The 144,179-nt window shown below is 38.5% G+C and overlaps 7 protein-coding genes across 11 annotated transcripts in view; 3 read left to right on the top strand and 4 right to left on the bottom strand.

Annotated features, from left to right (window-relative positions):
- wbp2 (WW domain binding protein 2) overlaps window positions 1-5,877 on the top strand; it is an 8,673-nt gene extending 2,796 nt beyond the window's left edge. Inside the window, exons 3-8 of the mRNA XM_058405503.1 lie at window positions 1,852-1,987; window positions 2,929-3,021; window positions 3,527-3,676; window positions 3,901-4,020; window positions 4,500-4,573; window positions 5,453-5,877. Coding sequence (XP_058261486.1) covers window positions 1,852-1,987; window positions 2,929-3,021; window positions 3,527-3,676; window positions 3,901-4,020; window positions 4,500-4,573; window positions 5,453-5,500 — 621 coding nt within the window. The 3' untranslated portion in view covers window positions 5,501-5,877. The remainder of the gene's footprint in view (window positions 1-1,851; window positions 1,988-2,928; window positions 3,022-3,526; window positions 3,677-3,900; window positions 4,021-4,499; window positions 4,574-5,452) is intronic.
- Window positions 5,878-6,242: 365 nt separating this feature from the next.
- On the bottom strand, window positions 6,243-15,718 carry trim65 (tripartite motif containing 65). Its single transcript, XM_058405499.1, has 7 exons — window positions 15,637-15,718; window positions 14,657-15,109; window positions 14,282-14,377; window positions 12,155-12,385; window positions 10,569-10,737; window positions 10,377-10,466; window positions 6,243-9,647 (listed from the first exon to the last, which is right to left on the bottom strand). The coding sequence occupies exons 2-7, from the start codon at window positions 15,092-15,094 to the stop codon at window positions 9,109-9,111; spliced, it is 1,563 nt and encodes a 520-aa protein (XP_058261482.1). The 5' UTR covers window positions 15,095-15,109; window positions 15,637-15,718; the 3' UTR covers window positions 6,243-9,108.
- A 7-nt stretch (window positions 15,719-15,725) lies between these two features.
- mrpl38 (mitochondrial ribosomal protein L38) lies at window positions 15,726-25,962 on the top strand. Its single transcript, XM_058405502.1, has 9 exons — window positions 15,726-15,871; window positions 18,072-18,257; window positions 18,498-18,629; window positions 18,811-19,013; window positions 19,455-19,527; window positions 19,776-19,821; window positions 21,441-21,599; window positions 24,772-24,908; window positions 25,797-25,962. The coding sequence occupies exons 1-9, from the start codon at window positions 15,784-15,786 to the stop codon at window positions 25,931-25,933; spliced, it is 1,161 nt and encodes a 386-aa protein (XP_058261485.1). The 5' UTR covers window positions 15,726-15,783; the 3' UTR covers window positions 25,934-25,962.
- Window positions 25,963-27,666: 1,704 nt separating this feature from the next.
- Window positions 27,667-60,247, bottom strand: fdxr (ferredoxin reductase). 2 transcript variants are annotated; one of them, XM_058405500.1, is made up of 12 exons: window positions 59,792-60,247; window positions 55,876-55,970; window positions 46,599-46,694; window positions 45,929-46,051; window positions 45,712-45,825; window positions 44,467-44,568; window positions 41,932-42,039; window positions 41,209-41,293; window positions 32,429-32,607; window positions 31,992-32,163; window positions 30,868-31,041; window positions 27,667-29,023 (listed from the first exon to the last, which is right to left on the bottom strand). In XM_058405500.1, exons 1-12 carry the CDS (start codon window positions 59,871-59,873, stop codon window positions 28,893-28,895), a joined length of 1,461 nt encoding a protein of 486 aa, XP_058261483.1. In that variant the 5' UTR covers window positions 59,874-60,247; the 3' UTR covers window positions 27,667-28,892. The 2 variants fall into 2 exon arrangements, with proteins under 2 accessions (XP_058261483.1, XP_058261484.1); XM_058405501.1 differs by lacking the exon at window positions 27,667-29,023 and adding an exon at window positions 29,037-29,677.
- A 21,243-nt stretch (window positions 60,248-81,490) lies between these two features.
- Window positions 81,491-126,617, bottom strand: LOC131363715 (PH and SEC7 domain-containing protein 1-like). Of its 3 annotated transcripts, XM_058406532.1 has the most exons (18): window positions 126,237-126,617; window positions 124,203-124,348; window positions 114,840-116,988; window positions 114,527-114,644; window positions 113,611-114,109; window positions 113,065-113,508; window positions 108,376-108,567; window positions 107,281-107,361; window positions 106,776-106,888; window positions 105,883-105,941; window positions 104,215-104,304; window positions 95,742-95,785; window positions 88,483-88,655; window positions 87,499-87,569; window positions 86,703-86,860; window positions 84,654-84,798; window positions 84,396-84,539; window positions 81,491-83,794 (listed from the first exon to the last, which is right to left on the bottom strand). In XM_058406532.1, the coding sequence occupies exons 3-18, from the start codon at window positions 116,748-116,750 to the stop codon at window positions 83,543-83,545; spliced, it is 4,494 nt and encodes a 1,497-aa protein (XP_058262515.1). In that variant the 5' UTR covers window positions 116,751-116,988; window positions 124,203-124,348; window positions 126,237-126,617; the 3' UTR covers window positions 81,491-83,542. The 3 variants fall into 3 exon arrangements, with proteins under 3 accessions (XP_058262515.1, XP_058262514.1, XP_058262516.1); XM_058406531.1 differs by lacking the exon at window positions 124,203-124,348; XM_058406533.1 differs by lacking the exons at window positions 113,065-113,508; window positions 113,611-114,109; window positions 114,527-114,644; ... (1 more) ...; window positions 124,203-124,348; window positions 126,237-126,617 and adding an exon at window positions 109,731-110,165.
- A 1,832-nt stretch (window positions 126,618-128,449) lies between these two features.
- On the bottom strand, window positions 128,450-134,639 carry fbxl15 (F-box and leucine-rich repeat protein 15). Of its 2 annotated transcripts, XR_009206431.1 has the most exons (5): window positions 134,512-134,639; window positions 132,391-132,550; window positions 131,362-131,864; window positions 130,803-131,127; window positions 128,450-129,758 (listed from the first exon to the last, which is right to left on the bottom strand). XR_009206431.1 is itself a non-coding variant. In XM_058407324.1 (4 exons), exons 1-4 carry the CDS (start codon window positions 134,589-134,591, stop codon window positions 130,938-130,940), a joined length of 933 nt encoding a protein of 310 aa, XP_058263307.1. In that variant the 5' UTR covers window positions 134,592-134,639; the 3' UTR covers window positions 128,450-130,937. The 2 variants fall into 2 exon arrangements, 1 of the variants encoding a protein (XP_058263307.1); XM_058407324.1 differs by having other exon boundaries at window positions 128,450-131,127.
- A 1,127-nt stretch (window positions 134,640-135,766) lies between these two features.
- On the top strand, window positions 135,767-140,524 carry gpx9 (glutathione peroxidase 9). The gene is made up of 5 exons (XM_058406945.1): window positions 135,767-135,954; window positions 136,311-136,404; window positions 137,645-137,775; window positions 138,417-138,547; window positions 139,121-140,524. Exons 1-5 carry the CDS (start codon window positions 135,823-135,825, stop codon window positions 139,176-139,178), a joined length of 546 nt encoding a protein of 181 aa, XP_058262928.1. The 5' UTR covers window positions 135,767-135,822; the 3' UTR covers window positions 139,179-140,524.
- The last annotated feature ends 3,655 nt before the right edge of the window (window positions 140,525-144,179 follow it).

Raw genomic sequence — 144,179 nt, 5'->3', positions numbered from 1 at the left:
ACCAGTAGGTGTAGGAGATCATTCACAAAATCTGAAAAGTTGCACTATTGTACTTGATGTCATGAGCAGGACATGAAATTTCATGGTTTACTGAGTGCTTTTCTCCACCTTATTGTTGTGAGTTTGGATCAACTTAACTGTACAACTGCATATACACTATATTGCCAAAAGTATTCGCTCACCCATCCAAATAATCAGAATCAGGTGTTCCAATCACTTCCATGGCCACAGGTGTATAAAATCAAGCACCTAGGCATGCAGACTGTTTTTACAAACATTTGTGAAAGAATGGGTCGCTCTCAGGAGCTCAGTGAATTCCAGCGTGGAACTGTGATAGGATGCCACCTATGCAACAAATCCAGTCGTGAAATTTCCTCGCTCCTAAATATTCCATAGTCAACTGTCAGCTGTATTATAAGAACGTGGAAGTGTTTGGGAACGACAGCAACTCAGCCACGAAGTGGTAGGCCACGTAAACTGACGGAGCGGGGTCAGCGGATGCTGAGGCGCATAGTGCGAAGAGGTCGCCAACTTTCTGCAGAGTCAATCGCTACAGACCTCCAAACTTCATGTGGCCTTCAGATTAGCTCAAGAACAGTAGCAGAGAGCTTCATGGAATGGGTTTCCATGGCCGAGCAGCTGCATCCAAGCCATACATAACCAAGTGCAATGCAAAGCGTCGGATGCAGTGGTGTAAAGCACGCCGCCACTGGACTCTAGAGCAGTGGAGACGCGTTCTCTGGAGTGACGAATCGCGCTTCTCCATCTGGCAATCTGATGGACGAGTCTGGGTTTGGCGGTTGCCAGGAGAACGGTACTTGTCTGACTGCAATGTGCCAAGTGTAAAGTTTGGTGGAGGGGGGATTATGGTGTGGGGTTGTTTTTCAGGAGCTGGGCTTGGCCCCTTAGTTCCAGTGAAAGGAACTCTGAATGCTTCAGCATACCAAGACATTTTGGACAATTCCATGCTCCCAACTTTGTGGGAACAGTTTGGAGCTGGCCCCTTCCTCTTCCAACATGACTGTGCACCAGTGCACAAAGCAAGGTCCATAAAGACATGGATGACAGAGTCTGGTGTGGATGAACTTGACTGGCCTGCACAGAGTCCTGACCTCAACCCGATAGAACACCTTTGGGATGAGTTAGAGCGGAGACTGAGAGCCAGGCCTTCTCGTCCAACATCAGTGTGTGACCTCACAAATGAGCTTCTGGAAGAATGGTCAAAAATTCCCATAAACACACTCCTAAACCTTGTGGACAGCCTTCCCAGAAGAGTTGAAGCTGTTATAGCTGCAAAGGGTGGACCGACGTCATATTGAACCCTATGGATTAGGAATGGGATGTCACTTAAGTTCATATGCGAGTCAAGGCAGGTGAGCGAATACTTTTGGCAATATAGTGTATGTTCTGACTGGATGGATGATTTACTATGATTCGATGTTTGAATGTTCTTTCTGACTCCTTTATACAGTATTGCAACCACACGCAGTCAACTACTTACATTTTCTGAGTGTATTTTTTTAAATAATGCTGTCTGTACTTCTTGGAAGCCTGAATCAGACGAGTATAGATCAGAGCATCTTAATTTTGGCTCTGCAGCAATCCTAATTCTGGCTCTGAAATTCAAGTAGGGAGAGAGTAGTTTAGAACACCCTGACAAAAATACCTATATGGAATAGTGTCATATACTGTTATTAACCAACATTCTTATTTTGTGCTTTAAATTAAAGGAGAGAGGAGTTTCTTATGACTGCAGATTTAAAATGAAAAGCCTGAAAAAGCCCTGATGCAGCAGTTTTTTGCTGCTTGTACTTATTGGGTCATTGTTGTTGTTATTTTTTTTTAAATCAGGTGATCTTTGTGACAAAGGGGAAAGAGGCTTTGCAGTCATTTATGATGCCGTTCTACCTGATTAAGGGCTGTGAGGTGAAACAACCTGTGCTCGGAGCCAACTACATCAAGGGTACCGTCAGTGCTGAACCAGGAGGTAACATCTTCAGTCTGTTTCTGAACTAGCAAAAACAGCATGAAGAATTTGTCATCCTGTAACTGGCATGATACTAAGCTTGCGTGCACTTCAGTAGAACACTAACACCAAATTCTTATACATTTTAAATGTTGTTAGATGTTTTAGAGTTCTGTATTTCTGGGTAGAGTTCTGAGGGTTTGGGAAAGAGGAGAAACAGACACACACACATATATACACACACACACACACACACACACACTTTTATCCCTGCTGCAGCTCACTGCAACAGATAACAGTCATTAGTGGCATTTGGCACAGGTGTGTCCTTTAGCTCTGCTCTCCATTCACAAACCAGCACTTCTTACTTCCACACTCTATTTTAAATAACTAAAGGAACCATCAGACATAAGTTAGGGAGAGATTAAACCATGTCATCTTCCCAAATCCTTCAAATTGGTAGTCCTTACAGAGGAGGTCATTCATACCATTCACAATATCATTGTACAGTAGCTGACCTGTGTGTGACTCACACTACACTACTACAACCATTAACATCATTATATTCTAGACTCTTAAGGTACTTCATATCTATTATCTACACATATGCCAGTTTGCACATGTGTACTGTGATGTACTAAAGTAAATATGGTTAAATCCACAATTGTGTTTTATATCTGCACTACTATGTACGTATTGTATTCTATATTTAAGGTTTTCTTCTTTCTTTTTTTTGTGAATATATATATATATATATATTTGTAAGTATCTGACAGCTGCTATAACAAGAAATTCCCTCATGGGATCAAGTAATAAAGTATATCTATCTCTCTATCTATCTTAACCATGAGTCGGAAAGGAAATATAAAAGCAACACTGAAATTAATAATGAATTCAAAATCTGTCAGCGAATTTGCATGTTGTTCTCAAACCAAATTAAAATGTCTCAAATCTATTTCTAGGTGGTTGGGAGGGTTCTGCAACCTTCAAGCTGATCTTTGTCTCTGGTGGAGCTATTGAGTTTGGACAGTACATGCTGCAGGTGGCTGCTCAGGGTAAATACACCTACTGTTCCCAGTTTACACAGGTCTATTGTTTTCTATTAATGCACTTCAAGACACAAATCCAGTCACAAGTACAATATAGTATGTTTTTCAGATGCGGTTGCAGTCCAAAAACATTGTTTTACTTAAGAAAAAAACTCAGTAGACAGCAAATAAAGGCTTAGAGATGCCTGTATTTAATAATTATACAAAACACCACAACAGCATGAATGCTCCACCTCCATCCCCTGGTATAATGTAAACATGTATATACAGTACAGTGACATTTTATTTTATTTATTGCAAAGCTGTGTCAGAGGTCAGGGTCAGCCACTCGGCAGTACTGGGAACCACTGCTGAAGGTTCATGGTCTGCTTTTGCATATTATATTATATGATACCTGTTGTGTGTTTAATCTACTTTATTTATGCTTTCACAGAGGTGTGTGTTCAATTCTCCTGAAATGACAATAATATTTTTTCTTTTAACAATAATATAATCTCATTTCTCCTTAAAGCCTCCAGAGGGCAGCCTGTTACCCCCAATCTTGGGTGTCCATACATGGCTAATGGTGCGTATGCCTACCCACCTCCACCTCCAGCTAACGGCATCTACTCCACTGGACCACCTCCTCCTGGCTATTCGTACCCTGCTCCTCCACCTCCAGGTAATACAATATGTGAATGACTTGTATAACATTATGCAGGTCTCTCAGGTTTGGCCATGTCAGATAGTCAGTTACATGAGCCACTGTTCTAATAGTTAAGTTTGATAGTCATAGGTCTGAACAGATAGTCTGTAGGTCTGAAAATCTGAACTTCCAAATGCAAATTCCTTTGTATGATGAAGTGGATGATTACTGGTCTGTTTTCCTGAATGTTTTGTTTCCAGGTGCATTTTATCCCAGTCCTCCAGGTTTTGATGGTGCTGCAGCCTACGTTCCCCCTCCACCTTACTCCGCTTCACTGGCCCAAGCCCCTCTAGACCCTGACCTACCACGTACACCTGCAGGTCTGGACCACAGCCACAGCACATCAGTAATCTTACAGCCAGAATAATAATCAGTTTCCTGATAAACTTGAATTACATGGGTAGGATGGAGATGACTCTAGATGAGCGTTCACAGCGTGAGCAGAGAATAAAACATATTAGCAACATCAAGGTGTTCAGAGTGTATCATATCTATATCATATCTAGATCTCCCAGATGCCACAAGAAATCCTGTAAGAGGCTCAACATGTATATAATGAATGATTCGTTTTTTTCTTCTTTTTCTTTTTATTCAAGTCATGTTATTATTAGTGTTTTACAAATTAAGAAATTTGAATACTTGAACACTGGGCAAATTAATAATATGATTGGCTTTTTGGGTTTTTCTTAGCTATTCAGCTGTGTAGCAAAATAATACAGTGTAATAGATGTAAATTGAATGCATTTTATATTACGCTCTCTCTCTCTCTCTTTCTCCTCTCTCTCTCGCTCTCTCTCAGCGGAGGCTAAAGCAGCTGAGGCAGCAGCCAGTGCATCTGCTCCTCCTGCTCCTTCTCATGTTTACCTGCCAGATGTAAGTTTATCTCTGATGTCAACACCATTCAGACATATCTATTTAACTTGTCTCCTACAAAACCTACTACCTGAAACACGTGCAAAAGTATTCACCCTCTCAAGCCTTTTCCACACTTTGCAGTGTTTGTAGAAATTAGAGTTTAAATGGATTTAATTAAAACATTTACCATTTGATTTACAGCCTGTCTAATGTTTGAAAGAGCAAAATATATTTATTAAGGTTAAGTAAACAAACAAACAAACAAAAAAAAAAACCGAAATGTCTGGCCACATAAGTATTCACTCCCCTATACTTGGTCGAACCTCCTTTATCTAGGATATATCTATCAGTACTCTATCTGTGTCTCCATCCATTTTTTTCAGTCTCATGATGCAGATTCTCAATAGACTGAGGTCTTAAGTTTTACTGAAACCTTTTAACACATTGAGTTTCTCGGTTTTGAGTCACTCCAGTGTTGCTTTGGCAGTATTTTTAAGATAGCTGTCTTAAGGTAAACCTCCACCCTCAACTCAGGTCTCTTGCAGACTGGATCAGGTTTTCTTTTAGGCCATCGATCCTGACCAGTTTCTCAGACCCTGCTGCTGAAAACATTCCTACAGCATGACATTACCACCACCAAGCTTTAGTGTGGGCATTTTGTTCTCAGGGTAATAAATAGTGTTGGGTTTCCACCTATCTGACCAGTCATCCCTATCCACAAACACCAAATGGAATTTCTTTCGCTTTTGATTTCAGTAATTATTAATGCTGCGTTCTATTCAATTTCAATCTTCAGTATAAAACAAACTTGTGTCCCTCACAAGATGGCAATATAGCAACACTATCTTCACACAACTTATTTATTCATATTTGTTTGGTCGTCTGTCTTTTTAATAGGACAAGCCACCACCTTACTCACCACCTGAAGACAAGAAGAACCAGTAAATTTAACCAGCAATCCCAAAGCCAGCCCTGAAACTCCTCACTCAATGGTCTGTCTCTCTCTCTCTCTCTCTCTCTGACACACACCTACACACCTTCTGAGCAGCATTTCATTTAATTAACTCTAATACCAGGAGTCTATTCCAATGAGCAGTAAAAATAAAAAGTCATGTGAGTGAGAAGAAATGAAATTTGCAGGGATTATCAGGAGTCACGACAGAGAATTCCTTATATTATATTTTGCATATGTCAAGCGCTGACTGGACTCGATTTGTGAGTTTATTTTTTGTGGAGCTGGCCCTAGTTGACCACGTTTCATAGGATACAGGACCAGCACGTTTTGGATGGACTGTTCGATGAGGAACACTAATCACTGCTGTGTATTAATACTTTACATCCTTCTCTGTATGTTGAATGTGTTCAACCCAAAGGCACCTCAACGTACCTGTGGATCTGCTGTCCCTGTGCTACTCGTGTCTGTGTGCTTCTCTGGAGCATGACTCAAACTAACACTGCACTTTACCTTTTATTTTATTTTTTTTGGTCATGAATCAGTAGAAAAAAACGCTCTAAAGAAAATCTCATCCACAGATCCTTCTTGCTGTTAAACAATTCTGACTTGGATTATAAAATATAACCATCCAAGCATGCTCTCAGCTGTGATGTCTAACATAATGGATGTATTTTATTAAATTAAACACGTACAAGTTTAAAGGTTTACAAGGTTGTCTTCTTTCTTTTTTTTTTTAAACAGCAAACATACATTTTAAAAATACACTCTTCAGACTGAAAGACAGATTCCCTAATTGTCTTGGATGACACTTTCAAGTCCTGTGTTAGAACGTCTCGCTGGATTGGCAAAAATTAAATATATAAAACAGACGAAATGGTTTATGTTCTTGTCCCAGTATTATATTAGGATGAGTGGAGTGGATAGGTTTCACATCACTTATAACTGGAGTGCGTTTATCATTTCTCCCTGTGGAGAAGACGCTGCAAATTGTTTTGTTCCCAAAAAGATTCACTGTCCTTTATATATAGCTCTGGAAAAAAATAAGAGACCACTGTAAAATAATCATGTTTTTTTCTTACAAGTGCATGTAGTGGTGAGATGAACAGTTTTGTTTCATTTTTTGTGAACTGCTGACAATATTTCCCCTAAATGCCTGATGGTTTATGACCATCCATCTTCCTCTTGATGACATTCCAGAGGTTTTCAATAGGGTTCAAATCTGGAGATTGGGCAGTGGTCTCTCTTTTTTTTTTTTCCAGAGCTGTAGATCTACGATAAGCAGCTCAAAACCCATCCAGATCTTAACAGTCACGATAAAAAGACAGTTTAACAGTACATAATCAACTCAGTCCATTAAAAAAATAATAATATTCCCTTCACAGAAGGACAGTAATGTAATGTAAATACGCAGGGCTTAAAATAAAACACTATTTCTAGCTATTGCACAAGCAGATGACCCGTCTAGGTAGCAATGTGACGAGCAGAGGACAAACTCAAAACTCAAGACTGGTTGAGTGTATAACATTGTATATAGACAGAAAAGGACAGAGTGTGCTTTAGTTATTTAAAAAAAAAACTAATGTGGGAACACAACACCTACACAAAGAAAAGAAAAGCAAGGGACCTAAACAAAAAACATATTTGCAAACCTCACTCCATGCTATGAAGTTTGAAATAATAATCTAATAAAACCAAAGTGTCTATGAAGCCATATTCAAGCTAATTTTTTAAAATGGTACTAGAAATATGTGCTTCAGTGTTATCACCAAAATGGCTCAAAAAAAAAAAGGTAAATGACTAAGACTTTAAAGCAAAACAAGGAAAGTGACAAAATGGCATTTGTAATACCTCAAACTTAAAACCATTTAGGTTTCTATACTGTACAGCTAATAATATCGTGGAGTAGTTCTGCACAGGAAGAAAATCTCAGTTCGTATCTCACGGCAATTCACTACTCCTCCTCCTCCTCCTCTTCATTCAACGTGACCAATGAACTTATAAACATTGTGCCACATGACCACATTCAAGCACCTGAAGAACAGTCTAGGTGATACAACAGGAGAAAGCTGGGACGGAGTGGAATGGGGTTGGAAAGACAAAACATCTGAATGGACAATTATTCAGAGGAATCGTTTAACAAGTCCCAGGCATGGAACAGGCCATGGGGTGGGTGGAGGAGGAAGCCTCAGGTTGGGCAGAACAGCCCCCAGAAACATGGGGAAGTGGCAGCTCAGTGGTTAAGGTGCTGGACTACTACTACGACCATCAAGCTGCCATGGCTGGACCCTGGAGCAAGGCCCTTAACCATCAGTTATATAAATGAGATGTGGTAGCTTAGTGGTTAAGATGTTGGAATTCTGATCAGAAGGTTGTGGGTTTGAAGCCTCAGCTTGGCCAGAAGAGCCCCCAGAAACATGGGGAAGCAGCAGCTCAGTGGTTAAGGTGATGAACTACTACTTGAAATGTTGTGAGTTTGAGTCCCAGGACCACCAAGCCGCCACTGCTTGACCCTGGAGCAAGGCTCTTGACCATCAGTTATATAAATGACAAATGATATGTGGTAGCTTAGTGCTGAAGTGATCAGAAGGTTGTGGGTTTGAATCCCAGGACCACCAAGCTGACACTGCTGGACTTGGACAGTTGATGAGCAAAATGAGATAAATTCTAAGTCACTCTGGATATGGGCATCTGCCAGATGCCAAAAATGTAAATAAGTCACTCTGGATAAGGGTGTCTACCAAATGCTGGAGATGTTTAATATTATGTACAGAATAATAAATCCCATACATGTGAAAAGTGTGGCTTGACTTGCTCTCGGCAGGAGAAAAACACTGACTAACTATTTAACCTTTTACAGTAGTGAGCAGACACTGAGCTCACCGCTCAATAATAATTATTAAAGTTTTATTTCTGCCCAGGAATTTGGGGATTGCAGTACAAATATGCAGTAAGTCAGCAGCTTGCTGAATGCAGACAATGAATCAGGCGTGGTTCCCGTTTCCTCAGGAAATGTGAAGCTCTATAATACAGAACAGCATTAGGAGCTTAATGATTGATTTAAACTACATGGTCCACTTATTTGTCCGTCTGTGTAAAGCTGTTCGGGAAGATAAACATGCCTTATTGAGAGGCCATGGCTTATTTTTGTAGTACCGAATATTTTCACCATGCCACAAAGTGCATGAAGTGCAACACAAAATTTAACTTAAAACAAATGTAAAATTAGGGGGGAAAAGTGTTATTAGGTAAGTAATAATAATAATAATAATAATAATAATAATAATTAGGTGTTCACATTACATTAAATAAAAAATATAACTTGCGCTGGAGCATCGTTCTATAATGTCTTTGAGCGTAGTGCCTCAGTTTTTCTAATAAAAGTCTAGGTTTGGAGAAGTTGTTAGAAGCATGTGCTAGTGGTTACCATCTCCACAGCAGTTCTTGGAGGCCTGGAACTAATTTCCTACTCCAGTCATCTTAAGTGACCTTATGGTGTGCTTGTTTACTTGCTGCAGAGAGAAAGACGTTATAAACTGTTTCATGAGCTGAAATTCTGAGCTGCAATTCTGAGCTGCGGTTTTTGCTTTGAAAAAGTTGTTCACATTGTGCAGAGAGTGACGCTGACCCCCTCCCCGATCCAGCAGGCAGGATAGAGCTCATGGGAAAAGATGCAGTGGAAGGTGTGCAGCCTCACTTGGTTCTCCCCATAGTAAGCCAAAGTGCCTTCTTCGTAGTCCAGCAGCATGCCGATGCGCAGAGGCCGCTTGTTTAACTGCAGCTCACCTGATACAGGTTCTCCATGGCTGCCGTGCCAAGCGGTGAGCTGGCGTTCGTTCAGCTGAAGGCTCCATGAAAGCTCATTCATTCCCAGCATGGACGTCCTGCCTTTCTCCTTGCGTGGGATGCCCGGGAACGTCACACCTACGTACGCCCAAGGCTTGGACACCTCTAGCTCCCAGTAGTGGCGACCGTGTGTGAAACTCTCTGAGCACAAAACCTGCCAAGTGTGATCAAAACGCGCCTCGTCAGCTGGCACCGGATGAGGTCCTGAGACCAGGTGCTCTGCCCGTTGGTTGTTCTGAGAAAGCATGAGGTGAGCGTTGGCCGTGCGAGGGTCAAAGGTCAACGAACAGCGGTCTGTGACAAGAACGTGTACACATTAGCGTATATATTTTTTCCATTTTAAATTGCCAGTTTAATGCTGGTGTTGCAATTAGAACGAACTCTTGCAAAACTAAATAAAAAGAAAGCACATTTTACACACTTCTCTATTTTTTTCTTTCGTTTCATATTAAAATATTACCCATGAATCATTGCCCAAAGAAAAGTCAAAATAAACCTTACTATATAATACAAGTAAGATGCTGCTAATACAATGTAGACTGAGACAAAACAGGATATTTCCTATCAAATAAACGCATGGAAGTAGGAGTTTCCAGTCCATATTTTTTGGATTTATCTGAAGACGTGTAAAATAGACGATGGAACAGAAACTCTAGGGATTTCACTGTACTCCCTGTGACAGTTATCACACTTTACTATACTATACATGTTAAACTATTAAGCAAATTCTATAGATTCTGGTAGAAAACTTATCTTAGCTAGTTTAGTCTCAGGCCAAATACAATCCCTGAGAACAACAGACTGTGAAGTAACAAACATTTAGAACAGTAACAACGATTAAGGACAGGATTTGTTTTTACAAATTATTTAGCGTGTCTTTTTAATCGTCTGTTTGCTTTTTATGATAAGCTATTTATTCGAATGACAAGCCTGAGGTAGTTTTATCGCCCTCATAGAGGACAGGTAGGAGTCCCTTTTTTATATTAATGTAAATTTGTAAAAGGAATGCTTTTTTCTTTTTACATTGAATGAGGCCTTCTTTTCCTGCTGGATAAGGCGGAGTGGCTGGACTTGGCACTACAGCGAGCATTGGTCTTTTGTCTTGAGGAGAACCTGTGCAAAAAGAGCATGCGTCATTACAAAAAAGAAACACTGTTTATTTATCATTCACATAGATACACATAGATGATATTTGTAATTTAGATCTGTCCGAACCTTCTTTGTTGTGGCTCACAGCTGCATACACAGCTTTATCCAGATCCTCACACACCAGCTTTGAGATACGAGACAGAATGTCTGTGACCGGATTCAGCTTCTCCTGAAGGTTTACAGTGACGTCTACAGGAACAGAACCCATTTGTGGAACCTCAACCAGCCTGGATTCCTGTTTTCACACAGACCACCAGATCATGAACAAGCCAACACACCACCTAAAGAATCTTAATATTATCCGTGTCCTGCCTGATTGACTACTGGATCACTGCATTCACACCTAGCATCATGAAGTGCTGTGAGTGGCTAGTCATGAAACACTTCCCTCCACACTGGACCCATCCCAGCATGCCTACCCTCCTAGCCGCTCAACAGACATCATATCTGCAGCCACTCACTTTCACAGGACAAAGATGTATGGGTGGCTGTTCATAGACTTCATCCCACAACAACTGAGCATTGTTGCTGCTACATTTAATTCACTAAACAATAGTATATAGTCCATTTTTGCAATAGCTTTTCCACACAACACTGTTCTGTTTTCTTTGTGTATCACCGTTCTATTTTCTTTGTGTAACACCTTAGTGTTAATTATTTTTTTAACGTTTCTATCTCCGACTCTATTGTCATATTAACGTGTCGTAAAAAGCATTTAAGCATTACTGTATCATATATATGTGACAAATAAAATTTGTATTTGTATCTGTTGTTCTATGCGTTTATTACTCTAGACTTGTCTCACACTGTTGTGTATTAACACTTTATATAGTCTTGTGTACTGTAAAACTGTATTACCCATGCCTGTAATTACAAACTATATAGAGAAGTGACAATAAAAACCTAATTGTGGTCTAATTAACGCAAAGTGTCTAGGGTTTTATATACACCGATCAGGCATAACATTATGACCACCCGCCTAATATTGTGTTGGATCTCCTTTTGCTTCCAAAACAGCCCTGACCCCGTCCTGCACTGTGTATTCTGACCTCTTTCTATCAGAACCAGCATTAAGTTCTCCAGCAATTTGAGCAACAGTAGCTCGTCTGTTGGATCGCATCACACGTGCCAGCCTTCCACTCCGCACGTGCATCAATGAGCCTTGGCCGTCCATGACCCTGTCGCCGGTTCACCACTGTTCCTTTCTTGGACCACTTTTGATAGATACTGACCACTGCAGACCGGGAACACCCCACAAGAGCTGCAGTTTTGGAGATGCTCTGATCCAGTCGTCTAGCCATCACAATTTGGCCCTGGTCAAACTCGCTCAAATCCTTACACTTGTCCATTTTTCCTGCTTCTAACACATCAACTTTGAGGACAAAATGTTCACTTGCTGCCTAATATAACAGGTGCCATGATGAGGAGATGATCAATGTTATTCACTTCACCTCTCACTGCTCATAATGTTATGCCTGATCAGTGTGCATACAGAGAGAGAGAGAGAGAGAGGGAGAGAGAGAGAGAGAGAGAGACTGAAAGACACCAACATTACCATCTCTTCAAATCTAGACCCACAGACACACCCATGAATTCAGTGGTCTGAAATCTTGCACCTGTGTGCAATGCTACAATATGCAAGTTGTTTCAACCTGAATGAGCTGGCAGTCGGGGAGGGAACACAGGCTGCTGATCTGCTCCTGTAGCTCTCTGAGCTGCTCGAGTTTCTCCTGCAGGTTGCTGAGCCGAGTCTCTGCCTGAGCCACAGTGCTGGCTTGCTGCTGCTCCAAGAAACTCTGTGTCACTTCTTGTTTTTCAATCAGCACTTTCAGCAGCTGGGAGAACTTGGCACTGACCCACTGAGACACCTGCTGAAGCGACACCTGCAACAGTTACACAAGCGCTGAGAAACAGGAACATTTTCAACGAACACTTCAGCTCATCCTTTTACACCTAACATTCACTTTAAGGTTCTATTTTGTTAAACAATCCCATTTATGGTAGATGACAGGTGTTATCCATTGTAGGCAGATATTATCTATGGTATCCATGAGAAAACAATTGTATTGTTTTTAGTTTTAATGATCATGATATTCAGACAAATTTGACACAAGAAGAATAAGATAAAACATAAAATCCTTGATTTATGTAAAATTATAACACCTGCCAGCAGAACCATCCCCAAGCATGTGACATTTTTGTGCATCCATTGTTAAGAAGCAAAAAGAAGTCATGCTATATTGAGTATTAAAAATAAATTTACAATTTCAAAAGAGATGACCGGCATCAGTGTATCATTAATTTTGCTAATCAGTGAATAAAACATGTGGATTCATAATTGATATATTGGTATAATATACAGTGGATATAAAAAGTCTACACATCCCTGTTAAAATGGCAGGTTTGTGTGATGTATAAAAGAAAATGAGACCAAGATAAATCATTTCAGAACTTTTTCCACCTTTAAATGTGACCTATAACCTGTGTCAATTTCTATAATCAATACAAGTCAAATGAAAAACAAGTCCATCACAGGGCTGGAAGGAAATATTAAATGTTCAAAATTCCAGTCAATGTTGGCAGAGGACCTTCAGGCATTTGCTAGAAAGCTGAAGACAAAGAGGCACTTCATCTTTCAGCACGACAACAACCCACCCAAATCAACAAAAGAATGGCTTCACCAAAAGAAGATTAAAGTTTGGGAATGGTCAAGCCAGAGCCCAGACCTGAATCCGATGAAAATCTGTGGGGTGATCTGAAGAGGGCTGTGCACAGGAGATGGCCTCACAATCTGATAGATTTGAAGTGTTTTTGCAAAGAAGAGTGGCCAAATATTGTCAAGTCAAAATTGTTTGTTTTTCAACTGAGTTGTCCAGGTTATAGGTCATCTTAAAGGTGGAAAGTTCTGAAATGATTAGTCTTAGTCTAATCTTTTCACATCACATAAATCTGGCAGGGTGTGTAGACTTTTTATATCCACTGTATATAAAAATTTCACATCATTTTAATATCATGCAATAGTCAGTTTAAGAAGCCTAAGTTGCCCAAGTTGCATGAAAACATATCCCTCCTTCCTTATTTCAAATGCCATGTAGGAAAAAGGCTTACAGCTGAGGCGATCTGTTCCAGTTACAGGACCAGGAAAATGGTGAATTAATCAGTCAATGTACTGCATGTTAGTACTGTTAAGAAGAATTTTCCTACAATTAAAGTTACATGACTATTACACAATAGTATATGGCCAAAAATGTATGGACACCTATATGTTTTTTCCCCCCAAAACCACTGCAGCAAGGTTAGAAGAGCAGAACAGAATAAAAAGATGTCATGTCTATGCTGTAGCACTTAAATTACCCTTCACTAGAACTAACAGACCCAAAACCTGTTCCAGCATGACAGTGCTCATGTGCACAAAGCAACATCCATGAAGACATGGTTTGAAAGTTTGGAGTGGAAGAACTTGAGTGTCTGGAACACCAACTTTAACCCAGACCTCCTCAAACCATTATCACTCTCTGATTTCACTAATGCTATTGTGGTTGAATAAACACAAATCCACACAGCCACGCTTCAATATCTACTGGAAAGTGTTTGCAGAAGAGTGGAGGTAATTACGATCGTGATGGGATGATCAAAAATCAAATAAGGGTGTCACTGGTCAGGTGTTTTGGTCATATCGTGTAAGCCCAGAATCACTTCTAAACACTAGAAACTAGCGTTTTGATTTTAGTATGTTTGTACAATACTGTAACATCTCATGAGGTTGTGTTCTTTCTTACTTTAGCTTCAGCGATATTTTCAGAGAGCACCTGAATGTTATGCTCTGTATCCTCCATGCACTTTCCAATCTCCACGGACTTCTTCTTCATTGCCTCCTGTCAATTAACATAAACACTGTAAGAATTGATTATATATAATATACTAAAAGAATTACATAGCCTGATGCATAAAAATATACCGGATATTGAAATACTTTTAGCTACAGCTGGGAGGATTTCTAATATGGCTCAGACATCATCATCTATTCTTTATTTTTTTGTTGTTGTTATTGAGCAATGTCCGACTTCCAAAAACATTATGGAAAAAAAAAAGAGTAGCACATTAATGCATTACTACAAGAAACAGTTCTCACAAGAAGAAGAAGAAGAACTTACTTCTCTGTTATTCCTTTCTTCTTCCACCAGCACCTTGTCATGATCTTTGCATTCTTTCACAGAGCACACAGAGCACACACATGTACGATCGCTCCTGCAGTAAAAGATAAGAGGCTTTTGATGGTGAGGACAGAGCTCCTCGGAGCCATCTTCAACTCGGTCTGTCCTACACGCCGTACCAGCAGCTCTCTCTGCCGCGTTGTTGCCTGCCACTTCGCTCAAAACGGACAGGGACACGTTTCGGTTCAGGGCGGGTCTCGGGGAGAAAGTCTTTTTGCAAACCGGGCAGTTGAATGATGTGTTCTGAGATCCACCTTGCTCCACCTGATCCCAGTGTTTGGATATGCATACCTTGCAGAAGGTGTGGCCACAAGGGATAGTCACTGGGTATTTGAAGCGCTCCAAGCAGATGGAGCAGGTCAGACTGTGCTCCTCCATGACCAGACCTGTGTACTGGGCAATAAAATGAAAATGAGGCTACAGACTAGGCAAATTTTGCAACAAGGGGTGTGAGAAGTTATATAAGGAAGACAATTAAAGTGTTATGGATGTGACTTTTTTTCTTTTTCTCTTTCTTTAAACTTACTTCAACCTGCAAAGAGAACACACCTAAAAGCAAGATATTTATTTATTTATTTACAAACATTGTAACATAGCTCTATGTTGCATTATAGTGCTTAAAAGTGATGCATAGACCAAATCAATAGGCATAAAGGTAAAATATGAATGAAAACCATTTCACACTATTAATGATCATTTAATGAGTCAATATTAATTATCATTAATTTATCAATTAGAAACACAGGCATCTAACCAGATCACATCACCGTTTTGACAGCTAACAAGCTAACAACAACCTAAATGTTAACATTCTGATTCCCTCCCTAAATCCGCCCGTTAATCAGAAGATGCACCACAACGCACAATGCCTTATCTACTGACCATCTTATTCTACAATCTTTTAAAACATCCATACTTACTGCGCTTAACTAACAGAGATGTGGCGCTAGCAATAGGAAGGTTTGCTATGCAGGACCTCGCAGCTGGACAACCCGTGACGTGGTACGCAGAAAGATCCTCCTGAGTCTGCTGTCTACGTCACTCCTCACGCTTCAGCGTATTCCAAGATGGCGCTGCAGAGGACGGTGGCGCGGGTGCTGCGCATAGGGACAGATTTAGGGGTCAGCAATAAGGCGAGGCATTTTAAAACGGCAGGTCAGTGATGAGTTTTGTCTTTACTCTTCGCCGTGTTTGTTTTGTGATCTTCACTCAAGTGTATATTGTGTGATCATGGTCTCTTTGCACTGATGCTAATGTCACGCCTAACTGATACTGAAGGGCTGAGTGAGAGCACATGAGATTTAGAGAGGTCTGTTCTTTTTGTTGTTTACCAAAAATCGGAGTGTTTTATCATATTTCATTTATTTGTTTTCTATCATGTTAGTAGACATAAATTGGCTTGTCCATATCTTGGTCCACCGTTTGTGTAGCTGATGATAAATTAATTGAGTTCATATTTACATGTCAGACATTTTGCTGCATTATTTGGATTAATAACAATTGATTATAATTGGTAATTGGTAATTGATGAGCCTGAATCCAGACATGCTTCATAATGTATTGTTTTGGAGACGGATCAATGTTCACAATCTTTTAATTTCAAGGTCAAGTAGCCACAAGGTGCTCTGTGTGTGTGTGTATATATACATATACAGCTCTGGAAAAAAATAAGAGACCACTGCCCAATCTCCAGATTTGAACCCTATTGAAAACCTCTGGAATGTCATCAAGAGGAAGATGGATGGTCACAAACCATCAAGCAAAGCTGAGCTGTTTGCTTTTTTTGCAAAAAGAGTGGTATGAAGTTCCCCAACAGCAATGTGAAAAACTGGTGGAGAGCATGGAGCCAAAACGCATGCAAATCGGGGTTATTCCACCAAATACTGATTTCTTAATGTTATTTAGCCAAAGCATTAACACAATTTGTTTACAAATGATTTGCATTTTGTTTTATTTGAGTTATTAAAGCTCTGCAAATACTGCATGATCTTGGGTTATTTTGATGTGTTGTCATTTCCTTTAAATATACACTCTGAATAACAATAGTTATATTTTAAATTTAGGAGAAATATTGTCAGCAGTTCACAAAAAAATGAAACAAAACTGTTCACCTCACCAATACATGTACATGTAAGAAAAAAACGGATTATTTTGCAGTGGCCAAACCACAGTTTTACTAATCTCACTCTCACTCACTCTCCAGTGTCTATTCTGGAAATGCTGGGTATGAGGATTTGACCCCAGTCCAAATCTGGACACAATCATTCACAACTATTCAATTCAGTTTTAACAGTGGACATTGTCTCAAAGCAGCTTTACTGAACATATGAAATATTGTACAAAAGCTCAAGATTAATATTAGACTTGTATTTAAAATTATAATTTGTAATAATCCCTAATGAGCAAGTCTAGGGCAAATACGGCAAAGTAAAAACTCCATTCAGATGATAAGGGGAAGAAACTTTGAGAGGAACCAGACTCAAAAGGGAGTGTGTGAATTACCATCAACACCAGAGAGAGTGATCATTCATAATCATAGACAGTCAGTTGGAGCTCCTGAGCAACTAATTAATTAGCTCAACATCTGAGTTCATTATTGATTCAACACCAACTATTTAATGCCAAAGTCTGGAGATAGAAAGTATGTAGAATGTTCTTTTGTGTATTGATTAGGAGGTTATTGTCCTCAGCGTCTTAGCCATTTCACCTACTGACATGTTTTTGAATGAACACTGAGAAAACCCTTGCAGATACCGAGAGATCATGGACAGAGACTCCACACAGACAAAGCTTATGAATAAAATCCTGCAGCAAGCGCTACTCACAGATGGCATCTTCAGAGCATGAACCTTAGATTTCAAATAATATGAGCCTGAGGTCACAGTTGAGCAAAGCGAACATGATGAATATTACAAGTCTATGCATGATATCCTACTCTTTTTATTTTGTGTTTACCCTGTTTATTGAGTTCAGTAGTATATGGTACGTGGTTTGAACACTGTTCTGAGTTTCCAGTGTGACCGCTGCCTCTACCCCTGGTTGGAATCTTGTCGCTTGGTGGTGCTCACTGACGCTGTAGATGGATCTGTGTGGACAGCCTATGACCCAGAAGACAGCCATGGGCAGAGCCACTTGGGGACTTTCACACCGTCACAGATCTGCTGTTACAGCTTGTGACAGCAAGAAATTAGTGCCTCTCATGAACTCAGGAACTACAGTGACCTAATAGAACCTGCTTTGACACAATGTCCACTGTAAAAGGCACTATACAAATAAATTGAATTGAATTGAACATCACCGTCACTACAGGAGGCTTTATTCGTGCCCCTGTTTGATTTTCCTATTTCCTTTGCAGCTGTACTGTGTCGCCGGACTGCACCTCTTGGTCCAATGCCAAATGAAGACATAGACTGGAAGAACCTGGAGGCTCTTGAAAAATATTGTAGCTATACACGCTACCTCCAAACTGCAGAGGAAGCCATTAAAAAAGACGTCTGGTGGAAGACCTACAGGAAACATCTGGAACAGAAATCTGACAATGGTAAAAAATTTTTGTTAATGTGCAATCTTAAATACATGATAAAAAAACAAACAAACAGGACTTTTTCCAGTTATTGATGTTGATGTAGTGCATTTCCATTATAAGAACTTTGTCACCTGGAGTTATAGGTAAAATTCTTTGCTGGCATGAACCCAGCTGTGTTTGCCATGAAATAGTTAATTCTCTTAATTATTATTATTTTTTTTACTTGGAGTGAAATATAACTTGTCTAATCAATAGACTTTAAGCCAGTGGACATCGGCTTGCCTCACTGCCGACCCTCCAGGTTAAAGGAAGCTCAGGAAAGAAGAAAGGTGATGAAGGAAAACAAAAAGAATCCGGAACTGGAGAGAGCCGCTCGTCTACGCACGTGTACGTAATTCTTATATCTTATTACACAGTTACCTATGATGGAGTTAAAGATTATGACTCGATCTTGAATAGTCAGTCAATGAAAGTGTTTGTATAATAAAAGTCTTACATTATTAGTAGTAGTATTAATGTTACATGCTCAGCATGACCTTGAGTGCTTCTCCCCCTTTTTGGATTCTAGTTCGCATTCCTTTAGATGAAGTGAAGCAGGAATGGGAGAAAACTAATGGTCCTTACCACATACGGAGGCTGGCAGAGCACTATGGAATATACAGAGACCTTTTCCCCATGGCTTATTTTGTTCCAAGGGTAATGCTCAGGGTGGCGTATGGTGATGACAAGAATGCCATGGTGCATTATGGCAATCATTTATCACCTAGTCAGGTGAGGCTACCTGAACAAGGCTGTGTGTGCGTCCCAGATTGCATACTTAGACACTATGTCATTTTGTAATATGGTGTGAGTAGTTCACACTGAATATTCCAGTTGATGAAGCGCACATCAAGACCCCCTGTTGATGCACTTATTCAGCTAAATAAATAAATAAAAAACGCCGAAGTGTGGAACTCGACGATCGCGGCTTTGCCTACATAGAAAAAAAGGGGCGGGGCTAACAGGTGCGGACAGTGAATGAGAAAAACCATTAAGATGTCTATGAATCTATCGACCCTAGATGCTAGAGTGCATTATGTAAGAGCGTAGTGTCTAATATGCCATTTGGGATGCAGCATCTGTTCCTCCCATGCAGTAATCTTGAAGTTGTTGCAGATGCTGGTTTAAAATAAATAAATAAATAGCCATGGATTTGTTTACTTTGTTTTCCAGGCTTCATCAGCGCCTCACATTAGCTTCGAGGCAGAGGAGAATTCTCTTTGGACGTTGCTGCTAACAAGCCCAGGTAAAATAAAGCTGCAATTTATAACATCCATACTTGAGTGCTGGTTAGTTTATTCTTCACTTGGCATTTTCCCAGCCATTGTGGTTATATTCATAAGGGAGGAAAAGGAAGTGTTTTGTGTTCCAAGCATTTGTGGACACTTGTGGTCAGTTTGAAGTTGCACCACAAGATGGCGACAGCGTTGGTTTACATGGTTGTTTGACATAGTAACGTTTGAACAGGGGAATAACTTGTTTCTGTTTCCCCAGATGAACACTTGCAGGATGGTGAACAGGAGTATGTGCATTGGCTGGTGTGAGTATTTAAACTCCAATTTATCTTTTCTACCCCATCACAGATTCTAGAGGCTAGCTAGCTAGTGATGTTCTAGCCAACACAAGAGGAGGGATAAGTAAAAACAGGTCCATTTTAAAAAACCAAAGAAGCTGCGAGAAGAGCACATGGCCTTTTGTATAATGTAGTGTTGAGCACAAGTGTAGTTTCTAAAGGAAGGGTTAATAACTATAATTAATATTTAATATTGGCTACAGTGAGTTTTTGGAAAGTGTGTTCAAAACTGCTTTAATACATCGACCAGGCATAACATTATGAGCACCTGCCTCTTATTGTGTTGGTCCCCCTTCAGCTGCCAAAACAGCCCTGACCCATCATGCACTGTGTATTCTGACACCTTTCTATCAGATCCAGCATTAACTTCTTCAGCAATCTGATCTCAACAGTAGCTCGTCTGTTGGATCGGCTCACACGGGCCAGCCTTCACTCCCCACGTGCATCGATGAGCCTTGGCCGTCCATGACCCTGTCACCGGTTCACCACTGTTCCTTTCTTGGACCACTTTTGATAGATACTGACCACTGCAGACCGGGAACACCCCACAAGAGCTGTAGTTTTGGAGATGCTCTGATCCAGTGGTCTAGCCATCACAATTTGGCCCTTCTCAAACTCGCTCAGATCCTTACACTTGTCCATTTTTCCTGCTTCTAACACATCAACTTTGAGGACAAAATGTTCACTTGCTGCCTAATATATCCCACCCACTAACAGGTGCCATGATGAGATCATCAGTGTTATTCACTTCACCTGGCACTGCTTATATGTTATGCCTGATTGGTGTATATACATTGGCATTATATAATGTTTATTGTACAATATTTATTGTATATAAAATGTGTGTACATTATAAATAATGCCAATGTATATACACCAACAGAAACAAGTTATATTTATAATGACTGATGATTACAAACCGATTCCACAAGAGCAGCCAATAGAAATCTGTAAATCCCTGCTGTTTGCTTCTTTGAGGACAAACATGATGTGATGGACATCTAGTGATAGTGGCAGCACTGATTTCATCTACAGTGGGCTCCAATACTAGTGAAACCTCTAGTGTCTCTTCTGCATTTTTTTTTTTTTTTTTATAATTTCTGTTCCTGTGTTTTGCTGCCATTTCCTTCCACATCTTCGACCAACAATCTGTCTGCCGCTTTTGGAGCCCAAAATATTTTCAGATCTCTGACTTTTAGAAAGTGGGGAAAAATCGCTGGCAGCGTTCCTCATTCCGCCCTTCTCCTCCGTCATGTGAGGCTTGTTTGTCAGATTGTGCATTTCTCTATTATGCAGCATAATACGTATTCAGAAAAATCTAAATTCAGAGGTGTAAATATTCACAGTATTTTGAAGTGCGCACAATAACAATAATCATGCATATTCATATTAAATATTCAGTAGTAAAGGTTTTTTTAAATAGTAAAAAGTATCCCAGATTTTTCACTGTTGTCTCAGACATTTGGATCCCACTGTAGTTTTTAAATTTATACTTTGTTTGTTCATTTATTTATTCATTTATTGGTGTAACTTTGAAATGAAATGGTGGTGATGGTGATTTCTATGTAAACCTTTCATTTACACAGTGGTAATATTCCTGGAAATGCTGTATTTTCTGGAGAAGAGATCACTCATTACGTGGCTCCGTTCCCTGCCAAGGGAACAGGATTTCACAGATACATCTTTATCCTTTTCAAGCAGGAAGCTGTTGTTGACTTTCGCAGTGACATCAGACCAAAGCCCTGGTAAGCTGAGAAACTTCTCTGCTCTCGCACAGAGATCACAGTCCACCACTTATCATATATAGATACATACACCCACACGCACATAGATAGCATTTTTCTCCCCGTTGATGTGCCTCAGAAACAGTCTTGTGCCTATCTTGCTGAAATGACTCATTTTTCATGCTCAAGTACAATAATGTTGTTATTCGATTACAAGAATTATGCACATCCTGATTAATACCACTGACAAGGATTTCCTTCAGTGGTGTATTGACCGAAGTCCTTTTGTTCCAGTGGCACCTACTGACTTTCCTTACTTGTTTTCTCATTGTTATTTATTTTGAGTTCATACTTTCAATCCCTAATTAAATCTACCCATGGAGGTCAATACAGTGACTTCTGTACCGGTTCCAAGCCGGGATAAATAGAGAGGGTTGCGTCAGGAATAAAGCATTAAACTGTGCCAAACTTAATCATGCGAATCGTCTACTCTGAATTTCATACCGGATCAGTCGAGGCCCGGGTTAACCCCGACCGCTATCCGCGCCATTGACCTACAGGGTGCAGGTGGAAATTGGGCTACTGTTGGTCGAAGAAGTAGAGGAGGGAGGAGAGTGTGTAGACAGAGAGAGAAGAGGAAAGGTAAGAGTGTAGAACTGAGAATAGGAACTCTGAATGTTGGTACTATGACAGGGAAAGGTAGAGAGCTGGCTGATGTGATGGAGAGAAGGAAGGTGGATATGCTGTGTGTACAGACGACCAGGTGGAAGGGTAGTAAGGCTCGTAGTAAAGGAGCAGGATTCAAGCTGTTTTATTATGGTGTGGATAGTAAGAGAAATGGGGTAGGTGTGGTCCTGTAGGAGGAGTCTGTGAGGAATGTTCTGGAGGTGAAGAGAGTGTCATACAGGGTGATGAGTCTGAAGTTAGAGATTGAAGGGGTGATGTTGAATGTTGGTTAGGGTTAGGTTTTGAGTTAGAGGAGAAAGAGAGATTCTGGAGTGAATTAGATTAGGTGATTCGGTGAGGGTATTCCCACGGGTGAGAGAGTGGTGATAGGAGCAGATTTTAATGGACATGTTGGTGAGGGAAACACGGGTGATGAGGAGGTGATGGGAGTTCAAGTTTGGAGTTCAAAAGGAAAGGAAACTTCAAGGACAGATGGTAGTGGACTTTGCTAAGAGGATGGACATGGCTGTGGTTAACACTTATTTTCAGAAGAGGGAGGAGCATAGAGTGACTTACAGAGTTGTGCAAAGTGGAGGTGGGACTGCATCAGGGATCGGCTCTGAGCCCCTTCATGTTTGCTATGGTGATGGACCAGTTGTCAGAGGAGGTCAGACAGGAAGACGACTTCCATTCCCTAGTTAGAACAGATCTCTTATGGCTTCCTGTGACCTTAGAGTTCAAACAAGGAGGACAGTGTAATGGAACTGATCGCTCGACCAACTCATTTATCTTGTCGTATATCTTTGAACAACATTTAAGATTTATCCATACATTATGAGCCCTTGTTATTTTTTTTAAACATTATGTGCAAAATTCCCTGTCCTGTCTCCATCATGGTTACACTGAATAGCCCCTAGTTTTTGAAAGCAAATGTCCTCTGTCTGGTTTCATATTGAGTATGACGGTTTAGGCTAAAGAGGCACATGCTCCTCATTGTCAGAGAATAATAAAATCTGCTTCTCTCACACCATGTAAGGAATCCCTCAGCTAAATAATGATTATATAACAGACTGTTGTATTAATGCCAAGTACCACAGACTGCCTTTGACCCACATTAGGAAATTTCTACTTATATGGGTATAATTTCATGTAAAATTCTCATCTCATTTCTGAATAATACGTAAATTTGTTATTAATGTTTCGAAAATGAATTCAAAAACCCAGCTAAAACTTATACGTGTATATTGCTCACAAGCTCTTGGTTACACAACTCCGCATGACTATATAAAGTTGTATAAAAGACATTGTTTATAATCTCACTCTCTCACCCAGAGGAGGATGCATTCCCAGATGAATCTTGTTCCTCTCAAGGTTTCTTGCTCATTACAGATAAATACACATTACATAAATTTTAAACTTTGCCCCAAAGCAGCTTTTTATAGAAATCGAAAAATTCTGAATCGAAAATTCACTGTTCATCGTTAAAAACTGTATACAAATAAAATTTGATTGAATTGAATAGACTTGTGGCACGTTTAATATGAATAGAAGAAAAAAACAGTAAATCAATATGAGAGCATCAGACCTCACTAATTGTCAAAGGAGTGGTCTTTCCTTTTATGCAGGAAAAGGAAATCATCTGGTGCTTTCACCAACTCCCAAAAATAATCCCGCAGCGGAAGATCTACATAGATCAGCTCAATATCTGTTTAGCTTGACAAACAAACAAATAAGACAAAGAAAAAGAAAACAGTAAAAATTCCCCCAACTCTGCAGACCCTTATATCATGTCCTCAGTTATCTGATGACTTATCAAGATTTCTCACACCAAAACCTGCACAGTCAGACTTTTAGAAAACAACAACACTATATATAAAAAAAAGAAAGGCTGTTTTTCCCAAGTTTTCAATGGCAAAATAATAAAAAAGATTCAAAAGGAAAAATAGATCCGAGGTTTATCCGGACACCCCCAATCGACTTTACAACACATTAAAATGGCAAAATAAAAAAAGGATAATGGGAAGAATAAAACGCATTATGTGGTCTATAATCTTATATAATAATCTTCTGAAAGAGTGAACTGTGGACTGTTTGCACAAAAGTCTCCTGTTACATGTGTTTATTTACCTGATTACAATGAAATTTCACAATGCCTGTCTGAAATAACACGAGAGAATTGCACCGATGCCATGGAGGCTAAACCACCTAGTGGTGGATTGGTTTACTGACTAATGGTTTCCATACTGCTTTGAAAAAAAGGTCATAGCAGGAATCCAGGTAGGTGGAGATAAAGTGCTTAATGTACTTGGCCTTCTTTTTGCATATTAAAATGGCTTTTATAAAAAAAAAAATTATTCAAAGCATGTGGTAAAATCATCTGCTAATGCAACTTTAACTTGACAGCTCAGCTAAATGAATTTCCCAGAAATTATGCACAAGCCTGCAGAAGTTTGCCATTACCAGAATCCTGTATAAAGAACGTTTGGCACATACCTAAAGCGTATTTTGTTTGTGTGTGTAATTATAGTTACAGTCTACAGCAGCGAAGTTTCAAGACTTTAGACTTCTACAGGAAACATGAAGATCAAATGACCCCCGCTGGACTGGCTTTCTTTCAAAGCCAGTGGGACAACTCGGTCACCAATACCTTTCACATGTTGTTCAGTAAGTAGTTTATATAAAAGACTCCATCCTGGGTTGGACTTCTAGTCAGGAAAGTAGTTGCAATTTCCTTCCTAATTTCATTTAAAAAGGTCTTGCACCCGGAAACAATCTGATATCGCTTAGCACATTATCTTTATCTTTGCGGTCTACCACATTACAGACTAAGCAATTGTCCAGCGAAGGGGGGGGGGTAATTTTGTAGTATGATTTACAGGAATCTAATGTTGAATTGCAGAATCTAGTCACTTTTCATGTCAGTTCATTTGCACTCATCCGTAACTCCATCAGAACAACTGAATAAAATAATAAACACACCAGGCTTTAAAACAAAAGCCTCCCTCTTAAGCCATTGTTCTGACCATATGATACGCTAATCTTTGTCAGTTTTGTTACTTAGCGACTAAGTTTAACACTGCATACACTGCAAATATTCTAACCCATGATAATGACAGTAACTCCCTCCCTCTCATTATTACTGTATTATACAAAACGAAAAGAAAAAGTTAAAAACTGCCGCATTTAACGGAGTGCATTAGAAGTATTGTGAAAGAAAATGAAACGGTGAAAAGCCTTGATGTGAGTGTAGCCTTAGATCTACAAACCAGACACTTAGTTGTTTCCAAATCATTGTGAGTGCCTTACCCCAGCACAAACAACAAATTGTTTCCAATTTGCTAAGTAGTTTTGTCAATGGGTTTTGCTCCACTAAGCATTTTCACTCAAGTGATTACTCATTAATGTGTTTTGGTTTACAAGAATGGGTGAAGGAAACCTGAGCTCAAGTTGCGTCATGGCCAATTTCAAGTCTTTGTTACATAAGGATGGAGTTAAGAATCAAAGTCTAAAGTTAAAATAATAATTTTTAAAAAATGCTTTTTCCGTCCACAGATATGCGAGAGCCAGTGTTCGAGTATGACCGACCACCAGTGTATCACCCACCCCAGAAAAAATACCCTCACGGACAACCGCTGCGATACATGGACCGCTACAGAGGCAGAAAAGAACACACATATGGCATTTACTAAAAAGACATGCATTTCTTGTAGAAATTTCTAATAAATCTATGTACATCTAAGAAAATCTTTAATTGTACAATTGTACAGGTGTCCGTTTGCCAGCCATGAATCTTTTACAATTTGATCTGGATGGATGGATGGATGGATGGATGGATGGATGGATGGATGGATGGATGGATGGATGGATAGATAGATAGATGGGTGGCTGCGAGGATGGATGGATGGATGGATGGATGGATAGATGGATAGATAGATAGATAGATAGATAGATAGATAGATAGATAGATAGATAGATAGATAGATAGATAGATGGATGGATAGATGGATGGATGGATGGATGGATAAACCCTGAGGGAGGGAGGGATGGATGGATGGATGAGAAGGCGTTAAAACTTGATGCATTTTAAGAAGACATTCACATGGCAGAAAACCTACTGACCTTTTCGAAGGTCAATCGCACTGACCATTCTTGACCGTTTCCATTCAACAATATTAGCAGTTTGTTCTATATTGTTAAATAACAGCAGTTCTTTCTTCTTTCTTTGTTAAATAACAGCAGTTTTAGTACTTTTTTTTTTAAGACCAGTCATCTGATAGACATCCCTGTAAATGAGTTACTATAACTAGTACTTTTTTAGCACATTAATTTGAGCTGGAGCTACTGATTTACAGATAATTAATCCCCTTCATTTATATATAAGTAATCCAAGGCTGTAGTTTTAACCATTTTTTTGAGCTTGGAAATCTGGGAAAACCCTAACTCTCCAGTTGGAAAAAAGCTTCAGGCTACGTAACAGATCAGGCCATGCTGCATTGCAAGACTAATTCTAAGGCTTTCCAAGTAACACTCAAATATTTATTTACATTTCCAGCATTTAATAGACTCCCTTATCCAGAGTGAATTGTGTTTATTCACATTGGAGCAGTTGAGGAGCCTGGCAGTGGCAGCTTAGTGATTCAGGCATTAAAAAAACAACCTTCTGATCCAACACTTAACCACTAAGCTACCGAGCTAGCTTACATCAGAGGAAATAACCTAGATGACTCGACTCACTTTAATGCAATGCACTGTTCTAGAATTCAGATATGAGGCCAAGTTTCCATGTGTTTTTTTTCCCCCTAGGATTTAACTGCCTCCACACCTGCATGTCCTGATTCCAGCATAACAAATGCAAAAGCACCAACACCATTGCATAATCATTTGTCTGCATAACTTAAATGTTGACACAGCAAAGACTAAATGGACAGGTTTACTGGAAGTTCCATTCCTCAACAGAGTTGATGAGTGGAAAGCCCAGCTTGATGACTATTTTAAGAGTGCAGGAAGGGAACAAAAAAATGAAGAACAGGAAGATGATTTAATGAGTTGAGTCTGAGAAGTTGATCACACATTCTGAACAAACAGCAGATCTAGCTAATAAAATGAGAAGAAAAGAAGTGCAGGATTTGGTGTAAAAAATATTTTGTATGAAATATGTGCAGCATAGATTGATGGGGCTGAACAAAAGAAGATAATAGGCACACACTACGTACATAAAGCTTTCTGATGTAGTTCTAGCAGATTTGAGTAACCGATTTTTATGATACTTTTGGTTGTTTAACATGATTATGACAGAATTCAGTGTGATCTAGTGATTTAGGTGCTTCAACTTCTGTACTAAATGCAGAACTCCTCTTAGGTTTTGCAGTAAATTCAGGACTGGTGCAAAAAAAGAGGAAGAAATCAGTGTGTGAGATGATGATTATATCATGGCTATATATTCTCTGGAAAAATCCCATAAATACAGGGTGCAAATTCACAGTACAAAGACAATAACACATTCACATGGGGGATTCAATACCAGCCTGCCTGTTTCTCATCGTAGTGAGGCAGTGGAAATTCCAGCAATTAGAATAAATAAGAACAACGGCGAGCAGGAATGTGACCTTTCATGAAATTTTATCATCAAAGTGAGCAGAACCATTGGAAATTAAACTGGACATCACATGATGTTTGGTCCAACATCAAGACGATGACTGACATCACTGTTCTTTTTGCAATGCTTTTCCAGGCTTGTAGCTCAGCAATTTTCAGTTCTTTATATTTCTCTTCAGTCTTCTCTTCAGGGGGTGAAACGCCGTCCAGTTGGGTTAAGGTCTGTGTCGATTTAGGCAGGCTACTACAGTCAAGCAGTGAAGTGCTTTTTGTTTTGTGTTGGTAGTGTGGTCTTTTTCTTGCTGCACGATAAAGTTCCTCCTGATTAGACTGGATACATTTCTCAGTAAAACTCATTATCATCAGTAAAGATTTTTGAGAATGTTCCAGAAGCAGCCATGCTACATTCACTCTCTGCTTGACTGATGAACTTGTATGTTTTGGATCATGATCAGATCTTTTCTTTCCCCAAACTTTGGCCTTTCCATTATCTTTGATCCAGTACATTTGGACTCATTTATAAAATTAATGGTAATTACATTTAACTAAATGTAAATTGCCCAATCGTATGGGAAACTGAAACGAAAGTGGTTGCATCAACCACGATGCTACTTTAGTATTCAGGGTAATTAATTCCAGCTCCGGGGAAAGCAAAACACTAACAGGAGATCCACAGTGTTTAGTGACTCTTCAATTCACTGTTTAGATGACCTTTAGATATGGGCTTTCACAGGAGGAGGCCATGCTAACTGTTAAATCTTTAACTATTTTCTACATGATTAATTTTTTGTAGAGTCGGGTTTACCGCCATCAGTGGATTCTAAACCTGAATGTAAAAGTTTCATATACATCACGTATTCAAAGCGTAACTAATCGTCTCTTCCTTTCCTCATCCTGACTCGGAGCAAATCAAATGATTCAGAGCAGCACATGTCCAGTCAGGAATTTTTCAAACAACTGTTTAATCTGATGTAAAATAAATGTAAATTTTTAAGCCAGTCACTACATAGTGTGACTTGATTTCATCGGTCAAGCATTTTTTATCAGTCAGGATCAGGACCAGGCTATGTCCAGCATCTCTTTCACATCCAGTACTTTCTCCCTAGGCTTTTCCAGGACTTCTCCTCTCCGCACCTCCTCCAAGTTGATCTTCTCCCACTCAGAGAATGACACTGGTCTCACTCCTGAAAATAATAGACACATTCAGACAATCCAAACGAAGACAAAGGACACCACTGTGCAAAAATATACAGTGCATGAATGCGCCCTAGCGCATTCAATTGACCTGACCTTGTTTAAAATACCCTTATTCAATTGACATTTTATTTATTTTCTATTTTGCTTAGTTCAAACATTTATTTTTGCTTATTTCAAGTGTATTTTCATTTTGCAAAAGTATTTGCCAGTAGAATAAGACAATGTTAAGCTTGCAATTAGTAATATGTCTAGAAATAAGATGAGTATGACAGTGAGTAACATTTGAATTGATGTAAGAAACATTTACTTACTAAGCTGTCATGGTTTGAACCAAATACTTTCAATGATGGAAGTTCTTGTATGGATTTTCAAGAGAAGGAAAAAAAATCCCAACGATTTGATTTGCTTCCCTGAATTATAATGCAAAGGTTGATATAATTTAGTGTTACTGATCACATGTATATACCATCTAAAATAATAAGACACCTTTTCGGTCAGGGAGGGTTATGTGCTGGGTCCAGAAAGACTGGTCAGTCTGATCTCAGGATCAATAATCAATCCTTTCTAATATAATTCAGAAAGCCCACTCACCACCTACAATCACTCCTACAGTGCCATCTGTGTGACTGCCCAACCACCATCTGCTTACAATGAGAGACCAGAAAATCAAGTTCATCTGTTTTGTGTGGGAATTTCCATTATTCTCAGGAGGCGTTGTACAATAGGCAACTGTAAATTATGATGACCTCACACACCCATGATCATGGCCTAATTACCTAAATAGCAGGTAATTGAAAATAACCATTTCATATGAATACTATATGAATACATCTTTTAGTTTATATGAGGACAAAAACATAATCTGTGTCTTCACGTAAATACTTCCTATACTGCTATGGTTTCCCACAACTGTCTGCTGGAACAGACAACATTTCCCTTTGTCAGGAAATGTGCAGCTAGGAGATGTCTTCACGGACATCTTAAGAATTTCCCAGAGCAGCATAGCTGTTCCTGAGTGTCTCACGACAGCAACAGTTATCCCGTGCCAAATACGTCTACAGTATCCTGCCTCAATGACTTTTATCCTGTCCATCTTGATGAAGTGCTTGAAGAAGCTCGTCATGAGGCACATCAACAACCAGCTACCACCCTCACTGGACCCCCTGCAGTGTGCGTATCGTCCAAATTGCTCCATGGATGATGTCATCACCACAACCCTTTATCTGGCCCTCACCCACATGGACAATAAGGACAAATACGTACGAATGCTGTTTATAGACTTCAGTTCAGCATTCAATACAATCATCCCTCAGCACCTAATAGAGAAGCTGAGCCTGCTGGGCCTGAACACCTCCCTCTGCAACTGGATCCTGGACTTCCTGACTGGGAGATCTCAGTCAGTCCGGATCGAGAACAACATCTCCAGCACCACGGCAATGAGCACTGGGGCCCCGCTGAGACTTTTATAACCAATGTTTAAAAACTTTCAGATTTGCTTTTTTTCTGTTACTTGACTATAGTTATATTTTCATCATCTTGATATTTAGTTTCACTTTACAACATCTTTGTTTTCATATCAATATTTCCTAAGCTAATGTTTATACAGAAACCTCACACAGTTGGGATCAATTTGGGACAAATTCCCAAATGGCTTCCATGTTGAAAGGCAAAAGAAAATGTTTGTTCGACTGTGTATCCTGTGCTCATGAACGAGGCAGAAGATTTATAAACCTGTCGTATGAATTGTTTACTGCAATTGTTCTTCCATTGCACACATTATATATGTACGTATGTAAAATTAATATTTCGTATTTTTGTATGCGTTTATTACCTCGAGTCTGCAGTAAGCTTGTAATCTCCTGAGCACCAGCTTTATTAGAGGACAGCTCAAGCGCTCCTGATTCCACATCTTTCAGGAGAATTCGTGCTGTTTCAAAACTGTCATTCATAGTTGTTGCAATGACACCAGTTGGCCCACGCTTTACCCAGCCACTGCAGTACAGCCCTGCAGGTACATGCCCACACACACACACACACACACACACACACACACACACACACACACACACAGAGAGACACACACAGAGAAACAGTTTTATATTACAGTACTGGCTAAATAGTACTGGAAACTTGATGCAGCTGTAACAAATTGAAACTCTTTATTTGGTGACAACTAGCCAATGTCTTCACAAGGCTTATATTCGGTCCAGTGCCTTTGTGTGGTCTTAGTATCTGCCTGGAGTGAAAAGCCCTTACGGCCATTAACCATGTTATTTATTACTGGGCTAGCATCTTATAAAGTATGAACATTAAGACTACACTTAGACTCACAAACAATCCATGTCATTTTCACACCCATAAATTTCCTTATAATAATAATATACAATTCACTTAAATACAGTGGTGTGAATCTCATGTCATAATTTCAGATAATGCAACAAGTTTCTACTTGAAACAAATAATCGTTCCAAAGGTCTTACATAACACGCAGTGTGATTTCTCACAGGACCGGCCAACTCTCATATCTAATCTATGCTTAGAAGCACACAAATATAAAAGTACACATGAACTGAAATGCACACACACACCCCTTACAGAATTACATGTGAGACACACACATTCACTGGTTTCTATTGCAAATGAATAAATCTGTATTGTCGATGTTGTTCTTATGGTGATGTTATACTAATCCCTAAACTCTAAGAAACATCTGTTACTCCCCAAACTATCCAATGCCATGCGGTCTAAGTATCGGCCTGGACTGAAAACTGCTTATAGTCATAATCCATGTTGTTTAGCACTTGTGTAATGTCTTAGACATTGAAGGTCAGAGTAATGGTCACAAAATATATGTCATTTCAGCACCCTTAAATTTCCTTCTAAACGGACGGTTCAGCAATATTTAATTTACCAAAACACGAGAACTTCATACACCCACACTGAACTTCCTCTTACCTGCTGTATGAGACACTCTGCCCATGTCGTTTGGCACTGTAGAAGTGTGAGGGTCAAAGGGTACAGAGGGATCAATTGGTAGGCTCTTATAACCAATACTGCTGATGAGCAGACCACACTCTAGATCCTGGGTTTGTCCTGTGGGCAGAGCGCGAGCATCCTCCCCTGAACCCTGAGTACAGATACAGGAGAAACAACTCAAACATCTACTACCACACGTAGAAGTCATACAAACCCATTCATCAACTTAAAGTCCACTGGACGTCTCTTTCAGTATTTGTGATCTCCAAAAAGCCACATCGGAGCAGAAAAAGTTCTGCTGTGCAGATTAGCTTGGGTTATGAATTAACAGTATGATCAATGGACACCTCTCGTGTACTAAAATGTGTATAAAGCAAAAGGCATGTGTGAAAGTGCTCTTATGCAGAAATCCTCACCTCCAGTTTGTTCACAGCTAAACGAATCCCTGCTACTTTTTTCCCATCGCGGTCTGAAAGCACTTTCAAAGGACTGCGCAGAAAGCGGAAACCCCATTGTTTATTTGCCTTCTGACCATCGTCCACTTTCACCGTCTTCAGCATTAGCTCAGTCAGTCTCTTCCTAGGCCTGGGAAGATCTACACAAACAACAACAACAACAACACACATGAGGGGTTTGTGTGTGTGTATGTGTGTGAGTGAAAGTGTGTTGGGGAAAGGGATTGGGTCAGCTTAAGTGCTATAGATAAAATCAGTACAGTTTATATTCATAGTTTATATTATAGTTCACAGGAAGAGTATAAAACAGGATACAAATTTGGCATTCTTTTCTAATTTAATACAACACGGCAATCACGATTGGGTTGTTCATTGGATGGTTCAGGTTTCCAAGCCCCAGCACTGCCAAACTGCCTCTAATGAGCATGCATGTGCTCCATGGGTGGCTAACTCTGTGCTCTGACCACCAACAACTGAAGAAATGTGTGCTGTAATGTATGTGTGATAAAGGCTTCTTCTTCAATTTTTGTTAAAAACCATATTATTAACAACAACTTGAGTGAACAGGAGAATCTTGGAAATACTGACATGAACTTTAGAGGTTATTAGTATTTCGTTTGGCTCTCGTTTTGCTTTAATGGTAGCATGCACTTGAACTGTGCGGACTCCACAAGTTTGTGCAAAACCTCATGATTCATTTTTTGATCAAATTTACTCAAATGATAGAGTGCCGTATTAAACACATGCTTCACTAGAAAGGCAGTGGAGGCTCAGAGGGTAAGATGTTGGACTGCTGATTGTCAGGTTGTGAGCTCAAATCCAACCTGCCACTGCAGGGTCCTTGAGCAAGGTTCGTAACCTTCAGCAGTTCTATAAACAAGATAAATGTAAGTGTCTTCGGAGAAGGGTGTCTAAATCTGACCTTCTGTACAAAGTGGTTCAACTGGTCAAGATCGCAATAGTGCTTACATTTAGACAGGGACCTAGAAATAATGCAGAATCTTGGATGATGCATATTCTTTCTTTGTTTTGAAATATTTCCAAAATTCAGAAACCAATTTTAAAAAGAATCCCAGATTTTCATTCTGGTCTCAGACATTATATATATATATATATATATATATATATATATATATATATATATATATATATATATTATATATATATATATTATATATATATATATATATATTATATATATATATATATATATATATATATATATATATATATATATATATATATATATATATATATATATATATATATATATTAAAAAATCAAACATCTCAATGGTGGGTGAGAAAACAGTGCTAGTCATCCTAGATTTTATTTTAAATACCTTATTGCTTATTTTTATAGTCAACTTCATGAAGACAGTACAGGGAATCTCTATTTTTGTATGACTCAAAGCTGTTTAGATGGCTGTTTACAGTTGACAGAAACCTTTAAAGCAAAGAAAGGAAAAGAGATAAAATAAAGACAACAACGATCCTTTCCCTTTCTACACTGGGATTTGTTGTTAAGTAAACTTAGTTGTGGAAATATGCTTTTTAGCACACACCCTGCTATATAGCATGCAACCATGCTATAACTTGCACGGTTACTACTACGGTTACTGCTATTAAAAGCGTCTGTAAAGTTAATTGGTGACTAGTATTCACCACTGATTCAGTATTCGATATGTCACATGGGTACAATTTAAATAATGTGCTTAGAGCTATAACAATGGAGTAATGTCATGTCGTTAGCCGTCATGTCTGGACCCATGGATATGAGGATGTAAACAAGAATTTATTTATCCGTTTGTTTCTAGCTCGCCATGAAAACGGGATTTTGCGTCATGCTTCTCAGATGAGGGAAATCTGCTGAACAAGCATCGGGATCGCTTCCTGTCTGAATCGTCAAGTGTTTATAAAGACTCATACTGCTATCACGCGTTAATCAAATTGCTTGATTAATTCATTTGTAAACATAGTCCAAACGTACGTAGCATTTATGATTGCATAATAAAAAATCGTTACACTCGAATTTTTTGTCATGCAACCATGAATGCTAAATGCATAAATTAAGATGAATCGCCACACCCAGCAAATGTTGGTGCTCAGACAATAATAATAATACCACTCCTTACTCTAGTTACAATAAAATGTCTCCTCACAATCGTTGTGCGTTTGATAAGCTCCTACATTAAATACAACTCTGTGTTACGCTTTTTTTCCAGTCGTTCACGTCTATTGTTATTATCTTGAAACCAGTGTATCTGGATATGTAACTTTGCGTACAACGTGATGCAATCTTGTATTCTGTACTTTTGTAACGCTCAATATTCCACAGATTTATGCAAGTTTTAATTGATTCGTTTTTTTTTTTTTTTGCCAAAAGATTAATCCGAATATGTTCCATCAACTGGAATTTACATTAATCCACAGGTGTCAGTGCATCTAGTTTCACCCTTCTGTTTATTTGTGATCTGAGGCATGCCCGCCTTACGGAAAATTTTACCCGCAAGTCTTTTTCCATAACACTTTGAATAAAGGTGACATGCACTGGGCTGTACAAACAGCTAGCAGTGAGTAAAACACTCACGGTGCAACATTCCTTACGAAAGCCGTTTAGAACGCATGAAGTGAAAGAGAATTATACAGTAGATGCCTTTTTCTTTATTTCAGTTTCTGTTCAAGTCTGCATTCCTGACTAACCCAAAAAGGATTAAAGTGTATATTTAAACCACACATATAAAAGTCTTAATAAATGCACACACCTGTTTAAACTTGAGGGAAAATGCTGCTCTTTTGAAGAAGTACAAGAAAAGTTTACATGCACATGTTCTTTTTTCTATTCGAAACATGTCATATATAAAAATGTAATATAAAAAGATCAGTTAATAAGTGTGTATGGGCTAAAAAATAGTATTTGCTCCCCTTTCTTTTTCATTTCAGTTCTATGTCATTTGTACAACGCTTTTAGCGACAGACAGCTTCACTGGAAAACTTTACTGGAGTTGATATGAGGAAGAAACTTCTCAAAAGGGAACCTCATCTGAGTGGCACCGGATATTGCAATTTATTACCTCATTCCCCATCTGTAACTGCACTCTGTACAGTCAAGCGCAATTGTTTAAGCTGGGGCTTTTGAGCAACTTACAAGATTTCTATATTCATTTTAGTTTTAAAATACATTGCATACACCAGAGCAAAACTGAACAGTTCGTCCAAAACCATTTCCATGGTCTCCAAGTGGCACTATTCACAGCATGCATGGCTATATTTTGTAATCTACATACACTATATTGGTGAAAGTTTTGGGACTTCTGTCTAGACATGCACATGAATGTAATATGGAGTTGACCCGCACTTTGTAGCTTCAACTCTTCTGGGAAGGTTTTGAGTGTGCTTATGGCAATGTTTGAATATTCCTCTAGAAGTGCATTTGTGAGGTCAGGCACTGATGTTGGACGAAAAGGCTTGGCTCGCAGTCTCCGCTCTAATTCATCCCAAAGGTGTTGTAGGTGTTATATCGGGTTGAGGTCAAGTTCTTCAACAAAAAACTGACTCATTCATGTGTTTATTTAGCTTGCCTTATGTTGGAACAGGAAGGGGTCATCTTCAAAGGAGCATGAAATTGTCCAAAATGTCTTGGCTTTCTAAAGCATTAAGAGTTCCTTTCAGTAGAACTAAAGGGCCAAGACCAACCCCTAAAAAACAACACCCGAATTCAATGATTTGGAGGGGTGTCCCAAAACATTTGGCAATATAGTATATATGAAACAGAGTACAACAATGTTTATTTTAAATCCATTTAAAACATCTGCAAAACTTCCTAGGAGCAATGTTATATCTATTATAACAAAGTGAAAAAATATAGTACATTATACTATAAAGGAAGAGATTTTGTTTTTGTAATTTCCGAGTCAAACCAAGACTTAATGCCAAGTGAAAATCTGCGTTTAGACTAGAAAATTGTGGTCCATTAACATTCTTCATCTAATTTGCTTTAAGGAAGGAAAGAAAATGACTAAATCAAACTGTGCAAAGCTCAGACAAATATCTGTAAATGCTGCAAAAGGACATAAAAAAAAATAAAGAAAATATAAAATAATAATAAAAAATAAAATAACCAAATATAAAATATTTCCTTTAATTTAAAATAATTTTATGAGCATTTAAATATTTATATGTAAATACGTTTTTGTTTTTATTAACAGACATTACTTTAAAGAAAAAGAAAAGGAAAAGAAAAGAAAATTTAATTCTGAAAATGGTTAAATTCTATGTGCAATGCAATGTGAAAAGCTTCCACGACTAAAATAATCAGAGACTTTTTCAACTTCAGGACCTATGTTAACGTCTCTGTCTAGACTATCGCAATCTGCTACAGTACCAGTTATCTGGAAAAAATGGATCCAGTCATTTTCTAAGCAATGTAGATAAAATCACATCTTATCTCTTAAAAAAATGTCTGAGCATTTAATACCTAAACAATAAAATCCAGTGTTTACTGTCAACAGTACATGTAATGATATGTCAAGACATCTGTGATTATACTTCTGGTTACCGCCTGCCCATTTCCCACAAAGCTTTCCAGAAAAAGACATAATTCACAGTCAAGTTTGTACAGCTAACCCTGACTTGGCATGGTTTTGACTTGGTTTTGTGAGTCTATTTTTCTACACGCACACACACACGCACACGCACACACACACGCACACGCACACACACACACGCACACACACACACACGCACACACACACACACACACGCACACACACGCACACACACGCACACGGGTGTATAACAAGCACACAAAAGCATGTAGGTATAAGTCATGTAGGTATATATTATTTATAAGTCATGTAGGAATACACCGATCAGCCATAACATTATGAGCAGTGAGAGGTGAAGTGAATAGCACTGATGATCTCCTCATCATGGCACCTGTTAGTGGGTGGGATATATTAGGCAGCAAGTGAACATTTTGTTATCAAAGTTGATGTGTTAGAAGCAGGAAAAATGGGCAAGTGTAAGGATTTGAGCGAGTTTGACGAAGGGCCAAATTGTGATGGCTAGACGACTGGATCAGAGCATCTCCAAAACTGCAGCTCTTGTGGGGTGTTCCCGGTCTGCAGTGGTCAGTATCTATCCAAAGTGGTCCAAGGAAAGAACAAGTGGTGATCCGGTGACAGGGTCATGGGCGGCCAAGGCTCATTAATACACGTGGGGAGAGAAGGCTGACCCGTGTGATCCGATCCAACAGATGAGCTATTGTTACTCAAATTGCTGCAGAAGTTAATGCTGGTTCTGGTAGAAAGGTGTCAGAATACACAGTGCATCGTATTTTGCTGCGTATGGGGCTGCATAGCCGCAGATCAGTCAGGGTGTCCATGCTGACCCCTGTGCACCACCAAAAGTGCCAACAATGGGTAAGTGAGCATCAGAACTGGACCACAGAGCAATGAAAAAAGATGGCCTGGTCTGATGAATCACATTTTCTTTTATGTGGATGGTCAGGTGCGTGCGCATCACTTACCTGGGGAACACATGGCACCAGTGGTGTAAAGTAACGAAGTAAAATTACTTTGTTACAGTACTTAAGTATTTTTTAAGAGTTTTTGTACTTTACTTGAGTTTTTATATTTCTGTCAACTTTTACTTCACTACTTTTTTTAAACAAATTCTATACTTTTACTCCAATACATTTTCTGTTCGGCATTTTCCTTACTTACTACAAAAAAAAACCTGCATCCAAATTTGCGGTAAAGGAAGTTAGTGGTTAGTGATGACTTTAGGCCATGTCCACACGTAGCTGGCTCTATTTTTTTATTCTGTCCACATGACCTACGTGTTAAAAACGTCCTGTAAAGTGCTATCAGGAGCATGCCTAGCCAATCAGAAGCCTAGACAAAACTTTATTACCGGTTCCGGCAGTTTAACAACAATGGCGCATAGCGGGAAACATTGTAGAATGTTTGGACGACCGGGTCTCGTCCAAAACCGCCATCGCGAGTAACTGCGCGTGTATGTGCATGCATGTAAAAAGTCCAGTAAACAACGTTAACACAGTCAGTAGTTTACGCATGTCTGCTATTGCACAATATATCTTCATAAACAAAGCTGAAGTCAAATCAAGGAGACCGGCACACAGACAGTGATGTCAATTCGTCAAAATCTCTGTTTCCCCTGTCCACATAACACCACTGAAAACTGTGAGTTTTGGAAAATCTTCACTTTGGAAGGAGTTTTCCAGAAGCTTCGTTTTCAACTACCTCAAACTGCATTAGCATGTGGACGAAAAATCAAAACACAGAAAAATCTCCCTTCTTAAAAATACCCAGCTATTTGCGGACATGGCCTTAAGTTACAAGTGCACGTGTATGTAAACACTGATACTGTACAGTTCATTACAGTACAGTTCACTAAGTTCTAAAGGCCTCTTCTTTCTTTCATGCAAGTCTTATTTTTAAGGTGGTGCACTTATTGAGAAGTTTAAGAAAGAAAGCAATACATAATAAATGGGATTAGTTTCCATTGTTATGCCGATGATACCCAGTTATATATCTCATCAAAACCAGATGAAATATCTAATTTGTCTAGATTAACTGAGTGTGTTAAAGATATTAAAGATTGGATGACTGATAATTTTCTATTACTAAATTCTGATAAGACAGAGATATTACTTATTGGTCCAAAAACCAGTACACAGAAGCTATCGCAATTCAGCTTGCATTTAGAAGGATGTACTATTACTACTAGCTCAACAGTGAAAGACCTGGGTGTAATATTAGACAGCAACTTGTCCTTTGAAAATCATATTTCCAATATTCCAAAAACAGCCTTTTTCCATCTTAGAAATATTGCCAAGCTTAGGAACATTTTATCTGTATCTGATGCAGAAAAACTAGTTCATGCATTCATGACCTCCAGACTGGACTATTGTAATGTATTACTAAGAGGCTGTCCTGCATCTTCAATAAACAAGCTACAGTTAGTCCAGAATGCAGCCGCCAGAGTTCTTACCAGGTCAAGAAAATATGATCATATAACCCCAATATTACCATCCCTGCATTGGCTACCTCTTAAACTTAGAATTGACTATAAATTAGCACTACTTACATTCAAGGCTCAAATGGTTCAGCTCCAACATATCTAGCCAGTCTTCTAACACGTTACAATCCACCACGCTCTTTAAGATCACAAAACTCCGGACTTTCGTATTTCCTGACAGTGTTCGGGGCTCAGACACAGTCTCCCAGTTTAAACGTAGACTAAAGACTTATCTCTTTAGCCTGGCATATATTTAACACATCCCATAACCTTCCAGTACATATGATTAAATGCCCATTATTATATTTATATTATATAATATATTATGAACAGCAGCTACGCTAATTCTGTTCCATTGTTTCCCTTCTTCTACCCATCCCCAGGCATACAGAGACTGTGCCGGCTCCAGTGGCATCCGGAGACGGACCAGCTCCAGCCGGGTTCTGCTTTTTGAGGATTGGGGTATTCAAAGCAGCGCTGTGGATGACAATAACCTCCTTATTAATTTACATAATGTTCTACACATGCTTTATTGGCATCACACAATTGACTACACATAAATGCACAATGTAATCTCACACTCCGCTGTCACCCAAATGAGGATGGGTTCCCTTTTGAGTCTGGTTCCTCTCAAGGTTTCTTCCTCATACCATCTAAGGGAGTTTTTCCTTTCCAGTTGCCTCAGTCACCTCAGGTTTGATCAATTGGGATAACATCTAGGACTGTTTGCCTGTTTATATGTTTGTTGTTTTCTTATGTTGTTTCTAGGGCGGTCAAAATGAACGCGTTATTAATGCGTTAACGCAAATTCATTTTCTTCATGTGTTTAATAGCCATGAACAAGTTATTTGAAAAACATGTCTATGTTCTTTATGCTTTATATTTAAGGTGGTTTCAGTAATAAATGTACACTTTGCATGTTTAGAAGAAGAAGAAAAAGAAAAATATCTATGACCTTTGAAACATGTCTAGTCTTCATGCTCTATGTTGGATATGGTTAACAACATGCATTTCAATATTTGTCCATGCCCATGTTGATTAGAGTATTAAAAACTAAAAAAGTATTAATTGAAGGTACATTTAGAATGGATAAAAATGTGCGATTAAGTTGCGATTAATCACGAGTTAACTCATGGCAATCATGCGATTAATTGCGATTAAATATTTTAATCGATTGACAGCCCTAGTTGTTTCTCATGTAAAGCTGCTTTGAGACAATGCTCTTTCAAAGCACTATACAAATAAAATTGAATTGAATTGAATTGTTTTGGGCTGTTTTGGCAACAAAAGCGGGACCAACACAATATTAGGCCGGTGGTCATAATGGTATGCCTGATCAATCTATATGTAGGCTGGAAACTTCATGTAGACAGCGCTTAAATTTTAGTGTAAGTCTACAGTCAAAGATCAGAGTGACACTAATGCTGAAATAATGTGAGCATCATTTCATACGTCAGTAAGCCTGTGACTCTGCTTTCTGCCCTTTTTTCATCTTTGTGGGCCAGTCTCATTTTTACACTCAAATAAATGACATCAGAAGACGTAAATGTACAAAGAATTTCACTCAATAAAATGTTATATGTCAAATCTGTCTGATTCATTGGACAACACTAATAATGGATGGATTCTAAACACCACCCACTGACACATCACCACCCACTGACACATGCTCACCATGGCTGTGTTTAATGCCCGTACCTTTTAGAGCCTCAGCTATGTCTTCAAAGTCACCTGGGAGCATGTCAGCGTTAGTCTCAGGCAAGTTAATCATTTCTCTAACCTCCTGAAGAAAGAAAGAAAAGAAAAAAACACAGATGGAACACATTTAGCCTACATTTACATAACATGGAGTAATCTCTGAGTGAGCTAGATGGAAAATTTGCACTGTGCCCACTGCACATTTCTGAGGGTTTGTGCCTTCAAGCCAAATTTAACAGTGCCTGTTTGTCTAGCTCTGGATGCTACGAAACATTCACAGCTTTCTATTATGGCACATGGCTCACTATTATAGCAGAAGCTTTCATGACCACATGGAAAAAAAAATAATCGAAAAGACACTAAACACCACTGTATAAGGAAATGAGAAACCAAACGCAAAAACCCCAAAGTACTTCCTCATTTCACATATATTACAGTGTTTTCAGCAACTAAAACTGGAAGCTTTTTAAAAACACGAATATATAGGCAATTATTTTGCTAACAGATAATGAAATAGAGGACTTATTTATGATCTTAGAATACGGCATTAGTTGAACTACATTAACACAGATTAGATATAAATGTGAACAAGATGTACTGCCAAAATGAGGAACTGCAAATGCATGAACTGAAACAACAACAACAACAAAAAAAAAAACTAAATTGAAAGGACAAGAGAGGAGGATTGAACACTGAGACTGACAGATAAAACCTTCTTAATACCTTAATTGTACATGCAATTTGAAGTGGTCCCCTCCTTCCCACAATCAGAACCCTGCGAACCCGACTCTCCCTGAGAGACTTCAGGGCCTGCTGGGTAATGTCTGTCTTCTGCCAAAAAAATTAAAACAAAAAAATACACCTATTAACTGTGTCTCTACATTCATCACATGGCAGCAGAGAGGAGAAAAACAAGTTTGGTAAATTGCTCAATATTTGTTTCTTGCCAGAAAAGTCTGTCAGAAAAACTCGGTCTTGGTCCTGTAACAGTAGTGAGAAGTGCAGGGTGAGAATGTGCTATGTGAAAATGATGCAGCTGCATCTGATGTAACGCGTTCTCGACTTACACAGAACATGAATAAGGACAGAGTTGGAGTGCAAGTCACAGTATAACTTCACTTTATTCGTGAATGAAAGATACACATGAACATATCAAAATAATACCCAACAAAACACCAAATTAATACCCAACAAAACACCAAACCAATACCCATGTAATACAACCCGAATTCCGGAAATGTTGGGACATCTTTCAAATCACATGAGCCAACATTTTATTCACAAGAGAACATAGAGAACAACAAACGGAGAAAGTTTACACTTTTACCCAAATGAGCTCATTTCAAATTTGATGCCAGCTACAGGTCACAAAAAAGCAGTGGTGGGCCATCAGGGCTAGCAAGGCCTTCTCTGCTAGCCTAAACAGCAGTGATCTGAATCACTGACTTGCATTTTAATATATTTAATATATTTCTCCATGAATGTTTTTCCATTTTTCTATGAGTGTGTAATGTCTTGGTTGCGCTGCTTCCAGTAGTGTATATTTATGATAAGAGTATTTATCCAATCATATTTCATTGACTGGATAATTGGAGTAGTCAGAGGCAGCGAACCGCACAAACTAAATTATTTATTTATTTATTTTTTAACTCACAATGGCTGACAGAGAAGAAGAAATCGATTTGGTCACAGACATCCTTACAAATGCATTTTCAAGGCGGACTGTAATAAAATTGACTATTCCTTGTGAGGTATGAAATACTGTACCCTAATTTACTTTTTACTTTGCTATTTAACAGTTGATTAGTATCTATCGCCGTGGTGTCATAATGATGGTATAGATGTGGATTAATTCAGGAAGGACACCAATGAAAGCCTAGGTGTGAAATTCACGGCCCGCCACTGCAAAAAAGTTAGCACAGGGGCAACAAAGGGCTGAAAAAGCAAGAAATTCTGAAACGATTCAGCTGGGAGAACATCTAGCAACTAATTAAGCTAATTGACATCAGGTCTGTAACATGATTAGCTCTAAAAGGGAAGTCTTAGAGAGGCAGAGTCTCTCAGAAGTAAAGATGGGCAGAGCCTCTCCAATCTGTGAAAGAGTCTGTAAAAAGATTGTGGAATACTTTAAAAACAACGTTCCTCAACATCATTTTGCAACGGCTTTGCAAATCTCATCATCTACAGTGCATAACATAATCAACAGATTCAGAGAAACTGGAGAAATCTCTGTGCGTAAAGGACAAGGTCGAAGACCTTTGTTGGATGCCAGTGGTCTTCGGGCCCTCAGATGACACTGCATCACTCATCGGCATGATTCTGTCATTGACATTACTAAATGGGCCCAGGAATACTTCCAGAAACCACTGTCGGTAAACACAATCCACCGTGCCATCTGCAGATGGCAACTAAAGCTCTATCATGCAAAAAGGAAGCCATATGTCAACATGGTCCAAAAGCGCCAGGGTGTCCTGTGGGCCAAGGCTCATTTAAAATGGACTGTTGGAAACAAAGTAGAAAGGTGTTCTATGGTCAAATGAGTCAAAATTCGACATTCTTGTTGGAAATCACGGACGCCGTGTCCTCCGGGCTAAAGAGGAGGGAGACCTTCCAGCGTGCTATCAGCATTCAGTTCAAAAGCCAGCATCTCTGATAGTATGGGGGTGCATAACTGCATACGACATGCGCAGCTTGCATGTTTTGGAAGGAACTATGAATGCTGAAAGGTAAATAAAGGTTTTAAGAGCAACACATGCTCCCATCCAGACGACGTCTATTTCAGAAAAGGCCTTGTGTATTTCAGCAGGACAATGCAAAACTACATACTGCAGCAATTACAACAGCATAGCTGTGTAGTAGAAGAGTCCATTTGCTGAACAAAACGAAAAATATGTCGAAGATGATCACAAACTCTACAGCAGCTGGAAACCTATATCAGGCAAGAATGGGACCAAGTTCCAAAACCAAAACTCCAGAAACTCCTACACCATGGTAAGCATGCCCCCGTTCCAACTATTCTGAGACCTGTAGCAGGCATCAAATTTGAAATGAGCTCATTTTGTAAATAAAATTGTAAAATTTCTCCATTTTAAACATTTATGTTCTATTGCGAATAAAATATTGGCTCATGTGATTTGAAATTCTTTTAGTTTTCATTTTATTCAAACTTAAAAAACGTCCCAACATTTCGGGTTGTACATTACAGTTTCTGTAAATTACTTTTATAAAAGTTCTTATTATTTGTGGTGCAGAAAAAACCTTCAGAAAGTCCAGAGGAGACAAGAGGATTCTGGCCACATCCAGTGCCACGTTGCCTTGGCCCAAAACCACAGCAGTCTCGCAGCTTAGATCAGGTTGCAGCTGAAGGAGAAACACAGAAAGACTAAATAGAATCACATGTATCTGTATGGATTCCATTTCTATCAGTCGCAGCCACATGAAACACCCAGCTGTAACACACATGTTCAGGATATTAAGGATAATTAGATTAAATGACAGATTATGTTTTGCTTTCTTCAGGGTTTTAGCAGCGCTTACTTAAAAAACAGAAATGGGGGGATTATTAATTGCAGTGCCTCATTAATTATTAATGGGGGGGGGTATTTCAAAGCTTTCACTTTGAGAAGAGGAAAATCCAACACATCCAAATGCCCAACCACTCACACACATGGTCCGACCACACCACCCACCACAACAAATGCCAGATGATTCATTTAAGTGGCAATGGAAGTTCAAAAGCACCAGTGAAAACTACATGGCAAGACAGGAAACAAGTGCTATTTCCACCCAAAACAATGCATTATCCTGTTCAGCTAGTGAAAACTCCCAGCCCACCCACAAACACACACTGGCCCTCAGACACAAGAACAGAAGCAATCACTGATAAAAAAAAAAAAAAAAAGTATAAATCAAAGTGAACATTAACCAGTAATGAACAGTGGACAATACAGACGCACATGTTTTTTTCTTGCTTTTCAGTTCAGTTAAAAAACACATAAAATCTTATTTTTTGTCACTATCAAAAATCTGATTTAAAAAAAAGGGGAACTAGGAAAAATGTAAACATTCAATCATGCATCTTCAGTGATCTCTTAATCCTGGTCGAGGTTGCAGTGGATCTGGAATCTTGCCCACAGTGAATACAAGTGGAAATACACCTGAATCATTCACAAGGATCATGCACACACACATTCATACCTTGGGCAATTTAGCAAAGACAATCCACCTACGATGGTATGTGTAAGAGGAAAAAACTGTACCAGGAGCTTAGCAGGAAACTTGGTGTACAAAGGGAAATCATGTGAACCTCCAAACAGAAAGTAACTCAAGCTCAGAATTTAACCATGACCGTAGGGTGTGACACATCAAGGTTACTCACCGCTGCAACATTAAATAAAGGTTAAGGATTAAAACAGAATGTGTTTCACCGGATGTAATGGTTTTCTAAACACCAGCAAAGATTTAGTTGCTGTAATTAAGCATGATAAGGAAGTTTAAATTTACCTCTTTATTGCTGGGGAGCCCGTTATACCATCCTACAAAGTCTCTGGCGGAGAACACACCAGCTAGATCTTCCCCAGGCACTCCCATTAAGCGATTTCCTTCTGCCCCGTAACTCTGGCCAAAGTAAAGTACCATAAAGCGATCAGGTTTGAATGCAGAAATGAATGCGGTAAGGTCTAATAGTGTATATTGAATAAAACAGTGAAAGAAACCTCACAAGCACAACAGCGTGATAGGCTTTCTTTAGCTCCTCCACACTGACATCCGTACCTATGCTGACATTGCCAAAGAAAGAGCAGCGTTTGTGCTGGGCCGTCTGCGTGAACGTGTTTATTACATTCTAACAACAACAACAACAAAAAATGGAATTATTATCAGTACATAAATGCAATTATTTATGACTACTTACCTTGCTATCAATATATATATATATATATAATCATGATATGATTGTTTCTAAAGAAAAAAAAAGATAAACTAAATAAACTGCTCTACAAAGAAAGTGGAATTAATCATTTTTGGGGGATGGAAATGAATTATTCTATAATTCTGTTTAATCATCACAATATCATATATGATTTAGTCCATTATTTTTCCTTAAATAAGTTTTTTTTGTTATGACACAACAATAAAAATGCACACTGGTAATGCACAACAGTTGTGATGGAATTAAATACTAACAACACCCACGCAGTATTATTAACATTCCAGTCAAGATACCACAGTGGCAAGTAGAGGCCTGTACCGAGCAGCCAACGCTCAACTAACAGCTTAGACCTGTTGCTGTAGCTGCATCTGACGTACCAACAATTCACATAACAATAATGTCAACTCTTGTATCATTATTTGCTTCTTGTCTACCACAAACAAGAATGGAAAAATCTCACCTTAACCTCAGGGTGATCGGGAGCCACCCCAAACCGAACCAGGCCAAAGGGGACAGGGAGACGCTCGTAGATATCCACCACCATATCACTCCTGGCCTGAAACAGAGCACATACACTTAAATAAATATTTCACAAATGGATTGATTACTGTGTATTGAACAGGAATAGATTTGGTCTTATGCTTTGGTTTGATCCAGCAGTCATTGTCAAGACAATTTTATTTGTATAGCATTTTTAAGAATGGACTTATCTTTGTCTCAACGGAATATAAACATTTTGAAATAACATGATAAAAATAATAAAGTTTAAAATGGAAATTTATATTTGAATGACTGAGTGCTGAAAAGGTAAGAGTTATCGTACTTTGATGTGGTGAATCATACTGGATCTTCAAGTTTTAAAGATCTAATGCAAGGAACAGGTAAACTTTACTTCTCTTATTCTGAGAGCAGCTTTTCATCATTTCTTTGCCCTTACAACATCAGCCATTTAAGCGAACTGTTCTCTTCTATGGAGCTTCTTCTTCTATTGCCCGTCATCTGTAATCTATATACCCCGTTATAGCATTAATCGCAGATTATATTCCTCGTCTTCTGATGATATCATGACGATGTAGCCGTTTTATACTGGGAAAGCTCCAGAGTTAGTTAAAGAGCATACCTGGCCAGACAGCATCATGAAATTCAAGGGATTAAAAAGAACTTCAGGCCTGCATAGGCGCCGAGAGATTTTTGGAAAACCACTGAGCTGTTACTGGGTGCTTAGTAAGGATGATTTATAATGTATGGACATGGAGAGTGCTTCTTGGTTTCATTTGCAGTTCAAATACTTTTACTTCCCAGTCTAGTTTTTTTTCCGCATTTCTTGCTACAGATAAGTATGACCACTACAACTTACGGGAAAGAAGGGCTATTTTAATATGTTCTTGCAGCTCTTCTTTGATATGATTCTGCTTAATGAAACCGTCTCTTCCTGTGCCAAATCAGCAAAGCTTCATTCACCAAAGAAGAGTTTAAATAATTAAAGTTTATTTAAGGATTATTTGTGGTAATATTATGCAGAAACCTAATACAAATGCATAGAATAAACAGAGATGGATTGTAATGGATGGATGGATTGTGCCAGCTCCACTACAACTTTATAAGCACCTCATCACAAATTTGGTGAGTCTCAACCCTATACAGAAGCCTTGCCTGAGACAGAGTCTCATCCCAGTGGGAATCACTGAACCACAGCAGGGTTTGCGGAAATTTGTGAAAAACAGCAGGGCACACCAAGAGGGAAAAAAATAAATCCAAAAGCAAGTGTCATTTTTAAGTGAAGGGCGCTTCATGTCATTTCAATACAGTTCATTCATGTATAATGAGTTCCTGCATCCTCAAATAAAAAACAACACAGCCCTGTGTTATAGTTCCTTCTTTTCTTTTTCAAACAGGAACTGAGCTGAAAAGCCAACAATGTCATTGTTGTTCATGGAAAAAAGGCAGCAGTCCAATTTCATCAGCATTGTTCAATTGTATTGCAGCTTCATTTTCTTATACACAAATGAACTTTTACACAGTAACTTACCTCCAGGTAAACTTGGGTTTTTCTTAATAATCTGACATTCAGGCAGATTTTGTTACCATTCTTTAATAAGATTCATTTAAGTTTTAATCAAAAAATATATGTCTTATGAGTAGCCTGTAATAAAGGCAAGTCTGTAATCTGTAAGGAGTTTTAGTAATAAATTGGAATTTCTCATTGCAATAATATTTGTTCAAAGTCTTTTTTGTTCCTTCATTTATTTAATAAGGAAAATTATACCCTGAAAAAAAAATTATCCTTTACTTAAAAATTGTTGCATGTAGGTTCTTTTTCTTTACTATATATATATATATATATATTATATATATATATATATATATATATATATATATATATATATATATATATATATATATATATATATATATATACACACACACACACACACACACACACACACACACACACACACACACATATATATATAGAATCAAGGGGAAGGTGTACAAGACGGTGGTGAGACCGGCCATGCTGTATGTTTTAGAGACAGTGTCACTGAAGAAGAGACAGGAGTCAGAGCTGAAGATGTTGAGGTTCTCCTTGGGAGTCAAACGGTTGGACAGGATTAGGAACGAGTACATCAGAGGGACGGCTCATGTTGGACGTTTGGGGGACAAAGTTAGAGAGGTCAGATTAAGATGGTTTGGACATGTCCAGAGGAGGGAGAGTGAGTATATTGGTAGGAGAATGTTGGACATGGAGCTGCCAGGCAGGAGGCATAGAGGAAGGCCAAAGAAGAGGTATATGGATGTAATGAATGAGGATATGAAGCTAGTGGGTGCAAGTGTTGAGGATGCAGAAGATAGGGATAGGTGGAGAGAGATGATTCACTGTGGCGACCCCTGAAGGAAAAAGCCAAAAGAAGAAGAAGAAGAATATATACACACATATATACTCAGGTTGAATACTCTTAAAACACTTGTCAGTGTATTATGTTAAACAATGGACCTACACACAGAAAATCCAGATTTATCTCATTATAGCAGTTGAATACACTGTTCTAGGTGAAATAATCTTTCCATAGATGTCCAAACAGTTGAGTCACTGGCTGTCTGCAAACGACGAGTGAAGTGGTAGCTTAGTGAGTAAGGTGATGGAAGATTATGAGTTCAAATCCCAAATCCACCAAGCTGCCACCACTGGGCCCTTGAGCAAGGCCCTTAATCCTTAATTTCTCAGTTGTATAAAATGAGATAAAAAGTAAGTCCATCTGCACAAGGGTGAATGCCCGAAATGTCTTCCTGAAAAACATTTTTTAATTTTACCTTATTTTACCTGTTTGTTTTATGTATTTAAAAAAGTCCTATATGTCCTCTCAACAAAGCTTTTAGGCAGATGGCATCCTAAGATTGTGACCTAGTTAACCAGTGTTCATGTATTAATTGATAGAGACTTTTGTACCTCACTCTGGATAAGGGTGTCTGCCAAAGAAATGAAAAAAGAAATGTATTCGAAAATTGCATTTACATTTACATCAGATATCACACTTTAGTCAAATCTAAATGCTTAAACCAGATCCATTTATATGGGCTTTAAGTCACGAATCTACAAAACACAACTCACAAAACGGATCTGGAGCGGAGAGATCAAAATGATTTACAAATAAAAAAACCTTGCAATTGCATAAGCAGTCAAGCATGTGGAGTAACCAGTTAGCTTCAGGAACCAAATGACTGAACAAAGTCCAACTGTGTGCAATTAAAGTGTTATGTATCTCCATAAGCGATACATAACATAATACACCTGTTTCTGGAAGAACTCAGAGGTGTGTTACACCTAAACAAAAAGCATCATGAAAAGCAAGGAGCTGTGCGTTCACTGGTCACGAAAATCAGATTTTTAGTTAATCGAACACCTTCGATTAATCCCAAAGTCCCAAAGAAATCACTCCAAAATGCACTCATCATCCAGGGCCAGATGTGTGAAAGCCTGTGAAGATGTGTGGGGGTGCACTGTGTAGGAAGTGAAAAAAACCCTGTAATATAATATAATAGACATCCTGTTCTGCTTAAAAAAATTTACTTCGCAAACTATTTCCCCTTAATTTCTTCCTGCTGAAAAATACAAAAGTACTGGATGAGAGAATTCGGTAGATTACATGCTATGGCCAGTTTTGCTTTCTTTTCTATAATACTTTCTGAAACAGGTTGTTTTTGAACAATCCTGCATAGTCAGATAAAGCTCTATAATCCTTTCCTTTTTCTTTACAACAGTCACTGAGCAGCATTGTTAACATTGTTATTCTTTTAAACAGATCAGTGAAACTATTTCTGGTCTAATTTGTTCCTGGCATCGTCCTAGTGTTGTTTTCTTTTTGCATCACATTTTTTCCACGGTCACTTGAAACAAATGATGTGACTTGTTTGCCTGGATATTCTGACATTTGGGTGAATTCAGTCCAAAATCAGAATTAAAGCAAAAGAAGTCTGTCTAATTGGTAGTACATTGGTTTTGTACATGTTAGTGTCTTTGATAGTTTTCCTATTGTGTGACATATCCAGCTATAAAAGTACATCACAAATGGTAAAAATTGTGAGAAACAAACCAGGAGAAATCCATACTAATAGAAAATGTTACTAATACAGTGTGGTTGCTGTTGTTCTATAGCAGGCGTATACCATTTATATACCAGTTATAAGCAGAACTTAAAAGGAAAATGTACAAGACTGTGTTATATCCTGTATCTATTCATCCAAATTTAGATGTCTGTAAAGTCAACCTGAAACCAAAACCTTCTTTGAACTTTACAGTTTTGACCCTTGTTGTCTTATTGACCTCCAGGCAAACTTTCCATCAGGTTTGGTTTTTCAAAACAAATACTAATTAGTGAGATCAAGTCATTTTTCACAATACAAATGCTCTTCTTCCATTTCATGCAGCTCTGCCACCAAAACTGTTTCAGCAGTGGACAAGTCAAAGTCAAACACTTTCAGTTTTTACCCACATCCTTCTATAAACACATAATTACATTTAATTACGTCTTTTGGCTGCTGTCCAGATGATCTTGATATTTGGCACGGGTTAACACCGGATGCATTTTTGGACATAACCCAGTCTCTGTACTAGCACTGACAGTGTACTGGATTGTGCAACCCCTAATGCCTGGGATGCTTCCTTGCCTGGGAATCAAAGCCGGCCTGTGATCTGCGAGCGCAGAATTAGAATCAGGTTTATTGGTCAAGTATGTTTTTACACGCTCAAGGAATTTGGTACCGGTTGTTGGTGACCCTCAGAGGTACAGAAAAATTACTACACTATCCATTTAATTTGCAAACAAAAAAAATCTTAAAAAATCTAAAAAAAAAAAAAAAAAAAAAAATCCACAATAAATCCCCTCCAAATCATTGAGTTCAGGTGTTGGGCTCGGCCCCTTAGTTCCAGTGAAATGAACTCTTAATGCTTCACCATACCAAGACATCCCAACTTTGTGGGAACAGTTTGGGGATGGTCCCTTCCTGTTACCATATGACTGCACATCAGTGCACAAAGCAAAGTCCATAAAGACATAGATGAGCAAATTTAGTGTTTGGTGTGACCTCACAGATGCGCTTCTACAGGAATGGTCAAAAATTCCCATAGACACATTCCTAAACCTTGTGAAAAGGTGCTGTTATAGCTGCAAAGTGCGGGCCAACTCCATATAACATTCATGTGCATGTAATGGCAGACAACCCAAAGCTTCTGAGAATATAGTGTATATAAAGTGAGCTAGTGCATAGTAGTGCAACAATAATCTGTGTAAGTTATGGGGATGAAGTGGTGAGTGACTGTTCTTACAGTACAGTATACACTACTCACAAAAAGTTAAGGATATTTGGGTTTTAGGTGAAATTTATGGAAAATGTAAAAAGTTCATGCTACAGTTATATCATGAAAGTAGGGCATTTAAGTAGAAGCATACAATGGTGATTTCCTCATCAGCGGGTATACCACAACAAAAAATGTCAATGTCTCAATAATTTGTCATGTGCCCTTGACATTACAGCTTGACAACGACGTCTCGTGCTGTTCACGAGTCGACTTATTGTCTGCTGAGGCATGGCATTCCACTCTTCTTGAAGGGCAGCCCTCAGGTCATTGAGGTTCTGGGGTGCAGAGTTACGAGCCTCCACACGGCGCCTCAGCTGATCCCATAGGTTTTCTATGGGATTCAGGTCTGGAGAAAGTGCAGGCCACTCCATTTGAGGTACCCCAGCCTCCAGCAGCCGTTCCCTAATGATGCGACCTCGATGAGCTGGAGCATTGTCGTCCATGAAGATGAAATTAGGCCTGTGTTGTTCATCCAGGGGCACAATGACTGGATTAATGATGTTATTCAGGTAGTATTGGCTTGTCACTGTACCATTCACAAGATGTAGGGCAGTTCGGTATTGAGTAGACACACCTGCCCAGACTGTAACACCACCACAACAGTGGCTGATGCATAGTGCTCTCCTTGACGTCTCCAACATCGTTGGCGGCCATCATTTCTGCTCAACGTGAATCGACTTTCATCAGAGAACAGCACTGAGGCCCCTTGGTCCCTCGTCCAACGTAAATACTCCCTGGCCCATGCAAGACGATGACACCTGTGCCTGGTGGTGTGGTCAGGTACCCTTGCAGGTCGTTTAGCATGCAAACCATGCTGATGTAAACCATTTTGAATGGTCTGACGTGACACTTGGGTGCCTCTCACCTCCCTTAAATGTGCCTGGAGTTGAGTGGCATTCATCATCCAGTTCCGCAGGGCACTGTTCACAATGAAGCGGGCATCAACGTGGCATGTGGCCAAAGGACGTCCACTTTTATGCCTTTCTGTGACTCTTCCAGTCTCTCTGTATCTCTGTCGCAACCAGCTGATGACACTCTGTGACACTCTAAGCTCAGTGGTCACTTCCCTCTGAGAACATCCTGTTTGAAGCCTCGCAATGGCGAGGTACTGTTTATCAATTGTTAGGTGTTGTCTTGGTCTCATGATGTCAAAATGTGAACAGCAGGATGAAGAGGACTGTTTAAATACCAATTCTAATTGAGCCAGAAAATGTATTGGTCGATTCATGAATCAAACACCAGCAAGTTATGCAAAAAGTACTGAAACACTGAACAGTTGGACATGTGCATTCAAAAGTATAGAGAAGGTCAAATTAAGTTCACCTGTAAAGGTTATAGTGCATTTTAGGTGCATCCTGAAATTTTACCCGAAAGCCGAATATCCTTAACTTTTTATGAGCAGTGTATGTAGATGTAAAGTGAAGTATAACAGGTTTGTATTTAGTATGTTGGTCAGCTGTTTGAAGGTGATTGCCTGCAGAAAGAAACTGTGCCTTGTTTCAGTGTATAATGTTCTGTAGATGCCTGCCAGTCAGTAGTTGAAAAAAATTGTCGAGTGAGGACATCTTTGTACTCTGCACTACTCTGTACACACAATAACACTCTCACTGTACATCTTTTCTGTACATCTTTGTGTGCACACTGCACTGACACTTTACTCCCTGTTCAATTGGACATTTATCTTACATATGCACACTGTACATACTGTATTCATTTGCTACACCATTTCACCTTTTTATCTACATATATGCATATACTGTACCTTCTATATATTATAGTCTACACATATATATTTATTTATATTGTTCTATTTTTCACATATACTATATATATACTATATTGTACTGTATTATACCTGTGTATTATATTTTTGTTTTTATATTTATATTTGTTTTTTTATATTTAGTTTATATAGCAGTTTTATATTTGTATACATTATATATTATATTATTACTATTTTATTATTATTATTTTTATTTTATTTTTCATTATTTATAATATTTACTGCTATATTGATACTACATATATATATTTATATATACATACATAGACATATATTTGCATATGCATATCTGACACTTGACTTTCAAGTTATTTTCGTTTGTGATTTCTACCATTTAATTTTCCCTACTTTTCCCTATATATTCTTAACTATACCCCCTATTTTTCATGTCCACACTTTAAATTTTTCTTTTTTCTTTTTTATGTAAGACAGTCGTAAAAAGCATTACACTACACTACATGTCACTACATGTCGTACTGTGTATGATTTCGTATGTGACCAATAAAATTTGAATTTGAGGGGTCTGTAATGATTTTTCCCTCCTGTTTCCTGGTTCCTGTGGAGTACAAGTCATGAAGAGTGGCCAGAGGAGCGCTGATGCTGGTTTTACTATTTGCTGCAGTCTGTACCTGTCCTGTTTTGTTGCTACACCAAATCAGACGGTGATAGATGTACGGATTCAAGAACTGCAATGTAGAACTGCACCAACAGACAAATGTGGCAGACCACACTTCCTCAATTGGCACAGAAAGTATATTCTCTGCTGGGCCTTTTTGAAGATGTTTATGTTGGACTCCTACTTCAGGTCCTGGAAAATGGATGTCAAAAACTGAACGTCTCTACATAAGATTCTGGACTGTTGGATATTGTGAGGGGGAGCATTATTGACGGGTGTCTTCTAAAATCCACTGTCATTTGCACAGTTTTGAGTGAGTTCAGTTCCAGATCACTCTGACTGCATCATAGTACCAGCTGCTTCACCTCCTGCCAATATGCAGAATCAGTCATTGCCATCTTGGAACTTCGGTTTAACAGATGTGTCCTTAGAGGTGCAGTCATTAGTATAACGGGAAAATAGCAGTGGGGAGAGGATACATATCTAGGGAGTGCCACTGCTGACCGTCTGTATACTGGAGGTAACTGTCAGGAAGCAAGTGGGCCACTGACAGATGGCAGGACTGTCACCTGTCGGACTTTAGAGGCGAGTATTTCCAGAAGTATTGAGTTAAAAACCGAACTGAAGTCAACAAACGCAACCTGTGCATATGTCCCTGGGCAGTCAAGGTGTTTCAGGATGTAGTATAGCCCCATGTTGACCACGTCATCCACTGACCAGTTTGCTCAGTAAGCAAACTACAGAGGATCCAGTAACTGTCCTGTGATAATTCTCAGCTGGGCAGATACCAGCTGTCAAAGGACTTTGTCAGAGTGACATTTAATCATGTGGTGGAAGGTTTCTTGGGGACTGGAATGATGGTATCCAGAAATCAAAATGGAATCCTTAAACCAGGATCCTAGACATTAAACCACAAGGACACTAGAGGACTCCTTTGTAGTTAGAGCAAATAGTCATTTTAAAGAAACCTCACCAGCCTTTCATGTCTTATTCTTTAAAATCCTGATGCCTTATCCTGCATGGAATTGTACGTCTTTATTTACGTGATCTTCTATAAGCATTATGCTATTTATTTGTCTTTTTGAATTTAAATCATGTTAAAAATAAAATTCCATAAGAAATATGGACCTTGATCTAGGTTTGGGTTTTTAAGTTTGTGCCAAAACAAAACATCCAGTACTTATCTTTCTAAATTTCATGGGTAACTGAGATTCCGAAAATGCCTTCTCTCTCTCTCTCACGCACACAAACAAGCAGAAAGACAGGTTGATGAATCTTAAAGGCACTGTGAACTATTTACTTAGGGTTAATCAATCATTTTAATATTATGGAGGGCAACATGTTTAAAACCTTGATATTCACACTCATTAACAGGAGGATGAAAGACAGTCATTCCAAGGTAACTGCAGGTTCTTTATACTGGGACTGGGGCTTTCAGAGGATTGGGAGATAAGATATTGTTATGGAAAGTGGAATCTAACCTTGAGGAGATGTTGTGCTGTGTAATAGCCTGCAGGACCTCCTCCCACGATGCATACCTTTGGACTCGAGGCAACTGCGGAGAATAGCCTCCATGCTGAAAAGAAAACAAACCACATAATGATGATGATGATGATGATAATGATGATAATAATAATAATAATAATAATAATAATAATAATAATAATAATAATAATAATAATAATAAACTAAATAATTAATAATAAAAATACAAATAAATGAAAAAGATAAAAAGGTATGTAAAAAAAATAAAGAGGCCAGGTAAAGTAAGACTAATAATAAAAGCTAAATAAAAAAAATAAAATAAAACAGTTAATAAAAAGATGGGGTTTCTTTAGGATATTTATTTGTTCATTTGTTAAATCGGTGATTAATGGTGTTTGTTGAACTCTGAAAGTACACTTCAAAGTACATTTTTGCTTATAACTTTTAAACCGTTAAAACTGTCCTAGAGTTCAAGGTTCAAGGTTTTTTATTTGTCAACACCACCAAATGTGCAGACATACAGAGGAATCGAAATACCGTTTCTCTTCTCTCTCATCAAGTGTTTACATTGGCAACGCAGTCAGTGCAATATAGAAACAGATTTTTGTGTGAAGGTAATTGTCAGAAATAGACATAAATAAACTGAGTGAATATATCTTCTAAACATCTGAATGAATATACATCTGAGTAAATGTAAACTGTGAATTATGTCATAAATGTAAACATTCAGTAGTTCGGAGTATAAAGGCATTTGTAAGGTGCAAGACAGATAGCAGCCGTATGACAGTAGCAGATTGTAAAGATTTACATGATAATTTGTATATGTAACGTTTTGAATATGTGTCTTGTAAACAGGTCCATGTGTGCAGAGTTTTGCAGAGAGTATAAAGTGACTTATGTGCAAAGAAAGAAGCTGTAGATTTTTTTGAGTTCAGGAGTAGGTGGGAGAGGGGGGAGCATCCTGACAGCATGATGGATGAAGCAGTTAAAAAGCCTTGTGGCTCATTGAAGGCAGTAGGCTGAAGTGGAGGTTTGACGGGTGTGAACTATCTGCAGTGATGCCGATGGCTCTGCTAGTGAGGAGGGTGTGGACGTTCTGACCTTTCTTTTGTCCTTGAATCCGCGTCAATTCGAACGCACTCGCTGGCTTTAATTTACGCCATTTTAAACTCCTTTTTTTTAAACTAATCCTAGATTGTTGATCCTATCACCGCCAAATATAGTATGTCAGATGACAGTGGCAACATTGTTGTAGATTATACAGAGGGTTCTGTCAAAAATTATTCAAAGAATTTTGCTGAAACAATATGGCCACTGTTGGCCACCGATGAATTCTATGTCAAAGATGCCAAAACAGGAAGTGAGTTCCATGCCAGCAATGCGTGGCTGGAGTTGTAAAATTCCATGTACTTTATTTCTAGGAGGAATTTTGGGTACCCATTAAGTTTCATGAAATTTGGCAGCACAAGGGTACTATACCGGAATAACGGAGAATTCAATTTCAATTCAATTCAATTTTATTTCTAAAGCACATTTAAATTCAACCTTAGTTTGCCAAAGTGCTGTACAAAGATAAGGAAAAAATAAAAATAAATAAGGATAAGAGCAGGAAGACACATACACATTACAAACAATTAAAAGCACAAGAAAAGAAACGCGTTTTTAACATAGATTTGAATTCAGCTAACGTGGAAGCAGTTCTAATGGGTGATGGCAGGCTGTTCAACAGCTTAGGACCAGCTACTGCGAAGGCTCTGTCTCCCCTGCGTTGCAGGCGAGACCATGGTATTCACAAAAGATGACCATCTTGGGATCTAAGTGACCTAGCGGGATTGTAAGTGGTGAGTAAATCGGAGCGATGACTTGGAGCGAAGTTGTTAAGAGCTTTATAGAAAAATAACAGAATTTTGTAATCAATTCGATATCAGACTGGCAGCCAGTGCAGGGAGCGTAAAATTGGTGTGATATGGTCTCGTTTGCGGGTACGCGTAAGTAGATGGGCAGCCGCATTTTGGACCATCTGAAGGCGAGAAATGGAAGAGAGAGGTAACCCGGCATACAAAGAATTACAATAGTCGAGACGTGTAGAAATAAAAGCGTGGATAACGGTTTCAAAACTTTTCCTGCTTAAGAAAGGTTTAACTTTGGCTTATCGACGAATTTGATAGAAACTGGTACTCACTATTGTATTAATTTGTTTATCTAATTTGAGACTATTATCTAGGTGGAATCCAAGATCTTTGACAACTGGGGTAAGATATGAAGCGAGTGCGCCAAGGTCGATAAAATCACCCGAATGCTCTTTTGACCCAAATTGAATGATTTGAGTTTTCTCATCATTAAGCAACATAAAGTTATTTGTAAGCCACTCTTTGATTTCGTGTAGACAGGCTTCCAGTCTTTTGTATGCTAGGTTATCGTTACGTTTTATGGGTATGTAGAGCTGTGTATTGTCTGTATAACAGTGGTAAGATATCCCAAATTTACTCATAATGGATCCCAGAGGTAACATATACAGCGAAAATAGCAATGGTGCTAAAATCGATCCCTGGGGTACACCACAAGTAAATTGAGCCATTGAGGAAGAAAGAGGGCCTAAACTAACAGAAAAACTTCTATTAGACAGAAAAGATTGAAACCATTTCAAAACCGTACCCAAGATGCCCATGGAGTGTTCGAGCCGGGATAAAAGAATCCTGTGGTCCACAAAATCGAAAGCTGAACTCAAGTCTAACAGCACTAAAGCCATGGTATTACCGGCATCTGTGGTTATTAAAATATCATTAAAAACTTTTAACAGCGCAGACTTAGTACTATGCAGGGGTTTGAAGCCAGACTGAAAAATGTCAGAAATGGAATTAATTTAATTCCATTAATGAATTTTTCAAGAATTTTGGATAAAAACGGCAAATTAGAGATGGGTCTATAATTTGAATATATTGCTGCATCAAGTGAGGCTTTTTTGAGAATTGGGGTACAGTAGCGAGTTTAAAACAGGCTGGAACCGTCCCAGTCGACAGACAATTATTAATAAACAATGATTCAAATGCTATAACTTTAGATTTAAGGCAGATGTTTCAATCAAATTTCTTGTTGGTGTGATGCCAAATAGCAATCATGGTTATGCACCATGTTTCATGAAATTTGGTTACTTGGGGGTGCTATACCATTAAAAAAAATCTTTCACGTCTCTAGCACTAAAGCAGATAATTTAACTAAATTTTTCTATGCTTTATCAAAGTTAAGGATCCTCTCTGGGAACTTCTCAGCCATTTTGTGTTTCCATTTTCCTAAAATCACATTCAACCATCTCCTCCTAAAGTTATGGCAAAGCGAGGAGTTGAAAATGACAGTCTTTAGGACTTAACAGAAGACGGTTTGTTGTGGTTGAACAATATAGCCACAGTGTATTCGCCCTTGAAGGTGCCATAAAAGGGCGAGTGGCCATATCTCTGCAATGCTTTATGTTCACTGGCTTTAAATTCTGTGCACATGCTTATCATGAGGCCTGGGTCTTACAGACCAAGTTCAGTGTAAATTGGCCACTTTGGAGTGGCACACTGAAAACCTAAACACCCCTTTGTCCATGTACTTAGTTGTGGTGTCCCTGAGGTTGTGTTACTTCGTGGATATTCTTTTAAAATTTACACACTGTGGCATTGTGTTTCTGTGTGTGTGTAAGATCAGTATCTGTACTTTGGACCCTTGCATGCTCATGCCCTAAGCCCAATGAACGGTATCAATGAACATGTGCACAAGCTGCAACCAAAACAAAACCAAATAACCAATTAAAGCAAAAAATGAAGTCGCTATAACGAATACTGGATGTTGTACACAAAACAAACCCTTAAAATGAATCATTTGTTGAACTGCAAAGCTGTCAAGAGTGATTACAATTTCCTGAACACTTACCTGGTGATGAAGGAGCAGAGTGACATCTTGATGCTTGCAGGAGACTGGGCATGAAGAGAAAGGATCTCTTGATGATCCTCATGTTTACACAGAAAGTCGAGGAACTGAATGAATGAGCTGCTTTGCTGAGTAACAGGATAATAAGCTGCTTATAAAGCCCTTTGTTAAGATGAAAAAGCCTCTAATATCCTTTCAGCACCATCAGGGTCGCTCCTGTACCCGGCATTCACTTTGACACATATCTCTAGGCTGGACTTTGCTCGACTAGTCAGGGTAAAAGATTAAAATAATCGCTTGGCACCGTATTTATCCATTTCGAGGCTAATGACACTCATGCAGATTGCCCAAACTGTCATGTCATAATAACAAAAATAACGAAATAAGCTGAAAAAGTTGAAAGTTTCATTGCAACAAACATAAAACAGTAAACACGTCCGTCGCTCAAAACGATCCGTGTCCAACAACCTCCCAGATTTAAAGGTTCCTAGTGTTATGGTCTAGGCCTTGAATTAATGCCCAAGGCTGAAAACATGTCAAAACAAGGACACAAAACGACCTTGTCTTCTTATCTCAGGTCACAGGGCTCGGATGTGAATGCAGATGTACACTTTATCTGTCTCAACCATCACATTGATTCCTGTGTAGAAGGAATGCAGGTGTGGGTCTAAGTGATAGTGAAAGCATCTTTTACCAAGAGTCAAATTTATAAGCTCATATTTCACACGATTTCTCATACACAGCACTACTAGAATACAATGTGCAAATGCAAAGACCGTAAACTGACTGGTTAGGTTATTTTGTTTATTAGTGAGACCTAATGGAATATTGTTAGAGCAAGCAATCCCAAATGGAAATGATGGATTTTCTGTGAGCAATTGAGCAATTGAAAAAAACAAACAAACAAAAACAAACAAAAAACAACAGATTTATAATTTAGGACTTGAGATAAATGTTTCTCTATATGATGTGTTCACTTTCCCTTGAAACCCTTGATGAACTAGTGGAGGGAGAGGGACAGAGATATTTGTCTTTCGGAGCTTGGGTTACACCTTCATGGCAATTTGGTTCTATTTCGAGTAACAGAAGGGACCTGAATATTATCATCTGAGAAACATCACAACATATACTAGTAATCCATTATGCCGAGAAACTAGTCCATGCATTTATAAAGCTTTGATTAGATTACTGTTACATCTTCTTCTTCTTCTTCTTCTTCTTCTTCTTATTATTATTATTATTATTATTATTATTATACTCTCAAGACATTCTGGTTTGAGATTACTAAAAGATTAATTGAGTTGGTAGATCAGAATTTCATCTGTCATGTCCTGATAGTTACAGCTAGACTGCTAAACAACCTAGAACATAGCACCTTTTGTTAGAACCCACCCATTTTACAAGAGATCAAAAATATTGTGACATGGGGATGATAGGGGTTTCTTGCTGCCCATGTGTGTGTTTTTTTTTTTAGATTTTTGTCAGAAAAAGGTACATTGAAAGTGTTCAGTGACAAAGGCACTTTCAAAGGTATTGATTTTTTCACTTTTTCTAGCCACAAATTCTGTCTCAACAAAACAGACTAAATTACAAATTACTGTCTTAACAAAACAAACAAAAATAAATAAAATAAAATAAAATAAAATAAAATAAAATAAAATAAAATAAAATAAAATAAAATAAATAAATAAATAAATAAATAAATAAATAAATAAATAAATAAATAAAATAAAATAAAATAAAATAAAATAAAATAAAATAAAATAATGTGTGTGTGTGTGTGGGGGGGGGTGATACGATGTTTTGTAAAATGTGAAAATGGTAGAGAACTTTCATCTGAATCAGATTGAGTTGTGCACTGGATGAAGTCCTATTTATTCGGTCCACAGCTTTATCCCAAGTGTCCTCGGATATGTCAATCCCCAACTCTCCTATCCATTCTGTTTTGTTCTTCTCTAGTGATGTATTTTGGAATGTCATAATTAAGTTATATACAGTGCTGCTTGAAAGTTTGTGAACCCCTTGAGCTGTTCAGAGTGTTCTCTTGTTTTTTTACCTTGATTTTCTTATCATCACCTGCTTTTTATAAATTAAATGCCAGATGTATGTTGATCAATTGCCTATGTTTGTTTAGATGGAATTTTAGCCAAAAAACTACATGAAAGACTGAATTATTGTATGTGCAAAAGTAAGTGAAACCCAAGCTGCATTGGTAAAGTCAAGTGGGTAACAGATTCAGCTGAAACACATTTGGGTGCTTAATTAATCAGTTAAGCAGACCAATCAAATTAGACATCCTTAGGAAAGTGGTTATGCAATTGATCAAAATACATCTGACATTTAAATTATAAACAGCAGGTGATGATAAAATCAGAAAATCAAGGTAAAACAACAGAAAAGTCTGAACAGCTCAAGGGGTTCACAAACTTTCAAGCAGCACTGTATTTTGGAAATGAGGCCCTTGAGGTGTGTAGGGGTTTTAAGAACTAAGTCCAATCCTGATTCCGAGGGCATTTGAGGAAACATATTGCAATGGGGCTGGATAAAGTGACAAACTGTTTTGATTTTTTAAACAATCAACAGCAATGAATATCTGCTCCTGGTCTGAGCTCTGTGTTTTACCTGTGAAGACTGTATTTGTTGTTAAAAAGGATAAACCAACAAGAAGACAAGAGAGCTGTCTATAGAAGAAATGCAAGCTTTTTTGAAGCTTGAGTGAAAAAATCAGATCCATTTCAGAAGCACTGGCTGCAGCCAAAACAACATTTTGGAATGTCCTAAAAAAAAAAGAAGAAAAATAAAGAACCAAAAGCATACCATTTGAAGGTAGACTGGATATTGTAAAGAAACAAAGATGGGTAATGTTTGTTCTGAAACCATATACCAACATGATAAGTTCAGAGGGTGGAGAAAGACAGGATATGCTCATTATCTAAAACAAACAAGCACTTCAGTCAAACACACTGGGGGATAATGTTTGGCGAGGGGCTTGCATGGCTACTACGGGAACAGACACCTCTGATTTAGTTGATATAGATCATGATGGTAGCAGAGATTCATAGAGAATTGTATCCAGTCTGTATCCAGGAGGAACTAGAATACACTGCCAACACAAGAAATTACTTCATCAGGGAGAAAGGTGGAAAGGCTTTAGACTGGCCAAGTCAATAACCACAACTTAACCCTAACTGAGCAGGATTTCACCTCCTGAACAGGAGACTGAACAGAGAAAGGCCCAGAAACAAACAACAACTGTTCAAGCAAACAGTTTTTTGTGATGTGTCATTCTCTTGATGCCAAACCAAATATTAAGTGTTTATTTACTTTAGGACTATATGATCCAATACTTTTGCTCACCTATAAATTGTGTGTTTTCCCCCAAAGGTGCCACATTTTAAGTTGTTTAGTCTTAATCTTAGTGTAAATATAAGGAAAGTCTGATTTATTTTCTTGTGTTTATTACCATGCAGCTGTTCCTCACATGTTTTAACCACAGTCTAGATTCAGAGATTAGATTCAACCATCCTGTGCAAAATACATGTACAAATTCCTCTTCCCATTCTGTGCTCTCTTTTACTTCTCAGTTATTTTTGCTTAGTTTCTTATTTTCACTTCATATAAAATATTCACACATTTAAAGCGTATCCGGTGTCTTTTCTTTACACTGTTGTGTGCTTTGAATTAATAAGTTGTTTTAATTTGTATCATTCTAAACAATAGTGTATTGCGTTTTATTGGCATTTCATTGGTCCCACTGAGTGTAATATATATATATACACTACCAGTCAAAAGTTTGGGACACATCTTCTAATTCCATGGTCTTTCCTGATGTTTATTTCTTTCTACATTGTAAAACAATGCTGAAGGCGGCCGAAATACACTATAATGTCCTTTGAACAGTTGATATTGAGATATGTCTGCTACTGATGCTCTGTAAAGCCTTCATCTAATCTGAGGCTCTAATCTGAGGTGCGGTTAATTGGTGATTTCTGAGGCTGGTAATTCTAAATGAACTTCTCCTCTGCAGCAGAGGTAAGTTTTGGTCTTGCTTTACTGGGATGGTCTTCATGTGAGCCAGTTTCATCATGGTGCTTGATGGGTTTTGCAAATGCACTTGACAATACTGTTCTTGCAAGAACTATTCCAGAACACCTGACCTTCGTGTCTTAAAATAACAACTGACTGTTTTTTGTTATCATTACATATGGATTACTTAAAGCCATGTCTGTTATTTCATAGTTTTGAAATCTCCAGTATTGTTCTAGAATGTAGAAAATAAATCCCTAAACAAAAAACATTGAATTACAAAGGTGTGTCCAAACTTTTGACTGGTAGTATATATATATATATATATATATATATATATATATATATATATATATATATATATATATATATATATGTATGTATGTATACACGAGTTACAGATATTTGTCAGTGTGTAAATGAATTCGTATTCAAAAATTGTGAACTTGAACTGAACTGAAAGACTTGCATAATCAGGAAAGAACCTGGAAAACAAATGGATAAATTAAGCCTTAGCAAAGCCCCATCTATTTAGTTTCACTCAGAGAAATAGCCCAAACTACCCTTCCTTTAAAATGAAGATGTACCACATGGCATTGCATCACATCAGGTTGGTAATTTCTAAAACAGTTGACTTTACAGTTAATGTTCAAACAGCAAACACACACTAGAAGAAACCAAAGAAGTCCAAAGAAATGCAATGAAAACGGGGGTGGGGTGGGGGTGGGGGATTAGCTTCTCACATGTTGTAGAAGTCAGAAGTACGTCAATGCTGTGCATGTTTTCCAGTTCACAACATCTCTTATGGACAAGAAATATATGGCTTACAGTCCTGGGGGCTTCTCCATCAAAGAGTAGCACTCCCATTCTCATTTATGACCTCGGGGGTTTGGGAGGCTCAACAACATTCTTGTCCCAGTCTTCTGCATTATACATGGGTTGCCTTTGATTGTAAAAGGTCGAAAAAATGGGCTATATCAGCAATACATGTTCAGACGTGTGACGGGTGAAAGTGGTGCAAGGCAGAAAGTGTGCAAAACTACCGCACTAAAGCAGATGAGTGGTTTCTGCTCAGCTTTTAAGCTACTTATTAAACCTTTAAATAAACCTGAATACCAAAATAAACTCAATTTTTAAACAATTTTCCAGTTACTTTAAAAAATATCAGTTGTAAGTGGAGCAAACAAAAGCCTGGTAATTTATGGCAATTTTTGTGATTTCAAGAGGCAACGAATTTCAGATGCAATGAAATTAATAAACTTTAGATGGGACTAGACCTGTCCAGGGTGTACCCCTGCCTTTCGCCCTATGTGCACTGGGATAGGCTCCAGCAGACCCCCGTGACCCTACTTAGGAATAAAGCAGGTATAGACAATGGATGGATGGATGGATGGATAGTTTATATTATAAAATTTATATTATAATTACATGTATACATATTTCCTGAAAACATCTGTCATAGCTGTGTTTTGTATAAGATTGTTAACCGCTTCCTTTGTAAAAGTCTCCTTTGGAAAAGCACGAATTCTTTTGCTGTTTTGTAAATATGAAGGAAAACACTAGAGAACATCCTCTACATGCTTGTATGTGCAGGAAGTGTTGGGTCTCTGTTCCAGCTCTGTGCTGATGGTCATGAATACATGTGCTAACTTTTACGGTTTGTTGGCAATGCTAATAGCAATTTCTCTGCACAACAGAACGATAAACATCCAACAAATTTAGTGTGAATTATGAACATTTATTAATGTTGTAACAATTGATATGTACAATAACAAAGAATACAAAAATATACAAATATATAAAAGTGCACAAAAATACAACACAATGCATCCAGTGACCTGCACCACTCTGTATTACTGCATTATAATTAATATCATGGTTATACTTTGAAAAAATCACATTTTCACATTTTTTTTATTTTCAATCCATACATCCATCCAAAAATGTATACATCCAAAAATGTATTTTTGTCCTGCAAGGTACAACAGTTGTCTGAGGAATTATATGCCCTAATTTATGTTCCATATTTCATTTGTGTTAATGTAAGTGATTCTCATGCGGGTATTGCACCAGTGATAAGTGTTTTTAAACAATAAGCTTCACGTTTTCTGAGAAGGCAACTGATTTGTTAGAATAAAATAAAATAAAATACAAAACTACTGTTAAAATCACCACAGATGTGAGAAAATAAGTGTAGTAATGCCTCAAAATCAGAAAATGAATCATTTGAAACCAGTGCATTAGCAGTTTAAAAGCAATATAGTATCACACAGTGATAAGTAAAACATGAATATTTCACAAAAAAAAAAGAAACCTCACCTTCTGAGCAACATCTATGTATGGTGATTATATAAGTTCTTTTCCTGTCATATTTTTACAAGTGCATGGTTCTAAACTGGACATTTTATCGTTTCCTTTTTTCGACAAAGAACCAGCACGGCGATTATGGTAAGACCACACACACACAGTACACCAATAATTTGTGTGTATGAACGATTGTTTTCCCCGATAACAGTATCTGTTTTTGATTCTGTGAAAAGACAAAGGACACCATTTACTTTAAACCTCACATCAAATTTCTGGCAACAAATAAAATATGCCTATTGAATACAGTGAAAGTAAAGGGCATGGCATACCTTTAGATGTAGTAGATACAGGAGGTGGAGATGGAGTCGTAGGAGGTGGATCAGCTGTAAGAGGCACAGACAGAAGAATAAAACATTACAAAATTTAACAATGTGCACTCCAATCATATATATGAATATATGTTATGGAACAACAAAGGGAAAGTACCTATTTTAACGTTGAATTTAATATATTCTTGTCCAGTTTTCATTTGGACCCAAAATGTAAATGTTCCATTGTGATCCACTGATGGATTTTCAATTGTCAAATTAAATGTATAATTTCCGCCTCTAGTATAATTCTCCCCCTCACTGCAGCTGAATTTCTTCATTTGTGTTTTCCAGTTACAGTCCAGTGGTTTGCCTTTATTAGTACAACTAACATTGCAGGTTAGATGTAATGGTTTTCCCACAGTCCCATGTTGATCTGGACACTTTATTTCAATTTCTGTAGAAAAAAAGGAAATAAAATATACCAGTTTCACAAACAAAGCACAGACTATATCATGTCACTCATCATCCACATTTGGTGTTTAATAAGTATCATTTCTACTTACTGCTATAGACTGTGATCAGCAGGACTTGAATCAGTGCGCAGCAGATAAGACACCTTCCTGCCATGATCTCTGTCCTAGAATAACACAATATGTTTCCAGTTAGATTGAAACACAGTGAGAGTGCCTTTGTGCTGATTTTATTATGCGTGACTACATTTTGGCACTGTCCCAAAAAAAATAAAAAAATAAAACCACTCGAGCAAGCTTTCTTATTTGGACTTTGCATAACTCATTAGTTACATTTTAACCATGCCTTTATTAACAGGACATGATACTAAGCCAAGTTCCTGGAAATAATAGCTATGCTTACATGCAACAATTTTACCAGCACCAGATTATGGGTTTTAAGAATCAGGAACAGAAATACAATTTACAGCATGTAGAAAAATTTCTGCTATTAACAGATAAAATAAAAATAATAAATAAAAGCTAATTCTAGAGTTTCTGCACATCATATACATTTAAGTTGTTCTATTCTCTGCCTCCCAAAAAATTTTTTTTTTACTCTGCTTAGGAAAAACAATGCCCGATATTTCTAAAACACAGAACTAAACTCATCAGAAACAACAAGAACTTCTGATAGTAACTTTAAACTGATTATAATTTAGGATTTTAGGATTTCTCTGTGTATCATTTTATATCATTATTGATCTAGCTCTACGTTTTTCCCTTTGATATACATCAATTCACCCTGAGCATAATGTGGAAAAAAGTGCAGTGAACTGTAGCCCACAAATAACGCAGTACTTACGGTTCTTGAGCGTTGCTGCTACCTAGGGAGAGTACTCAGCAATGACTAAAGGTCCTTTGTTGCACCAAGTCTTCTGCACTGCCTCCTCTTTGCTTTCACTTTCTAAATGAGTCTGTCAGATCACTGATAACAATCCCACAAGCCTGTTTTAGCACATGTAAAGAAAGTGAGTGGAAACAAGGGTATAGCACATGAGAGAGTCTGTTTATGAACTGAGAAACAAAAAAAACCTGTTCTCCAGCAGCTTGTTATGCACAGACTCCACTAACATCCTCTGATCCAGAGTACTGGCTCATATTACAGCCTTATAAGAAGACATGAGCACCCCCTAACTATAGCTGGGCTCAGCTTAGGAGAAGAAAAAGAGAACCAGGGAGAAAAAAAAAACTCTTATGAAAACCACTTCTTGAAACTCTGTTTGAAGAAGTAGACAAAACAATATGATGAAATTTGTTCCACTACTAGGATGTCAAAAAATACTAATGCATCAAGATCCTGGAACATGAAGTACTTCTTAATGCTGTCTGAAAGAGCTACAGTATCACATACGCAGGAAAATCTCACAAGCTGTACACTGTCCACAAGGGGGAGTGCAGCATACCATTACTTATAAATGGATGGATCTGTGTGGACCAGGAGACAGTCATGGACAGAGCCACTTGGGGACCGTCACAGATCTGCCATTTCATCTGTCAACTTGTGACAGCAAAGAATTAGTGTCTATAATGACCTTAGAAACTACAGTGGCCTAATAGTTCCTCACGGGTCATTGATTGCTGTTGTAGAAAGGACATTAATCAGCTACAGTTATGTTATTTACTGTTTAGTGTCACCCAAATGAGGATGGGTCCCCTTCTGAGCCTGGTTCCTCTCCAGGTTTCTTCCTTATTCCATCCCAGGGAGTTTTTCCTTGCCACCGTCGCCACAGGCTTGCTCATTAGGGATAAAATAGGCATAAAATAGTTTAATCATTTAAATTTAATCATTTTATTCTTATTTCGAGTTATTCAGTTATTTTTTATTTTTATTTTTTCCCTCCCCTTTCTCTGTTTTTCTTCTTTTGTAAAGCTGCTTTGAGTCAATGTTCATTGTAAAAGGCGCTATACAAAATAAATTGAATTGAATTGAATTAAATAAATACACCAGTCAGACATAACATTATGACCACCTGCCTAATATTGTGTTGGTCCCTCTTTTGCTGCCTAAACAGCCCTGACCTGTGATGCACTGTGTATTCTGACACCTTTCTATCAGAACCAGCATTAACTTCTTCAGCAATTTGAGCAACAGTAGCTCGTCTGTTGGATCGGATCACACGGGCCAGCCTTCACTCCCCACGAGCATCAATGAGCCTTGGCCGGCCATGACCCTGTCGCCGGTTCACCACTGTTCCTTCCTTGGACCACTTTTGATAGATACTGACCACTGCAGACCGGGAACACCCCACAAGAGCTGCAGTTTTGGAGATGCTCCGATCCAGTCGTCTAGCTGGCCCTTGTCAAACTCGCTCAAATCCTGTCAAATCCTTACGCTTGTCCATTTTTCCTGCTTCTAACACATCAACTCTGAGGACAAAATGTTCACTTGCTGCCTAATATATCCCACCCACTAACAGGTGCCATGATGAGGAGATAATCAGTCTTATTCACTTCACCTCTCACTGCTCATAATGTTATGCCTGATCGGTGTAGTTAAACTCATTCCATTATTTATCTTAAAGCATGGTATTTACTAAAAATGCTCCAGTGACTACAATGAACTGACAAGAAATGTGTGTAGCAGCGATAAACAGGAAGTCTTGTGTCATGGCTCCTGGTGTGATGTGAAAGCCACAGGCTTTTACTTCTGTGGCAAAAAGCATATACTTTTAAATGTACAATTTCTCCGAACACAGCACACAAATGCCACTTATAATTCAGAAGATGAGACTCAATTTTCTACACAATATTTATGAAGCATAACTGCTCAAAAAAACAACTGTGTTTCACTGTAATAACCCTTCAGGAAAAATCATTTGATTTGCTTCATTGTGATGGATTTGATTACAGATTTTGTTGGACGTACTATACATTGTGAGCATTACGGGAAATACACATACTACACATAATGCAAATGAATATCAAATGTTCCAATGCTTTGTGATGAGAAAATGAGCCAACAACAAGCAGATCTGTTCACAGGCTAAAAGATAATTGCCCATCACTCAGCGATCAGTATCACATCTGATATAGAAATGAATAGATTACATACAACAAACTAAAACAATACATTTCCTTTAAATAATTTATAATATATAAATCAATGAAAAGCTCAGTTCAATAATTTACAATAACTGAAATTAAACAGATTATGGATTAAACTGTAAGATCATAGAAATCTTATTGAAAATCAGGCTTAAACATATTACTATTGCTTAGGATTCAGAAGTACATTTGTTTTGCTTCTTCTAGCCTTGGGAACATTGAGTTGCTTCTAAAGTCTGACTAATCAGCTTCAAACAGCATGCCTTCCTGAAAAGTGACAAGAATTTGCTTTGAGATGTTTCCTTCATCCTGATTGTTTTAGCCGTCTCTGTCCCTCCTCATTCCAGTGATATATATACAGACGTTGCACAGCACAGCACGGGCTGGATTGTGCATTGCATATGATGTGCATATTGCTTTCCCCCTATCCAGAAGTAGGTCAGCTGTTATGCAACCAGTGACTGAAATTTCAGGGGATCAGTTTATAGTCACTCTAAATATTATGTGAAGCGGTCCAATATTGTCCTAAGGCATTAAAGCTGTGGGCAGATGTCATTACCTATCTACATGCACTTCTTCTACTCACAAAAAAGTGGTCCTGAAAACTACATGCATCAATGTTTCATGTGTGGCGTAGGATAATGTTAATAATATCTACATAGTATAAAATGTGGCATAGATGATAGTACCCAGTTCCGGTTAAATCACGTCATACATCTTGTACCATAGTGATGGGTTGACTGGTTTCCCTGACTGATATTGATTTGATTATGTTTTTGATTTTTTAATAGCACGGCATCTGGATCTGGATCTCCAGCACACAACCTTAAGTGGGTAGAGTTTTCAAACTCTAGATAAAATGATAAAACTGAGCATTTGAACTGATTTTAAGGAAAGCTGGAATCCGAGCCTTCTTTATGGTTTTAGAATTCGCGTGCTGTATTAAAATCATCTACTAAACTGCAATTAAATGAAAAGTTTGACTGTGTTGTCAGTCTCGAGAGTTTAAACAGAATAGTTTCATCCTCGCAAGAACAACAACATCTAATCTTCACATCTTAACTCACAGACATCTCTTGCTTCATCCTCTATGAATGCTGAAGGCTCTGAAACCTTTAATTATGAGAAGATTGAAAAAATATGTAAGTCATCCCTACTATGACACTACACGTTCAAAATCCCCCTTCTGCATCACTGGCAAAATTACCCTATTAATATTTAAGTGCTGAAGGGAATCTTTTCTTTACTGTCAACATTCCTGACAGGAGGATGTTCCGGTCAAACTGCTCAGCGGTTACTGAGGGTACAACAGGAAAAGGATAAGATTAGATTAAAATTTGTATTTAAAACATTCCCCAGGCCTGGCCAATAAAAACAACTGAGCAAGCAGTCGTTGTTTTAATTTTATATCCATGTTGACAGATTTTTACAGCCGTTTGGAAGGCCCAAGACCTGAACCAGTATCACAAGTTCAAATTAATGATGGTTATCAGACAAAGTGTGCAGTATGCAGTGCCTGATCACCAAAGCAGATCAGCCTTTTGTGTCAAGGTTTGAGGCGAGGTTGATAACGATAACCCTTGTGTCGAGTTGTTGAACAAATTATCAGAGATCATTAATGTTACAGAGGACCAGAGAACCAAACACAATATACACATGGTCACATGGTCATTATCCTGTTGGAGGACCCATGACTTGCGACTGAGACTAAACTTTCTGACACTGGGCAGCACATTTCCAGAGCACAACTGAGCCTCCTCCATGTTTCACAGTAAGTAAAGAGTTATTTTCTTTGTATGTTCCATCTGTGAACATAGAGCTGAGGTGACTTGCCAAAAAGCTCCATTTTTGTCTCATCTGTCCAAAGGACCAGCCACAATGCTTCTGGGAGAATGTTTGCTGCCCAGTGTCAGAAAGCTTGGTCTCAGTTGCAGGTTATTGGTCCTCCAATAGGATAATGACTCAAAACACACAGCTAAAAACCCCCAAGAATGGCTAAGAACAAAACAATGGATTATCCTGAAGTGGCCTTCTCTGAGCCCTGATCTAAATCCTATTGAACATCTGTTTAAAGAGCTGAAACATGCAGTCTGGAGAAGGCAAACCTGAGACAGCTGGAGCAGATTGTTCATGAGGAGTGAGCCAAAACAGTGAGACAGATGCTTCTCTTGAACCACAATTCAAAAGCAATGTCTGATTTTTATTAGTAAATTTTCAGTACATTTTTATTTATTATTACTTTTATCAGTTTCAAGTTATTTCAGTGACCATTGAGGGTTTTTCTTTCTTTAGTAGAAGATACTAACAATGTTGTCCACGTGTGTATGTCAAAATGTGCATTGTCCATTGGAGTGAACAGAAAGATGGAAAATTTTATTTATAAGCTTAGTGGGTGACAAACCTAGGATATCTGATAAATATCAGCTTCATGCCCTTGAGATACACTATATTGCCAAAAGTATTCGCTCACCCATCCAAATAATCAGAATCAGGTGTTCCAATCACTTCCATGGCCACAGGTGTATAAAATCAAGCACCTAGGCATGCAGACTGTTTTTACAAACATTTGTGAAAGAATGGGTCGCTCTCAGGAGCTCAGTGAATTCCAGCGTGGAACTCTGATAGGATGCCACCTGTGCAACAAATCCAGTCGTGAAATTTCCTCGCTCCTAAATATTCCACAGTCAACTGTCAGCTGTATTATAAGAACGTGGAAGTGTTTGGGAACGACAGCAACTCAGCCACGAAGTGGTAGGCCACGTAAACTGACGGAGCGGGGTCAGCGGATGCTGAGGCGCATAGTGCGAAGAGGTCGCCAACTTTCTGCAGAAAAGTTCCTCACAAATGCGCTTCTGGAAGAATGATCAAAAATTCCCATAAACACACTCCTAAACCTTGTGGACAGCCTTCCCAGAAGAGTTGAAGCTGTTATAGCTGCAAAGGGTGGACCGACGTCATATTGAACCCTATGGATTAGGAATGGGATGTCACTTAAGTTCATAAGCGAGTCAAGGCAGGTGAGCGAATACTTTTGGCAATATAGTGTAACTCCTCACTAAACATCTGTATTTGTCTTAATCAGAAGAGGATTATAATCCAAAAAGAACCACAAGAATACATCTACAGATGCTATAGAGCTCTATTACAGTGCATCTATAAGGCATGAAAGCTTTGTATTTATTCTTATATTTATCTTTCTTGCCTCTTGTGTGGTAGTCTGCAAATATATTTATTTGTAAGCTAGTTTGTGGGTCTGTGTTATTGTCTGGCTGCTAACATTTTTGCATAGCTCTTCAAAACCACCACGTCTTGTACTTCACTGTTACCAAGCATATGAATTCCCCAAACTCCAGAAATGTAATTTGATGTAAAGATGTAAGTAAATATTACCTGGTGTAGACTGATCAGAAACACAGGTCACAGCCTACTCACTGAAGGTACCATAGAATTTTTTATCCAGTTTTTTTTCTGACAAGGAATGTAAGGTGAGAATTATTTTTAAACTAAATCAACATGAGGCTATATGAACAGCACAAAGAATTTACCAATTAGGCACATGAGGAGAGATTATTTTCAAGATTTATTTATATAGAGAGTAGAGCCAATTAGAACTGTGTTATTATTACCATTAGCAGTAGTTTTCTGAGAATATTGACTCATTGAAGACTGGCATAGCGATATTAAGACTGATGTTTTTTCCCCCAAAATATCACACGAGATTTTGTATAAATAATATTTTTATAATTAAAGTGAGTTGCTTTTTAGTGATAGCCATAAAGTTATAAAGTGCAGTTAAATGTGAATCTTGGATCATCTCTCTCTTTAAAAACAAAACAAAACAACAACAACTGTATAATATAGACCAAAAGCAAAAAAAAAAAGAAGAAGAAAAGAAATAAAATAAAATTTAAATAAATAAATAAATAAAAATGAAATAAAAGTAAAATGAAATAAATCCTTGCCCCGGAAACATAATTTACTATTTTAAAAATAAACTTTCTTTATTTGATTAATTATAATAATTTGAATAATTGATTAATTGATTTATTTAATTAATCAAAATAATTTGATTTATTGTTTACCCATTCGTTAAAAAGTTATCGTTCAATGGATCTATTCCAGTTTTTTCATTTTTATCATTACATTTTAATTACAGTTAATAAAATGAGTTCAATTTCCTAATGTGAAATGTGTCTAAGAATAATATTACCTAGAGGAGAGGATTGAGTTCCAGTCGAAGAAGGTTGAGCTTAAAAATATAAATTTATTGAAGCATAATACAAAAATCCTTCGAATGTACAAAGAAAATCTTGAAGCAATAAAAAATTGTGTTAGGAATCAAAGATAACTCATATTGAGGACATTAAATCCATGTATTTACAGTACATTTTGATTCTATGTCCTTTAAGCATAACACAAATGATGTGACTTTTCTTTCTCTTTTTAAACTCCATAACCTTTGGTGGTCTGTCCGTTTTCATTTTCAAGTCACATATCCACAGGTCATAAAACTTTTATTTTCTCTGCTCTTCAAAACCAAGGTGTAATTTTATACCCTCAGCACCCATGGGAAACTCTTCCTCCTGCTCCAAAGCTTTTGCCAAAAAAATGACTTAGCATGAACCTGAAATCTCCATAAACATTAGTTATACATAAACACATGTAGGGAATACATAAACACATATTTCAGCAACCTGAGGCACTGTCAAAAGAGCAAAATCGTACAAAATGTCACATTCTAGTCACAAGAGGTATATATCTTATGGAACAACAAAGGAAAAAATACATATGGTCAATCCTAATCACATTAGTTCATGTCCAGTTGTCACTAGGAACCAAAATGTAAATGTTCCGTTGTGTTTCTCTGCTGCACGTGGGATTGTGAAATTAAATATATGGCTCTCATCAGAAGTAATCTCATGATTCAGCTCATCAGTGCAGATAAAGGTATGCTTCATTGGTGTGCTCCAGATACAATCTATTGTTGAGGTATGTTCATCACATGTAATTACACAGATAAGATGAAATGGTTCACCCACAGTCCCTGGGAAGAAAAAACATAATGCAGAGACTGTACCATGTCACTCAACAGCCACATTTGGTGTTTTTGCATGAGGAAACATCATGAACATTCCTGCCATGACCCTTGTCCTAGAACAATACAATAAAGATCACCATGGAATCACTTACAGGTATGTACAATTCGTTGAATAGTGGATCATTTCGGTTCGTTACTCTAATGTTGCTGATGCATAAGTTGCTTTTATCACACCTACCACTATTTGACTCTATAGTACACAGTTATAGAAAAGAAATTATTTACAAATCGCCCTATCTGGCATCCCCCAGATGAAGATAAGTTTGCTTTTTAAGTCTGTTTATTAAATCTAACTTGTTTTTGCCTGTATTTTGTTGCAACCATCGCTTCTGCCTTTAATAAAAAAATAAAAATTTGGATAAATTGAACATATTTCCTGTCAGACAGTGTGATCATGTGTTTTTGCCCAGTTATGACAGTGCAGTGTCCAGAGCTGAGATAAACTATTTACAGAACTTTGTATAAACAAAATAGTCACATAATAATTGGGTGTTTAACCTCAAGATATTATATTACAATCTATACTATAGATTGTAATATAGTATCTACTATCTGTTGGAGTTGTGTCTCTCTAAACCGTAGTCTTAATCTTCTATAGGGACGTTAAAACAGAAGAGCCACGATAAGAACCAGGACAAGCTGGATAAGTCTTCTGGGTTGTCCTGTAAGGAGACAGGTCATATTTCAGGCTAAACCCAACATCACAACTCTTGTAGCACATAAAAAGCATTCTCTCTCTCACACACACACCTCTGTAGCCACTAGTAATGGTAATAACAGTGGCACCATGCTAATCAAAAACAGAGCAACCTGGAGCATCATGTGTGCATGTACAACCAGTTCAGTCATTAGCATGCAGACTTTCATTACATCCAGGCTCATTTACTGTTATTTATAACTTAACAGTGTGTGTCTTAATGATGCGTCTGTTTTCCACAAGAGACACATATCATTAGAGCACACAGGATAATGCGTTAATACCAGTGATTTATGATGATGATAGCAAATAAGTTTACTTCATTAAAAAACAAAACAGTTTTCATTTTGTGAAACCATTAGCATTTTAATGATAGCTCCACCCACAATGAGTCTAACCTGCTCTGTTAAATAAAACATGTATTATTATTATTATTATTACTATTATTGTTATATTTACTACTACATCAGAGGGACGGCTCATGTTTGACGTTTGGGGGACAAAGTTAGAGAGGCCATATTAAGATGGTTTGGACATGTTCAGAGGAGGGAGAGTGAGTATATCGGTAGGAGAATGTTGGACATGGAGCTTCCAGGCAGGAGGCAAAGAGGAAGGCCAAAGAGGAGGTATATGGATGTAATAAATGAGGATATGAAGCTAGTGGGTGCAAGTGTTGAGGGTGCAGAAGATAGGAATAGGTGGAGAGAGATGATTCACTGTGGCGACCCCTGAAGGGAAAAGCTGAAAGAAGAAGATTATTACCAGCTATAAATACAGTTTTATGTTAATAAGGGCCACTGTCAAAAGAGTCAAATTATATGAACCTCCTCCTCAGCAGCCAGTTTTTCCATATCATTTATCAGCTTCCAGCTGGAGACAGAAAATAGTCCAAGCCAGGAAACAGGCCAGCCAATGCATTGTTTTAACACTTTGAAGAAAAAAACTTTCCACACACACACACACACACACACACACACGATTGGCTAGTGTAGCTGTGATTGACATGGCAGAGAGAATATGCCACTCCTCCCACGCAGAGAGCTATTTTCACAGATTTGTATTTAGCATTTTTACATATTGTTTCAACCCCTGCCTTTCACCCAGTGTGCGCTGGGATAGGCTCCAGCAGACCCCCGTGACCCTAATTAGGGATAAAGCAGGTATAGACAATGGATGGATGGACATATTGTTTCAGGGCACAACACGTTTTTCACATATAGTCTCACACTGAGCAAGTAGAAAAACGAGTATGTAAATAATTACGTGATGTTATAGTATTATCAGAGTTTTTTTCCCCCATAATGTTGAACAGGTGAAAGTATACAAAGCCAAAGATACATACTGTACCTGCACTAGCAGCAGGAGCTAAACAAAGCTTGGGATCTGTCAAAAGAGTGAAATTATATGAAATGAAACGATGTGCATTGCAGACAGATGTACTGCATAAAACTTAAACAGAATATCAAAGGAAAACTACTTATGGTCACGCAGAACTTTTGTTTTCCATGTCCACTTGTCATTTGTACCCAAAATGTAAACCATCCACTGTCATTCACAGTTGTATTGGTAATAGTACAAGAAAATGTGTGGTTGTCTGCACTTGTTTCAAACACCGCAGTCGTTTTATTCATTATACTTTGGCCGTCTTGCTTCCATGTGTAATTGTCATATAAGCATATCTGACAAGAAACATTGCAGGTTAAAGAAATGTTAGTCCTATTATTATTTGGTTATTATTATTAGTATTATTTGGTTTGGACAGTGAACCGGAATGTCTGAAAACAACAAAGCAGATAATGTGAATGAATCAAGAGGTTCTTTGCCTGTCACATGAAAGCTATCTTTCTAAGCAAATCTGTTTTCATTTCTTTGCACATATGGCTCAAAATATTACATACTAACGTTAAGCTTGAAATATTTAGTAGATTTTACTTAATCGTACTCCCGTAATTTGCAAACAGCAGTATTTCCATCAGAATACAAAGAAGACAAACTGTTTCTGCCATTGCCATTTTTCTCTGGAGAAATTCATAATCTGTAAAACTTGGAAGAGATTCACAGTATGCGACAGAGGAAATGGGAAGCAGACTTGAGAACCCAAATTTTTTGCCTTTGCCTTGGAGCGGTATTACGTAAATGCACATACACACACAGATCTTTGTTCCCCTCCCTCTCTTCCTCTCTCATATTGTGATTAGAGACAGACAAAACTCCAGTGCACTATACAATTACACAGTCATCGTCCCCCAGATTTTAAAAACATTGCCTTCCTGGCTCCTGTGTGGGCTTGTTATAACACACACACACACACACACACACTGACTGTGTGGTATAACACACATGCAGGCTATCAAACTCTTCTTGAATGATGAGAATCAACCTGGAGGGACCTGAATTTTTTTCTGAACAGTGTACTCATTTTCATAAATCTAATTCTAATCGACTTTAAATCATCAAATCAAATCTGATCTACTTTAATCATTAAATCAAAAAAAGTCATTTATAATCCTTGAATTTACTCAAAATCAAATCCAAGACTATTTTAATCCATAATCCAGACTTAATTTTAATCTTTACTTATTTTGATTTCCATATATTAATCTCACTTATCTTAATATGTGCTTAAGCAATATTATTATCAGTTATTAGCCATGGCAAAAGTTAAACATATAGCTAGTAGTAGTTTAAAATAGTATATATAATGACCACGCCTAAGGTCCATGTTTCTAGCAAATTCGAGAAAGGAAAGCAGGTCAGAAAGGTCAGGTCAACGTGGCCTGCGTATACAGTATCTCACAAAAGTGAGTACACCCCTCACATTTTTGTAAATATTTTATTATATCTTTTCATGTGACAGCACTGAAGAAATGACACTCTGCTACAATGTACAGTAGTGAGTGTACGGCCTGTATAACAGTGTACATTTGCTGTCCCCTCAAAATAACTCAACACACAGCCATTAATGTCTAAACCGTTGGCAACAACAATGAGTACACCCCTAAGTGGAAATGTCCAAATTGGGCCCAATTAGCCATTTACCCTCCCTGGTGTCATGTGACTCATTAGTGTTACAAGGTCTCAGGTGTGAATGGGGAGCTGGTGTGATAAATTTGGTGTTATCGCTCTCACACCATCTCATAGTGGTCACTGGAAGTTCAACATGGCACCTCATGGCAAAGAACTCTCTGAGGATCTGAAAAAAAGAATTGTAGCTCTACATAAAGATGGCCTAGGCTATAAGAAGATTGCCAAGACCCTGAAACTGCAGCATGCAGTATGCTGAGCTGCAGCATGGTGGGCAAGACCATTCAGCAGTTTTACAGGACAGGTTCCACTCAGAACAGGCCTCGCCATGGTCCACCAAAGTAGTTGAGTGCACGTGCTCAGCGTCATATCCGGAGGTTGTCTTTGGGAAATAGACGTATGAGTACTGCCAGCATTGCTGCAGAGGTTGAAGGGGTGGGGGGTCAGCCTGTCAGTGCTCAGACCATACACCACACACTGCATCAAATTGGTCTGCATGGCTGTCGTCCCAGAAGGAAGCCTCTACTGAAGATGATGCACAAGAAAGCCCGCATACAGTCTGCTGAAGATAAGCAGACTGAGGACATGGATTACTGGAACCATGTCCTGTGGTCTGATGAGACCAAGATAAACTTATTTTTTTCAGATGGCGTCAAACGTGTGTGGCGGCAACCAGGTGAGGAGTACAAAGACAAGTATGCCTTGGCTACAGTCAAGCATGGTGGTGGGAGTGTCATGGTCTGGGCCTGCTTGAGTGCTGCCGGCATTGGGGAGCTACAGTTCATTGAGGGAACCATGAATGCCAACATGTACTGTGACATACTGAAGCAGAGCATGATCCCCTCCCTTCGGAGACTGGGCCACAGGGCAGTATTCCAACATGATAACGACCACAACCACACCTCCAAGATGACCACTGCCTTGCTAAAGAAGCTGAGGGTAAAGGTGATGGACTGGCCAAGTGTGTCTCCAGACCTAAACCCTAAGGTGGGGGAGTGCAAGGTCTCACCAGCTCTGTGATGTCATCATGGAGGAGTGGAAGAGGACTCCAGTGGCAACCTGTGAAGCTCTGGTGAACTGCATGCCCAAGAGGGTTAAGGCAGTGCTGGAAAATAATGGTGGCCACACAAAATATTGACACTTTGGGCCCAATTTGGACATTTCCACTTAGGGGTGTACTCATTGTTGTTGCCAACGGTTTAGACATTAATGGTTGTGTGTTGAGTTATTTTGAGGGGACAGCAAATGTACACTGTTATACAGGCTGTACACTCACTACTGTACATTGTAGCAGAGTGTCATTTCTTCAGTGTTGTCACATGAAAAGATACAATAAAATATTTACAAAAATTTGAGGGGTGTACTCACTTTTGTGAGATACTGTATGTCCTCACTAACTAGATATAGAGAGCTAGGAACAGAGTGTGCGCCTTGAGCATAGGAGAAAAGAAAGTCATAACGGGCCGCAGATACGACAACGATAAGTTATGAGACTCATATGACAGTATGAGGGTGCAAAACAACCGGATGTAAAATAGACGGACGTAACAGAGTAATGTGAAGCTGAAGAGATATGATGCTTATGTAGGCCCCTAAGGTGGCTGTGTATAAAATAAAAAAAAACATTCTAGTGGCTTGTAATAACTTAAATAAAAAAAGTTATAGGTTTACGTTAAGGGAAACTGACAGAACGGGCTACTGTAATTTGAGAGAGCCATAACATCGGTAAGAAGAGCAAGTAAGTAAGAAAATAAAGATGGCGTCCTCCCTTAAGAGTTGGGTAAATAATTAAATTGTCAGGTAACCACAATGATCCTCACAATACAATTATACAAGTGTACAGGATATAATAATAATAAATATATTCCTGGTACCATTAGTATTAACTAATATTAATAAATGATGCTAACTTACAATAATATGGCGAAGCTCACTTAAACAGGACAGTGTCTAACTTGAAGGTCAGTGATTGATATCCACAGGGTCATCAGTTAAAAGAAAAAGATGCTAAAGAATGGAGGGGTTGTTTTTATAGGGTGTATTAATTCGCAGAAAAGTTTCCTAACAAGTCAAAACAATCAAACAGATAAATAAGCGACAGGAGGGGTAAGGATGCCAGGATAAGTAGTGGGAATTTTTATACTGGGGAGGTTCACTTGACGCATCAGGCCTGACGCTGTATATTTGAGTGCTATATTTTGGTGTTATTTTTGTTAAGGATCGTCTTGATAAAAATAAAGCCGGTTGCTTCTTCTCAGCCAAGCCTGAAGAAATTTCTTTATTTATTTTTATAGTTTTAGTAAAGTTTTATAAGTGGTTGGTAGTAGTAGGTAATTGGAGATGACCAGAAATAACTTGTTCCATTTTATTTCATGCTATTTATGCACATGCTGGTAGTTTGGTCGATACAAGCTGTTAATGCAGAACGCGTTGGGTCTACATAATCCAAACACCCAAATCCCTATCCCCTGATGAACCCTAACAAACCCCCACCCCCACCTCCCATCCTGCCACCAACACAACCAACACCCACCAGAACCTAGAGAGGTATGCATCCGTGGAAATGTGTGTATGCAATTCAAACATATATGCGATTACAATCCGTTCTTGCGAAGTAGTTTTTACCTGATTTCCTCTTCTCAAATCTCCAAGTCAGGAAAGGATGTAGAAAAACCAGACATGTTTGTTTTTACGCCACATTTACTTGCTGAAACCATTTTACCAAACAGAATAATAAATATAATATATGATGAGAACAAGTGAATCTCTAAATGTGATTGCAGAATCTCATCACCATGACTCACTGAGTTAATAATATTCTAATAGACGATGCCTCGGTAATTAATATACATACATTATACAGACATTACAGTTTCATCTGTGTATTAATATCTCTCGTACAGGTCAAAGCGTGCCAAATAATTTAACATGGAAATGTTCTGACTGAGCATACAAATATAGGCCTATGCTGGACAAGCTGCAGTTGATGATCCATAAACTGATAATCCATGGTCCATCCATGTACCGAACATTCAACGTACATTTCATGTTTTGTTTTTTCTCCAAGCACTCATTCATATACGCATACAAAACATAACACGATAACGGACCCATTCGTAACCACTGCCCAAGTGAAAAATCACCATTTACACCCAGTCATATCAAGTGTCTTGTACAATATTTGAAGGGTTACATTCACCGTTTTTGGTCAAATATCTGTGGTTAGCCGAATCTGAACTCACTGTAATAAGCATATTAATCCACGCTGACCTTTGACGCAAGTTCTACGCAAAAGTCAGTTGCCATATAAAACAAAACAAAACAAAACATAAATAAAAACCACAGTTTGTGTTCACTTTAATGGTGCCCGCTTTCTTAGGATGTAATGTATCGGCGCTTGGTCATGAAAGGCAGCGTTTAAACGGAAATGGTTACCTAAATAGGATTATAAGAAGTGGTTTTAAACACAATGCATCCAGAATTAATCCAGATATCGGAGACGCGTGAAAAGACCAGGTGTAACAGGGGTCATTCAGAAAGCAAGGTAGGAAACATGAGAAGCCTAAAAGACAGCCAAAGAGACATGGTATATTTCTCATCACCACTAGATTCACTGCTTTTCTGGAGAAGAGAGGAGATTACAAGAAGCCATCACTATTCAGCCATGCTGGCCACGTTGGACAAAAAAACACTCAGCCAAGAAAACCAAGAAAAAGAACAAGGACAAGTAACAAGTTATAATATTCAAAAGGTAAATAAACTCCAGAGACATAATAATAATAAAGGTAAGAATATTTAAGTTTGAGTGCAAGAGACATTCTGGGGCATACAAATTTTTGCATTCAGAAAGAAAAGCCACTTGTTTGATCCCTCTACTGACATCATCTGCTCAGTCCACAAGTTGTAGCGCCACACGGAGTTATGTTTAGTGCCGTAGGGAGTTATTATTATTATCATTAGTGCTCACTCTCATCTTTACTCCATGGTTGATTCTGGGAAGTGATTTCTAGATAAAAAATAAAGGGCTAGACAGAATCCATAAATAATGGCTTCCAGCGTGACTATATTGCTATACACAGGGTAGAGGTTTTCACACCCCCTGTTGCTGCACTAAAATCATACAGGGAGCTGTTGGGGATTCAATCCAGCTCCACACAGAAATGGAACAGCCCTGTGCTGTTGTGAGTGTGTATAAAAATTGTGGGCACAAATAAGAAGGAACCTTGTGGAATGAGATGCCCTTTGTTCCTAAAACAAATATGTGAGTGGTATTTCAGTATGTTTTGCAAAAAGACAGATCGCCGCCACCACCACCACCGGTTTTATTTGGACCGAATGACCCTTACACAACTGCTATTATGATGCAGTGCTAACAGTCATTTTTAAAGGTACAGAGCTTTTGGTCCTAAGATTTGATTCGATCTGAGATTTCAATGTGTGCAAATCCGAAAGAACACGTGGAAACTGAAGATGTGGGGAAAAAAAAAAGAAAAAAGAAAAAGATGAGCAGATAAATTCCTTCTGTCTCTCAATTCAGCCCTTGACAAACACCATGGAGTGTCTCACACACGTTCCTGTACCTCCACATCATTCCTCAGCACCTGCACTGTGACATCTTTGACCAGATCATGATCTCAGAGTCAGACTCAGTCAGGATCTGTGCCACTACTTCGAGGCACAAAAGAGAATGACCTCACTTCCTAGTTACAAAGAGCTTTCTGTGAGGTTCCTGAGTCACTTCTTGACAGCCTGCCGATAGCTGTGTCTCTGGCCCTGGCCAGTGCCGGTGCCTGTGCCGTTGCCCGTGGTGGGAGGAGCCTTGTCTCTGGTACTGCATATGCCACTGCTCTCCTGGAGGCTGGGGCTGGACTGAGCCCTCTGCAGTGAGCCCTCTGCCAGCAGCATGGCCTCAAACACTGAAAGATCGTCACTCCCACATCGTTGTTTCGCTCTCAGCAGCATGCTGTACGTCTCATATCGCGTTTTCTGAGGGGGAAAGACAAAGGAGTCTATGCACATAATCCCATCATGTCTATAAGTTAATTATTTCCTTGGCTTTGCATGTGGTAGCTTCAATTTATAAGACAAGACACCAGTAACATCTTAATTAATATCGTGTAGCAAGTCTATTTTTTTGATACAAAAACCATGCAACAACGTTTTGCACATAAATGTGTTTTAACATAATGCACAAAGCACTTCTTCAACTTTCTGCAAAGCAAACCCGCAATTAATATTTGGTAATGCTTCCTCTGTGACGACTAACAGAGAACACTAACAGTGCCTTTCCATAATGTCTGTCAAGTTTGCAGAACACTCAGTTATTCGGCATTGTAGCTTATTTGTAGTTATTGTAGTTTATTTCATGCATCATCCTACCTGCCACCACTTGGAAGAATGAATGAATAATTTGTGACCACACTTTTAAACGATGCCAGTAATTCTGCAGTTGACCATATAAAGACCTGGCATTCCAAAGATAAACATTTCTAAAATAAAATCTTTGATAAATATTTATAGCCAATTAAGCAAACTACAGTTGAGTAGCAAATCATGAATGCTTGATAATTCATAGTATGTCTCTCACCTCAAACTCCAAATACTCTTCCCTTAGGCGATATTCTTCAAGCTCACGACCTTTGACTTTCCGGTCAGGTGGGTATGAGCGGAGCTCTACCAACTCTGTGGAGGTGGCATGAAACCGAGCCTCGTGAGACTCTACCTGCTCCTCCTACACACACACACACACACACAGGTTATTGACCTCACAATGGCATGCATGATGATAGAGTCAGGTATTATCCCAGTGTATGCAGTTTTGTGTGTACTAGTTTAGTCATGAGACCTGTGAAAGTTTGGAAGCTGAGCCAGGTAGCAGTGGACGACTGAATTTCTTCTGAGAGCCAATGGCTGCTGGGAGGGGCGGGGCAGAAAACATGGCTGCTACTGTATTGATGCGGGTAATCCAAGATTGCATCTGTTCTGCATTCCTACACACACACACACAGGCAGAGTTTAACTGAAGATCAGATTTGGATTTGGTTTGTGTCTGTGGCTGTCAGACATCAAACAAAAAGCTTAAATATAGTACATTTGGTTGAAATATTTTGACTGCTTTAGATAAGGACAACCAATTGCTCATTGTGCAAAATAAAGTGCATTACAGAAGACACACACACACACACACACGCAGGTGCACTCACACAGGCGCACGTCTCTCAAAAAGAGCTGCAAATGGGGCAAACAGCAAATGGAGCAGAACACCAATCTCCTAAGGGACAGGAACATTAGGGATACACAAGCCCAGTAGAAAACGTATCAAACCCAGATCACACACTGGATCAGCGACATCCAACGTAAAAAGCTGCTTTGGCCAAATATGCACTTTTGTGATCTTGTAATAGATATAATATACGACACTTTGTTTATAAGATTGACATATTCTGAATATATCTATGAAACGTTCTGCCCTGGGCTGACTCTGTGTGAAAGCATTTGTTTATGACCTCAGCTAAGACCTCGTGTTTGATTTGACCTGGACATTCTTCCTGTTCTGTTCTGATAAACCTGTGGTGAGTATAGACACTCCGTAACAAACTTGCCACACTTGTCTGTTGACGGCCTTTGTTCCTCAACAGATAACACAGAATTCAACATCGTTTTTCTGCATAAATTCTCCCCGTTGGTCTCAGTAAACTGTCTCTATGTGTTTTTTTTTTGGCATTCTCTTCCCTGATAACAGCTCAAAGGTAGCGGCAGCAGCGCAAATCTGACAACGCGACTTCTTCTAACAAAGATATAACCTTTTTATTGATTAACGCTAACAGCCTAGTCGAAAGACATTCAGTAGATATCATACAGGTTTTGCTGAGAGCATAGATGTTCTTCTCTCCCATTACTCTACTACGTGTCGTCGTCGTCGTCCCCCCGCCCCCCACTCCCCAACATATTTTTAGATGATAGCATGACACTAAATGAAGACATCAGATTCTAGATATCATTCAGCTGGTCTGAGACGAGCAATGCTTCGCCGAATTCAACACCCTTTACTGTTTTTGAGGGTGATGTTTATAGTGTGTACTATTGAACTTGTTTGATAAAAGTGTGCACAAGCCAAAGAAAACATATCAGCACGCCAAATCTTTCTTGCAGGTCTAGAACACTATTTCTTGGACAGCATTCAATATGATCTTTGTTCGACTTGTTCAGCATTATTGTTGTATAAAAGCTTTTTGTGAAAACTGGGTGTGAAATCAGAGTTTTCCTTCCTGTCTACATAAGTGCATGGACAACTACATAGGACACTTGTTTATTAGGATATCGGAAAAGGAAAGAACAAAGAAAGGGAGTGAAGTTTTAAGCACCTGAAACCAAATAAAACCACAGGTAACCAGATATACCGTGGTAAAAGTAAAAGTATTCCTGTGAGATGTCTTTTATTTCAGGAGATTTATAGCACAATACAACTATATATAGAGTAAGTTATTGTCCATAATTGACAAGGAAAGAATTTACACAATACAGATGCCATGTATCTGAGCAAGCAAGCATGGAAGGACAGGTGTATAATTTTTGTAAGTCACATGACACACAACAAGAAAAAGTGCATGGGTTTGGAAATAGTGGCTGTGATTACTTTGTGTCAAACATTTCAATAGGATTTCAATTTTGGAATTTTCCTTTCACTGTGTTGTATCTGGTTCTAAATGTTTCCAACATGGGAGAACCAGGTGTTTTTAATTAGTCTTACCTTTTTTCCTCCACATCATAAACAAGCCTCCTACTAGTGAGTAGAGACATTCTTTACTGTTGGATGTTGTTTACAGTCAGACATACACTGTTAGTATAGGAGAGCACTGGGAAAGAGAGAGTGCTTTCTGTGTACGGTACTCACGGAGCTTGGAACAGGTAGACCCTCCAGTCGGCCGTCCGCAGGTAGAACACGTTGGGCCGCTTGTGATAATCAGTGGCTCTGATAGCCAGTGAGTGGTGGATGGACACTGCATTCTTCAAATCTTCATCAGAAAGTTGCTTATCAGGCCGATACTCACCCTGAAACCGACAAAAATCGATTAAATGATGAACAATGAAAGTGCTAGAGGACAGGAAACGCACAGAAGGGCATACACTCCTTCCTTATGTTGGGAACACATTTCCACTTGATAAAGCCTTGAAACGTGTCCTATATTAGCATAGTAAAGCCTATCAGGCATTTCAAGTTTATGATGAAAACATGATAACTGTCTAAAGCGTGGGTCAGCCATCATCACACAGACATTATCTTTGAGAAGGTCACATTAACAGGATGTTTAATGTAACCTTTAGACCTATAATAGATATATAGATTTATATCTTACATGAATAAAACAATAAACATTATGATAACTGAAAGATAATATTCCTTATTGGGATTTGTTTGGGTTTTGTGCAGAACAGCTTCTTGCACACTGAGCGGACACTGGAACTTTGGCTGGAAAAACTGTCAACAAAGACAGTGTCTCAAACACAAAACATGCATTCTTCTCCTGAAAACTAAGCAGCATAAAAAAAACAAAAACCAGATTTCACTCATGTTGCTACACGTTGTCCCCATGTGGAGAATAAATTTAACAGTTCAGCGATCCTAAGCAAGTGAGAATGCTGAGCTGTTTCACACTGAAAATATGGAGGGAGATAGAAAGCCTTCTCACCTTCTGAAGGTAAAGGATAAGACCCTTTAGTACAGCGTAGAAAGTCTTCCAGCCTCTCTTCCCTCGCGGGGCTATAATTCACAAAATAACAGTAGCTGGTTAATGAACTACCTTGACACAGAACTGACTACAGCTGAACATAATGGGTGCATTAGCAGGAAAGATGCAGCTGTTTTTCTCTAAAGTTCGTCACTAAAACAAAATCGTTGAAACAGAAAGAAGACTAGAGGGATGTATGATATGCGCATGGATATATTAAACTGGGAAAATGATGATAAAACTTTCACCAATTTCATTTTTATGGCTATAGACCCTGTTACAAACAGCTTCATATGGTCTAGCACATAATGAGCAAGCCAGAGGCAGACAGTGAGAAGAAAATCCTGACTGGCAAATTTAAAGTACTTATAGGAGAAGATATGAAGAGTTCATGAGAGGTTATAGTTGTTGTTAAGTGATGTCTGATAGTGTCTGATGAAAACAAAGTAAATGCCAACTGTTTATTCTTCCATTGGCTCATTACAATAACAAAGTCTTGGCACAGATATTAAAGTATTAGATTGTATTTAGTCCAAAATGATCAACCAGTTGCTTCAAGCTGCAACAAATCATGCTACTCATAAATTATCATTCACACTAAAATTGCTCCTTAAAAATCTCTGTGACGTTAAACACGTTGACCTGTGTATATGTGAGTTTTTGACCTATTCTAATAGCACTGGGTGAAACAGGAAACAAGCTCAGCTGTGGACCCAATAAACTTGGGGCTTCAATCCAAAAACACACTTTGACTAAAAGTGAGTGTTTAGCACCCTCTAGTGCCTAGCAGTGCATGTAGCACCAACAAAGGAAGATATTCCTTATTTAATATGAACCACTGTCTGTTTTATCACTGATACCCTGCAGCCCCATATTCCACAATCTTTGCTCTACAAACAGCTCCCTGCACTTGAGTTGATAAAAACAGTGAATAATGAAACATACTCCTTTTCCCGTCACAGTCAGCGTGGACTTTGCGCACCAGGAAACCTGTCTTGTAGAGAAGTGCACCGGACGATGGCACTATCCCAGTCCCTGTGCACTTCATGCCTCTTGAATTGGTGTCTTCACGGTTCTCTCCCAACTCCGAGAACGACTTACGCAGCTCCTCTTCATCACTAAAGAACGTAAATAAAAATCCAATTAGCTTAGGCACACAAACCCAATTCTTAAAAATAAAGCCCTTGGGATGATCAATTAGGATATGGTAGAACATTTAATTACTTGTGAATTAAATACAAAGCTGCTGCTGCCCTATTCCGTGTCCCTATTTTATACAGCACACATGGCTGAATGCATGGCACCGTGGCTGTTAATGAACTCTTCTGACTTGTGCTCATATCAGGCTGTTGTTCCTACAGTTGACTCCATAATACTTGCTCTTCTCCCCACCATTATATGTTTTCCCTTCATGGTATGATTTCTGAAACACCCCTGGTTGGAGTATCACAGATGATATTAATCCATAGTGTGCAGGATTGCATCACTTTGCAAGACAACTTATCACCAGGACATTAGATATGATACATACTCTACAACAGAAAACCTCTTAAGAAACCTTTCTTTATGTTGTTGATAATAATTTCGGCTGCTCCCTACATGTGTGAGGGGTCGCCACAGCTGACCAACCGGTCCGCATGACAACCTGGCACAGGTTTTACGCCGGATGCCCTTCCTGATGCAACCCTCCCATTTTTATCCAGGCGCTGGCTGGGAATCGAACCTGGGCCTTCCGCATGGTAGGCGAGAAACCTACCAGTGAGCCACCAGTGTAAGAAACCTTTATTTATAAGAATCGTCACCTAGCCTTGTTTCATTTTCAGTCCAAAATCTAAAACTGCTTAACACATAGAAGATTTTATTGTTTAATCTTTTACACCAGGAGTGTCAAATCTTCTCTGCAAAGGGCTGGTGTGGATGCAGGTTTTCATTCCAACAGAAGCCACACCTGAGTCTACTCTAAGCCAAGACGTTGTGGCTATTTGGAATAAGGCGTGGCTATTTAACACCCCTGAATTACACTTACATAAATGAATGAATGAATGAATGAATAAAAATGCATGGCTTCATCACTCTCATTGGAAGGAAATAATTTACATAAACACATAAAGCCCAACACCACATTCGCCAGATTAAGACTCTAAAAACAATTCCCTTCTTGTAACCAATCCCAAGAGGAAAGTTTCAAAAAACAAGAAAGTAGAGGGTAAAAATAGCTACAACACATTGTTGAGTCTGTCAAAACGATGAAATCCTGGCAGAAAAGCTCATGTCAACGTGTTCTCAGTACAGAGATGCTTTATCCTTGCCAGTACGTACTGCATTTTTTCCATAAAGGAGTGAAGATTCTTTAATTATCCAGTAAACCAACTTGTAGATAAAAAATATAATAATAATAACTGGTCATGCTACAGAAATACATTATAAAACCTGTATTTAAAAACACCTTTAGAGAAACAAATGTGTTCAAAATATTCTCTGAAACATTTACAGAGTTTTGACACTGTGCCATGACTGATACTTGGGTCTAAGGGTAGGATTTTATCAAGCCTTCGGTCAGCTCTATGAAATATTCGGTTTGGGTTATACTGCTTCAGAAGTCCAGCAAGAGTTAAACCGTCCAGATATCTAAACAATTAAACAAGAAAGATAATGTAAAACCTAAACCTAATTACAGAACTGGGTATATTCTTTTCCTGGTATGGATATGAATTTCTGAAGTCGCTGAAGCTTTACTTAAAAAAAAAAAAAAAAAAAAAAAAAAAAAAAAAAAAGCAACGAGGCGGTGAGCCAGCAACACATTAGAATAGTCCAAGCATGAGGTTAGAAAAGCATGTATTAGTTTCACAGCATCATGCAGAGTCAACATATGGTTTCTGGAAATACATCATCAGAGATGTACAGATTTATACGGGAGCAAAATTGCACTACACCATGGTTTTAAGAGGTTTTCTTAGTTTAACAAACTCGGGGGCAAAATCTTACAGCGATGTTACACTGATGAAATAGCAGCACAGGGCCACAAATCACTTACAGATACATACAGAAGGTTGTATACCCTAGGTGTGAAAACCCCGTTTTTGGTTTTATGATTGTACATAACCATTCTGGTGTTATATAAGCCACTGTGAACATGTCGAAATCAATAAGATAAATTCTGCTGAAATACTGTGCCATTTTACACCTCAAAGCGTGGGCCAAAAAAGCTAAAATGGATCTTAACCAGAGGCTGAACCCTGAGTGGTTTCATCGCTGACAGGCAGAGAAAAAGTGCAGCGGTCAACCGTGCACACAAACACGGCTGACTGACGGAGCATGTGCGGAAAACTTCGAGCCTGTTGCCTGGTAACTGCCAGCATTATCTCACACAAAGGAACAACAACAACAACAAAAAAAATGGGCAGAAATGAGAGGAAGACTGACACGTGCATGAGGAATGGTGAGAGGAAAAAGGAGATCATTTTAAAAAAGAATATTTAATATAATCTATAGATCTATCTAGGTTGTTTTGTAGGTACACAAAACATTATTTCTGTTTGGACAGTGTCAATAGTAAAGCATTCAGTGTAATAAACAGGGTTTTTCACAGGGTTCATTAAAATTCCTATGCAAGCACAAAGCCTCTGTAGCTATTAGAGGTGAAACAAGCTTATATTTCAATGTTAAGTGTATTTAGGATAGGAGAAGGCATGAGCTGTTTACAGACCAGACAATGTTGTGGAATTATTGCTCAGATTTTCATCTGATCTCAAGGCCAAATGAATGAATATATTTATATAACAGCAGCTTTCTGTATAAATCTGATTATTAGACACCATGTTTTGTAAATCAGCCATGTGCAGTCATCACTGTTGAGGATCATAGGTACCTAATTTATAGAGAAATATAAATCCAGGGACGAGAGCAAAGTGTGTAAAATGGAACAGCACTGAGAAGGAACAAGCAATGTCATGCAAGGAGTAGTGCGGCTGCTAATGAGAACACACAAAACATACACAGATGCAAACACACCCACACACCCTCAAAAAGAGCCTCACCTTACCTGAACATATACACTCGAATGAAAAGTCTCCCAACGAGCCAACCAAAAATTAACTGATGTACGCATAAAGTACTGGCACTTGACACATTCACACATACACCTGGCAAGCTGTTCACACACACACACACACACACACACACACACACACAAAAAACCCTTTCAATTCAAATCACATATTTCCCTTACCCTAGATAAACTACTATATTTAGACAGGATGAAACCTTGGAATTATGACACTCCATTATTTCTATTTTGCAAAAATGTAATTAACGTTAACACGCATGTTATTTACACCCCAGTGAATACATGTGAGAACTTTTACCCCAAATTATTGCTTCATTTACACTGGCTGTGTAAATTATTATGGCTTAATTGGTGGCTCAGTGGTAGGTTTCTCACCTAGCATGTGGACGGCCTGGGTTTAATTCCCAGCCAGTGCCCAAACTCCAGCCACTGGATGCAGTGCCGGTCCCAAGCCCGGATAAAATGGGAGGGTTGCGTCAGGAGGGTTGTTGTGCGGACCAGTTGGTCCACTGTGGCGACCCCTCACACATGTAGGGAGCAGCCGAAAGATCAACAACACTACTACTGTATGGCTTAAAAAAATTCAGATGGAAGCCTGGCACTGTAACTGTGCCAGTCTGGATATACTGTGCCTCTCTGTACATTAACGAACATCCAGAGCCCAGCAGGAACCGTTTATAAGCAGCACACTAGCACCAATAGCCTTGTCATTTTCACAGCAATCATGCACTGATGCATTATTTCAAATGCTATTAACGCTTCTAAGACGAGATATATAACCATGACATTTAGCCAAGCTGTGAAATATGGAGGCCAACAATTATAAGCTGACATAAAATCTCCACGGAATAATATACACATGAGAGATGAGAGGAGTCACAGAAATACCACCGGCAGCAGGCACCGAGCAGAACTTCATCTGTTACACATTCACTTGGGATGAGGTGGAGAAATTAATGAAATTCTGGCAAATTCTGTACAACACGAAACTCTTCCGGCCAAAGATCTGTGTATAACTGGCAGTGAATCAGAGAACAAAACATCCCACTGAAATATCATTAATCTAACAAGAAAATGCACAATATACACTGTATTATTTATTTTATTTATTATACTACTATGTCTATCAGCAAAAGGTCAAATCTGGGCCTTGCTTCTGCAATATTCTGGATGAATTTTGTTCGAAGTAAATAAAACTCACTCATTTATTAACATTTTAGGGTTCAGGGTTGTAGTGGATCCAGAACCTATCTGCTAGGTGCTAGGTGGACATACACCCTGTATTTAGGAGGAAGTAGGAAAAGGAAGTACCCAGAAATAAAACCAATGCAGTAACGAGGACATCACATACAGTAAATCTACACAGACAGTAACCCAGAGCTCCGGATCAAACCTGGGCCCCTAGAGCTGTTTGGTGGCAACACTACATGCTGTACCTGCACATCATCCATATACTGTCATAATTCAGAGATGCTTCCATGTCATCATCCCAAAACATAATTATAACTTGGCTGTGACCCTTGCCACTCATATTAATAATGCAGATAATTATATGTGTGTCTATTGTTGTAATGTCATTAACATAAAGTAATAAATATAGCATAGTTCAGCTAATTAAGGACATATTTCATCTGCAGCCATACTCTGATATGCTGTGCCATTCAGACTTTTATACGAGGTCTTAATGTGAGCTAGAGCAATAAAAAAAATCCTTACATCACAATGCCACCATTGGCCTGCCGTGTTCACACCAAACAGGATGAGTCCATGGACTCATGGTGTTTACATCATTCATTCAGTATGATGCAAAAGATACCAGAATTCAGGCAACTTTTTACCACTCAACACTTCTCACACACTGGAGAAACAAACTTCTTAAATACTCTTTATATGAGATGGCACCTGACATGGACTTTGTAAGCCTTTTGAGAGAGATGATGTTCAACACATACGATTAAATCAGTTGCACGATATGCCTTCCAATTCTGCACTGGCCCCATGAAGAATCATTGACTTTCCCACAACCATCTCCAACAATCAACTAAACATTAAGAAATGATACAAACTTCTGTTCATTTAATTCGAGTTTGCACGATGGAGTCAAGTATACTTATACACACACATACATACATACATACATATATATATATATATATATATATATATACACACACATCAAAATGTGCTAGAGGCGATGCCAGACACAAAGATGCACCTTGCTTGGTAGCCAATGATTGACAAGGGCACCTTGGTTCCATTTCCTAAATGCCTGTGCGATATCTATAGAACTAAAAAACGATATCTATAAAAAATTTGTGTATCAAATGGTTGAGGTCATTCCTCTTTCAGATTTCTCTGAGGGTGTTGGGTCCTTTTAAATTATAAATTGTGAAATTTAATGCTTGCCTGTGCCTACCAGTGTGCTATACAAACCTCCATAAAACACACACACACATTATTATATGTATATATATATATATATATATATATATATATATATATATATATATATATATATATGTATATATATATATATATATATACACACACACACACACACACACAATATATACATAGTAACAAATATATAGTTTAGAGTTGATAATATATAATTTAATGTATTTTTTGATGATTGCTATCTATCTATCTATCTATCTATCTATCTATCTATCTATCTATCTATCTATCTATCTATCTATCTATCTAATTGATCGCATGAGGGAAACTGTTAAGGATCCAACAAAAGATATTGTCTTCTCACACACACACACACATTTTTTGGTTGGATCCTGCAGCAGTACAAACTTCCTTACATACATACACACATATACTGAGAGAGAGAGAGAGAGAGAGAGAATAGTTTTCATATTTTACATTTTGTGTATCTTTGTGTTGTACTGACCATGCTGCTATAACACAAGAATTTCCCTCACAAGATCAATAAAGATAGATAGATAGATAGATAGATAGATAGATAGATAGATAGATAGATAGAAATTACAATCATCAAAAAATACATTCAATTATATAATATTATCAACCGTAAAGAATCAACAATAAAGGAATGATAGCTGAGATGTCATATGTACATTAAAGCACTTGTCAGTGTTACAAAATCATGTCAGATGACTGACATTAAGACACGCGGCATCCTTTCATCCCTGTGTTTTACCAAGCAACCTTTTACATTTCTATATATTGCCTCCTCAACGAATTCACTCATATGGTCTGTCTATCTCCAATCCGGTGCTCTCCAGTAACATATGGAGACTTCCAGCACACTGCGCTGCCTCAAAACAGCCCACAACTCTTCATATATAATGTATAGCATGGAAAGTGTAACACATACGCATGTGGAGCAGCAAGCGTATGAGAACATAACACTACTACTACTGTGAAAAGCATCAAATCATTTCACTGTGATATGCAGCAGAATCTGGACCGGCATTTTTCAGGGGTACATGTTCTGCTGCAGTACAACGTGCATGTGCGCATGTGTGTGTGTGTGTCTGTGTGTATGCATGTGTGTGCGAGTGAATGAGTGAGTGAGACAAAGAGAGAGAAACGGAGACTATTTTAAGGCAGGACTGCATGCACACCTTTACTTTGGAAATAAGAAGGCAGCCATAGGTTTCTAAAGAGCTACTGCTATACACTGCTGTGTGTTTTTGCTTGTTTTTTTTGTGTGTGTGTGTGTGTGTGTGTGTGTGTACGAGCGAGAATGAATTCAGATCAGAAAAAGGAGAAGAAAAGCTGCTGCTATGGAGCGGTAGCCATGGAGGCGTAACCATGGCAACAGCACTAGGAAAGCCAGGGATGTTAATTGGTGACTGCGATGGCAAAAGCAAGAATAGAAATCTTTGACACAGTAATGCTCCTACCCAACGCCCCTTACAGCATCATCTCGGCAGACGTCATCACTGTACACACTCGTACTTACATGTCTCATTTTATCAATGGTCGCATCATACAATAAGCTCTAACCTGCAAACGTCTTCAGGACGACTTTACCATTTTTAATGCAAATCCTGTAATCTCACAGTACAGAAACAGCCATTTATAGACAGGTGAAATGTAAAAGGATCCATTTTCTATCTGAAACCATGCGCAGGTACAGTAGAAGAGAGAACAGACTCACATTGTCCATTGAAGCTTCTCGTTCTTAATGGAGTTGTAGAGAGCCTGCAGAGACACACAACAGGGGAATTAGATACAAATATTATGCTGAGTGTGTTATACAGTATCTGCCTGTGCTCTGATGGTGGTATAGAAACACTAGTATCTTTTCTATAGATATGTTTGGGTAGACAAGACAATTCAGAGGATCAAAGACAGTGGTAATGATTACTGCATGTGGCAACAACGTCTTATTTGTGATTAATAGCAGTCTACCACAGCTTTAATTAGAAATTCGGAATGATACGCGATGGACCCGGCGAATATGACTGCTGTCATTTCGGATAATTACGCTCAAGGAATTGATTATTCCACGTCTGCTCTAGCAGATGAAAAGAAATAAAGCCCAGACATCAATTCAAGCACGGCATATTAATTCAAGGAGTAACGTTAATGGTGATGTTGAAATGGATTTTGAGGTTATATCCATTTCATAATACAGTGCACTGCAAAATGGATTATTTCCATATGTTAACATTACAGCTGAGTAATGCATCGTGATGGCTGACATTTTAAGGACACACAATCTGAATTATGATCAGAACAGGAATAAATAATGCGACAAAGCGCTAAGCATTCAGCATAGATGTAATATTATAAACAGCACAATTTTACGCCATATTATATGATTTGTGCTTAACGGATCAGTAGAGGTAAGAAATATAAAAACCGTATCATGATACCGAAGCAGTATTCAACAAATATCAACAAGCACCACAAAAATACTAATAATGAAACATTTAATGCATACAGGTTATAGTTCATAAATTGTCTAAGACTAGCCATGTAACTTTCAACATGTCTATTACTGATGATGAAACCCTCTCCAAGCAAGATTAATCCATTTTCATACCACATGATATATAATACTAATCCTAACACATCCATGTTAATTAACAGCTTCTCTAACTGCCCAGTGCTATCAGTAACAAGCTTTTCAGTAACTGGTACCAACAGGTCCTCAGGGTTTGCTAATTAAAGTGGACACCACCTGTGAAAAAGCAGGATCAATGCAATCTGATCCATTGTCTGATCCAACGTGACGCTGTCTTTAACGTCGTTACTCCGACATCACAGACAGCTGTTAGCAGTCAGAATGAAATTGGATTGGATTGACGGATGTAAAGAGGATGTCTTTGCCTACGTTCAGAGATGCAAAATGATAACATATGACACGCATGTCTTAACGGCGATTATACCACCGTGCTACCGAGTGTTCGGATCTCTAGACGTTTAGATTAATTTTCTATAACAACGCAGCGCTGACAATAATTGCGGCTGTACACTAAATGATGGGTTTCTATTAATGCACTTGTTCTGATACGTCATGGTTTCCATAGTTACAGCTCATTCACAGGGACCTGTACGGCAGATGGTCAAGATAATCTAAGTGGGTTTTTAAAAAAAAAGGGAAGATATTGAACAAGGAAAAATGTATAATAATTCTATAAAGAGACATTTATTTCTATCTATCACTTATAGCCTTGAGTGTCAGTGATTTGGAACATTCAGTAGTTTTTCCACCATGGGACAGTCTTAGAAACAGAGGAGCTTATCATTAATTGTTAACATGACAAGCTGGGCATTTTTTTAGTCTTACTAAATTCAAGTGAAAGAAAAGAATGGGGCCAATCAGGGAAGAGCTGTTTAGAGCTGCCATAAGGCAAGTGATAAAAAGAACTGTCAATAACAATAACATTGAACGCAAGCATTGAAGTGTTCAACTAGTGCTTCATGCCTTCTTTTAATAAATAAAGCTGTATTTGTTGACAAATCGCTGAGGAACAAAACACTTTGGGGTATGCTGTTACTGAAAAATTATTTTCCAATAAGAGCACACACAAGGGGATAACATGCAGACACTGAGATTTATATTATCATTAGAATATATTTGGTTTATGCGATTGCCTTAAAACATGGTGCAATGATAATATATATATAGTAGCTAAGTTTACACATACACACACTACTCCTTTTTTTTTTTTTTTTTAAATAATGAAAATCATGATTTCTGGGCTAAATGCACACGAGGATGATCATCAAATCAAATGAGCAATCAAAAACGAAATAAATAAATATTCTGAAATTTAAAACTTCTAATATGTATTAAGAATAGATAAACATTCTTAAAAGGAATGGAAAGGCATAACCAGCACAACTTATAGCTAAACTGGAAATATGTTTTAATATTCTATTTTATTCTTATGGGAAATGTGTAATGTGTTGAAGGAGAGGATGATTAAATAAGAGAAGGAGCATTATAAATCCTACACAGGTAAGACACGCATGCAATGCCAAAGGAAACTGAGACCGATAAACAGCATACCCTCTTCCTTTTGCGGAACTGTGGGTGTTTCTGGCCATCCTGAGCTTTGCCCAGCAGGTCAGGGAACACTAGTGGCTTGAGAGATCGTGATCGTGGTGTACGCGGGTAACGAAATGGGTCCATCATACGGAAGTCTCGCCCGTAACGTACAGAACAGAGAGAACGAGAGCGCAGGCGTCCTGCTGAGTGCAGACTGTTTACCCCGATCATGATGACGGAAACGGGTTAAAGGGAGCTAAACAGGCCAATCCTGAGGATTCACACAGTGAAGCCAAGGTCTCGGCTGGCAGTGTTGGTTCAATCTAACGATGGCTTTTTCAGACTGGAAAATCAAAGTCCAGTGATGAAAGTCTTGAAAAAATATCAATAAATGTTTACTCCAAGCTGAAGCTCAGAGGAGAAAGAAAACTCCAGGAAAGTGGACCTTCAGAGAAGAAGTTTTTTTTGGAAAAGAAAAACAAAACAAAACAAAAAAAAAAACACACACAAATTCCTTAAAATGTGGTAATAAGTGACATCAGTTTTCCTTTTCAAGAAAAAAAACAAAAAAACAAAAAACAGAGGCATTGATGTGGTCAGGTTATAATCCAGCTTCATTATAGATGATGTTATCTCAACTGTTTGTCACAAACTCGATAAAGTGAATTCCAAAGACACTTGAAATGAAAAGATGAATAGTGCAATGGAGCCATACCTACTCCACACAAATTCAACTAAAAATGATGCAACTGATATGATACTGTTCAACCCACTTGAAAAAAAATAAGATGCCCTTAAAGAAGACAGGAAATGGAATGAAGATGTCAGAAGATCTGATCTCTGTGGTAAAGCTGACCTGAACAGCCTGAACCTGATGGAGTAAATAAATGAAACATTAAAAAACACAATCTATAGCCTATATATCCCGACACCAAAACAACTCTGGGACCCGACCAATCCGATTCCCACATCAAAAACAAGGGACTGGTGATATAACAGGAGGCAAAAAGCCATGCATACACACACACAGATGGCAAAGGATACTTGCAGAAGTGTGAAAGCGCAGCCAGAATCCAACAGATGGATGCAAGGGGTGGAAACACAAGTGAGCACACACCCACGCGTACACAAAAACACACTGTACAGAGGTGGATGCGACTTAAATGTCTTCCATCAAACATGCAGGGTATCAAAATGAACCCTAACCAAGCACATCAAACTAAACAACTAAAATATAAACAGAAACAGCCACGTAATTAGGATATCACAGTAAAAATCACACAGCCTCATTAAAAAAAGATGAAAAATCAGGGTTTCAGGTTCTTCGCCTCCACTCCCTCACTCCACTCGTCCTGCGGGTAAGAAGAACTGAACAGACCTCAGGTTTTAGAAGACGTGTCTCTTGTTTGCCTGCTTTCTCCATAAACATTTATCGCTTCAAGCCTTTTTTGTCTTTCGTTTTTTCCGTTGAGGTACACTGAGGCCATCCAGACGCAGAAAAACGATTCTTCATAATCCCTTCCTGTGCTCCGTGTTAATCTCGATAAGGCGCTCAAGCTCAAATCTGAAAATGAGCGTCTCGATTCCCGTCCATTCACGGTAGCTGATGGCAAGTGGCCGGTTCTTGGGGAGACCTGATTGAGGCTGCGAGTTCTTCTCTACCCTCCCCTTACCTCTCTGTCTCTCTCAGCCTCTCTCTCTCTCTCTCTCTCTCTCAATGCATATCTCCCTCCCTCGGCACTTGGCTACTGCACAGCCAATCGTATCCATCCGACTTGTCTCTACACCCAGACACGCACACACACACTCTCACATACACAAACACACACACAGCCCCACGCTCTGAATACTGATTAACATTCTGCACTAGTTCTCTCTCAAAGCTACGTGTGAAAGAGACAGAGAGAAAAATGATTAACGCTGATCCGACACAGAAAAATCAGCACATGGGGGAATGTGTGAAAAACAGGATGCATTTTACAGTATAAAGCTGTTAAAATCAAACGCAGAAAGAATGCAGGCTAACTCTAGAGTGCAGTGGCGTCATAATGAAATACTCATTTCTAATATATTTACACAAACATGACTCGTAGGCTGCAACAGGAAATAAAATCAAAACAAAGAAATTGACAAAAAAAAAAACGGACTTGGATTTATATAGTAACAAGAAGATAAATACTGGTTCTCAGTAGATTCATAAAGGCAAGCTGTGCACCAGCAGGATCTAACAAATGCACCCATGCTTGAACCAATAAACTGCATCTATATGAAGCAAAAGACCTGAAAGCCACCACAGTTATTTTAAGCCAATATCATTCACGTTCATTCACTCAGAGAAGCCTAACAATAGCTTTCACAGCTACTCATGCATGGTATGTTGGGCCTGTTTGTTATCAGAATCAAACAAAAGATTTAATGCTCTCATTAATGAAACGCCTACAGCTTACAGACAGTTTATCATACTTTACATACACAGCTGTCAGTCATCTATAAAGAGAAATACTTCATAAAGAGCTTCGTGTTTCCTGTTCACTGCACCATTGCTTATAAAATCAGAACAGTTGAACAAAAAAAAAAAAAAAATGCTTTAAAAGTAGACCATCTGGAAATATTTGGGTCAGCTGAATATAACATAACATACACTCACCAGCCACTTAATTAGGAACACCTGTACATTCATTCAATGTGATTATCTAATCAGTCAATCATGTCGAAGCAGCTCAGTGCATTAAATCCTGAAGATATAGGTCAAGTGCTTCAGTTAATGTTTACGTCAAACATCAGCAAAATGATCTCAGTGACTGGGGCACGGTTGTTGGCTGATTTGCATAATTCAATAACTGATTTTCATACACAACAGTCTCTATAGATTATATAGACTAGTGTGCAAAATAAAAAACATCCACTGAGCGCTAGTTCTGTGAGGGGAAATTTCCACTAGGTGAAAAACAGTCAGAGGAGAATGAGCAGACTGATCCAAGGTGAATCACCAACATATACAACCCTGGTGAGCAGAAAAGCATCTCAAACTAAACCATAAGACAGATGGACTACAACAGTTCAGTGAAACTGGACAATTCAAGAAAATTTTAAAAAAAATTCAATTCAATTAAAAAAAAACCATTACGTGTTCTTATCTTTAACCTAGTTACAGAAAAATAATCAAATAATCAATCGCTGGGATTTAGTAACTCAACTTCAAACAGAATTACACCCTACTGATGATTGTTTTCCCGTAGCATTGCCCCAAGTGTTTATTCCTTACTAAGATCATTTCATACAGGATGCGGAGGAGGCTCTACTTCTAGCGTTACATCGGAGCCCTCATCCAAGACACTTAGAACATTCTGGTTTTTCCCCAGACTAGTCTACTCAACTTACACCACCTCTAGCAGACTTTATTGCACTATAATTGCAAACAGCAGCACATCTGCATTATACTCACAATAATTAACATACTCCATCACTGATCTGCGTTCATTTATACATTATTCAATGTACTCTCTTGTACAGTAAATTCTATTTTGTAATAAAAAAAAAACAATTTTATTCCTATTCCTTATTTTATTCTTAGGTGATTCTATTTTTATGAGGCTGACACTCAATAAAGCATTTCACTGCATGTTACAATTATATGGTTGTGTATGTGACAAAAAATTTGTTTTAAGTAGCAAATAAAGAAAGCCTTAGCTAAAACAAATTGTGTTTGTGTTAGTGAATGTAAGATACAAACATGATCAGCTTCACAAATTACATTTGTGGTCTAACATATCTGCATTGTGTTGCTGTACACATGCTTCCCAACATGATGGCATCCTTCAGGACACAATTACTGATGATGTAGCTGCAGAGCCCACTCTCCCAAAAGACTGCATAACCTCAGTACAGATTCTTACATCAAATAAGGAAACAAATTCTCTAAATGCTCCGATGCTGTGGCATTTTTGAGTTTCAACGATGACTTGTTTCAGTAGCAAAAATGTCTGTGAGTAAGTGCAAGCGAGTGAGACAGTAGGAGTAGGAGGAAAAGTAAGAACTGTTGCTGTAAACGAGAGTAGAGAGAAAGGAGATAGAGATGGGTAGAGTAGGAGGAAATAAAGTGAGAACTGCTGTTGTGGGTTAGAAAGTGATAGCTGGAGGGGGAAAAGAGACATGAAGAGAGAGACTGAGAGAGAGAGAGAGAGAGAGAGAGAGAGGGCTATGCTTTTTAAAATCCTGCTCTGTGTGATAGAGATGATAGGCATGATGAGATTTTCTCTGTTATTCAGAATGTTCCAGTCTGCTAGCATGTTTCCATTGAACACCAGCAATATTTATACAACTGTTAAATCCTCACAATATTCCACCCAATTTTTCTACCCACTCTTCCAACAGCCAAAGCAATGTGACTTCAGCACCATGGACAGTGCTTTAAAAAATTGAATGGAATTGTACAGGAAGGGAAAAAAAATCTCTCAAAACATTTTTGAGGTCCTGAGACAGTGTCGGTATTGGCTTTGAAACCATGGAGATTGCATATTTCAGCACAATTTCATCTCAGCTAACACTGCATAAACATTGCATGTTAAACTAATGTTTATAAAGATAAATGTACTTCTCTGTTGCAATCACAAGGAGTGAGAATCTCTTCAGCAAAGGAGACTGAGGCTGGCTGACATTAGAACATAATAATGATAAATTATGCAATAATGCAAGGATCATGAGTACTTTTAGAACACTGACCGAACCTATTATTATCAACTTAGATTTGCACAGTCACTTTAAAAACAGCTTTAACAGTGAATACAGCACTTCTCCCAAGAGTTAGTGAAAATGTCTAAGCATAATGCACACCTACATTAAATGGCCAAAAGTATGCGGACACCTGAGCATCACACACTTATGTGCTTGGTAAACATTCCATTCCAGATTTAGTCCACATTGCTGTTATAATAACTTACACTCTTCTGGGAACGGCTGTGGGGATTTGAGATCATTTAGCCACAAGTGCATTAGTGAAATGAGGAACTGGAGAGGGTCAGGTGTCCATATACTTTTGCCAATACAGTGTAAAAATCTGATTTGATTTTATGGCTAGATTTCAAACTGTTGTATTGTTTTCATTCAAGTGTTAAAATTATACTTGGCTCATTGAAGAGAAAATGGAAGAGATAAGTGTAAATGAGTCAGTAATGGGTTTATTTATTAAATCCTTTAAATCAGTAAATATGGGCCATTCTAACATGACCGAATGTGTAAATCATGTCATGTATGAAAGTAATGAAAATGTCCTTAAATAAAGCATGTGCACAGAAGGCAATAGCACTGAAATTTCAGTTTTTAATCTCTCAGCTAATCGAATGCATGATTACCCAGTAAATCCAATACTATATAGATATATGCATCCACTGAAACATGTGTTGCTTGCAGTTATCAATACCATTTACGCGTTACAAGCAATCTTGTACTGAAAGATTTTAACACAGCTCACAAGAACTGGCAGTGTAGATGTTTTTCTAAAATACTGGCCTAATTTTAAGGGTTTCTGGAATGTATTGCAGTATTTTGTAGTCTGTAATGTCACCATCCTATAAATGATACCTGATTGTTCATGTGTATTATCATACTGTATGCATGTTATCAATGCAAGGGTTGTTCAGTAACTATGGAAACAATCTTTCCAGTAATAAACAACGAGAAGGCTGATAGTCATGCTAATCACACTGGGTGATCATTTTAGATTAAAACATCCAATCTGCGGAAAAACTAATCTATAACCCCAGTGATCGGTGGGCTTAATGACGGAAACCTTGTTACTATTCATTAGTAATAGCAGAGACTCTGCTGATTGACTTTGCACTGTGCCTGTGGGCTTAATGAAAGGAACCACCAGTTTTCCAATCCATGACACAAAAGCAATAATCGAATAATGAAATCTAATGAAAAACAGCCTAATGACCAGACAAATCCCACAAGACAACCCATTTCTCCTATATCACATAGACAATAGCTGTGTAAGTACATAAAGTATACACATGTGACTCCCTCACTAGGCTAAAGCACTGCATGGAATCCAGGTGTACAGCTGCTCAGGTCCATTACTTATTACATCGGGGAGTTCAGCATTTGCGTAATAGCGTTAGTAATCTACCTTGAGGAGTTCTTTAGGGAAATCTTGCCCATTGTTGAGTCCCTCCAGATTTCCAATGAACTGAGTGCAGGACATCCGCTTGCCAATATTCTGTTAGCAGAAACCAGATTTATAGATGCATATCAGTTCTTTTCTTTTCTTGTTTTTTGAATAGCCAACTACATACACATGGGTGACAAATTAATGGAAAAAAACAACACAGTGTTTTAGCAAGGTAATGGCCTCCTAAATCTACCCAGAACAGTTAATTGTGCTTTGTCACTGATTAGAGAAGTCTCTGGATCTGTACTAGAGAGAACACTGTTCTTCCAAAATATATTCCCTCAGTTACTGTTTAGGATAATGGGGGTAGAGAGGTCCGTTTAATTCACTGCTCCAAAACTGCCCCTAGGTGTTTAATCGAATTGAGGTCTGGTGAAAGGCCACAACATAAGATTTTAATTATTTACAGCTTCATTGAACTATCCAGTGAACACCATGCCCTGTGTTTGGGAGTGCTCCAAGAGACCATGCCCATCATGATAAAAAAAATTTCATTCATCAGTCAGAATACTGATCAACAGAAACACTTAAATAAAATAAACAAATGTCCCCCACATTATAACAGTCACTGGTTTTCCTTTAATTTGTCACTCATCTATAAGCATGTTATATTTTCTATGTAAACCCTCTGAAGCAAGAGCTCCAGTGGAAGTACCAAATACAGTAGAAGACATTTTTACAGCAATGTCTGGAAAGATTTTGCTGAACAGCGGAGTATAATGTGGACATAGTTCATGTTTTAGTTTCTGGTTCTAAGTTGGGAAAGGTTACAGCTATTTTGGATTGGATGCTTTTTGATCCACAGACAGAAGGGAGCCGCTTTACCAAATCAATTTTGGCACTTCACAGCAAAGGAACCCAGCAGGAGATGTTAAGCTTGTGTTTGTGTTCGAGAGAGACATGGGCAGAAAAGCCCAACTATAAAAAGGAACTGTCCAAAGGTTTAAATATTTCTTGATTTTAACCGACTGTAATTTGCTAGAAAAGAAATAAACACTAGGGTAGAAGTTTATGAGATGCAAACACCTTGTAAATAGCCCATTAGGTGTTAATATACATTATATGGTCAACAGTTTTTGGACACCTAACCAATATCCCAGTCCAGATTTAGTCCCCTCTTTGCTAGTATAATGACTTCCAGTCTTCTAGAAAGGATATCCACTAATTTTTGAAGCATGGCCATGGGGATTTGTGATCATTCAGCTACAAGAGCATTAGTGAGATCAGGCACTGATGTTGGGTAAGGAGGTCTGGGGTGCAGTCGGTGCTCCAGTTCATCCCAAAGGTGTTCAGTGGGGTTAGGTTCAGGGCTCTGTGCAAGACATTCAAATTTATCCACACCAAATTTTGCAAGCTCCATGAGTACATGGCTTGAAGTGTGAATATGGGCATTGTCATGCTGGAACATGTTTGGGCCTATTACTTATAGTGAAGGAAAACTGTAATACTAAAGCATAAAAAGACATTGTATTGAACTGTGTGCCTTCAAATAGGTCAGGTGTCCACAAACTTTTGGCTATATAGTTTAATTTAGAAATAAAGGTGTGCAACAGGTTTCATTCAGAAAACAGTTAAAATAATATTGATAACATCTCTTTCTCCGGTTCTTCCGCCTCTCCTACACACCTGGCCATACAGGTCTGTGTTGAGCAGCATCAGGGAGCAGGTCAGTGTGTGGACGCTGTCTGTAAAAACAATGTAGTTATCAGTACAAGCAGAAGACTACAGATAATCGCTAAATTCTGACTAGATTTTACACAACATGTATATGTAGGCTGTATGGGGTGCATCACTATATTTTGTATTGAATGCTAACATATCTTTAATTTAGAATATAATTAGAACTACTAACATTCAGAATTTTTAATGGTTTAAAATTATTAGTCAACAAAACTACAGAATTTGTAGAGCCTTAAAATCTTTCCCTGAAATCCTTAAAATCAGGCCATAACACAAACTAAGTGAGAGATCCAAGTGAGAGGATAAAGCAGTCTAGTACAATTCATTTTATATACTCATCATCTTATTTTTGATTACTAAAACTCTTCTTTTTGTTCTTTCGACACAGTGAATCATCTCTCTCCAACTATCCCTATCTTCCGCATCCTCAACACCCACTAGCTTCATATCCTCATTAATTACATCCATGTACCTCCTCTTTGGCCTTTCTCTTTGCCTCCTGCCTGGCAGCTCCATGTCCAACATTCTCCTACCAGTATACTCACTGTCCCTCCTCTGAACATGTCCAAACCATCTTAATATGGCCTCTCTAACTTTGCCCCCAAAACGTCCAACATGAGCTGTCCCTCTGATGTCCTCGTTCCTAATCCTGTCCAACCGTGTGACTCCCAAAGAGAACCTCAACATCTTCAGCTCTGCTACCTCCAGCTCTGACTCCTGCCTCTTCCTCAGTGACACTGTCTCTAAACCAGACCGCATGGCTGGTCTCACCACTGTCTTGTACATTTTTGATAACTAAAACAACGGCATTCAATTGTATTAAACAAGATCTCGCACACCTTCAGAGAGTTTGAGGATAGGGTTGCACTGAAGGTATCTTCGTGAGAAGTGAGCCAGGACTCGCTCTCGCTCCTGTGTTTCTCCCTTTAGTACAAATTCTTGTAAGAAGGTCCTGAAGTAATACAAACAAAACAAAACAAACAAAAAACAGGTAAGCCCACAGCCTGAAATAAAATGACCAAAAAAAAATGCATGCAAATTTAAAATATCTTAAACTCATTCGATTTTAAAAAACACCAACCTTAAAATTCTAAAATATCTTAATATTTAAATGTGATCAGAATCTCAGTGCACAATAACAGAGTGCATGTTGAACTAAACAAACAAAAGGCCATTTTTCTAATTATAGTTTATCCAGTCGTCTATGAGATTCCACAATTGTACTAGATATTACTCTACACTAAGGCCTTAAAGTGCCTTAAAGATTATTCGGGTAAATTCAGACGGTCTCCGAGCATTTCTATTATTTATATTCATTAATGAAAACTCATTAAACACACTAACCTCAGTGCCTGATCCAAAGCCAGTCCTGTAAAATTAAAGTAACTCAGGTACTCCTCTGCTACCATCCTGCTGAAGTCATTACTACACACAAAAAAGAGAAAAGAACAAAGAGAGAGTAAGAGAGAGAGAGAGAGAATCAAATAACAACAGATTAATGTCAGATTAAGCTCTTCCAGAAAAGTGTGGCAGGAAAGCATGGCGAGGGGCTTTGCTGTTCCCATGGTGCATCTGTCAGATATGAGAAAGCTCTTGAACATACAAAGACAGAGCAGTACTGGCTGTCCAAAAAAACTGATCCAACAGCACAAATAAGCCTGTCAGCAGGGATGCAGAGATACAGAGAGGGACAGATATAGAAGGAAAAGTCTGAAGACTAACAGAAGCCTGCTGTCATATCAAACTGCTCAGTACGAGTGCAGAGCTCAGCTCCGGTCCTTTTACTTGTTCTTTATTTAAATCCGATCGGATATATGCGCAATATAACTTAACTGGTGCAAGTGGAAATTTTTTTATGTGTGCTGGTGGGAGGCACAGGACTCCTACAGTCTACAGATTATGCAGCAGATAATACCTCTCAACATTTATTTTTTTTACCTTTCATACATGTTATTTTATTGCAGGAGTATATCTTCTCATCCAAATAGTAACTCCGGGGATATCTTTTTGCCACCATTTATTTTTATGATTTTTTTTTTCCCCTCACAATTTTATGACTAATGTTTTAATAACTATAATTCAATAGTTCAATATTAAACCCAGTAGCCAAATAAGTCCTGTCAAAAGTATTTATTGTACTCATTAAAATCTTTATTACTCAAACCTACACCCAGAGAACCAATTACATGATGTAAAAATATACTGAAACATTTTCTATTATATTAACAGCGGTTGTCTAAAGTTACTAAACTTTTTAGTAAAAAAAAATAAAAAAAATTACATATCCAGTATAATTTTGAGACCTACTGCCTTAAATGTCTGTGCCAACAAACACACAGCAACATAATAAAGATATAGATTTGAGTAGATCCCCGGTTCAGATATTTTAGTCTCAAATGCAGCTCAAACCTGAGCAGAAGTATTTGTAATTTCACTCACTTCTTGCTTAAGTGGCGAGAAACATCGCACTTCCTGAACCCATCGAGGTTGTAGAGTCGTTTTGCCAGTCGCTTAGCAGCCTCCAGGTCAGCTCGGTTACTGCTGGTTAGTGTGTCATTGCTTCCCAGTCCTAAACGCTCATTCAGCTCTTGTTCCAAGATTGCATCTGTCGCCAGCCGTTGAGATTTCTCCCTACATACACATGCACAGACACACACACACAACCCTGTCTTACTATACTTGTGTATGGAAGTGGTAGCTCAGTGGTTAAGGTGTTGGACTACTGATACTGATGCCTGGCCCTTGAGCAAAGCCCAATAACACTCAACTGCTCAGTTGCATAAAGTCTGCCAAATGCCTTACATGTAAATGTCGTGAGGACATTACTAACCTACCTAACCTTTTGACTCCACCAAAAAAATAAAATTAATCCAAATAAAAATAAATTAATTAATTAAAAAAAAAAAGTGCATATGTAAAGCTATTTTAATAATAAAAATAACTTTTTACCTAAAAACATTTGAATTATAAAAATATTTTTTATTTTATTATAAAAAAAAATATGAAATGATGCAAAGACATACACTTATTGATTTGCATACATAAGCAAAAAAACACTAAGATTTTGAACATTTCTTAAACCTCGGACATGTCGAGTTCCACTCCAGTGCTCTTGGGAAACTTACTCCAGAGCTTTAAAAGCTGCGCTTTTATAAATGTAGCTGCTTTTATCAGTGACTCACACCTTAAATCCACAGAGCAAAAACAAACAACAGCTCAAGATCTTTACTTATCCAAAAACAGCCGGTGAGAAAAAGAAAGCATTAGAAAAGCAAAGTCCAAATAATGTGTTGGAATGAAGAAAAGCTGAAGTGATATTTATTATTACATTTCTCAAGAAGAGAAAAATGGGGAATGATCCTAGATCAGTAATGTCTGATAAACATGGTCACAAAAATGCATGTGAAAATAACTATTAAAGAAAAGGTGACTGCTACTATAAAAAAAAAAGGAAAAGTCCAATGAAAATCATGGATCATGGCCCGAATGTGGCTTCATGGCTTCAAGATAGAATTGTTTAAAATACATTTCTGTATCCATATTCAAGACACAGTTCACAGTTGGCCTTTCTTTAAGTTTCATCTGCTGTGGTTTTGTTATTAGTTCTTGTATGGTTAAAGAATACTATCCTAATTGTTATTTTATTAAACTCACATTTTGATCTTAAATTTGAACTCAGACCTTTATTAACGATCAGAAAATGTTCTTTCTTCTTGTACTCTATGATGTGCCATTCCAAGACAAACAACGCTGAATGAATGCCTTTGTTTAACTACCTACGCTCGAGATCTTACCTGCAGCTTGAATGCCGTCGTGCTGGGATGTACTGCTCCTCTGAAACACCACCATGCCAGCAGAAAACTGCATGGGCATTTTTCCTCTGCCTCTTTCTGCTGTTCTGGCTAACAGACACGGCCCGAACGACTCCTCCACCTCGAGACCCTGCGACTCGTGTACCCCGGCTCATACTCATTGCAGCAGTCTGTTGTTCAGGAACTGCCTCTGAAATGCTAACTAGCATCTGTAGAGCATTTCACCTGCAGTATCAACAGGCCTCACATCTCTCCTGCACCGCTCAAGCACTAATACTTATTGTGCAACATTTTTCTGTTCTGTTTTTCCAAAAGTGAAAATAAATATTTCGGATCTATCGGCTCGCTCTGTATACTTCCCCGTGTTTCCATCACTCTTCCGTTACTGACTGTTTGCTCTGGAATTTGGCAGCTCTTTCTTTCAACAGAGTTGCTCTGACTCTCTCCCCTCCCCTACCCTCCCCTCCCTCTTGGTAAACTTTTGCAGTTCTCTCAAATGACCTCCAAAATCAAGCATGAATAGGGCAGTAGAAATAGTGCCCTTAAACCCTCTCTCTCTCCTTTTCTCTCTCTCTCTCTCTCTCTCTCTCTCTCTCTCTCTCTCTCTCTCTGCCAGGATCTACTCAAAATTGGATTTAATTTCTTTGTTTGTTAGGTAACTAACCTAAATGCAGTTAAACACACATAATACTACAGGATGTGATGCTGGTAGCAGAAAACAATAGCACACTGTATGAGAGTATAACCCCTTACATAAAATCAGGTCTTGTGAGAGACTGACAGGGAGGCAATGAGACAAATATCACAGAGGACAGAAATTCCCACTGTAAGAACTTAGATGAAAATGGGCTTGACCTGCATTAGGTCATTTGTGCCACTGTTTCAAACTGTAGCATGACGATGTATGTGACTGGTACTATGCTGAATTGTATTAACTGTAAAGAGCATCAGTACAAATACTAAATCCCACACTATAAAGTACTCTGCAAGTATTCATAACGTAAAATGTACATTTTTATAGTCTTATGGGCCACTAAGCAAGGCCCTTAACCCTCAATACGCTCTGCCAAATGCCGTAAATGTAAAATGCTTTGTATGCAGGAGTGGGTCAACATTTTTGCCAAACAACTGCATCCCAAATGGACATTATGAAATTTCTGCATCCATAAGCCTTTACACTCTCCATGTTTCAATCCAGATTTATAATTTCCTTGTAAATCCATTTTCAATGCATGTATTTTTATGGCATGAATTTTGTTTGTATTCTTGATTTCTGTTGTTCCAGTCAGTTAGAATCCCTTAATAATATTGTCCGAATTAGCAGAAGCAGATGGACAAATAAATTTTTATTGATTTTAAACTCCTGTGTTAGCGCAGGATAGCAAACAATACCAAAATAGCATGTGCACTCTTAATTTCAATATGGCTATAATGAGCCAGCAATTCCCAGTAGCATTTCAAAATAGTAACACACAAAATGGGTCTTCATAGTCAGATATTCATAATATTAATTTGCAAAATAAGTGAACAAAATAAAAGAGGAGATTTGTGTTTCTCTCATGACACCATTTCTAAACTATCCATGGATTTTGAAGCCTTGTTTTTAGTTTCTCAAAGCTTGTTAAATATGTCAGTAAAGTCTCAGTGCCGTTATTCTCTCCAGAAAGAGCTTCACTAAATACTAATCATCAGGCACCTGATAACTAAGGAGCCATTTCATTAAACCATTACATCTTTAAATTATTTTTAATCTAACTTACTCCATTAACTAAACCCCTCAGAATATTATTTTGACAATAATGAAAAACCGGACACCCTCACATACTGTACTGCAGTCTAAATCTATTTTATTATGCATCCTGTTTCGTCTAATAAAATATGCAAATTCACGTCTAGTCAAGTCTCGGTGTGTAAATGCATGAAAAGCAGCCATTTCCTGTTACTACACCAAGATGAATTACCTTTCATTCATTTACACTCATTCAGTACAAACATTATATTTACTATGTATGTCATACCACATCAGGCTAACTATAGCAGACAGAGACTCTCCTTACTGGTTGGTACGTTCTAGACGTGACTGTCTATCTGTCTCTCTCTCTCTCTCTCTCTCTCTCTCTCTCTCTAACTCACACACTTGCTCCAAATACTGCATCTTGCTAAAAAAAAAACCCGTAATAAATGCTGCCACCTTGTGGTTGCTCTAAGCATTTAACACTACATGACTGTGACTACGTTTCGTGTGACTGTGACCTCATATCTCAGCCTATTTAAAAATTAATAAATAAATAAATAAAATATTAATAATAATAAATAAAGAATAAAATACCACACAAAGCACCAAACCCCTGTAAAGGGAACTGTGCTGCTTCGTAGCAGTTTAGCAAATTAGTCTAGTTATAATATTCATCTTGCAGGTTTTAAAGGATATTTAAATTTTATCAGCTAAAATATCACATATGCAAACAGCAGGAACTCCAATTTTTCCAGTATTTCTGATCACACCATTTTAGTTTACAATTATATGCAGTTGCTTTATCAAAGACATGGGACCTGTAGGCAAGCTATTCAGTCAGAGCATCAGCAATGCGCATTAACCTTCATCTCACATTCGTACACAACTTGGCACACACACACACACACACACATCCTAAAAAAGAAGCCTGTCTCAGTGACCTGACCTCATTTTCACACGGCTCAATGTGTGTTAAAGCTGCATGCTTCAACCTTATGCTCAAAGTTTGTACCACTTGGCTAGAACTTGACCTGCACCACTGTGCTGTAAAGGTTACCTCAAAAGCCTTATAACCATTACAGACAGAACAAGAAGGAGTCAGAAGCAGCATTACAGTTATGGCTGTAGGAAGTCGATTTTGTCTCTGAAAAACAGTGATTTTATTTTGCTTTCTGCCCACAAGCCCAGTACCAGAGGTTCTGGTATTTATCTTTAGTATCAGCTCAAGATCAGCAGCAATGGTACTAGTAAGCACTGATCGCTGTGGATTTGTAAGCATACTGCATCTCAAAAAAATTGTGTTTTTGTTCTAACCAGCATACATACTCAATTTCTCAAAATCAAACTGGGTGTTGATAATGTTATAAAGTCAGTTTTGTTTATCAATATTTTCATATGAAGTGTCACCATGTTGATTTTTCATTTTGTAAATGTAAGTAGCTGTAGCGTTGTGCAATATGCTCTGTGACTCATTAGGTATTTATACAAGCCTTTGAAATATTTATGTATATAATTTTACATTAACGTGTAGCGTGTATGTGTTTGTATGTGTGGGTGTGTCTGTGCGTGCATCTCTCTCACCTGGGCAATATGAACACATTCTCACTGGTCCAGCTGTGACCAGCTGACCTGTCATCCGAGCCGCTGCTGAGCCGTTCGCTGGATGGTGCCCTTGTGGCATCTGTGTCTCCCGTAATGGTCAGTGCTGACTCAGACACACTGGGCATCTCAGCATGTGCAAGGGGGGCAAAGCTCAGCTCTACGATTTGCCGTGCACTGTGATACATCTGAGCCTTCACCTGTGGGGTCAGGGTTGGGAGGTCAAACGTCAGCATGGTCTGAGAGCTGGAGGTCAGGAGCTCCAGGCTGTCCAGGCTGTTGTAGGAGGTGCCTTTAGCTCGCTGTGACTCCAGGATGCTTTCAAAGTGGTGACTAAATGTGTCCATGTAGTCACCAGAAGTTTGGGGTGGACCTCGTATTAGAACAGGTGATTTCAGGGCTGGGTGATTGCTGTTTAAACAGGGCCTAGAAAGGAAAGATAGGAAAATGACAAAGGGAAACTTGTCGAGGTCAGGTTTGTCTGTACGTTCATGCATGCTCTCATAATGGAGTAAACTTTAATGACACCTCTTGAATAGCATGCTGAGTATCTCTTCCTCATCCTGCTCTTGACTGGCCTGCTGCCTCCTCATATCACACTGTGTGCGAACACTCGCCCAGCTGGCCACATCTTCCTCCTCTTCCTCCTCCTCGTCCTCCTCTCCATCTGTTCTCTTGTATGCCGTTTCTCCCACCGGGCTGCTTCCTGTACCAGAGGTGCCCATCACACTACGGTTGCTTCCGAAAGCTGAGTCAGAGTCGTCCTTGTCCGCCAGCAGCACTTCGTCAATGTCAGTCTCCCAGTAACACCGCAATGGAACTGCATCTAGATCCGTCTCAGAGTATTTCAGAGTCCGACGAATTATGCCCGTTTTTGGGGAGGTGCCTGGAGCAGCAGGAGGAGGGGTCACAAGCTCCACCTCGACACGCTGCACGTCATGATTGGCTCGGAGAGCAACTTCTTCCAACGGTAGGTAATTGGGTGGAGTTGGGGTGGAGTGGCAGCTAGGAGGCGCAGTGCACAGGTCTGGAACAAGCAGGTACAAGTATGTGTGAATACATCTAGAGAATTACACCAACCTAATGAGTGACTCATTTTTTAAACTGACTCAAAACAGGTGATCTACTCTGATCTACATGCTAGTAACGACATCATAGTCAACACAGATCAGCCGGGATCAATAATGGCAAAAGTGACATTAGATCATTTATCTAGCTGAACTTGAAGAATAAATAAAATACTTGAAATTGTTCAGTCTGTCCAATAATTTGATTCCATAATTAAAAATTGGTTAATAAATAGTCCCAGAACACCGACTGTGCTCTCTCTCTCTCTCTCTCAGTGGTAACTCTCCATTGCCTACTTTGTTTTTATCTGTGGTGACTTGAATTAAGATGGATGAAAGTGACCAATAGGGAAAAAAGAGATGGACAGCTCACTCACTTTTCTCTTGTTCACTGGAGACAGTATTTGTTGTTGTGCCGAACAGGAACTCCCACTTGGCTCGAGCAATCTTCTGGGAGTGCAACGATGGCCCCAGTACAGCTGAGACACTATCAGACTGTGACATACATATGTCATATTTACAATTTTGCATTGTAAAAACATCTGAATGTGTAAATTTGTAGAAGACCAAAACGGAGGTTTTTCTCTTGTGCCCTTTAGAAATTTAGAATGTATTTACAACTAAAGAACATTTTCCCCCAATGGTTTAACTTGGCTGATATGGAGTATAAACATAACAGCCTTGTCTCACCTGTATACCTGAGCTGGCATGTTCTGTCTGGTTACTGTTACTGCTGGCTTCAGGTGAGAAACATTCATGGTCTCCCAAACTCCCTGTGACCCCACTGGAGCTTGGCGATGAAGTAGGCACACCGTTCTGCTCCACCTCTGCCCTCTCGTCATTCTCTTCATCCAGTACAACAGGCCCAAGTAGCAAAGCTTGTCTGCGTTTCCATTCTGCCTGCTTCTGTTCCAGCGTTAAAGTGACCGTCTCCTGCCCTGTCGATAGTTCTGTGCCCACTGCTACACCTTGGTCCTCCACTGCTCCTGTCTTGCTCTCTTCTGATCTCTGAACTGGGTTAAGCATCTCCATTTCATTTCCATTGTGCTCCCGCCACCGTTGCATAAAGGTCCAGCTGACTGGTGTTTCCTCGATATGTTGCCCAATAAGTAGCCTCCTGGAGATCTCCTCACTGTCAGATGCAGGTTCATCTGTGGTTTTACTGTGCCCATGTGGGTACAGATCCCAGGTATCCTGATGGTTCCAGACTTCACCTGTGTACTGTGGAAGTCTCCTCCTGTGCAGGGTGGGACTGTCCGTGCAGGACAAGTCACCCCAAATTGCACGAGGGTCCCTTAAGGGTGAGTCCTTGTCTCCTTTCGACAGCCATGGACAGATTGCATGAGAAGGAAGAGCTGGGGAGTCAGGGTCCTGTCCTAAGGGGATTGGGCTGCAGAAGTAATTGGTATGCTCACCCCTTTCAGGGCTATGATTGGCTAAAGACTCTGCTGCTTGTGAGCAAACGGTAGCCTCATTTGTTACAGAAAGATCGGAATGCATCCCTTGTAAAGGGATGTTCATTTTCATAGGTGGGCTCCGGTGTTGTGATGGGCAGTTTTGAGATTGTTTGGGACTGCCTAGCTCACTCTGGACTCCAAAAGCATTGTGGGCAGGTGACTTTCGAATATCATCAAAAATAACCGAGATTTTGGTGGCTTCCAATGCAAGCCTACGTGCTACCTCTGGACTGTTCAGTGCTGAGGATGTATTGCTGCCACTGAGCTGGTTTAATCCTTCAGAATGTGCATTAGTGATCAACAAATTGCCTTTCTGACCTGAGAGAGGACTGCCATCCACCCCACTGGATGTGCCTTCATGGGTTAGCTGGTGTAGGTTAGGGTCTTGTTGGACCCTGGGGCTGGAGGTTTGCTCTAAGGGTAGGTTGGAGTTTCCTGTGTGGGATGATGAACAGTGTGAGGCTGGGATACTTGATGGGCCACTTGGCCTTTCTGTATCATAGTTGTGTGAGTAAGTGTCATGACCAGGAGATCCTGCCCATGACTGACATTGCACTTGCTGGTTGTGTTTCTGCCCTGGGCTCCAGTCTGACCCATGTGCAAATTTAGACCCAAAGTCCTCTAGGGCCCTTTGGGTGGTTGCTTGACCCACTGTGACTCCACAGCCCACAGTGACTTGGTTGAGAGCGGGTGAGCCCGCTTGCTGGTGAAAAGGACTATTATTGCTGCAGGGGCCTGAGGAGACAGAGAAGGCCAGATCATTCTTAAGTGGCTGAGAGGCTTTTCTCTGCGTCCTCAAGAAACTGTGTGGACTCTCCAGTTGCTGGACATTTGCCTTCTCAATGTAGCTGAAGGTAACTACAGATGTTTGACCAAGCTCTAATGGCTGAGTGGAACCGTGAGGTTGCTGGGAGACTCGAGAAGGAGTCCCTGGGCCAGAGACTGGCACCGCAGCTGAGGAATAGGATGAACGGTGCTGTTTCACATTTTTACTAGCCATGCTCTGACTCAGAGCAGTGCTCACGCACTGGTTCAGTTGCTCTGGAGGGAGAATGTGGGTAGGTGTGGATCGTGGGGAAGGTTGATGTGTAGGCTGTGAATGGAAGGCTTTGGGTGGAGGCGTGGATGTGAAGCACTTCTGCATGGCTCAGGTCACAGAGCTGAGATCCGATGCTGCCTCATCTGGTCAAAGCCTCAACTGGTAGATCTTGCTCACTTTAGGTGCCATCATGCTGTGAGGCAGATTACATTAACTTCAAGGCATGGTGTATCACAAAACATCTGATTCTTTCTTCCCACTTCTTTTAAGTCATTTGCATATAGTTCTGAGCGTCCTGTATTAATCAAATCCATATTCTATAGATACTGAATCCATCCATATTCTGAAATAGAGATAATAATATTTCAGTTACACACACACGACATACACCGTGCATCAAAACACAATGCCATTATCTGTTTAGTGCTTCAAATCCCATATATGTATTTAAACTTAAAAATGAAACTGGTGTGATGTAAATCATTAGGGCGTTTCATTTGCACGTTAAATATGCTTTCAAAACACTGGAAAAAAAACCCAGAGGTAACACTGCCTGTGCTGTCAGCATGATCTGTGAATTCTAGCTCTGACAGATCCTTAACCTCACCTACATAACTCAAGTTTATAGCCTCAACATATAAGTCATACCTTAACTTTTGTTTTGTGTTCGGACAGTTATTTTTCTATTTGTACCTGCCAGGGATCTTTTCCAACACATTTGGTTGGTTCATGCTAACATATAACAGACAATATGCATGATGGCCAGTGATATTTTATTCAGCACTGAATCTGGCCAGGAGACACCAAGTTTCATGCAGTAATTAAGGAGATGTTAATATCTGCCTCCATGTCAATAGAATCTTTTTACTGTACTGTGTGACTGACACTGCAAAAACTTTCCAAGTGAATGAGATGGTTTTGGACTGTACAAATTTCAAGATCATTAACAAAAACACAACTATTCCACAGCACAGCCTTCAAATCTGATTTGTGTATTCCTTTAACAGGCTGAATTGATGTAACCAGATCCTTATTCACATTCTGATGCACTCAGCCTAGTAACATTTTCTGAGCTGCCTCGTAGACACCTAGTATATTTGTGCTTCATGCATCTCTCAGCACTTTGTGGCCTTTACAGAACTGCTACTCACTGGTACTGCAGATATAGTGATTGTGTGCGATTGTAGGGTGACATATACATATATAAAATCTATTTACTTTTACTTATTTTGGCAATACCAAAGGACAGATTGCTTATACCATCCAACATAAAGGCAAGTGTCCTGGTAACAGGGTGGCATTTAAGGCAGTGCACAGCATTGTACAAAAAATGAGATAAGAACACCAATCAGAATATATTATTACAAAGGATGGTTACTTTGCAAACTGCTTAGTTTTAAGCTCACATTAACAATGAACGTACTGTAATACACTGACACACACACATTTCTGAATTAAAGGTCACAGAGGGAAGAGTTATATACCCAGTTGGTGTTTCTGCAACATCACATATCAGCAACTTCCAGCTGTCTGTGTTTACTGGGGAGTGGCTAATGAAGTTAGCATCACATTTGTTTCTAAAATTAGCACTATGGCCATCAAATGGAGCAGGGAAAGATGGCTAATATTAGTTTGCTGCTTCGGCATTTGCAACGAGTGCCTAGCTGACTACAGAGGCAAAAACTTTAACTGAAAAAGAAGATAATCTTTTAACTGTTAAAGAAAATATATTAAGTAGATTCAAACAAGTGCCCTTTTTTCAAGACATGCCACTAAGATAGCTTTCTATGTAGCTCAATCAATGGCAAAGAAGCAGAGCAACGAACAAATAGTGCACTGTGAAGAGAAAAGGATCAATCACACATACATCCATCATGAGATAATCTGCATTAGGAGTAGAGACCACAGCAATTCAGTAATCAGTGCTGAAATATATTACTTCCTAAAGAGGTGGTAAAATCTCAAAGAATTTTACTCTGCTTATAAAAAATCGATTACTGGGTTGCATAATCATCACAAGTCAGAGCTTTTGCCATATCAGGAAGTCCTGATCCAAAAATAATAATAAAAAAACCTAGCGATGCATGAAGGCATTCTCTTTATATATATGATATATCCAACAATATGCAAAAGAGTAATATAGACATCTCACAAGGGCACTAACAGCCTTATAAAATATTGTCTGATGGTTGTCATTCACAGTACATGATTGTGATGACTAATTTAACTGTATTACTTCGATTGTCCACGTCGACAATACAATTTACACAAAAAGTTTAAATAGATCCAAGCTGCCAGAGGGATGTCGATATATCCAGAAATGATATTCACATTTAAATGAATATTAACTGCAAATATTTATCTGTAAACTTGTAATTATGGACTTGCTTAATGACTATCTGCTCAATTTTATTCAAGTCAAATTATTTCTGTGACAGAACTCATCAAAATATTGATATCACATTTTCATATCACCCTTCTGTCATGTGAAGATGAGAGTGATTTTATTTATTTATTTTTTTATACCTCCCACATGGCTGTTGTCTCATCAGGAGATCAATGTTTTACTTTAACGTGGCCACGTGATTAGCAGGCGAGTGTTGGACATTGTATCTGTAAGGCACTGTATATTATAAGACTTCAGTTCCTTGGTGGCTGGTGACAGGGAGCGAAGAGGTGTTGTCATAGAGACAGGCCTTACGTGGCAAAGCTGTTCTCTGAACGCAACAGTCATGGACTAAAGCTTGCATGCACCACACACACACACACACACACACACCTCCTGCTAGCTCTCTGTCTGACCCACAGACCAAAACAGCACAGACTTGCAGTATTTAAGGCGAGAATCTATCAAACACGCAAGCATACTTTGTTTTGACAGCAAACGTTAAAGTGTGTGCAGTCAACAGATCAACTGACACAAGCACCTGTGTGAGAACAGGCCCTAACTTGTAGACTTACACATTTTACACGGTAAACAAGAACTTATACAACCTGCATCCAGTCTGCTGATGTCACTTTAATGGTTCAGTGAAAAAGAGCACAGGATATAGAACTTGATATAGGAATAATCATTCTTTAAAATTTTTCCAGGTAACCTAAGACAAGTGTAAAATCAAACTATATGGTTTACAACAGTAGGTCATTCCAAACTGATGTTTACTTTAGCAATTTGTCATACGCTAGCTCTTAAAACATGCATACTGCGACGCGATACTTAGTTCTTTATACACGAGTCAGTCTGAGAATTGCTAAATTGTAATTAGGTCTGTAATTAGGTCTGTTTAAATTCTAAGCACTCTGCACACAAATGAAATGATGCTAAAAATACACAAGATGTAACCTCTAAAGCTAGTTACCACTAATCGACTACAATAACGGTAAAACGGTATTATACTATTACGTTTTAACTACCATTGAAGAGACAATAAAGTCAAAATGGTACTGTGATTGATAGCCATGTTAGGCCTTCAAACCCCTCTCTTTTCTTTCTATAGCTCCTACAATTTAATAACAAGAACCTGTTGCTCCAGTGTTACACTTCATTAAATGCACCTAGTGTCCTATTCTTCAATACATCAAAATGTATAATCATTGATATTTAAACAGAACAAAGCAAGTACTGTAAAAACAAACAGAAAAAGAATCAACTCTTTGAGACACCGTGCTGTATATTTTCCCCAAATAACACACCGTCATGTTATTGCTTAATTGGCTATTTAGAAAACTAAACCAAGAACAATCATAATAATAAGTGGAATCATATGTACAGCTGTACAGAGATCAAGGAGATGTTATCCTTGCATTTGACTCCGAATTTCTAATGTGTAGGATTTTGTGTGTTCAGCAACTGACTTATTTCACCAGTTCAGGGAAGGTGTCATTGTCAGAATATTTTCAGATTAATTTCCTCACATTCTAGTAGATGTCAGTGAAAAATGTGCCATGCCCCAGGCTTTTAAACGTGAGTAAAATAAAACAACAACGTGGACCACAAACCAAACAATCAACCAACCGAGTTTATTTTATGAATTCGAAAACGACCAGTTTTAGTTAACTCCCATTAAATTTGTGATTAGATACACACCGAGAATGCATTGAACTGTGCAGAACCACTTCAGCACAACCAACCAATAACACAGAGGGGTCAAAGGGAACTGGTTACTGCATCAGTCTTAAGTATACATGTAGTGACATGCCTCTCATTCTCAACAACAACGAGATGACAAGAAGGTGTTTTAAACAACTTGCAAAAGCTCCGTTTTTCCACAGTGTGTGAAAAGGATTAAATGAAAAGAAGGTCATAAGTGCAATCTTGTGAACAAGTGACATAAAAATATTAGACTCCCAAGCTGTATTAAACAATGCAATACAACACAGAAATACAAAACAGAAACAGTATATAAAGTGCTTTGACATGTTGAACTTAAAATGAAAGAGCAAAAAGAAAATAAAATGCTGTACGAATTCAAAAAGAGAATGGAAACGTGCTGCTTATGAAAGAAATTCAATTCATAATGCTCTTTTGCATGGAAATGCCACAAGGCCAATGGATCCATGCAGCTTAAAGTAACAATCAGGAACAGCAGCACCAGTGTCACAATTAAAAGAGCATGCTATGTACAATGTTAATTGAATTTTTCTTCTTGTGAATGTTGCTTGGAAAAATATGATACTGTACTGTACTATATGTCTCTCATACTCATGTTTCTAGGTAAAAGGTACATACAAATGAAACAAAAGGTGTATAGTTGTTTAAACAAACCCAGTGATGAGATAAAATCCAGTTCAGGTTCACACGTAAGACTGCAGAGACTCTTCCAGTCTGAAAAATATAATCACCTTATCTTTTCCATACAAAACACACACATACATAGACACTCATATGCATGCAAACACACTCACTGTACACCCAGCAATCCTCCATTACTCACCTGAAAGCTGTGTAAAGACTACTCCACTGTATCACTCAATTTTTTGCACCTCTTTCTTTTCTTTTTCTTTATTTTAAAGAACACGCTACACTGGCAGACGCCAAGTTAGGAAGTTAATACTAGTAAACGCGTCTGCTGTGATTTTTTTCCTTCTTCCCTCTCCCGCTTTTAAACACTCGCACCTCTATAACCGAGCAAAACACACAGTCTCCCACAGCTCATTAATCTGTCTCATCCTTGTCCTCTATCCATCCCTCTGTCCCCCTCTCTCTTCTCTCCTCTCCTCTCTCTCCCTTGCTCAGCTGGACTCCAGATGGGCTGCGTCTGTCTAATGCACATTCATTTCCATATTACTGTTTAGTAAGAACAGAAATAATCAACAATTTTGAGAGAACCACATACCTAATCAACATTAAGAGAAGCAAGTTACTGAAACCTGAATCTAAACCAGTTTGTCTTGTCTGCAGAGCAGTACACTTCTAAAAATTTGTTATTAAAAAAAACCTGAAAAACATTACAGGAATGTAAATGCACAGTTACGTTCCTGTTGAGGACTTTGGCATGTAAATGACCTAAGACAAGGGGGAAAAAAAGGCAAAAACATTTTCTTCTTGTGTCTCACTCTACCAAGAAGTCAGCAACACACAGTTTATTGTTAACACCAATGGGAGATGCCCAACTTCTCAATGCAATTTTGTTTCAGGGGCCAAGATGTCTTTACTATAGCTATTACTATATATCAGTTATGTTACATTTCAAGAATTACCATATGCTGCTTTTAAAATATATGCTATTATTATCTTTTATCCATTATTAATGCATTTCAATAATCCTTACATTTACTATTTTAAGAAAACACCATCAAGAATAAAAAATCTTTTCATCCCCAGCTTCAGTTTAGAGGCTATAATGCTAGTACAGTAACAAAATGTAAAGTTTTACTGCCAAGTTCACACTAGACCTGCAATCAAACCACAATACAGCTATCATAGTGAACACTTTTCAGATATTCAAAGTTAAGTACCTCTGTTCATCCACTTTATTTCTGCTACGATAATGCTAATTTGTGCTATTTTCTCTACGCATGTTTCAATGTTAGATACATGAGCATCAACTAAACATCTATATACTGGTGCAATATTTAATAAAAAGACATGTCAAAAGCCCTGTTCCAGATCTGAAGATCCTAGTTCTTTAGTTGTACAGCAAAATCTATGAGCAAAGACTAATGTATTCAGATAACTTGAAGGAAAATCTGTTAAGCTAGCCAGCCTACTGTAGTTAAAATAAATATATTTAATTGAAATCTGGACATTAAAGTAATAGTTCTGTCCAATTTGCTCAATTACCTAAATGTACTCAATCACCTAGTGTTTGCTTTGTTGGAACTAACAGCTTGTGTAGCTAGAAAGTGATTCTTATTCATGGAGTTCCGGGCTAATACACTAGACTGAAAGGCTGTGTATTTGATCCAACTGACCTTTTTAGTCCTAGAAGTATTTTATATCATGTGATGCTGACACACATCTAATATTAACAATAAAACAAAAATAGAAAACGTGATGGATGCATCCTTATCTTTCATTATTTTTAGCAACATTGCAGGCCAATTTATTATTTTGCTAATCAGCTACAATTTTCTTTTTATTTTTGGCCAAATCTTTCAGAACATAAATTCTGATAGAACAAAAGTTTGTTATGGGGAAAATACTCAACACTGGAGTGCTGCGATAAGATATAAAGCGAGTTACTGTTGATTATTTTACCATTACAGCATGACTTGATTGATTTATTCCTCTTATAATATTGCCAAACAAAATGTCATATATATTATATTTGCTGATAATTCTGTTTCATGTTTTGGACCATCCACAAAACAAGCTATTTCCTGTTATCACATATGTAATAACAACTACAAACAGTCATCACCACCTCTTTTTCAGCTTCTTTCAGGTTCAATTAAAAAAATATTTTTAGAATGCTCCGTGAGAAATTTCTGCTTAGCAAAGCTAAATGACAGTCATGCTGAACGACTCAACACTGCTGAATCTAATTTCATTGCAAGTGTTGTCCAAAGCGCTGTGCTACAAAGCGATAACCACAACATGCTGCTGGAGGGCAGTCAGAAATGCCTTCAGTCACGGCTTACTGCCAATGGAAGCAGGAGATACATCGGTCTCAAACAGCATCAGAATGAATAAACCATCTCGGCCAACAGGTTCGGATGGGTTAATGCTTCAATCAGTTCTAATTAGACATTGATGTTTGATTTTCAATTAGATGGATGAGGCAGACGGAAAAAAGCTCCTGCTGATCACTGCAGTAGGAACGACGGTATGGGAGCCATTTAATAGAGCAGAAAGTGCAAAGGCAAGCAGCAGAAGGAGAGAGAGAGAGAGAGAGAGAGAGAGAGAGAGAGAGAATAAGGATAAATGTTTGCTAGGGCTAATAATCTGTAAACTTATTACCTATCAGCAAGGAGCTAGCTGACTAAAATCAGCAGGACCATTTGAGTAATAGAGACAAAAGGCTTTCCCGATCCTGTAGGCATGAACCATAGACACGGTGGTCCCATCCCCTCTCTTTTGCCCCTCAACTAACCCCATGTCTTTCTGTCATTCACCTTTGATCAGCTTCTTCCTCTCTTCCTTTCCATCTCTGTCTGCTCCTGTTCATTCTGAAACAAATATCAGTCTGCAGTGTACGTTTCCAATGGCACTGTACCTTGTATTCTGTCCATGCCACCAACCAAAGCAATTTATCACCTGCCTAGGGAATAACATCCAGGAAACAGAGAGCATAAGAAAATAAACAAGCAGTCTCAACACAGAAACAAGGTTCACTATGGGACAAAAGTGAACACACATGTCTTCCACCTTCTTGTTAATGAGACAATGGCTTTTAACACAGTTGCTAACAGGGGTGGGCAAATTACCAGAGAAATGAGCAATTAAAAAGTGGGAAATTATAATAAGGTTACAAGTTACAGTCAATATAATTAACATATTTTCAAAGGGGAACGGAATAAAAACAAATCATTTTATTTATTTATCTTAATTAAGTACTTTAAGTTACAGTTGCAATGGAACCACAGCCAAACACAAACTAACTAAAGCAGCTGTCTAATCAGCCATCTTTTAATATGAATGCATAATCCTAAAAAACTGGATTGGTATATAAACCGATTTGACATTTTTGTCAGCTCCACATTCAACACTGAAGTATTTCAGTAGTGTTGACTGACATGATAGTTCATACATGTGAACACAGGACATGAACAGAATACAATTAACTTGCATGTAAAATTACAAATAAATTAATAACAGAAGTTCACAGACAGCACACTTGCTACTAGCTAAAAGGATGTCAGTGTGTCTCTGAGGATCTCTGAGCAGAAGCACAGCTAGGATTTCAGGGTATGCAAAAAGAAAATTGCACTGGTTCTTAAACCCCCTTAAATCTGGTATTAGGTTACACATACATGAAATATATTCTGACAGCATAATGGAATATTTGCAGAAACCTTCCAGCTACAGGCCATTTATCACACATTTTGCCCCAGTAGCAACAGCCCAAAATTGGATCCCATTCATCTACTGCAAATCTTAATTGTTAACCTTGTGCAACAATTAAGCTGGACAGTGTACCAGTGACACACGCAATATTCTCAGGAAAGCAAACCTGATATAATGACATCAGTATGGCCTAGCCCTCTTGGGTATCAAGTCATAGATTAATCTGCAGCAGTTTCTGTATATCTTTCACAGTTGTGCTGTAGACTTCCAAATGTGTTCAATGTTTATGACAATCCACAGTGGGTGGAAAAGTAACTACAGACAAAATGCAACCTGTTTTTTGGCACTTTTTATACCAGCAATTCAAATAATGCAAATTGCACGGGGTTTGTCAGTGTTACTGCTTGCTAATTTGAGGTTGAACCATGCACAGGTCATACAGTTAGATCTTGCACCTAGTTTAGCAAAGTCACTTTGCAGTGTCACTTTCTAGGATAAAGTCTGCTTCGAGGCATGCAGTCAACATTACACTGTACAGTTTAATCTATTAAAACACTGCTCTGATCTTCCATTTCTATGTCACATGAATGAGTCGAATTCTATCCAATGACCTGAACTAATGCATCTAGGTATTAGCTACCCAACAGGTCAGCAGACACACAAACCTTTATCAGTTCTGGGTTACTGAAGCTATCATTATCAACTTATAGGCTGCACGAGTCAAGATGGCAAATTCCCTGTCAAGGGTGCTTATTTAGAGATAAAGGATGCCACTGAGGGAATGCAGCAGACGTGACCTCCACGTCTCATTCAACTGGTGGGACGTATAAATGCACTCCATAAAACTTGTCAGGCAGTTATTATTTTACCATCATAATTGGAGTGATGATCAGAGGAACCCTTTAAGTATGCATAGTCAGTTGTTTCATTTAATGACCTTTACCAATAGAAAATAAGAGCACATAAAAGCATCATCTCTAAACACAAACTCGACTTAGAAGTAAACCTGAAGCATTGATGGAGATCAGAATATGGTGTGATTTTCGTTAACAAACAGCACGTCCATGCAGCTTTTGAGACGCACATGATAAGAACACACAGCGTAGTTCAGCGCCCTATGGGCATTAAATTGAGTTTCTTACCGGCGGATGGAGTTATAAGGTGTTCATGAAGCTCGCGTCCTTGTCATGAGTGCGTGTGCGGAATGCTGGAATGCGTAAAGCCGGGAAACGCCACTGCAGTCCGCATCGGTCAGGCAGGTTTCTGCTTCTCTCTCTCTCTCTCTCTCTCTCTGTGTAAGTGTATGTGTGTATCCTCGCAGGCAGGTGGCTGATCTCCTCCGTTATATCTGCATTTCACACCACGGTGTCGGCAGAGCTAGCGGTGCTGATTCGGCGCAGCTGCATGTATAATTCCTGACTTCTACCAGGGTAGAAGGAAGGAACGAGGCTTCCTGTGTAACTCAGACACTCTATACAACTAGACACACCACGCCGCAAACACACTCCTGCCCTACCCGGCCTGTGTCGGCCGGAGCATGCGCAATGCACTCTCCGGGATGAGCTTGAAAACGTCTGCAGGTGGGACAAGTTCCGCAGGTAGCGTGTCAGAAAGTTCCTGTAGGGCATCCTGCCCAACCCTGCTGCTTATGATCCGCCAGCTTTCCCTCTAAAATACATACCTCTAATGTACTATTCAGATAGTGGGCAATAACACTTAAGCCCTTGATCTGCTCCTTAAAGCAGTGCTGTTCTAGGCATGGGCAATATTCATTTATTTATTCATTCAGCTTCAGGAACTGCTTTGTCCTAGTCAGGGTCATGGTGCATCCCAGAGTCTATTCACAGCCTGAATGGGACACCAGTCTATCGCAGGGCACTATGGACACTCATACACCCTTCAGGGCAATTTAGCTTAGTAGCCAATACACCTACTGGCATGTTTTTGGGATGAAACTGGAGAAACCATATGAGGATACAAGAACAATATGTGACACTACACAGAAGCTCAGAAGTTAAGCATCATTATATATAATTTTTTTATTGAGGAATTGCACCACAATTTGTTTACTATTGAAAAAAAATGTTTAGTTCGTCAGAAGAAGCATGAACAAAATGGTCAATACGTGGGGAAAAAAACCCCCCAAAACATTGTGTAGATATTGTCTTTCTTTATCCTGTTTCTAGACATTACAAACAAGTACTCTATTACTCAGCAATAATTAGAAATATCAAGCTAAAGCTGACACGCCTGATCCAGTTGATCAAGATCTTTCAAAAAGCTTGATTAGTTGGATCAAGTGTGCTATATAACGGTTGCTATATACTTGCCTAATCCTGTTCCTAGTGATCTAGCGGAGCTGGTTATGGAGTTTGCCATTGCCATTCAATACAAGCTAAACCTTGTAAAAATCCTAGCTCAGGTGCACTCGTAACTAACAAATAAGGTCAATCATTTGGATCTTAGTTATAGGGTAAGGCATTTACATTTTAATAGCACTCCATCTCTGGTAAAAGCCTTATTATTTATAGTTGTATGGTTAGTAATATTATGGTTAAAGAATTATGAAATGTCATGGTCAGAAATTATTTTCTGGAGATCAGTTAATAGGATATATCCCCTTCTTACTCTTAGTTCTGGATAGTGCAGAACATGCTGTCCAGGGAATTAGGCTGCTGTGCAACATGCATAAAATGCACATGACAGTGGTATTTTGGTACTACTGCAATGAAGCAGTGTAAGCAGACGAACATATTCAGAGAGAGAGAGAGAGAGAGAGAGAGAGAGAGAGAACAGAGCTGAATTCCAAATGGCTCCCTATTGAGCATAATATAATGCTGAAATGCTGATCAGCAGAACCGGTGACAAAAATAACTCTGATGCCATAAGTTCAGTAAGCAGTAACTACAACCTCTGCTGACCTCTAGTGGTTATACTCAGCTCTTGTGCCACCCCTATTCAGCTTAAACTTTACATAACCTGTGTTTCTATAATTACACTCGCTCAAGAAGCTTAATTTGAACATTTAGATTGGCGACCCCAAACAGGGAGCAGCTGAAAGAAGACGAAGAACAACAGACTGGTCCAATTTTTGTTGCATTCTTTTACCAAGCATGTAGCTGCTTTATCCTGGTCCAGAGCCAGTACATAATAAGGCACCATGAACACATTCACAGTCATTCACACCTAGGGGGAAGGTTGGGGAGGCAAAATGCGACATTCACACAGACAGTAACCCTAACTCAGGATTGAACACTGATTTACCAGGAGTAGTGAAAGAGTGTGTACAGCGTGGGGATTTCCATATTCCCAAATCTGAAAGGTTAAGTATTTTATATTGAAACGTAGAAAATAACCATCTTAAAACTTTTATTTCTACTGAATGATTTCAGTGCAGAAAAAAATGCTGATTTTGTGCATCAGAGAGTCTTAAAAAGTCTGTAAACATATCAAGATTTGAAATACATAAAATGCTATTAGACATTTACAAACTGGGCAAAAGTGATCTCACTCAAAATTTCCAAAACCTCATCAATATTGCATATTATTGTATATAACCAATCATACATAACATTTATATAGCACACACAATCATAACAAATTAATGTTAAACATAATAAAATATTTTTTTAAAAATGCAAAGCTTGAACACCATGTATGATCCTGTAGAGTTAAACAGTTACAAAGCCATGATTTGCCATTCTGGAAATGTATAAAACTGCTGTTGAATATATTCTATTACAATAATTGTAGTTTCAACAGAAAGAAAAAAACCCCAGTAATAATAAAACTCACATTCGTGGAGTAATCTTGAATCATTATGGAGCACAGGACATTTTAATCGTCAGTGTTAATGAGGAGTGTTGTATAATCAAGCTTTATAATCCGTTCCTTAAAAAGACCAATCCAACCTTAGTGCAAATTCTTTATTCCTATAATGAAATGTCATTGTCACCTCTAGAATGAGTTAAATGTGATGATAAACACATTCAGTCGGCTTTAAAGCTAATCTGGTATGTTGAGGTTGTAGTTTCAAGTTATGCCTATAGAAATAATAATTGCTTTGGGTGTTTGAAAAATACAGCAGTTTCATGCGTATCCAACAACGCTCTTAACGCAAAATACATCTCGGAATCTGACTTGCTCAGGAAATTATGATAGAAATCAACAGATACTTTGATTTCCTTTCGGTTGCTCATTAAGTGCAAAGTTAAACAAAGCTTATGTTTACCATAGAAGAAGAAAAAAAAAAGAATAAATAAAATATCATACAGTACATTTCCAACAATTCCTTATGAAAGTTTGTTCAATCCCAATTTGTGTATTCCTAATCAGAATGAGTGCTCGGAGTAGAACCAAAAAATATACCGCAGCGTATCTGAATATCTAAAAGACATTGCATTTACGCATGCAAAACTCAAGTATGACAGCTCCACTGACATTTTATTTGTGAGGTAAACATCTCTAAAATACCTGTCTCAAATCAGTTTTTTTGTCTTTCTATTACTGCACCCCACATCATTTCTATGTCTGGAAAAGGAGCTGGTAGAACACAAGTCCTCAAAATATAGCATAGCTGAACCTTCATACAAGCACACGGTCCATGATATTGCACTGCGCCAGCACAGGGAATCACTCCAAATAGATCAGGGATGTAGGAAGTCCTGAAAGATATCAAAACAGTAGATAATTTTTTTTAACTGCATGTAGAATGTTCTTGTGATAAAGCAGACCAATCTCCTTAATACAGGTTTTCACAAATCATATGCAGCTTTCATTAGGAAACAATGATAAGTTCCTAGCACTTGACACACAATACTTTTCTATCATACCCTGCAATACAGTACAAGTTATCATTTACATTTATACAATGTATAAATTGTCAAGGAGTCTTTACTCCCTAAAGAACTCTCTCTGACAGGAATATATTCTGGTTTTGATCTCACAACATCTATTTCAGGACATCTCCCCATCTCATGACAGCTACCAGTTCGGCAGAGTGAAGGCTAATATGTGGTTCCTCAGAGACACATGAACCAGCTTTCGGCATCTTTTTAATTTACTGCTCATGCTGCATCCCAGGCAGTGTAACACACTCGAGTGAAAGCCATATTTACTCGGCGGTGGTGGCTCAAGTTGTTAGGCTCTTGGTCGTTGACCGGAAGGTCGGGGGTTCAATCCCAAGCACTGCCATGTTGCCACTGTTGGGCCCTTGAGCAAGGCCCTTAACCCTCTCTGCTCCACGGGGCTGTACCATGGCTGACCCTGCGCTCTGACCCCAACCTCCAAGGATGGGATATGTGCTGTAATGTATATGTGACAAATAAAAGGCTATTTCTATTTCTCTTTTCTGCATACAGAAGCCCAAGACCGGCTATCGTCACTATGACTAACATCCGTGCCAATGCCCCATCACGCCCACCCAGAACACACAGCTTTGGCATCGATGACATTTAAACCAGTGATCCCAGTGATGATGCACGCTTCGACAGCCCAAATCTTTTTCTAAGAGGGAATTCAGTTAAAGATAATTTGTTAAAGACTTTTCTTATCGGAGAATGCTTCATGCAGAACCTCTTTATGAAGCAAAGAAATATAATGAAAAATGTTTCTTACAATGTATGAATGAACCAACAAAGTAAGAAGTGATGTTTTTTTCCTTTTAAACAGGTTTATATAATACAGTAGATGGTGTAATCATCACTCACCTGATTTTAGCTTGTCTGGTCTTGGGGTCGTATGTACCACACCTCTCAGAAAAACACACCTGACCAATGGGCGTGATGTTCACTGAGAGATCGGCACTTTTCTGAGACGTATGATACACAACGACCCATGTACTGTTAAATCTGTAGGTTTATGAAGGGAGCGAAGCCCACCACGTTCTGGAGCAGCACCAGCGCCCTCTGGAGGGGAGGTTCCACATCGATCTCTACATTCCGCCTTCGTAGCACACCCAGACTGGACTCACTAACGTTATGACAGTGATTCACCTTCAGGGACTGCAGTTTAGGGCAGTATTCAGCCACAGTCCTACACACACACACACACAATTCAAATTATACTAAATACTAAAAACAATAATTAAATATACTTAAAATAAAACAATAAATACAATAATCTCTGGCATCTAATTCTTCTATTTATCATGTCCGAACTATTTACTGGAATTAAGCTCTCAAGAACACACTGTTTTGCAAGACGTCATCCCATTCAATCAGCTTTTAGGAACCTCAGTCACACACACACACACTCTGCCTGGCTCACTTGATGGCCTCATTGTGAACCCTCAGACATCCAGTCAGGTCGAGATGCTCGAGCTCTCTGCAGTGCTTGGCCACTTCCTCCACAGATGTGTCTGTGATGTTGGCATTGATGGCCACAGAGAGTGAGCGCAGCGTGGGCCAGCGCACTGCCCCGTAACACACGGCCTCGTCTCTCAGCTGCCTGCAGGCCGTGAGATCCAGCGCTCGCAGCTCGGTGCAGTGATCTGCTACGCTTCGCAGTGCCAGGTTATCCACCCACTCACAGTGCGCCAGGCCCAGGTGCTGCAGACGGGGGCAGCCAAGAGCCACAGCCACCAGAGCGTGCCGAGTGAGGTGGACACAGCCGTGTAGGTCCACACGCTGCAGCTGCTGGTTCTGACCGATCACAGGAAGCAGCTCCTCATCAGTGATCCAGTCACAACAGCCGTGTACAGAGAGACTCTGGAGGACTTTATTATCACAGAGCATGGAACAAAAAGCTTCCTTAGGAATTTGAGGACCTGTCTAAAACAAGACAGAGAAATCTTTAAATGTTAAATACCGGATTATTGACACCTTTCAAGAAAACAGGTTAGAATTAAAAGGTAAAATCACAACATCACATGAAATAAGTGGCACATTTAGAGCAGAAATAAGTGCAGTGAGACACTGTATAGTTGAATTTTAGCAGTGCATGTTTTAGTGTCCGTAACAAATTATTGGCATGTCTAATATTTGCTTGTAAAGGGACATGATTGAAAGTGTTTTTTAAATACAGTCATGGGTGGCAATAATTCGGCCACATATTTTGATGGAAATCATCATTTATTAATCTTGAATAATTTTGGGCTTGACTGCAAAGGAAAATTCTATTCAGTATAAAAATTCATTCCGAAGAAAGAAAACAGTCAAACTTCAAGCGATTAAAAATACTTTCCCACCCCTAGCTTCAACATCTGTATCAAGACTGAGCTTGTATACATGCGCACACACACATAGAACATCTGAATCCATCAGGACATCACAGATCTTTCGAATGAACCCAGCTCACCTGCGCAGGGTCGAATGAGCGGCAGTTGGCCAGATAAACCTGAATTAGAGAGCGGAAGCACTTGCTCACTCGCTGTAGGCTGACCAGATGTCGTAAAGGCAAGTAGCACAGCACATGTGTCACGAGAACGTCCTCCCAGGGCAAATCCAACAGCTGATACCTGCAACAACGTGATAAACATTCACAAGCAAAAACGACTAGACAGCTGCTCCACTATAGTTACAGACCAGTAGCTAAGGGAGGGAAAGAAAGAGCACGAGAAGAGGGAAATGGATTACACAAACTATTCTGTAATGGATAATTACATACACATGAATCAGCATAGGCACTGAGCTGAAAATAAACACTTCATTCATCTTTCATCTTCATTCAGCTAATTCTGAACCAAGGGACCATCACATGCTATTCTGATATTTTTGTTTGTTTATTTTGTTGGGTGTTTTATTTAATCCTATTTTATTATTTTCTCAGTATCCTTGTTAATTATATCTGTGTACATGCAGGGCTGAAAATTAAACAAAAGTCTCAGATAAATTTCCCCTCATAATAAACTGATAAATAAATTTAAAAAAAAAATCATTACATTGAGCTGGTTATTAAGATGATCTCTGTAATAAACTGTGCCTTAATACACCTTTTTTCAGTATTGTGGTAATCATCAGTACACTTATAACACTACCTGATGCTGCTGTTCATTAAAATAAAGTCATATGTGTGTTGTTTGGATATTAAAACCAACCGACCATCTTTTATACCAGAATAACAGAAATACAGCATCAACCATTACTACACTGATAATATTGCAAGACAGACATATCTAATGTGTTTCATTCTGAAGTGTTAAGTTTTTTTTTAATGCCACTGCCATTTGGAAAATATCTTCAAGTATGGTGATTGTGGACATCTGACCATCACACTCGTTTGCTGGAAACACACAATTGTGTAGGAGGTAGAGAATTTCCCTTCACTGGATCTAAGAGCAAGAGCAAGCCAAACGATTAGGGCATAAGGCAGAAGCCAGCGTACACTTCCAGGAGATTTATCTGGAATCTCCAACTCCACTGGACCCTCATTAAACACCGTACTTTTAAAGCTCGCTCCACCATACCTCTCAGACCTTATACAGTTCTACGATCCCCCCCTTACACTCTGCTCTTCCTCATCAAGGATTCTCATCACACCCCCTGCCCTTTAACCACCACATGGCGCTAGAGCATTTAGTCGTACCACTCCTCGTCCCTGGAATTCTCTCCCAGAAAACATCCATAACACAGACTCTCTCCGAGACTGTGAGCCAGGCCTTCTCGTCCAGCATCAGTGCCTGACCTCACAAATGCGCTTCTAGTGGAATGGTCAAAAATTCCCATGAACACACTCCTAAACCTGGTGGAAAACCTTCCCAGAAGAGCTGAAGCTGTTATAGCTGTAAAGGGCGGGACAACTCCATATTACATTCATGTGCATGTAAAGGCAGTTTCGGTCTGGCTCACAGTCTCCACATTAATTCATCCCAAAGGTGTTCTGTCAGGTTGAGGTCAGGACAGTCAAGTTCCTCCACACCAAACTCTCTCATCCATGTCTTTATGGACCTTACTTTGTGCACTGGTGTACAGTCATGTTGGAACAGGAAGGGGTCATCCCCAAACTGTTCCCACAAAGTTGGGAGCATGAAATTGTCCAAAATGTCTTGGTATGAAGCTGAAGCATTAAGAGTTCCTTTCACTGGAACTAAGGGGCCCGAGCCCAACACCTGAATTCAATGATTTAGAGGGGTGTCCCAATACTTTTGGCAACATAGTGTGTAATGTGTGTGATGGTCAAATGTCCAGAAACTTTTGGGTCATACACTACTGCTATCTCGCCATCTCTTCTCAAACATCATACAACTAAATCAATTATAAATGATCATTATTACTTTATTGTTCAATATAATACTAACTGTACACAAGCAAGCAAGCAAACAAACAAACAAATAAACAAAATAAAAACATGCAGGAAAGGCGCTTGGGACTCAGAGGAGAAAAATCTGAGCAACATGACAGCTTTACACTCAGAAAGTCTGCATGCACAAACTAAAGCAATAATCGCATATTAATTTAAATATAATAAAGGTTTCTGTACTTGGACTCCCCGGCTCGTTCCTCCGGCTTTCCCTCCACTGAAGTGTAAACCCCAACTAAGCGCTGATTATGGTCGGTCATCTTTAGTGCTGCTGACCGGGTGATACGTTAACGAGCTTCCCTCTACACATTCTGCACCCTAAGGGCCTCTTTGGTAGCTTTCGTGTCCGCCTGATTTAAAATCAATACACACTCGCGAGCATATTATTTCCAAAATAGTTTTATTTTAATTATTTTTTAATATAATTTTCTAATTTCTCTAACTTAACTTCAAAAAATTTGGCTGATGTTTTGTGCTACTTGGGCACAGCTACAGCTACTTAAATCCAGTGACATTTAAAATGAGACTTTTATTTAAAAAAAATATTGATACCTAAACAATTTATCTAGCAAATTAGCTAAATTCGTAGCTGTACATCTAGGTTTTGTTTAACATCTATTACATCGGAATCGCGCGCGCGCGCGCGCACACACGCGCACACGCACACACACACACACACACACGTGTATCTTGCTAAATAGTTTGTTCACGGGGCGACTCGACTCATCCAATCAGATTACGACAGGAAACACGGGGTACAATATCTTACAAAACATCGTATTGTATCAGCACACCGCTTTCTTATTCTTTGGTCACTTGCCTGCAGTTCTATACCGCCATTTAGCGTGCAAACAAAGATAGTGTCTCTACACTTAAAAGCTCTTATAAATTTATCCTTTATGTGCATTTATTTACGTGGCATAAAATAAATCTTTATACTGAAACACTGAAAGAGAGAATTAATTATCTGATTATTATCTAAATTGCTTAAAGTACCCAGCTATCTCCAACCCAAGTTATGTGTATTGGTAGCTAGCAAACATCCTCCTACGATTAATATAATTTCATCTGAATGATGTTGTGCCTTAAAATCCATTTATATTTAATGTAAATTTAATGCCACAACATTAATAAAAATATAATGATGGATGTTAACCACATGTATGCAGGTTTTAGACCCCGGCAAATTAAAATAATAAAAATAAACATATTTGTCTATTCTATAATTCATTCTTGCCAGGATATGCATACCTTTGCCAATGTAGTACCTCAACACACACACACACACACACACACACATACACACACACAAACAAACAAAACACAACTAAACAAAAAAATCAGCATGTCAGTTTAACCTACAGGGCTAAATTACAATGCAGGCACCCGAGCGGAAAGACTGCTGAGCCATGAGTTTGTTGGATTGGGAATGAAACTGGACTGGTGGCCTAGCAGAAGGTCACTTTAACGCTAAGCAGTGTACTGGACGTTATGGCAGGAACGTCAGTTTATAACTTCACCATGGAGTCATTGGAAGGGAAACCTGTTTCTCTCGGGGTTTACAGAGGGAGAGTGCTCCTCATCGTCAACGTGGCCACCTTCTGAGACTCCACTGTCATGGAGGTATCTCAATCTCATGAATATATTACATATCTTTAACTGTATATATTACCTGATGTAGTCTGAAGATATTCAGGGAAGCTCCATCAATCTAGATGGGGAAAAAAATGCTAATTTATTTATTTAATTTGTGAATTGTATTCAGGATTATAAAATAACTGTGTAGTTGTTAAATCATTTTAAACAGATGTTAAAATATTCTAGCTAATCTGTTCAGTGATATATCAGGATACAATATGTTTAACATTGTGTGTTGGAGCCGTTAAAGAAATAAAATGAAAGAGTACAGTCTAGATTAACGATAAGTTATTCATCAGAGAATCCCCAATAAAAAGCCGTGTGTGTTTGTGTGATCTCAGTACCACAGGATGAACGCACTCATGGACCGGTTCAGTGGTGAGAACTTCACCATTCTGGGATTCTCATGCAATCAGTTTGGACTACAGGCACCAGGTAAGAAACAACACCCTTTAGTAGGATTCAGGATGGACCACGGAATCTAAACAGACCATATTTTGTCTCTGTGGCCTTGATTATAATATGGGGCAAGATTTATTTTTATGATTTATTTTATAGACAAACTGTTGAAACACCTTTGTCTTGATGATCTGTAGACTGAACCAGATTTTTGTATGTCTCTGGTGTTCATGTTGCTCCTCTTGAATATACACAATGTATTCTGTGTAGATAGTGACTGTGTGTGTGTGTGTGTGTGTGTGAGAGAGAGAATAGAGAGAGAGAGAGAGAGAGAGAGAGAGAGAGAGAAAATCCCAAGATTATCTGAAATGCTCACACTGAACCAACCTGTCTGTCATCAACAACCAGGCCACAATTAAAATCACAGAGATCACCTTTAATTAATGAATTAATTAATTTGTTTGTTTGTTTATATTTTTTGACTGATGTTTGTTGTGAACAACAACTGAAGCTCTTGACCTGTGTCTCTATGATTTTCTGCATCGCATCATCGCAATACACAGCACCCTCCAAAAGTATTGGAACATTCACTGCAATTGGTAGGCATCCTTTTCCAGAGCAACTTACAATTCATCTCATTTTATACAACTGAGTAATTGAGGGTTGAGGGCCTTGCTCTGGGGCCCAGCAGAGGCGGCTTGGTGCACCTGGGATTTGAACTCACAACCTTCACACCTTAACCACATTAAGGCCAATGCTTTTGTTTTTGCTCTACACTGAAAATATTTGAGTTAGAGACGAACAATAGATCAGAATTTCATCTTCCATTCGATGATATTTATCTGTTATATAACTTAAAACATGGCATCTTTAGTGGCAGACTGCCCAATTTTAGGGCAGTGTAAAAGGTAGCAGCAAAAGTATAGGAACATACAGTCTTAAAGCCAAACTGTTGCACTGCATGAGTGTAATCAGTACCACAAACAGCACTATGATAAATTCATGGTGACACCAAGAGTAAACTAGGACAGATCACTGGAATATTAGCTCTGACTTGTGGCACATGACACTCAACTAGTCGCATGTTGAGTTGGACTTTTAATCTTAGCTTTTATTCGTACATGTTTTGTCATGCCTTGCTTTGTCCATGGTGAACAAATGCTAATACAACAAATAGAAAAGTCATCTTGTTAGGCAGTCTAAATATCCTATAATTAATATCCCAGTGGTTAAACAGCTCAGTAGTTGTGTTACGTTCATTCTTCATCTTTCTCAGAGGAGAATCACGAAACCCTGGACGTCCTGCAGTGTGTCAGACCTGGCGGCGGTTTCATCCCAAAGTTCCCCATGTTCAGTAAAATCGAGGTTAATGGGCTGAATGAGGAGCCTCTGTACTCCTTCCTGAAGGCAAGTTATTAATATTCTGAAGACGAACGGCGTTTGTGTGTTTTACCTCGGAACAGATAGTGCATGGAAACTGCAGTTTAATTAAAGAATGCTAAAGTTTGCTCCTGGATGATTAGCCTGCTGAAGAGTTCACCTCTTAATCTCTGACTCAGACTGAAGACTTAGATGAACTCTTCACACCGGCAATCCTTTCCAATGGACTTATCAGACATTTCATTATCAGTCACATCATATCAGTATAAACAAACGACTTAAGTCGCAAGTCTGACATAAAACGAGTCAGGACCTTTGTTTTTCCCCTCTGTTGGATAACTTTACACAGAATCTTAATGGTTGAAGATAATGGCTTTAAATCTTAGATGCTTATGAACAAGCACTTGGGGCATCTCAGGGAGCAGAAATGGGAGAAATACTTATTTCAAAAACTAAAAATTCCTACTTCTGCTTTCATATAAGCTAATAAGCACCACTGAGGAGTATGACATGAAAATTACATGATAAAAAGAGTTAAATCATTCATTCATTCATTCATTCATTCATTCATTCATTCATTCATGTTTTTGGGTGGTGAATAACATTCAACTCAGCCAAAGGTATTGACTAGTTAACAGAATCTACCATCATGTCTGAATTGGTTGTAGGAGTCTCTGCCTTCTGTGAACCCTGTCATTGGAGACATCAGGAAACTCTACTGGTCTCCGATTAAAGTCGACGACATCCGCTGGAACTTTGAGAAGTTTCTTATCACCGCTGATGGGTTGCCGTACAGACGGTATGAACCATCCAGTTATAAAGTGCTGATACTCTCAGTCAGTGGTCTGTGTTTGACTAAGAAACTTAAAAGTAGAGTTTACCATCTGAAACTCTAAAATCTCTCTGATCTTTGGGTCAAACAAACATCACTGCAAAATCCTGACATCAGGTGAAAATACCATGTATTTATCTTATCTTTCTCAGTATGGGATTCTTAGATTAAAATATTAGATATTGTGTTTAATTACAAATATCAGATTGATGATTTGCCAAGAAAATACTGCTTTTCGGGGGAAATTAAATGCTTTGAGAGAAATGTTATTAATTCATTCATATCCTTAAATTTGTGTAAGAATTTCATGATTTTATATGAGTATATGAGATAATTGAGGTAACAGTTTGCAAATACCTTTGCTGGTTTTATATTTTCTCACATAAATAGTGCATGTGACTAATTTACATGTATTTTGTCACTTGATTATTTTATTTTTAACATCTTAATAATCACATTTTTAGTTTATTTATTTGTTTTTTAAAAAATATTTTTTCAGATTTTTCCTTTCTGACCATTTGCTTATTTTTTCTTGGACAGCTATGACCCCAGTCTCCCTTTTGAAGAGGTGGAGAGAGACATAGCTGCGCTCCTGTAAATCCTCAACATCTTCCGTCTACGTCTCAACTGACCTTGGATCAGCTCTATAAAAACAACTTTATAAATAGCTCAGGGTTTCGTTATTACTAGTGTAATATACTGTACAAAAACACACTGAGCATCAAATAGAACACGTGCATCCAGATATAAACCCTGATATGCCTTTACATTAGACCTCTTTTACACTGTGGTATCAGGAATCAGAAACGAGATTGCTAATTCACTCAAATAGATTTTCATTACCAATCTGATATGCATATTTGATAAGCATGAAGATTTAAGACACCCCAAATCTGGAATTAATGCATTCTGAAAAATTCATAAAATATTTTGAAACAAATATGGATATTCAGCTGTCAGTAAGCCTCAAGACACTAAGGTGGAGATTCACTTATTTGAATAAGTGGAGATTCTCCAAGGTGGAGATTCACTTATTTTCTACCCTAATGCAGATTCCTTTTCCCTTTTCTTTACATCATTAATAGCCTAGAAATAAATCCTAGAAGAGTGTGGAACTGGTCTAAATGGTCCCCCGTTATACCCCTACATGCAGCATAAAACTGCTTCTTAATAAAAAGGAAGCTTTTGTGGATTCTTTAATTACGCATATTGTCCTAAAAGTCTCCATACATATAGAACATTAAAAGTTTTTGGCAAACTTTTTTTCTGAAAATAAATTAAAAAAAAAAATAAAAAAAATAAAATAAAATAAATATGATGACTTTTTGGGGCATGCTGTAGTTATGGGTGTTAACTTCTTCAGAGGATCCTGCTTGGAATGAATGAGCATGACAGGAAAAACTCACGGTTGTAAGATTCATTAAAACCTTTAATGCTTCAGCTTTCAACATTTATCCTCAAGGAAAAAAGTCACATAAAAATGAAAAATGAAATCCGATTTAAAGAGGGTGAATGTGTAAGAAGAAACTGAGGAATTGTCTATATTGCAAAAAATAAAATGTAGCATTAAGACGCCTGTGACATTTACTGGAGGGACAATCAAGAACATATTTTAGTGATATTTCTACAAACGTAGGAAATAACAAAGGAAAGTGCTTATGGGATTTAACAAGTATTTGTACAGGGTACAGGATGTGTGTGTGTGTGTGTGTGTGTGTGTGTGGTGGGCGGCGTAGTGATGGTGCAGTGTGATGATCCCTCAGTAAAAGCACTCAGGCAGCTGAGCTGGGTCTGATAGGGCTGGAGAGAGACTCTGAGCTTCGGTGCGTTCACTCAGAGAAACATCTCCACCCAGCACCATCACTGTCACCTGACACACGAGCACACAAGCAAGCAGGTGAACTGATCAGAGACGTACTGATCAAAATGGAAAATGAAGAATAAAAGCGATTTATTAACCCTATATGATGTATCATGTATTTCCTTGTGTGTATGTATGTGATTAAATCATCAGCCAGGTCACAGTACAGAGGGGATTCCTCAAAATGGGCAACCAGAGAACTGGAAATAAAAGAGTGTATGGTTTTGATCTCTGTTCATTCATTCATTCATTCATTCATTCATTCATTCATTCATTTATTCATTCATTAATTCATTCATTTGTTCATTCATTCATTTGTTCATTCAGTGACTAATGAGTGACCAATTATTCAATAAGCAGTGATCTTTAAGAACGTTAGTTTCAACCATCTATCTATCTACCTATCCGTCAGTCTGTCAGTCCGTCCGTCTATCTATCTATCTATCTATCTATCTATCTATCTATCTATCTATCTATCTATCTATCTATCTATCTATCTATCTAGTGTGATCTGTGTTAACAATAATCTGTCACTAGGTGTCAGTATTTCATAATTAATTGTAATAAATTATATTACCACACGTAGTTTATTCATTGATTTCTTCTTTTTGTTTCTAACACAGTTTGATAATTTGATGTCACTGTATATGTAGGATATTTGATCATCCTGAAAAACTCCCTGCTGGACATGCAGTGCAGAACACAGCGTGTAGAAGCTATAATTTTACACCCCATTATGTGCACTTGCATAAGCAATAAGCTTTTAAACAGTCTGTACATTGCCACTCAGCTGTCAAGCTCAGATATGAGGAACTTTTCATACCTAAACAGGCAACGTCATGCATTTTTCATGTGTGAATTTCCTTCGGGTCTTGTTCGTGACAATGTCACTGTAGAGAGAGAAAAATATCTGGAGGTGCTCGAGAGCATTACTTCAAGTCAATTCCATTGTTATTTGGAAATATACAGGATTAAACCGAATGGATTATGCATTCTAGCAAATAAAATTTGAAGTAAATCTGTGTGGATATTTCCTCAGAATGAGCTCTGTGTGTCTCAAGCACTAAACTGTGTTATCATGCTTTACACTCCTGACAATAGTCATTCATTCATCACAGTAACTGTTTTATCCTGGTCAGGGTCTACACCCAGGGTATACACAGCCTATCCTGGGAACATTGGGCTTGAGGTGAGAATACACCAGAACATTGCGAGGCATCATGTCCACACACAGGGGCAATTCAGGGGTATAGACTCTTCACCAGCCTGTTTTTGAGAAATTGGAGAAAACCAGAGAAAGAGGCAGTAACACTACTCTCTGTAACGCTGTACCAACATACTGAAGTGGAAAGCAAAAGGCCTAAAACTGAATCTAATGGGAATCTAAAACTGAGCAAACCAGAAACAGTCTCCCTTTTGAAGAGGTGGAGAGAGACATAGCTGCGCTCCTGTAAATCCTCAGTCTTTTTCTGTCTACGTCTCAACTGACCTTGGATCAGCTCTATAAAAATGACTTTACAAATAGCGCAGGGTTTAATTACTTGTATAATATACGGTACAAAAACACACTGACCTGTACTGCTGTATCACTGTAATGATGTGGAAATCAAAAGGCCTAAAACTGAATCTAATGGGAATCGAAAACTGAGAACACCAGAACCAAGTGAAAGAACCAGAGAAAACCAGAAATAGTGGGAAATCAAAAAAGCTGAAACCTGAACATAATGGGAAAATTGGGGGGGGGGGGGGGGTTGATTAATTCAGATCATTCTGGGACGTCTTGATGAATTGATCTCGGGTTGACTGTTGACTTCTTGCTTTTCTCTTCCACGGCTCCTGTGAGTACTATTTTTTGCAAAAGTGTTAGTGAGTTGAAGTGACCGTGTCACAGGAAAAACATGGCACAATATTACTGAAAATAATTGAATTTTTATTTCATTTAATTTAAATGATATTCTTTTAATATTCTAATAATATTCTAATGAGCAACATTGTGTGTTTAATATGATATTAAATATGTTGAATATTATATTATATTATATTATATTATATTATATTATATTATATTATATTATATTATATTATATTATATTATATTATATTATATTATATTATATTATATTATATTATTGAGGATTGCTGGAGTAGTGGTGAGAGTGAAATGGTTACAGTCATAGCTGACGGACACAAAGATAAATAATTTATCATCCTGTAGTGTGATGTGTGATTTATGTGTTTGCTGGAAGGCTTCAATAGTCTTTTATAGACTTTGGGCTAAAATTCCTCAGCTGTTGCAGTCCGAAGCCTTTTTTTCTTTCTTTTGTAGATCATTAGCAATCCTGTATGTTGCACTTATTCATGTAAACAGCTTGCTCTTCCAAACAGTAAATCTTTTGGCTGCAATTCAATATATATAACAGATTCAGTTACCATTAAGAGTTAAAAGCATAAACTAAAAAATAAGTGATTTTGACCATATTACTGTGGTTGATGTATTCCTGTATTGTATACAGATTCAGTACTACAGAGCTGTACCATATTAAAGCGGCCACTAAGTGTATGTATAGATCCATTTGCGAACATGGCTAATGAGAGAGACGAATGAATAAATGAATCATTTATTATTTATGACACAGGCATGCTGCCAGTTCCCTTGCATCGTTTTCGTGTGTATAGTCTAATTAAAAACTGTACTCATTTTCATAGGTCATTAGCTCGCAGTTCGTTTACTGTCAAACGAGGAAGCTTTTTCTGAGTAATTTTTGGTTACTCCAAAATAAACCATTGTGTGAAATCCATATGTTGGATGTAATTTATTTGTCTGTGCAGTATGTTCTTATGGTTTAATATGCTTATGCGTTAATATTTTGTACGATAGAATAGAATTTTGTAAAGGGTTAGACTTAGACTTATAAAAGACTAGTCTGCTAGTCAAGAAATCGTGCAAACCACAGATATTTACAGCTGTGTATGAATAACTTAAAATAGTGATAAACCAGTATAAGGCTATTCTAGATAATGAAATGTTTCTAATAAATGTTAATAATATTGGTAATATTTATCAACACCAAAATAACTGCATGACACAATATAAGCACCTATAATAATGTTTACATAACACATTAAAAGTAGATGATTTTATGCAGATATTCCATTATTTGTTTATCTCGTAGGGAATATTTCATGCCGTTCCACACCTGTGTCCAGCAGTTGAAGCTGCTCTGTGCTGGTTTGGCACTTATGGGGGTTAAATGTACAAAGCCAGACTCATCCATCATCTCCAGCAACCTTTTGCATTACCATTGATCTACATGGACACTAAGAATAACATGCTTTTATTGTTCTATCCCCACAAGTCGGTTTTGCTCCGGTGATTGAGTACATAGCCACATCTCTTTAGACACACTCACTGTGGCCTATTCTGTCTTCCTGTCGATAACATGGCACTTGTCCAGGTTATGGATCGATACCTGCTGATCCTTTTACGCTGTGCCATTATGAAGTTGGTTCTCTGCCACTACCCTTGACACTGAAGTTGTTTTCCATGCAAGTGGTTTTATTCTTCTTTCTTTCTTTTTTCTGTAACTCTACACTAAATTTCTCTTCCAGAACTTGCAGAATTAGATCTCTGAAAACTATAGGATAGATCATATTTAATGGTTTAATTTGCTGATGTTTAATTTTCTTTGGGCTTTCGTGTGTTGCTCATGTGTGCAACGGTGGCAGAGAAGAGCAGCA

Source organism: Hemibagrus wyckioides, linkage group LG13 (assembly GCF_019097595.1).
Source record: "Hemibagrus wyckioides isolate EC202008001 linkage group LG13, SWU_Hwy_1.0, whole genome shotgun sequence".
Taxonomy (NCBI): Eukaryota; Metazoa; Chordata; class Actinopteri; order Siluriformes; family Bagridae; genus Hemibagrus; species Hemibagrus wyckioides.
The sequence above is the reverse complement of the archived record's forward strand: the minus strand, read 5'-3'. Positions and strand labels throughout refer to the sequence as shown.

What these genes read in the sequence shown, in the direction of transcription:
- trim65 (XM_058405499.1), bottom strand. Translation starts at nt 15,094, where the DNA reads ATGGAGGAGCACAGTCTGACCTGCTCCATCTGCTTGGAGCGCTTCAAA. An exon ending in AAAATATCGCTGAAGCTAAA is followed by an intron (nt 12,386 to 14,281) that starts GTAAGAAAGAAC and finishes TAACTGTTGCAG; the next exon opens with GTGTCGCTTCAGCAGGTGTC. An exon ending in TGTGAGCCACAACAAAGAAG is followed by an intron (nt 10,467 to 10,568) that starts GTTCGGACAGAT and finishes CTTTTTGCACAG; the next exon opens with GTTCTCCTCAAGACAAAAGA.
- mrpl38 (XM_058405502.1), top strand. Translation starts at nt 15,784, where the DNA reads ATGGCGCTGCAGAGGACGGTGGCGCGGGTGCTGCGCATAGGGACAGAT. An exon ending in GAGGCATTTTAAAACGGCAG is followed by an intron (nt 15,872 to 18,071) that starts GTCAGTGATGAG and finishes TTTCCTTTGCAG; the next exon opens with CTGTACTGTGTCGCCGGACT. An exon ending in GGAACAGAAATCTGACAATG is followed by an intron (nt 18,258 to 18,497) that starts GTAAAAAATTTT and finishes TCTAATCAATAG; the next exon opens with ACTTTAAGCCAGTGGACATC.
- fdxr (XM_058405500.1), bottom strand. Translation starts at nt 59,873, where the DNA reads ATGAGGATCATCAAGAGATCCTTTCTCTTCATGCCCAGTCTCCTGCAA. An exon ending in CAGCACAACATCTCCTCAAG is followed by an intron (nt 46,695 to 55,875) that starts GTTAGATTCCAC and finishes GCTCTGTTTCAG; the next exon opens with GCCAGGAGTGATATGGTGGT. An exon ending in TAGCTGTGAACAAACTGGAG is followed by an intron (nt 32,164 to 32,428) that starts GTGAGGATTTCT and finishes ATCTGTACTCAG; the next exon opens with GGTTCAGGGGAGGATGCTCG.
- LOC131363715 (XM_058406532.1), bottom strand. Translation starts at nt 116,750, where the DNA reads ATGCAGAAGTGCTTCACATCCACGCCTCCACCCAAAGCCTTCCATTCA. An exon ending in TCTCGCCACTTAAGCAAGAA is followed by an intron (nt 107,362 to 108,375) that starts GTGAGTGAAATT and finishes TTTTGTGTGTAG; the next exon opens with TAATGACTTCAGCAGGATGG. An exon ending in GTCTACCTGTTCCAAGCTCC is followed by an intron (nt 84,799 to 86,702) that starts GTGAGTACCGTA and finishes GTGTGTGTGTAG; the next exon opens with GAATGCAGAACAGATGCAAT.
- fbxl15 (XM_058407324.1), bottom strand. Translation starts at nt 134,591, where the DNA reads ATGACCGACCATAATCAGCGCTTAGTTGGGGTTTACACTTCAGTGGAG. An exon ending in GAACGAGCCGGGGAGTCCAA is followed by an intron (nt 132,551 to 134,511) that starts GTACAGAAACCT and finishes ACGTTGTTGCAG; the next exon opens with GTATCAGCTGTTGGATTTGC. An exon ending in GTTCACAATGAGGCCATCAA is followed by an intron (nt 131,128 to 131,361) that starts GTGAGCCAGGCA and finishes GTGTGTGTGTAG; the next exon opens with GACTGTGGCTGAATACTGCC.